We start from the raw sequence: 120,924 nt of genomic DNA on the forward strand, positions 1-120,924 counted from the left end.
CTCCTAAAGTATACATGGTTAAATGTCTCAACTCATTTGTAACAAGAATATATCCATCACTGAATCAGATGAAAGGTTATTTATAATGTTATTAATGTTGTATTGTCTCACCGAAAAAGGACGACACCATGTTTTGCATTCTGTATTCTGTGTTTTTTTTACTTCAGCTTTTTTGTTGCTTTGAAAAGAGTGTACATCATGCCTGTTTTCTGTCTTCATCAAGGTCACAGAATAAAAGAAGCTGCCTGGAGGCTCTTTGGATGAGAAAAAACATGAAGAGCACCTGATGAATGCTGAGAACAAGACTGGCATGTTTATTAGCTTATTAAATTGTGATGCTAAAAGCAGTGCATTGCTAATATAGGAAAAGTGGCTGCTCGCTGACTTTGATCTTTCCAATCACCGAGGTAACAGACAACACATTGTTATTTTGATTGAGAATATGCTCTCAGCTGACTTACCATCAAATGAAGGATACAAAAGTAAAAACAGCATGAATATACCTACAGCATGGTGGAGATAATTCAGCTGTTTCTATTATTATTATTATTTGTATTTTTATATCTTCTAACCTCAACAGAGCCAGAAAACAGAACACAAATATTGAGGCAAACTCCTTATTGTTTACCGTGTGCCTTCAACAGGCTCCCAGCGCTGCTGTTATCTTTTGGCAAAACACAGCATCCATTCATCATGACACAGAGAATTCATCAGTCGACATGACACTCTCCTTGTGCTTTTCACGAGAGATGATAGCTCTGCAAACACACACAATTTTCATTAAAGTTGGTTAGGGGTCACATTGACTGCTGTGGGAGGACAACACTGTGGTCAAATACAGTTGCATATTAATGTAAAGCATTGAAGAAATCACAACTGGTATTGACTTTGAAACTATGCAAAACACTCAAGTCTGTAATGAATAACATGATAATATAAAGAATGAATAGGGCTGCACAATAACTCAGCAAAATATTGTCTTATACAATATATGAAGGAAGGAGGAAAAATCAATAGGGTCTTCCATCTGACTATTTACAAGTGTTTTTTTTATTTATTTATTATTCTTTATAATATTTTATCCGTCGTCACAGCCTACTTGGCACAAATTTGACACAAAAAAACACCCAAATTAACCGAATTATTCATTCGCTAATTACACTGACCGTTGACAAGAAACGACAGGAGTGAAAACTGGATGCAAATGATGGCTGCTCTAATTAGATAATTGTATGCAAAATGAATCTAGCGCCCTGACTGATAGTTGATGTCCCATTCAACGCATGGTCCATTTCGGCTTGGTGCCCCGCAGAATGCCTGGCTAAAAATTAAACCACGTGTCAAGTTAGTTAAAGTGTTTTCTGCAGCTTTAATGTGTTAATTAGCCACTGGAGATCACGCACGGACCTTCTGCACATCTCCTCAAGCCAAAGTTGGAAAGTGGAAAGCAACAACTCTCCCTTGGTATGTGCACTTAGCCTGTAAAATGACTAGGGACACACCTCGACACATTAGGGACTAAATTAACATTTGAGCAAGGTTGGAAATTGGACAATTAATTTATCCTCTGCAGCAAAGTACTTTCTTCCAGGCGCCTTTCTTCACGGACAACTAATCCTCCCAGGTTGATTTGGGCACACCTAGTGACGTGGTACGGGCTGTGGGGCAGTATGGAAAACATGTAGGCGACAAATATAGACCAAAACAGTATGATATTGATCAAAAAAACAAAAACTGAGATGACTCTGCACAGCTTAATAGAGTTATTTTGTTACTTGCACCACAAGATGTGAGGTTTCGGGCAGTGTTGGCCCTTCATCAGACATGGCCCGAAACGTCACATCTTGTGGTGCAAGTAATAAAATAACTTTTGGGAGCTCAAGCTGTGCAGAGTCATCTCCATTTTTTTTTCGACTTTTGCACACTACTCAGGTTTGGATGTGCGCGTTGACCCGGCTCTTTATAAAAATACATTTATCAGACACACAGGCCAAAACTGTAAAACAGATTATATATCTCTTCTCTATTTTATTATTTTCTAACGAGATAACTGAAGCCTAATCGATCAAAAAAAAAACAAAACATGTTGATCCTCCATTGTGGGGGGTGCCGATGTATCAACACACATGATTTAATTAACGCTATATCATGTGTGTTGATCGGAATATCGGCATCCTCAATGGCGACATATTGGTTTTTTTGTCATCGATTTTACGCAACTTAATTGAGAACAATAATATGCCTTTACAATATTTAGCCTACATTAAAAAAGAAAAAATCAAATGCAGGCTAAATTTATGTCAAGGCCAAGGGCAACTTCATAGCATTTTACTTGTTTAAGCGTTTTCTTAATTTCTTCCTCAAGCAAAGCATTGTCTTGACTCGGTTCCCCAGACAATTACATAAGACTTTAACACTGGTACATCTGTTGCTTGAGGAGTGGGACATAATAACAACTCCTGCTGTGACACTAAAATAACTAAATCATAGTGTTCACTTTCAGCAAGAACAAGTGTGTGTCCGTGCAATTCTCCTTAATAGCCCTTGATTTGATACAAGGAAACAGTGTCTGTTCTGTGTGTGTGGTGATTTTGTTTTTTATTCCAGGAAAAGGGGTAGCAGCTGGCTTCCTGTCAAGAGCAAAACCATGGCAGATCAACAGCCAGGCTGAAGTGGGGTTAGCGCATAAAAGAACGCAGGTGAGACAGTGTTGTCAACGTGCTCAAAGTCACTAAAGAGGGGGAAACTTTAGGCTTTTTTTAAGAGGACAAGTAAATTATGGTGTTGCAGCGGAAGACTTCAACCCAGGATGTGCAATCACAGACGGCTGCTGATATGTTATTGGCTCTGAGGCACGCCTTCAGTGTCAATCCCTTTCTGTTGTCATCAATTAATGCTCTGGCTCAAGCACACGAGCCAAGCACTGCCAGATGGTAAACAATAGGCGTCCCCTCAGCCCTCGCAGACTCTAATATCAGCTCTCAGTAGGACAGTTTGAACAGAAAATGAATGGCAGGCTATGGCTTTGGACACCAAGACAAAATATAAATATAAAGCCATTGAAAAAATGCTTAGCTTGACAATGTCTGTTTCACAAAAAAGAAGTACATTTTAACTATAAACTATAAACTCTGCTAATGGTAGCAATAGGCTGTATATGTTTTACCTGGGAGCACAGAATCAGAATTGTATTTTTGCCATTATTAGCTTCGCGGCCCCTGTTCCAACTTGAAGATCTTGGCCAGGACAATCTTGATGAAAAGATTTTTAATCTCTATAGGTTCTTCTGCTTTAATACAGGCTAAATAGAATAAAATACAACTATTTTCTGCTAATGCCACTGACGCTTTGTACAGCTGATGATGCAGTTGTATGTCGGTGAAATGCACTTCCTCATGAAAACTTATTGTTATTTTAACCAGAAGGTTGTGAGAGAAGTGTGTTAAAATATATTCTTCAATATAAACTTTGGCACTTACAGGTACAGACTTATGGGTTGAAAAAGATAAATTTGTGAAGGAATCTCTTCTGGAGACTGGTGTGATGTGGAGGAAATTGACTGAGTGAGGTGGTTGACGGTCCTGTTGCTGGCTGCACTGGAGCAAAGGTGGAGGAAGGTTGTGTCCTGTAGCTGAAGGTATACACTGCATTCCAAATTATTATGCAAATTGTATTTCAGTGTCAAAAAAAGTGCTAAAAAATAAAAGTTTTTCAATGAAACTCATGGATGGTATTGTGTATCAGGGCTCTTTGAATCACTGACATCAATCTCAGACACCTGGGATGATTAGTTTTCAAGTGAGCCCAGCTAAGCGAAAAACTACTGAAAAAGGACGTTCCACATTATTAAGCAGATCATCATTTTCAAGCAATATGGTAAAGAAAAAGGATCTCTCTGCTGATGAAAAGCGTGAAATAGTTGAATGCCTTGGTCTAGGTATGAAAACCTTCGATATGTCACGAAAGATTAAGCGTAATCATCACACTGTTAAGAGATTTGTGGCTGATTCAGAGCACACACAGGTTTGTGCAGATAAAGGCACAATGAGGACGGTTTCTGCCGGACAAATGCATCAGATTAATAAAACAGCTGCTACAAAGCAGCAGACAGGTATTTGAAGATGCTGGTGCCTCTGGAGTCTCCCGAACATCAAGGTGTAGGACCCTCCAGAGGCTGCAGTTGTGCATAAACCTTCTATCTGGCCTCCCCTAAACTATTATTTGAAGGTACAAGAACAGAAACGGCTGCAGTGGCTCAGAAATACATGAAGACTCATTTTCAAACAGTCTTGTTCACTGATGAGGCCGTGTGACCCTGGATGGTCAGATGGATGGAGTAGTAAATGGTTGGTGAATGGCCCCAATGTCCCAACAAGGCTGTGACGTCAGTAAAGAGGGGGCGGAGTCATGTTTTGGGCCATAATCATGTGGAGAGAGCTGGTACTCTATGGTACAAAATGAAGAGCCGTGCTTTCCCGAACAAAATCCTCTTCATGCATGACAACGCACCACGTCATGCTGTAAAGAATATCTCTGCATCACTGGCTGCTATGGGCATAAAAGGATTGAAACTCATGATGTGGACTCCCTCCTCCCCTGACCTCAACCCTGTTGAGAACCTTTGGAGCCTCAACAAAAAAAACATCTATGAGGGTGGAAGGCAGTTTTCATCCAAACAGCAGCTCTTTGAGGCTATTCTGACATCCTGCAAAGAAATCCGAGCAGAAACTGTCCAAAAACTCACAAGTTTAATGGATTTTAGATTTTTTAAGCTGCTATCACAGAAATCTCCTATGCTAAAATATAACTTGACCTGTTAAGATTTTTTTGATTGAAATAGCTTCTGATTTCAGTAAATATGACCTCCTAATGCTACAAATTCAACAAATGACCATTTTCAGTTAATTACAAGCTTTAAAATGTATTGAAACCATGAGTTGCATAATAATTTGGCACAGTAGATTTTGAGGTTTTACTATATTTATTTTTGGAAAAAAAATAAAAAAAATGTTCAACCACATTTAAATGATCCTCTACCAGTTAAGGACTTGAAAATTATGCTGACTCTCATTTGAGTTGACAAATTAGAAAATCAGGGAAAAAATGCATAATAATTTGGAGCGCAATGTATATTTGACTTCGGCGAACCAGCTGCACCCTTCATTGATTTACTTGTTTTGATGGAAATTTCTTTCTTGCAGTGATGCTGAAGAAATAGACAGCCGAAGAGCACCCTCTCCATCTCCCGTACGACAGTAGCTATTTGTGGCCTTGCAGGCACGTTCACTCCTGACAGCTCAATAAATTGTACAAATGGATAACAAATGTTTTTGTTTGATGGCCTCACTTTGCCACCTGGAGCACTGTCAGAGAGGCATCCACAAGGATATAGGAACAAATGGCCATGAATCATCAAACTCAGAGATTCATTTAGACCAACATCACATCACCGCATCTTGAGATTCACTATTTATTTACACAGTTTTATTTTGTTGTTGTGGTAGATCAGTTTGAGGCTTATTAGTTCCACTGTTATGTTCTGTGTGTACTACAATAATAAGAAAGTGAATGAACAGTAAAAAAAAAACCCACAACAACAGATGATGAGTCACCTGTTTTAACTGTAGCGGTTAATAAGACAGAGCCGGTTCTGTGCTTCTGAACTGCAACATACAGCATTTCTCCATTTACACTAGAGAGTGTAAATTATTAGACAAAGAGCGGGCATTTCTCAGCGTGTCATGTGTCTATAGTTTTTTTAAATGTATATTGTACCTGTGCTTTAAGATGTTTAATAATAATGATTTGAAAATGCATTGAAGGAAAATATTTCAATGATAATTTTGTGTCTGAGCAAGGTACCTTTACACAACAGCAACATTGGCTTCAAATGGTAATATATGTAGCATTTATGTTCCAATCAGTTAACACACTGAGGCAGATGCTCTCACCCCTCAGAGGTACAGGCTGAATGGCGATATCGCCAGGCAACAGGCTGCAAATCATCAAACAGGCTGATAAAGCACTTTGTTTCATAACTAATTGGCAGCTAAGAGGTGTCTGCTGCTAATGAGCCCCATTGTCAATGTAATACATTTAAGACTAAGCACAAGAGTTGTGTACATATACTGCAAGTAGATTTGCATCACAGAGGTGGCTCTCAGACACGTTTTGTACTAGAACTGTGCAAGAGCTGAAACACTGCCCACCAGAATACTCAATAGGCCACTGTGTTATGTCATTGTAATCTCAACAGTTTAACAGAAGGTTAATAAGAAGGTTTTTCTTTTAATTAATTCTTTTAATTCAAGATTTAATTCAACATTGTAGATTCTGCCTGAAGGCATCCATTTATGAACAAACACATATGGAATTATGTTTTACTAAAACTAAAATCTTCAAAATAGCCGCTTTTTGGTTTGACTACTGTGCACACTTTTCCAGAAATATTTTAGTATTGGTATCAAACAAAATTTAACGGTACCCAGGTTTACAACATGCTTTAGTTTACACAGATTCTCAGAACCATGGATGTGGTGAGTGTGCAGGCTGAGCAGGTGGTGTATATGTGGGTGGTGTGGGTGCTTAATATTCATCTAGGCTTTCCACTTCAGACTGAGGAGCAGGACACTTGTCTTTTAGACTGGAAGCAAAGCAGAATATTACTGCAGATGCACATGCCAGTATAAAGTAAATTGTGAATTTATAAAAGTAAATTGCATTGAGATTTATAAGTGTTGCATTCTAGCCTACAAGATGTATATCTATTTAAAATAATAATAATAATAATCTCAATATTTTTATATTTCTTTATATTGTTTGATGATTTCTTCATAAACACATTTCTTCCAGCTCACGGTGTCAGCTAGTGTTGTAAGTGTTGCCAGGTGGTTTAGGAATCCAGCAGGCCATCCCTCTCCAGCTGGTCCATGAGTCTTCATGTCAGTTTCTATCATGCAATGAGCCAATGATTCAGCGGTGACTGCTCTCACGCTTGCAGCTTGCAGGTCAGCTGTGTTGTGCTCGAGGAGGCAATACTCTCAGGCACAGGCTGCTAGATCTTTTTTTTTTTTACACATGTTTTGCTTTTGTAACATTTGGGAAGAGCTCTTGATTCATGGAGCGTCCTGAATGTAGTTTCAGGGCAATTCGATGATTTTATGAATCACTCATGTCATAATGTGCCAGATAACTAAGAGCAGAAGTCTGATGCACTGCACTGGGCACAATGGCTACTCATTCTCAAATCATAATGAACATGGAGTTCCAGTTTTCAGGACACGGTGACTGTGATGTAAATAGTGCTGCAATCTCAAAGAACAAACCATTCAACAAAGTTTATTAGTCTGACATCTATTATTACTAAGGCACAATGAATAAGTGGTTTCTTGCTTGTTTCAACCTATAATAAGCTTTAAAGTATGTTTGCTACTGGAAACATCATTAAAAGCACACAAATAATTAAAATTCAGGGGGTTGTTTGGAATTGATGAGTGCCTTTCAAATTTAAGAAGAGGTTTTCAGTAACATGCCACACAAACCTAGCAATATTAATTGTAATACAATAAACACAATAAAAAGTAATCTAGACCAGTGGCTCTCAAACCTGTCACACCAAGCAGCAGCTCATAAAATGTTTGATCTTCCAAGTGCCATCAGGCCTAAATCAGGATCAAATCAGGACTAAACTAAACTGATCTAGAGTGCATTTGCATTAGGGAACTTGTCCACAAATAAGTAGTATTCTGGCAGTCTAAGAAAAATAATAGGAAGAAAAAAAAAATCTACTGTGAATACAATGATCAAATAGGACAATGGATTTCTGCTCATCTTGTGGGTTACATAAGAGCATAGAAGAGAGTAAAAGAACAACAGTAAAATGTTGAGACGAGGCAACAGACTAACCAAGAAAAACATCTCCATAGACGCCCACTCCATCCACTTTCTTGGCATTTTGGTCCACGAGCTCTGGGAAGTGCGCCCCCACACACACATTAACAGCCTCAGCCACATCTGCGGACACTGAACGCATCTTCTGCTGCTGCTCCTTGAGGGCTTCTTGATTGAGCTGTGGACAAAGGTCAAAGGTCCATCATAAGATATACTGTAGTGTGTTGAAACAGTCCCACTGAGGACTTATTGTACTATGACAATCTTTTCTGAATGACTTTATTATATAAGCAAAATGGGAAAGCAGAGAGAGCCGCCCTAGACCTTTTGTTTGGCCAATTTCTTTGGACTGGCACCGTGGGTTGTTGTAGTAGCATCTCCTCTGTTTTCTAGTTTCCTCAATTTCAAAGCTTTTCCTGTTATTTCCACCATCCATCTGGCATTCACACGTCAGTATTTCTACTATTTAACACCTCGTATTCTTCAAGTGCCAAAGTCATTGAAAGCGAGATATTCTTACAAAAACGTTCCTTTGACATTTTATTGCGGGAGCTGTGCCTTCTCAGTTCACTTATTCGGGCCTAGACTGTGTGTGGGTGTGTGTGTGCCACTGCAGGCAGCACTGTAGGGTGAACCCGCTGACAGATGGCCACAGTGACAAATAGGAAACATTCTGGCACAGTTTTGTCTTTTTGAAGATGATGTTGTCCACAATTTTACAGCGTCTGCATTTGGATGTTATTTTAAGTGCATATGACGGGCGTTCATGTTTTCTAATTATTACTCCCTTTGACGGGATGGCTGCGATAGTTATTACTCATAGTTTTACACCGGCATTTTATGATGAAAAAGGATGTGCGTACCTGATTTGTCAGAGCTTTAATCTCCTCCAGAGTAGCCTCTTGCTTCTTCATCAGTGCCTCTTGCTGGGGATTGATGTCTGGGACCTTTGACAGTGTTTTAGACACAACACAATCGATTAGCGGTTCAGGTTTAGGAACTTGGAGCATGTGCCAGGAGTATCAAGTGTGAGATAAAGGCTGTTTGCATGTCGATAAGTGGTTTACACGCTTATGTTTCTTCCCCCATGAGGAAATGTGCGCATATCTGGAGAGGAAAGCACCCAAGAGATGCAACTGAAGCAAGGCAATCGATGACAGTTAAGAGCCAACAGGTTGGGCTTGTCCAGTTCGGTTACACAGCCGTCAGTGCAGAGGACCATTCAATACTGCGGCTGTGCTGATTATGCAAGTGATTGTGTTATAAATACTGGCGAGAATTAGCGGGCTAGGGCTGATTAAGTGGATCAAAATGAGCTGCAATGTGACCCTAATGCGAGCGGGGAGTCAAAGTCGATGGCAGGGGCTTAGGGTGAAACGACTGGGTCTTTACCCCCGATGCAAGAGGCCTGAATGTTGATCAGCCTTTAGATCCATGAGTCATCCTCACATGGATCAGCCTGCACTCTGTAAACAGCCTCTGAGTAATGAGCAAACCCGGGCTATGGTCAGGGCCAGCCGCACTCCTGCTCACCGGGTAAAGGGTGTTTATGATGAAGGACTAGCGGTGTAAAGAGCAGTGTAGCCTGTATAAAAAGGCATGTACTGTTGCATGCCTCAGGTGCTTTTTTTTTCTCTGCGCTGTTTTGTCAGACTTAAAACTCTTTGTAACCATAGCTACAGAGAGCAATGGATGAGTGAGTGTCGGCTGTAACAACGAGTAAGCTGCATCTGTGTTCTGTCAAGTCAAAATATAAACTCACTTCAGGTGGACCGTTGTCATCCAGAGCGTCTGTGCTCATTGACCTTTTCAGCCTAAGAAATCATTTACATTTGTTAAACTTAATGGTTATGGATATCATTTTCAGGAAGAAAACACACACATCAAATCATTTTATCAGTTTGTTACTTACTTTGCTGATCCTTTGCCCAGCGCTTTCTTCTTCTCTTTGGCTTCACTGCAGAAGACAGATAAGGTTAGCTTAAGGTGTACTTAATTGTCGCCTTTAGATAAATTTGTCCAATGCATTTGACCTATCCTGAGAGTGAGTTAGTCTAATCCTTAGTATGTACTTTGTTAACGGTGCTGTTCACTGTGATTAAATAGTACATGCTATACTATTTAAACACAGATATATTCTTGTTTTAATTGTAACAATGATGATTGTGAGTGGACTTGACGGCTGCTCCTGCCCTTTCTCTTGCAGGCAGCTGCACAAACACCTGCGTGATAAAGCCTGTCCCGAGATAACCATCACCACGCTCAGACGTGGGGCTACACACAGTGGCCCTGGAGCCTGAGTCGACGCTTTCATCATCTGAGGTATTTCTCTGTCTTAAATGTCACCTCACACATCACACGTTCACCAACATTAGAGCGGAGATAGGCGCAGCTCATCGGGGATTGTTTGTACCCAGCGTGTCCCAGTGTGTTGCCGTGTGTGTCATGGGTGAGTTTGCACCTCTCCAGGGCCTTCAGTTCACTTGTGTGTTTTTCTGTTGCCATGTCCATCAGTTTGGCCAATCTCTGTCACAGTGAAAATAGAAAATACAAATTAGGATAAGCACTGAAGGTAAAGGCTAACATTAACGATTAGTTCAGTTGTTCTGTCATGAGTTATGTGAATTTAGATTATTTAGATTAAAAAACTGAATAGGAGGCACACGCTAAACATTGTCACATTTGCAAACGTCCTAGAACCAGTATTAAATGGTAAAAATCTAAGTGGCATTTGATAAATATTTTGAATATACTATACTATTTTTTTCCCTAGTTATCAATAGTTTTGTTGATTTCTGGAGATTGAAGAGTTTAGTGGTCCTAGGCTAGTGCTAGGCTAGTGCATGTCTATGGTAACTAGTTGCCAGCATTAAATACAGTCTGACCCAAGCACAGTGAACCTGAGGCAAATCACTTATAACACCAGACTACCAATATAAATGTCTGCGCTGACTGAATCATTTTTAGAATATAACCATTTTGCATTTGGTTGTAAGCTACGCAGCGGCGGAGTGATCTGCTACGTTACCGGATCTACAGTAGTTTGTTTACCTGCGGCCGGCATTACTACATGTGGAGCTTTCTACAAATCAGATATGGCAACTTTTAGAGGCCTACCCCATGATTTTTAAGAGGTTTTTAATGCAGGCTACTAGTTACCATGGACATGAATTAAGGACTACATGAATTAAAACATATATATATCTCCAGAAATCAACAACACTCTGGATAACTAGGAAATGAGGCCCCCTGTCAAAAATCATGAAACATCCCTTTAATATTGGATTCTAAATGATTGTATTAAGGCTGTCACAGAATGTTAGGTGCATCTTTAATGTGTCCTTGCTCCAAACCTCTGTCGCAAACTGCTCTTTCTTCTTTTTGATCTGTTCGTACTGACTGGTCCACAAACTCTGCAGATCACTGTTCATCTTCTCCTTCTGCTCCTGCACGCGCTCAGTCGCCCCACTGGAGTCTCCAGCTGCTCCTCCACTGAGATCAAAAACAAAACTTATGGTCAGCTGTTAGTGTTAAGATTGCAACATCAAGACCTTTGCTATTTTCATGAACAATATTCTGGACAAAGTTAACTCAGTTTGTATATATAAAGTTACAAGTTTTTTTGTGGTAAGGGAATTAAACCTGGGACTTAATTTGTGGACACATTATTTTGTAGAATTGGCTGGTTCTTCCTTATTCCATATTTCTTATAGCTAAATCTTTGTTTAGGTAGTGAAGCTAATAAGTAAACACTCACTCCTTTTTCTTGAGAGAAGCCTTTTTCTTGATGCCCTTGAAGGTGTCGGAGTATTTTTGAATCAGATCCTCTCCCTTTTTCTGAAACTTCTTCTCGGTTTCTTTCAGTTCTTTGTCCTGGCGCTTGACAACCTTCAGATAATTCTTGTGTTGTGTCAGTTCTTCGGTAGTCACAGTCACAACCTCTGCAGCAGCAAAACAAAAGAGAGCATGTCTTTGTTGTGGTTCACTTGGACAATATGTACAGACACAACAAAGAAAAATACTTGGTCAGTGTGAACAGTGCTTTACCTCCGGTGCTGGGGGCACTTTCTTTAGATGTACCATTAATTGCGACAGGAGCACTCACGACTTCCGCTGCAGGCTCTTGGGCCTCTTCAGCGGGTTTTGCTTCATCAGATTTATCTTCTGGGACCTCTTTTTTTGGTTCTTCTGGAGCCTCCTCTTTTTGCTCAGCCTCAGGTTTCTCCTCTGGTGCAGATTCAGGTTGCTCTACTGCCTCTGCTGCAGATGTTTCTACAACCTCCTCTGGTGCATGTTCTTCCTTTGCAGCATCAGTTGTTTCCTCTGTGGGAGGTTCAGGTTCTGGGGCAGGAGTCTCTTCCTTTGCAGGTTCTTCTGGAGTGGACTTCTCATCCTCTGGAAGAGGAGGATCTGTTTCGTCTTTCTTACCCTCTTCTGCAGTTGGTTCTGGAGCTGGTGGTGTCTCTTCTGTTTTTTCTAACGTAGAAACATAAAATCTGTTGTCAATATTTACCATGCAAATGTTATATTTCAAATCAAGCATCTGCAACTTTCAGAGCCACACGAGGCTCTTTTGCCCTGCTCTTGTATTGAGCAGGCAAGCAGTTGTACAAAGTCATGTACAATATACTATTCTTAAAAAATATATATATTTTAAAGTGCTATACAGCAGTAGTTAAATGCAAAAAATAAATTAACCAGTGCACATTAAGAGAAGATATGATGATGATGATGATGATGATGATGATGATGATGATGATGATGATGATGATGATGATGATGATGATGATGATAATTCTGGAAAGTGGAATCTTTCTTGTGTGTGGCATAATAACCACATTTAATTACAATGAATACTTGTGTTGGTGTTTCCAAGTCTTCAAACTCTACATGATAAATTTGAGTTTTTTCCTGTGCCTCTTTTAACTAAAACACCAATACTAATTTCTCGGTTGTAAGTACGATACCTAATAAAAATAGTTCTACCAAAGCTGCTACCTGCTGGAGGGGCCTCGATCGCCTTAGCACTGGAAGTGGGCACAGCGGCCGCGAGAGGCAGCTCATAAGGAGAGACGTAGTCAGCAGATGACTGTGATGACATAAAAAGGACAGTAACTTGTTAATGTTCCTGGAAGCTAAAGTGTGTCATTAAGGAAACAAATGATCATTTGAAAATACTTTTTTTTTTACCTCCTTTGGTGCCTTTGTAGTTTTCTCTGTGCCTTTTGTGGGGTTAAACAAGGCGTCTGTGAAGTCTAGGACAGGGCCAAAGAGATATTTGAATATTATACAAATAGCTGTGTGTAGCTAAATATACATGTCATGCTGTCTAAAGCAGAACTTGCTGGACCCATGTAGTGATTTATAAAATGATGGATTAATGATGAACCTGCGAAAGCAGCAGGGATGTAGTCCTTGACCTCAATGTACACAAAGAGAGCAGGCAGTGTGAGAGGCATGTTGCTTTCACTGCGCAGGCAGATGTGATGGAAGCCTGCAAGGGACAGAAGATTCAGAGATTAGAGACTCACCTGATGCTCGACAAGTCCACACATGTCCTGCAATGACTGTTTAAATTTGTAAATTGAATGTGCTTCAAGGCTATACTTACCTGTTGGGCTGGGACGATACACTTACGATTTGTATTGAGATACAGTAAATAATCAATAAGGAAATGCAACACTTAACCCAGAATGAACAGAAAAAGAAAGCAGAAGTTTCCTTAGAAATATATAAATTGTGCCATATTTGGCAGTCTAAGTGCACAGTTCTGCCCTCTCCTGTCTTTATTATTGACTGTAAAAGCAGTGTAGCTCTGCAGTCTCATGAAGATGTTTGATTGTTAAGAATATTGTGATATGGGGATTACTGCACGATACGTGTGTCACGGCAAACCGTATTGTGGTATAACGAGCCCTACTAACCTGATTGAATAGCATCAAGAGGAATTATTCTGTGTCCCAAGAATTTTCCATTCTCCTCATGAACCACAATTCTCAGAGACGCCAGTTCTGGGAGCAAGATCTGTTGAGAACAATAAGTAATCATGTTAGAGCTGCTGCCATTTTAATATTCATGTTTTTCCTGGACACACCTTTTCAAAAACAAAAGGCTCCTCATTCCACACGGGGTTTATGGCATTGGCTGTGGTGCACCATTTAGTGCGATATTTTTTCTTGGGGTCATTGGGTAGCCCGATGACCTCCACCTCAACTCCAGTTTTTACACTTTTGTCTGATAGAAACTGCCCAGAGTAGATCTATAGGGAAAACAGAAATTATGTTTACTGCATAGAAGATACTAATGTGGAATGGTCAACAAAGTGGGGCTGAACGATACTTGAAGGACAAAAATAGAACAGTTTTTCAATCATAGAGAAATACCAGGAAGCAAGTATTAGTCTCAGCAGGGGGCTTAAGCTGTTGTGGACAACCAAGAAGCACATACACACGCACACACAATACACTGGAGATTGAGTTTTTTCTTGTTAAATCAAAACCAAAAAGATATATATAATTTGGCATGATGTTATATTTGTAGAATCCCAAATGTTGAACATGCCTTGATTGTCAGTGTGCTGGCTATAACTGTGTCAATCCTGTCACAAAAAGGGTCAAACTTCTTGTCACTGCGCCTCATCACATCATGTTTAAGGAGGTATCCCGTCCTGCCATTGTACTCAAACAGAGCCATGTTGAGCTGCATGGGGAAATCTGAAAATAGACATGCCATTAAATATCCCTAGCATAACAGGCAGGGAGTATTTAGGATGTAAAGCACATCCCAGGCCTGCTGCTCCTAGTGATGATGCAACACTGCCCCACTGTGGCGACTAACAGCAACTCACCTTTGAATAAATAAAATGTATGAGAACACTTTCGGGACTGTTCTGTATTGTTTTAAGGCTAACATATTTGCTGTGCTATTTAGAAGCTTTTAGGTTCATTCTATTTTAAGCATATTTGATCTGCTTTCATAAGACTTAGTTTTCTCTACCCATTGTTTGGTAGTTGAGCGCCACCATCTGGCAGCCTACGGTCCAGAAAGGCTGAGGACTGTAATTAGATGAGTCCATTCGTGTTCCCTTGGGGTAGATTCGACTCATTTGTCTCTTGTTATATCTAGGCAACGCAGTTCAAGAAAATTCAGAGCCATTGTTGATGTTTTTCATCATGAACCAGCTGCTATATTTGGAAGCACATCTCAAAGGATACTCGACAAATTCAACTGCACTTTTGGAAATCATCGCCTCCCCTCTGGTCTCCACAAAAGATGAGATGGAGTAACTCTTATTTTTTCCTGTAAAGATAGAATGCGTTGAATAAATCAGAATCAATTTTTACAATTATATTATTACGCACAAACTGTAAACACACTTTTGGCTATTTCAAAGGAGATGAATTTGTTTGGCTGGATGTAATTGACTATTGAAGACATGGCTTCGTATGCTGTCACTTCCTGTCCAGCTGTGCCCTGCAGGAAAATGACAAGACAGCTCAGTTCTGCTCTCATGCTTTAAAACTATTATGTCAAATTGAACCTCATCCGATGTTTTCATTTTCTCCTCATCCTGCTCATCTGTCTCCTCCTGCTCCTCTGCGTCCTCCTCTAAATAAAAAACAGATCTGTCAGTCTGACTCTCTAGCAGAATGATTGTTGGCCGGGTGTCGTTGAGACCTGGGTTTTCCGGGGCTGGTCCAGGGTTTGCGGGGTTGGTAGGATCAGCGGGGTCGGCGGGGTTGGCAGGGTTGGCAGGGTCGGTGGGGTTGGCAGGGTTGGCAGGGTCCGGGGCAGTAGTGTTGGGGTCAGTGGCAGGTTTCTTGGCCGGTTGGTTGATGGGTTTAGCAACGTTGCCCTTTTTATTCTTGATCAAAATCTTGCCCTGGAGCTCAGATGGACTCGGGATCTGTTGGCCTGGCTTGAGCTGTAATACATACAGTAGAAGAGAATAATCTAGATTATTGTTGTTAAAACCAAAACAGTAGAATCTATTCTTAGTTTATCTCATACTATAATATTCTAATTTCTTCACTAAACATAGAACATGGTAAAACATGGTCTTGCATAAAACATTGCTGCTTAGGTGATCATTGAACTATTAAGTTGTATTAAAAACCCTGTACTGCCATTAGTAGTGCTATGACAATTTAAGCTCTCTCTCGGATGGCCTAATCCTGGCTGCTTCACGGATGTTGTTTGGGACAGAGACAGAGCGAGCAATCTTAGAAAAGCAAACATCCCATCTTCCCCTTGGACGCGAACACAGCTGTGAGAAGGTAAGGTGGACAGCCTGTTGATATAAATTATTTGGGTTGGCTTCAGAAGCCAAGGAGGGACATATCTTTCAGTGATATGACACACTACAAGCCTAGCATAGTCTGCATAGTTGTCTAATAATAATACTTGATATGATATAGTGCAGTGTTCAACAAAAGCCTGGTGTGAAAAAATCATCTCAGTCGACTACTGTGGCTACTATTGTGGGTTTTGCTGCAGTGCACCGACAGGGTATTTGTCCAGGGGCTCTGTTAGTAGGGCATCTCCAAATATGGTTTTGCAGTAGTTGGCCATTTTTTCTTGTTGTTTGACCCTGTAACAAAAGAGGCAACACATTTCTGAGTAAAGATAAACAACTCTCAATGACACTTAAATATATGTGCAAGGCCCTTTCATGAAGCATGACATTGTTGCTCAATATGTTTTAATATCCTCTTACGAGTCGACGTGGTTCTCAAATGAGAGAATGATGGGATACTGAGAAGTCTTGAAGGCACTTTCATTTATAGCTTCAATCACATCCTGGAAAACAACACAAGGACACATTACATTTTAATATGCATATATACATAATATACATCCCTACAACAGTTAGTTAGTTAATTAGTTAGTTAATTTATTTTCTTCGGTCATTATGAACATTTAAATCACATGTCACATGTTTTCCAAATATCTTAGACATTTTACAATAAGAAAACACATACATTAAGAATTTAATCTAAATGAAGACAACAAAGGCAAAATCTCAATTATATTTTGTGACATATAGAGACATGGTTTGAACAACAAAGCTGATTCCCGTATCTATCCTTTGTTGTCCTGCCAGTAAGTTTAGTGAGGTGGCTCTGGAGACTGCTCAGACCTTAAATGGAAGTACAATGTGAGAAGAAGATGAAGGAGGAGCGGTCTGCCTGCCTCTAGGTCTAGGCTTTGAGTCATTTTGTAGCTTTAAACCTTCCCTCTACAATATGAAACTCATTGATATTGTGGTAATACTAAGCTGTGCTTCGGTCAGTGTAAGTACACTGAGGTTTACAAGAAGCTGTCACTTTGACGCAGTGCACGGTTTAGTCATAGGAAATGTTGGTTCTACCAAAAACAAGTATTAACAGCATGAAATGGGGCTGCATGATTTCATACTGAAATATGAGCTGAACTAATATTAGAATCGCATGCATTTCAGGGTTCTCAAGTAACATAAAGACAGTATTTTGTTGCTCATTGCAATTTACGATTAATCTTGCAGCCCTAGCATGAACGCTTGTAATAAAATAACCTTGAAGAGGATCTCAGTGGTCATAGTGAAGCCATGGGTGATGATCGGCTCTTCATCTGGGGGCTTGCCTTTCCAACAGTCTAGCTCCAGACAGCGGCAGCCGGACAGAAGGCACTGTCGGTACATCTCAGGAGAGGATAGGCCTGAGAACTGACCCGCTGTGTGGAAGAAAAACCCCGTCAGAATACATTCAGAAAGCACTCAAAAATCCCCCCTCCCAAACCTGTCAGGTATGTGTTGTGGGAGGACTTGATGAAGTAGTGCGGCAAGGGCTGAGTCATGTCATGGGACTTGGCCAGTCTGTCCTGCACGACAACGGAGGTCTCGGGCCCCATCAGGTAAAACAAGAAACCCTCTGGAGAGATCAGGCCTTCAAAAAAAGACATAATGATGTTAGTGAGTGTTGCAGTTTGTCAAAATGCATAATGCTGTGCAGTATGGGACCTCTGTTTGCATTGCCGGAGACAGGTTCATATTTGTCAATCAAGGCTTTGATCTGATCCTGTCGTAATCGAGGAAACAGCTCCTCATTGAGTCGAGAGTCTCTTTGTTTCTCATTGAGGAACTTAGTGAAGTTCTCCTTGGTCATCGTGGGTTTGTTGGAGCTGTAAGACATATAGTGTGTAACAACAGTATTTGCCTTAATCACATTTTGGTTCCGATTGAAGGACTTACTAAGATGTAAAGATCTCTAAGATGTCAGGCCTCGGGCAAAGGTGAGTTAGAAATGTCTTGAAGGCCGTTTCAGTAAAGGCCTCAGGCTTTATGCTGTCGTACTGCAGCATATAAACAATGTCTTCAGAAAGCCTCAAGAATGAAATTTATGTAGTGTTCTACATATAGTCTCACTGTAGAGAGATAACTGTAATGTCTGACCTTTCCTTTTGGGAGGTGTGCAGCTGCCAAGGCACTATCCACCCTTTTCTTATCAGCTGGGAACATCTTGTAGATACTGTTACAAACAGAGAACCATATATGACAATCTTGCATTGTACAGTGGTTCATACTACCTTGATTTTGGCTCACTGTTTCACAGGGATCTTGCCATCCTTGTTGGTCTGAAGAGATAGACGTACGTATCTGAAATGGAAACAAATGTTACATTAAACATTAAAGTGCATTAAAAGTTAAGAATGCTTCAGAAAACTTGTCACTTACACTTTATCCAAGAAGACTTGTCGGCATGAGTTGTTCCTTGCAGCATTGTAGGCAATTGCAAGTATGTCATTTGCCCAGTTCTGGAAAAGCACAGTGATTTTCATCAGTCTAATAACATAATAAAAGAACTTCTGAGATGGACAGAATCACCACCAGAGGGCATTAATATTATATTTCTCCCTGTGAATTGAGGTTAATGGTTATTGGTTTTGAACAAAGCACAATTGGGTTTTCATGGGAGATTATTAAATCAGGATACTGCTGTCATCAAGTCTAATAGAGACTAAAAGGCGGACAGAAAGCGACTAATGACAGGAAGTGACATGAACCACTGTGTCAGAGGCATGAGTAATAGATTGGAGGCAGAGCAGGAAGAGTTAAAAAAAAAAACACCAAGGGGTTATTACCTGCACCACTTTCTCTTTGGAGGCAAAGAAGTTGTGATAAGTCAAATTGACAGTGTCCATCCCTGAGACTATGGTCAGAGTTTTGGTCAGATGATTGCTGTCCGGAAAATCCATGTTGAAGACATTGCGTACTTTGGGGTGCTGAGGGCACAGAAGTACATAGAAAATTCTTATCTAATTGATATTTCTTACTAATGCATGCTCTTAATAATTCCTTATGAATCAGGTCATTTTATACATATGTTTGAGGGCAATAGTTGCACATTTTGAAAAGATCACGGAAACACGTTTATGTTTACAATGTGTGGCATGTTATATAACACATAGCATGTTAACATTGTCACAATTTGTTTGTATATTTTCAGTCCTTGTGGACATAGAGCATCAGTAATTCCTCTGGGCTTTGAGAGGAACATGTGCTTTGTAAAGTACCCCATTGGGATCAAATGATGCAACAGTGGTCCCTCGCTGGAGACCACATATCAAGCAGAACAGCTCTTGACCAAGTAAAATGAAGTCACAAGAGCCCAGCTCAGAGGATGATGTAGGCTGTGTTCATTTGTTTGTCTGTGCAGTGTGTGCAGGGGGTGTACTTGGCATTTTTGCATTGCAAATATGCATTCTACCTGCAAATAAAGGAAAAGATTTTGCCTAAACAAAGATTTTTAAATCCTGTTCTAATTCTTACATATGATTTAATCCTACATACTATACCTTTGGAAGTTTGGCGTATTTTCCAACTCTGGTGTCTCTGATCGTTGCCACGTCTAGGAATGTTATCTCCTAGAAATAAAAAGTGTTGTTGATGTTAATGAATGTAGACTAGAAATATTGGAAGATCTCCTTTGTACATTATGCTACTTCCTTCATGATACTGGTAATTATTCAAATGGTTGCATTAAGAATCATATCCATTTGAACCCAGCCGTTTGTTCTCGCAAAATCACCTTGCTTTGGTTGGTCCAGTAGAGGTAAAAGCCTTTAGCATCCATCTTCATGGTGACCGGACCCGTCTTGGTGGAATCCTTTCACAAAATTTGAAAATTCAGTTACTACACTCCACTACATTACACAAAGTCCACGTATTGATATTAACATTATACAGAAAGCAATGGTATTTCACATTTATCTCTGGTACATTTAAGTGTAATGATTGTATAGTTGCTCTAGGTTATTAATCCTATACTCACCTCCGACCATTTGGTGAACCTGTCTCCTTTGACGAGGTAGTCTTTCACCTCCGGCGCATCCAAAAAATATCTTTTTTTATTCATTTTGCCAATCTCAGCAAAATGTCTCCTTGTTAAACGTTTTTCTTAGTCTTAGACCATGATTGTAACTACCACCTGAACTCTCTGAGTGCCTGCATTCAAAGACATCATCAAGCAAAGTTCTCAGGACGCACCCAGACAAATATGCCTTGCAAATGAATCTCTCCCAGTCACATGATCACAGGTAAATGCCGTCTGGAAACGCTTTGGTCAGTCAAAAATTATGTAAGTTAAGTGACATTTGATGTACTCTGATTTTACAACATCGTGCAATATAATCTCACACACTGTTCAAATAATTTTTTTGTGTTTGTTTTTGGATCAGTGTGTTTCGGACACCATCAACCACAGGCAGGATCACAAAGTACAATGGGCCCCTCCCATAACCATAAATACAGACATTAGTCCTAATTTGCTTAACCCCATGAGTATATTTGCCACTGGTATCTGTTCATGTTTGTGTTCTGATTTATCGGGGCACAGCACTGATTGCTGCAACAACATTTGGATATGATTTAAATATGGCTTCAGAACTGAGTACTGGTATTTCCATTAACCACAATCCAGACATCAGTTCATATGTTTACATAATCACCTTCTATGGTCTGTCATGGTTTTCTAGCCATTACTTACTAACCAATTAAGTATGTACTTTTCAGTGAGCTTCATTTTACCTGAACGCAGAAAAATGGAGACTTAGGCTTAGTTAAAAAATAAAACTAATGAGTGGACCTCTATTAGGACATTTTAATCCAAAGGTTGACAAACAACCTACATATTTCACTCTTAATGTTTATGTAGACTCGCCATCGTCCAAGAGTTTCTATCGTAACGCTCCCCAGAGGAAAATTTTGCAGCTCAGATGTGGCTATTTTTAAGCTCATGAGACAAAAATAAGAGTCTTAATGTAGTCTCATTGCAGTTTTATTTTTGCTTCAAGTATTTCTTATTTGTTTCTCCTACAATTCAATTGGAGAAATAGATGAGCTTAGAGGAGGAGACCTGTTTGAAGCACTAGGGAGAAACTGTTTATGTCTACCATGGAGACTAAAGCTAGTCCTAAACAAGCCATAATGGAGAAATTAAGATTCAATCTCACTTAATGTGTTGTATGCATTTCTTTAATATGCAAGACCACAAATATTTTTGGTTTATTTGGTCGGGACAGCGCATGTTTATGAACACACATGGGTCTCAAGCATGAACATGCCACGCTAGATTGTAGCCTTGGGCTAATTTCCATCTGTTGTCTCACACCCACAATCTCAAACACGCTTTCATTCACCCTGGCCTATTGTACATGTTTTTAGTGGTAGAGGAGCCCCGAGTATCCAGAGGAAACCTACACAGACACGGGGAGAACATGCACCGTACAGGTGGGAATCGAACCCAGGACCTTCTAGCTGTATGAAGCATGAGCACTAACCACTGTGCCACTGGGCCCTGTACAAATAAAAACACTTTCATTGAAGGCCACCTATAGTGAACAGAGGTGTGGGCTACAGACAGCTTAAAACTATGTATTTGTACATAGAAATCGACCTTTTCTGTATTTTACAGCAGTTTAACCAAAGACACCCTAAAAAAGACTTAAAACAGGTTTTGGTTTGAATTGTTGTATCATCCATTACAGACCACATGCCAATAATAAGTAAAATGGATTTCAACTGATCAGTACAAAGTGAGATCTCTTGCAAATCCACATTGGAATCTAACCTGAGCTTTTGCGCTGCCTGTTTCTCAAGAGACAAAAACAAGAAGCAGGAGCAACAAGCCATGAGCTCACTTTGGTCTTAAACATTACTCAGGATGGTCTAGGAGAAACAGCTAGACACTATAAAGATCTCATTTATTGATTTTCTTTCCTCTCCTCAACATACTAAAGCAACCCAGTCCTGTAGACGACTTTAAAAAGCCCTATTTCAGTTTAGCTATCCTATATTTCATAGGCTTATGGACTTGTCCCAGTTACATTACTTTAGTTCAAACAAACTTTATTGGATATGTAGACCTAATTTCCCAGTTGCACGCAGGCGCGTGTGCGCACTCTCTGCAGTGATTTGTGCTCTGGAGTTTGTTGTGGGTCCGCTACAGCTGCTGCTTCTTTAAGAGCCACCGCCCGCCCCCTCCAGTATTTTTAGCTGAGCCAGCCACTTCATTTAGTGGGTAAGACATACAGTTGTGGACCGTGTGATCTCACTGAATCTCTTTAATAAATGACATCAAATCGCAGATTGCGGATGCGCCTTGGGCCTACTCTGTCAACGGTTTGTCGGAAATGTCGCTCGGGATAGACATTTGTCCTGCCTCTGTCGGATGCTGAGGCTCTGTGGATGCTTGATGTCCATTATGAAACGCAGTGCTGCACTGGCTGCTGCTGAACGCAAGGCGCAGTGCACTGAGGAACACATGAATGACAGCAGAACGGTGTAGCTGCGAAACGGCGCTGCGCTGAGGACGCGTTCAAGGTGGTCCTGCTCCTCTGCCGTGGACCCCTGCTGCTTGTCTTCTCTTGGACTGTGGATAACAAGAAGCATTCAAGACGGAGGGGGTGGTGGAGCATCGAGGGAAAAACAGGGGCAATATGAGAGAGCGGGACTTCATGCCCAATATGGAGAGGGGCAAACCTGCCACTTACACGGGGGATAAAAAGGCTAAGATGGCAGCTAAGACGAACAAGAAGTGGGTGAGACTAGCCACTGTTTTTGCCTATGTACTGTCGGTGTCCTTAGCAGCCATCATTCTGGCCATTTACTACAGTTTAATTTGGAAACCGACCAGCGGGTCTTCAGGGGGTAAACCAGTGGCGCCGGACGAGGTCACCGCCAGCCCCAACATCACCACGAACCTGTCCACAAGCAGCAACATGTCCGAGTGGAACTCTACACAGCCGGGACTGTCCCTGAACGTCAGCAGACAGGACACAGTCACGCACAGCCACGCGTTTCTATGGGACGAAAGAACCGACAGAGCGGCGCAAACTGCGCGCCCGGAGCAGGAGGAGGAACTGCACCCGTCCTCTCAGGGTCACACGAGCGCGGAGAAAATACATCCGAGCAGCGCACATTCAGGAGTGAACAGTTACGCGGACACCCAGGGCACGTGGATACCGGGTGATGAAGAGGACAACACCGAGCAGACGAATACAGATGCGCCCCCAACATCAGCTACGAGAGGAGGCTGAGCAGGCCTCGTGGCCACACGTCCTCCCCACACAGGACATGGAGTGTTTTCGAGAGCGCCGCGGGTCGGATCACAGCTCTTCCTCTGGAGCTCCTTGTGGATGCTGGACTACACTTACTTTTACTGAGAATAGAGGAGGCCTCACTTCTTCAACTAACACTGTTCCCTGTCGACACTATGCGTTTTGTTCCATCTGTATGCCTTAAAATGTTGGCTTCACCTCGGACATCTGAGGCCACTGACCCATACCCTGCCTGTACACTAACAACATGTCAAGTTTTTGGGTTTGTTCCGTGCATCTGGCTTAGGCTAATCTAATATAGCATCATTGCATTTAACAGGCTTTGTTACCTTTTGGATCTGACCTGGATTCCCAGTAGAAGACCCCGCATTATAAGTTATGCTCAGGTATGTGCATATAACTATGTAAACATGTTCGTGTGTCGGATTATGTACAGGGCAGGTGTACAAATTTTGGCCTTGATGGACTTCTAGTGTAATTAGCAGATTTTTATTAATGTACATTAGGTACAGTATATGAAATGATACAAATAAACGACTTAGGAAATTAATCATTTTTTATGGGTTTGTAACACTTCTCTGTAGACCATGACCTACTGTTGACATTATTATGTAAGTTAACAATATTATATTTATTTAGCGCCAGAAAGGAGAATATATACATATATTCAAATAAATGGTAGGTTTTTACCTCACTCCTTACCTTGTTTCTAAAATCATCTTTGACCTTCTTTGGACTGGCTCTAGCCCACATTTATTGATTGTTTTAAAGAGGGACGTTTGGGACAGATTCTATCTAAAAGTGCAAAATGAGAAATCAATTATTAGCAGGTTTGGTTGAATTCTGTCCATAGAAAGAGAAGCATTCACCCTGGTGAGCCACTGCTCTCCCACAAAGCACTTCACACAGTCACATGTAGTGAACTCTGAAGTGAAAACAAGCCCAATCACTGTGCTCACTTTTCTCAGCAACAGAGCAGTGTGTGAGGGAGGCGTATTGATTTGAGAGCTCTGTTCTTGCACTGTACAAAACACAGAACATATTACACAATAGGGCCCGGCGCTATTTTGATCTCGCTCCCTCTTCTTAACACATGGTTTGGCTTTAAAGGTTGCTTTCTTCTGCCGCTCAGAAGCATCATTCAATGTGACACTGAAACGATAATGACTTGATTCTCTCTGTGATGCAAACCGTGCCGCTAGTCAATGGGTGACAGATTTTCAAAACCAATGTCAGGACATGTGTGCCTTATGGCTTGAACAGGAAGTCCTTTTCATCAGTGAAGACACTGTGACCATATGCGGCACAAGAGTGGAATACACATCTAGTCAAGGCGGTGCTGTCAATGATGGGTGACCTGTTTATGCTACATGGGCTGACAGATTTGCAGTTTCCAGTGGCTCTCGTGGATGCGTGTGATTTATGAAAGAACAATGGGCGACCTATTGACGAGAGAGATCAGTCAAGTGACAGTTACGGCTCGGAGTCAGGACGTGGCAGCTGACCTCATGGCTCCTTAAGCCAGCAACCAAGACGCTCTATTGCATTATCAATCATGGTGCACATAAAGGCGCACTAATAGCCTCTTCTAAAACAATGTAATTTCAGCAGCTGGGACTGTTATGACATAAGCACATTTCAATTTGCTTCCGCTGTTAGATTTTATGTGAGGGTTGACTGATGACAAGCAGAGGGCTTTTTGGCAACGAGATATAGCCAAGGTTCCAAACGCTTATGTGAGATTTACTCACATTTTATTAATCATGTATCCGATAATCTGCAGTTTTATGTGGGGCAACTAAAGGTCAAACATGTAACAGTACAAAAACGCACACAGTTATTGCACAAAATGGTGTTATTTATTTGTAGTTATCAAAACAACAACAAATAACAATAAGAAAAGGAAAAAGAATAATTCATATTCAATTATTGTATCAAAGTAAATTAAAACATCCAAAGAAAAGTAAAACACAATTTAAAAAAACAAAAAGAGCAATAGTTAGTGCAGCTACATAAACTTTTAAATAAATCTCAAAATGACAGCATTAATGCTACCTAATAATCATGTATACCATTTTATTTCATTACTATTTTATGGTAGATTTTTTTTTAACCTTCAACTACAGATGATTATTGTTATTATTTTAACCTATGTACCATTTTTACACAAGTTAAGAGCACAATGAACTCTGTAAGTATTTTTAACAATTAAGAAATTATAAACTTCGGAGCCAAACAAACAACTGCACTACATTGACATGATGCTGGAGCTGAGAGGGGGGTTATATCTGAGTCCGCAGCAGTGAACTGCCTGCAGGAGGTTGTGTCAAGGTTGCGGGGCCTGGCAAGACCTCACTTTTACTAAAATTTATCCATCAGCCATAATGAAACACCTCTCGAGTCACTGAGGGGGATTAAACCTTGGAAAATTACACAGGCGGGAGACTATCAGGGCTTGTGATCTTAACCGGAGGTGTCATTGTGTGGCTGTAAGAATATAATTATGAACAGTAGCCTAGAAGCGAAATAAAGCCACACTGCGTAGCATTTTACCAAAATAAAGGCAATCAAATACTAGTATTCTTTTTTAACAATACTTGTATTTATGGGTTGAAAAATAGCTTTTTAAAAACATGCACCTTTACTGTAAGTAGTGCTCGCCTTTCTCCACACCTGCCGTCTAACGTTCCCTGGAGCGGGACATCGACAGTTTCCATGGAGATGAGGCTACTTTGTGTACACTTCAGGTAGCAAAGCATTAGGGTTAACAATACAATAGGTCTTCTTCCAAAAGTTTTATTTTGATAACCCACTGCAAAATGAGTTGCCGTGCCTAGCTGATCGTTATAAGTATAGGCTATGTGTTATATCGCTGGCATCTCTGTTGTTTTTGAAAGCTACATATTGCTTGAGCATGTAAAATATTTTGTTGTTTTCGTTTTGCTACTACAGTGCATTGGATTTAGAAGTAAAACTGATATAACTCGTACATCATAGAATCAAAACAATACATGTACATCGGCCACGTGATGCAACAAAGCTGGGTACTCCAATTCTCTATAAATCCATACACTGCACCAATTCAGTGTATGGCCTAAACAATAGGGCAGCGTCATGATGGCTGACTAAAGCAGACATAATTAAAATGGCCTATGGGAGGTCCCACCTGTGCTGTAGTGGAGCAGTTTGCAGTGTAACAGGCCAGCAGGGAGTTCATGTGAAATTAATCAAATCGCACTCCAGCTCGGCCGGCCGAGATCAGGCCCAGTGGACCGCGGGCTGCTTTCATGCACTGTGGATACAAGCCTGTACTCAACATTTCTGTTACATCTGCGCTTTCCCTGTGGGGCTGTGACTTTAAAGAAGACACTCTATGCCATCAGAGAATTGATCTGAAAAAAAAAACAGAGCTGAAAATAAATATGGAGTGAATGAAGAGATAGGACCACGGCAAATACTGAAAACAACCTTTATTGTTGTTTTTATTCTACATTGTTCCACAAAAATTAGGCTTTTTTTTATTGCACAAACGAGTGAAGGCGCAAATCACACCTCTTACACAAGAGGGTGTAAAAAAAAAAAATTGACACTACAGCCACCTCTTCTTGCCATTAAAAGGATTTGAGTGCCTCCAGATAACACATTTCATCCATTCAAGTTCCAACAAAATATGGAATAAGGATCCTACTGAGAAACAGCAGACTAGACTGAACACTATTGCATGTGGTGTGAGCTCCTGATTATGTTTTAAAATAATCAAAAGCAGGGAAAGACTGAACACATCCACTGCTATTTACAGTTACATAACTGTTTACCAGACTAGACTAGTTGAAGACAAGAGCTTTTTAAAAGCTTCAGAGAGTTGAAAGGTAAAGGCTAAAACAACAAACAGTATTAGGACAATAAATTAAATGTAATTGCATTCATTAAACAGTTCATCCTTGATAAACAGTCACAAATACATAAATATCTCTGAACTACTAGGATTGTAAAATGTCACCTCAGCAAACTCCAAAAATCAAGGCACCGATATTGAATACTGATAAGTAAGCTTATTAAAATAGTCATCTCCTCAATTATGACAATAATTTCCATTAGTGCAATCGAATCCCAGTAGAAAACCACAGATTGGAGACTGGGTACTTTAGAGCGGCCTCAGAAGTGTGTTGATTGCCCTCAGTAATCATTAATGCAGTGAGACCGAGTGGTTTTGCAATAACGCTCGCGATTTACTGTAAGTGACGTACTTTCATATGATGAATGCAGCAGTAGGTGGCTTCAAATGAAAAAAGTTTCGAGAAGGACCAACATTACAATAAGCCTATAATAAAATACTTCTGTTCTTTTTTTTTTTTTACTATTCTTATAAGGCAGAACCAGGCATTAAATCAGTTGTGGCTGTTGATTAATCATAAGGCTACTTGAAGTAAGAATGATTTGTTTGCCAGCTGATTTGTACCCTCAAGTGTTCATAGCAACGTAAACATTTACTGTTATTGCACTCAAGCAGCATTCATGTGTACAACATATAACATAACTCACGTAACATCAGTGTAAAGTGCTTGGATGTCATGAATATTTAAACAGGAAGTGAAAGGACAATTGCTTTCTCACTGACAGGATATGCTTTATCAGCCAGTCCTTTACTTCATGTCCCTCCGCCAGTTTCAGATCGAGCAGCCTGCCAGATCCGGGTATACAGCCGCCGCGATCTGGTGACTGTATCCGTCCATGAAGTCTCTCTCAAACAATCTTCCCGTGCTCTCTTGCCTGCACAGAAAGAAAAGATATGACACTCTGATATTAGAGCAGCCGTTTATCAATTTGCCTGCTGTTGAACGGATGACGCTGTTAGCCAAGTGGACAAATCTTACTTAAAATACTGGGGTTTGATTTGGCATCATAAGTGCAATGTTGTGAATGGCTGAAATGACTGTCACCACATTTAAGTTAGGTCAAATTTCACAGTCACGTAGTTAAGCAATACAATATACTTAATATCTGAAACGAGTGGTGTGTAATCACAGAATTGCTACAAAGGTCCGTGTTGGGCAATATTAAGACTCCATTTTCTTTTATAAATGATGAAATGGGCTCTGGGTGTGGGGGATAGAGTGCAGAATTCATTGTTTAAAAAGCATTAATTCTGGCATCCAAAAGGTGGAATAATCAATAGCTTTTAAAGTGGTGGACATTTTGACACTTGAGCTTCCTTCTGTGATGCTTGCATGTTAGCCCACATTGGCCTCTCTCCTTGTCCTCATCATCCATTTGCACTTTGCTCCATCAGTGCATTCACACATGCATCGATTCGCGTATGTCCCCCGTCTCCCTCTGACCTTATCGCTGCTGCTGGTGGAGTGTGCTTGGTGTGCCTCTCCGGACTCCAGATTTAGGACAGACAAGCCAGAGTCAATCAGCTCCTCTGCAAAAACACCACACTTTGACGATATGGTTCAGAAAGCAATGTATCGAAACAGGTGTCAAAGTCAGTGTTTCCCAACCAAAGGTACGGGGACCCCTTGGGGTGTTTGAAAACAAGTCAGGGGGAAAGTGTACGTCATGGTCTTTGTAAATGGATACAAAGACCAAGAACTACAGTTAAGAAACCACTGATCTAAATTGTACCTGTGCTGTTCATGTTGCACTTTCCGACTTCTCCAGGCTGATTGGCTTTATCAGCGGTACTGAAGCGGAGTGTAGGAGAGCTCACGCTTTTTATTGTACAATCATTTTCTTTGTGCTCTGTAACGGGGGCCATTGGTAACTCTCCTCCCTCCTCTTGAGGAACACAACCGTCCACTATTGCATTGTGTCCCTGGGGTTTCTTTTTCTTCGGCGAGGAACCTTTCATTGACTGCGGACTCCTTGACTCAGAAAGGGCCGGCTCATGGGACACTCCGCTCTCCTGTACGAGTTCATCTGAAAAGCGCACTTTCTTTTCCAAACCCCGTGGGGCTGAGGAGTCCGCTTTCTCGTGTGTAACATTGTCTTCCATTACTTCCTGCGCAGGGCTAGGTGGATCTTTTGTTTTTGTGTCTTCTCCTTGTCTCGCCTGATCAGCCGGGGATGATTCTGTGAGGGCATCAAGTTCTTCCAAGAATTCTTCCAGTGCTGTTGACTCAGGGTCCTATAATCAGAGGAAGACGACAAATCTATTATTGTTATTACAAGGGTAGTCATATTAATACATATGTCCCATAAGCGTCTTTATTTATTGGTATTAATAAGTATAAAGTATTGGAAAACAACAATGCTGTGCCTTTGACCCATCTCCAGATCTTTGGCTAGGTTCATGGTCAAGAGCATCAAGCTAGAGAATTTGCCCATATTGTGCATGTTTTGAGTTTTGAGATGGAGGGGAAAGTGAAATACCCTCCCAGAAACCTCCAGGGTCACAGCATGCATGCATGATAGAATTAACCGAAAACATGACTTGATTTGATTCATTTTTTAAAGACAAAAACAGCGATTCATTGGACTCAAATGTTGCTTTTTATACCACAAAGCTTGGCTTACCTGTAAAGTTCCATCTGCGTTAGATTCCCATCTGAAAAACAGACAAAGCAAAAATGTAAAATTGCACATATTCATTAGAAGTGCCCTCGAATCCATGCATCAAACAGACTTAACAGGAAGTCTTTACAACTGACAAGACCATATTGAAGTGCCTCTTCTTCATCTTTGAAATTATGAGCAATGCTTGTGTAACACTACACTCTTGAGAGCCTCCTCATCTACCAACACTGTGGCCTGATTCACAACAGTGAAAAGCTTTTAAAGAAAAAAAAGGTACATGTTGTGAGATGTAATTGAGGCCTCCTTGGGTTATTTTGTCAGAAGCGACAACAACTTCCAAATCAAGTCTGCAGATTTCATTTTAACAAAGACATTACGTTTCTTATATGAGTGAATTTAATAGTGATACTTGGCATTTACCGACCTCCTAGCCCTGCCAGTCAGACGATCTTTCCCTTTTGCTTTGCTGCCCAGCGCTTGCACATTCTTGGATTCCTTCGTTTTGCCTCGCCTCACGTGACCTTATGCAGATATCAAGAGTTAGTCACAGTGAACATATGAATCCAACCAACTATTCTTGTGTGACCTAATACTTGGAAAAAAACAACATATTTTTAGACTCCACATGGGAATTACGTAAGATGTGCTTACAAACAAAGGATAGAATTAGGCCTGCGCGATTTGGGGAACATTTCTGCTTGACAAGGATTGAAATTGCGATTAAATTAGCAAGTGATGTTTTAAAATCAACCTTTATTTTGCGGTGCACATTTTAGATGTGTCCAGGAGCATTTGGGAAGAAATGCTAAACTAATGCAAGAATCGCATGTTTTTCAGGACATGTTTGGGGACGTCTAAGTTACTGAGTTAGCAGATCATGAGCATAAGGCCCGATGGAGACAAGATAGTGTGATGTGATTTTCTCATTTCAAACATTCAAACTGAGATTTAAGTTGGATTGCAGCAATCAAGCCAGTCCAGTTTACGGTATTTGGTGATATTTCAAAATCTCTACTACGTTGGAAATTTTCTAAGATAAGTCACAATATGTAAAAATACAATACAATAAAATACAATGATATTGAAAATACCTTGTGAATCTGAACTTGTCCTGTTTTGACTTCTTCTTGAATTTCGGCCACCTAAAACAATCGTAAATCATATTCAGTGATTTGAGGTGAAGTACTGATAGCTCTCGACGCTCTCTATGAACAACTCTCACCTCTGCTGGAAGGTATCCAGTCCCCAGATTTGCCTGGAAACCTTAACAGGAGGGGGAAAAAAAGTGAGATCAAAATCACACACCAATGACGATGCCTGTTCCTGAGAGCCGGCAGATGATGTTTTCGTCATGTTGTGAGTGCCATTATTCTGCCTTATTGTTCTGGTGACGTCATGCCCCAATAACACCAGCAGCAGGCTTCTCCAACATGCTTTGTGAATCACGCATCTACATTTTGCCTTCAGCTGAATTTATCTTGATTGTTGCATCAAATCTACATTTCCTATTTAGACCCATGGTGTTTTCCAAATAAGGAAAGGCATTCCATCCTGTATCCTTGGACAAAAATAGCTACTTCTTCCTTCTTTGTGTCGTATATGTTTCAGCCACGTGGTAGTTCACTTTGGTCCAAAACATGTACTTGCAATGATTGACTTCAGGTTAGAATACTGTCACAGAACATCTGGTACATTCTTCTTTTGCTGTTTGTCTTTACACGCTCAATGAATGAAATATTCACATTCTGATTTTCCACTTTACGCACTTGAGGCTTATCCAGAGCAGCTGACCACAACTGATTGTTTCAAAGATTGTGTGTCATTTTAAGACTAGAGATTCATTTTATTCTGCTCCTATGGGGAGGACTTGCTTATGCAGTTGTTACCCTAAAGTTTACACCCTGGTTTCACCGGCAAACCAGAAGAAATGTAGAACTGAAAATGTTTGGAAAGAGGGCAGCTGATACTGTATGTTTTGTTGCTCTAGTAATAAGTGTCTATTAGTAAAAGTAACAGGAACATATAGACAAAGAAAGAGTGTAAATGTGACAGTACGATGTGAGAATGGATCCTCACATGTTCTCAGACTTGTCCATGTCCCAGGCCCGTCTCCACTGGCCCTTGGCGTTCTTGTGTCGTGCGACTCGCTCTCTGTCAATCTGCTCACGCTCTTTCTTCCACCGCAGATATTCCCCCTGCTCTTCCTTCGATGTTGGAAAGTTGAGATCCGTGCTGCCCAACAGACTCTGTGAAAAGAAGCTTTGGAAGTTATTATATGAAATAACAAATGTCTTCAAACAGTAGTTAATAAAGGGCCTGTACCTGGTATTTGTTGTTTAAAAACAATGGCAGCGGAAGTGCAAACACACAGTATTGAAATGTGATCTCAACTGGTTCCTTACTTTCTTAATTAATGCATTTGTCTCACAACTTTCAGGGAGCAATACTGCCCCAATAATATAAATAACAACAACTAGCCAGAAGGATTTATAACTAGATGCAAAGCGGACAAAGGGACTAATCATTTCACTATGAGAAAAAAAAGGGCTTTAGCTAAAGTCATTCAATATATTGTCTGCATGTGTCTCCATCGTTCAAACACAGAACTGCTGGTGTTATGTTTTAGTGCAGGGGCTCTGCTTTCATAACAAGCCTGTGGTAAACATGGCAAACTGCCATATCAAAATAAATAATAAATCTGGAGCTTGACTGCAAACTAATCAATGCAATGGGTTTCCACAAGATTTTATAGGCAGGAACTGAGTGTTGTTTCTTTCCGGTCAGCTCCTAGTTGATGCAGAAAGGTTCATGTGAGCCCCTCGAGGCAACACAAATCACAGAGAGCCTGTTACAGGAAAAGTGTAATGTACAGTAAATTCAATTAAGTCCGAGCCTCCATTCCCCTCTTAACCTCTTTTATTGATTCCAGTGATGAGCACAGATAGAGCTGCTCGCTAATACTGAAAAGGAGATGTGGTGTGAGCTCTTTAGCACTTCAAAGACTATCGGCTCCTGTTACAAAACGTTTGAGCAAATCAGGACTACATACACATCTGTGCTCACAGAGAGATTGTGAAAGAGCAGATAGCACTCTGGAAGTGTTTGCCAGAGCTTGAATTTTATGCAAGTGACAGAACACTGCTATCAGACAGAACGACGGCTATCAGGCCTCACAGGCAGGAAAGGTGCCAGTGACAAACTGTAATGGGTGATTTTTCCTCTCAGGTGTAAACCAATCAGAGCTAAGTAAACATGTTTCCTTCCTGCCCGCTCTTCATGGTGAAGCATCTTTGCTCATCTCTCTGTTTTCCGTCTCCACTGTGATGCTCAGGTGGGGCCCCAAGGGCAATGAGGGTCACAAGAGAGTGTGGCTCCAGCATGTTCCTACAGGCCTTCTCCTGCTGCCTGCTAATTAGCACTATTCAATTTGTCACCTTTATGAAGCCTCACCTGGGAAATTGCAATACGCAATAAACTCAACAGGCTTACATAACGTGCGGTACAATTTATTACTTGTAAATATTTGTCAAGGAAACACTTATGATTTCTTTACATGCAAGAAAAGATTCAGCAAATTTTCTTCCCCAAACACAGATTCAGTCTTGCCTCCTAACATAAAAAAGTCTGTCATACCTCTTGAAATCAAATCATTCCTCCGTAAATGAAATTCTATGTCAGGCCCAACATTGACCGGAGGACATGAACAGCATCACTTGTCACATGTGACTTATTTGGCAGCCCTTTGAACCGTGCTGTCCCTGCCTCCCCAGTCAGTTTATGGCCGGCCTCATCTGTGCGACAGCTCTGAGCTAAAGCGACATCAGCAGCACACAAACCAAGGGGGAGGCAGATGGGCACAAGCACGAAACAGCCTCTGCAAAGCAGCGTGAAAGGTCTGTCCACATGCACTTAGAGGTTCTTTTAATGTAGAGCAGTAAATAAATTAAAGGTGTGATGATAACAAATTGTGTTGGGGAAAAATTTGCTCATTCAAGACCTACACAACACCCTAGTTTATTTATTTTTCATTGCCACTGCATGTGAAAAGCAGCAGAATTGAAATAAATTACATTATCTTATCTATACATTTATTTTTATGTGTTTTTATTGAACTAATAATGTTCAACAAAGAATATTCTGATCAAAACTCTTGATAGATGGATGCAGTTAGCTTGAATAGAGGTTATAGGGATTTACAGTGGGAACCAGATGTTTACATACACTATATAAAAAGGCATTATTCATAGAATTAACTTTCACTTTTATAGGTCAATTAGAATTTTCACAATTATTTCTATTTGCTTGTAACTTGGGTGAAACGTTTTGGATTTCCTTCCACAAGCTTCTCACAATAGTTGGCAGGAGTTCTGGTCGATTCCTCCAAACAGAACTGGTGTAACTGAGCCAAATTTGTAGGCCACCTTGCGTGCACATGCCTTACATCTGCCCATACATCGTCAACTGGATTGAGATCTGGACTGGCTGATGTTTTGAGATGTTGCTCCAATATTTCCACATAGTGTTCTTCCTTCATGATGTCATCTATTTTGTGAATTGCACCAGTCCCTCCACCAGCAAAACAACACCACAGCATGATGCTGCCACCCCCTTATTTCACAGTTGGGATGGTGTTCTCAGGCTTGCAAGATTCTCCCTTTTTCTTCCAAACGTGACAATGGTCATTATGGCCAAACGGGGCTTCTTCCCGGCAGTGTCCTCTCAGCCCATGTTGGTGCAGTACTTGTTTCACTGAATAATGATAAACTCTTACCAGTTTCAGCATATTCACCAGGTCTTTTTGCATTTGCTCTTGTGTTGATATTCACATTTCAGATACAGCACGTTCATCTCTGGGACACAGAACCTGCCTTCTTTCTGATCTGTATGATGACATCTTTTCTATACTTGAATATAATTGTTTGAACCAATGAACATGGCACCTTTAGGTGTCTAGAAATTGCACCCAAGGATGAACCAGACAAGGACATGACATCGTCAACTGGGCTTTCCCAAATTGTTTCAAGGAATAGTAATCTTAGTGTATGTAAAATTCTGACTTTGCAAAAACTAAAACTAAAATGTAAAATCAAAAATAATAATTCTGCCATTTTTTTAAAATTCTGATTGACCTAAAAAGTAAAGGTAATTCTGGTTTCATGTCAGACAGTGAGAAAAAAAATGCAAATGTGTCTTTTTATATAGTGCATGTAAACATCTGGTTCCCACTGTAGGTAAATGAGAGGTCCACTCAGACAGTATACTTTGAGTATTAACTGTATTTATCTTAAAGACTTTTTATAAATAATTCTGTTTTCCATGTTTACCTGAAGGTCCTCTGATAGCTGCTGATGCTCCTCATTTTGCTCTTTGTTTTGTTTGACCTCTTCCTGCTGTGAGAAGACAAAAATGGGGTGTTGGTGAACCATGAGACTGTATTATTTTAAAGGTGACAGACACAGCAGGCAACCCTCACAATAAACATGGCGGCTCTTTTTTTGTACAGTCATGTCTAAAGCATGTGAGAGACTAGTCAACACTGCCATCTCGTGGACTAATCTGCAACAGTATCAAGTACTTGATTTTGTTTATGTGTAATATTTAGATTCTTGTGCATGTTTATATCTTTCTATCCTTTATGTAGGCATTTTCTTTATCTTATATGTGTTATATATTTTTAAATTAATTCCAACATAAGGAATCATAATGGAATTGAACAACAATGTTGATGCAGTACAATTGGTACAGCAAAGTAATAGTACCATTGTCTTGTGATGTCACTTTATGTCGCCTACATAGAATTATTCATTAACCTTTATTTGTCCAACCAGTTCTTATCTAAAACTGAGGCCTGGCCAAGAGGCAGCACTATAAAGCAACATTTGAAACAAACTCTCAGATGGCAAACACATGCAGAACCATGCACTATGTTATAAACATCTTTTATGTACAATCTAAGCTGTGATGTAGCATGAAAAAGAAGCACTTAGTTGAAAATACAAAATGAATCATGGGTGTTAAAAGCAAGATATGGACCTTCAAACGCAGACAATGCAGACTGAATGCTGTGAGTGAGTGGTCTAGTGCTGCCCACGGACAATATTAATGACACCCACTCCTCTTCTACTGGCAGCCAAATGCAGTCTGGCACTTTCACAAACAAAAGAATGGCTGGCTACTTTTTTTTTTTTTTTTTAATTCTGTCGCTCTCTTCTTGTTCCTCCTCTCACTCCCTGACCCCTTATCCCAGCACGTCGCCAGGCCTCTCTTTTGGCAGCATAATGAGCCTTTTCAGAGTGAGAAAGCAGTCGAATGTTAATTAGATCAAATCAGACTCTTTCACGACGGTGGGAAGACTGGGGCAACCGGCAGAGGGGTGCAAGCCACATAATGGGCTGTAAATATGGAAGCTCCAGGCAGACTAAGATTTTGGACTGGCATAGTCACTTAATCTCTGACTGATACCCTTTCCCATTTTACTGGGATGGGTGTGTGTGAACTGACAGTTTGGTTATGAAGTGCTTCAGGGCATTGCATCTACTCGGGTCACAGCCAGAAGGCCACGCCCATCTCACGCAGTCATAATTTTAGCCTGACTCACATTATTAATAACATGTGCAAGAAGAATTGTGACAGATATGCCATGGGATATACAGTGCTGGCCCCCTCTTAAGGCTGCAACTAACGATTATTTTTCTATCGATTAATCTATCGATTATTTTTTCGATTAATCGATTAATCTATCGATTATTTTTTCGATTAATCTATCGATTATTTTTCATGTTACCAATTATTTTTTCATTTAAAATTAAGAAAAAAACATTGATGTGTCCAAATGGCATGGCTTTTATATATTTATTTACTACTAGTCTATTTTCCCCACTTTTTAAAATAGTAAATGGCAAATGGGCCCATTCTCTCACTTCTGGCCCTGACCCACAGTTTGGGAACCGCTGATTTAAAACTAACTGAAACCTGCACCTGACGGTTATTTCTGTCTGACCACTGAGAATTAGCCTGTGAGTCGCCCAACTTGTTTTAGACTGTGCACATTCAGAGAACCAGAGTTACTGTAAGTTACTGTGCTCGTGAGAACCATGTGGATTCAACTCCTCTTTGAGACAAAAAGGCCACGGACAGGGCTTTACTCTCGTCTGTCCATCAGACTACTGTCCTGATTCTCCGCTAGACACAACAACAAGAGAGTTTAAATGAGTGTGTGGCCGATGCCCCGAGTCCGCGCAGAGAAAACATGAGAACAGCGCCCGGGACACGGGGACGGGATGCAGCCGCGCATGAGGGCAGCATGAGGCGAAGCGAGAACCGGGAGACAGACGGCCGAGCGGGACACGAGCGGAGAAGTAGCCTACTCGCGTGTTGGGAGAGACGGGGAAGGCGGTCGGTCTCTCCTGCTCATTCACTTGCAGACTGCTCCGTTTTGGTTTTATATGTGGCAAAGTAGGCGGAGAGTGAGTGCGCGCTGTCAGAGCCTGTCCCCGTAACAACGCGTTGATTAATCAGTGAAACAACACCGTAGTTTGACTTAGATACGGGGCCCTTGCAGCCGCGGGTGTTTTCGTTTCACATGTTCGCTCATAGCCGTTGTGCTGTAGCCTGGCTAACGCCAGACTAAAATCACAAGTGATGCTGCAGTTGGAAATGATTGGAGCGCACACAGCAGTCTGGCGTTAGCCAGGTTAGTTGTGCTGCTGTGATATGACATTTCCGCTCGACACAGTGTGCAAACAACAACATTATTAGGCCGTTTCTTGAAATACTCCTACACTTTTGACGACTTTTGGTGTGCTTTTTCCCCCCTCGGTCGCAGCGTTTGCATTACGCGCAGCCACGCTGGAAGTGAAATGTAAACAAGCGACGCGTCGACGCACAAAAACGGCGTCGACGTATTTACGTAATCGACGACGTCGACGACGTCGACGCGTCGTTGCAGCCTTACCCCCTCTCCCTTAAAGTCAAGTAATTAAAGTACTTGAGCTTCATGTTTGTCTAAGCACAAGTAAGTTTGATTGGTCAATGCCAGTGGTAATGATTAAGCATAGTTTTATACTATTTAAGTGGACATTTATAAAGAGAAGGTTTTTTTATTGCAATGTTTATGTTCTAAATAAATGGTTCTGGATCCATAACATTAGTGACATCGGAAGAGGAAAAGATCTGACATGCTGATTGGCCCAGTAGTACAGTATATTATGTTAAAGAAATTCTACCACTTCCTGTGTCATAGTTTAAATCTTTTGCTAATATAATTGTGTAAACTCCTGGTGAAATAAAAACAACCCACAAAAAACACAATTGACCTTGATAAAAAAAAATGCAGAATTACAATGAAGTGAGCCCCAGACTGGTCCTGACCGGTTTGTTTACAGCACAGAGGATCAGCTGTTTGGGCGGTGCATGTACTGATTGTGCAGCACGCTTGTGTTTGTGTGTGTCTGTATGTGTGCGCCTCAGACTTCAGAGCAGCTGTTATTGAACTTCTATGCACTCGGGGCAGGCCTAAGCTCAGTGACAGAGTGGCATTTCACAGCTCAGCCGGCGGTGCTGCCTGAGTACATGTGTCTCTTCATATCTGAGTTATTAAGTGCCACAACTAGAATACTCAGTACAGATGAGTGTGATGTTCATTTTGTTACAGATGCTTCAGGAAGTATTCATACGACTCTAGTTATGTCTATGTTGTTACATCTGATAATCAGGTGGTTAAAAAAGTCTGTATTATGATTTAAAAAATATATATATATATATACATATGAGAGCAATGGGACTGAAACTGTTGTATAGGTTCTCAATCTCACTTTGACATTTTTTTTGTTTGATCTTTTTAAATTATAATTGTGTGGTAACCGAAAAGAAAAGTATCAGATTGTTACATTTTGTCCATAGAAATAGTTAGGCAAGGGTTTCTTCACTCACTGTACATTACGCAGGTCTGAATAGGCCTTTTGTTAACATGTGACCATATTTACAGTATTGAACACTGGAACATGGAATAGAGTTACAGCATCAGGCGTTACCAAGAATCAGTTCAGGGAAAAGAACTAATTATACTTTAGTCCTGACTCCTGTTCCCTTTGGCCCTATCTGCCAAGTATAATTTAACAACAAAAATGCAACAATTTAACAACAAAAATCTCCAAATCTTACAAGGCTATATGAGCAAAATCATAGCCACTAGTAATGACCCACTGAACATTTTTACCTCCAAACATTTCTCAGGATATGGTAATCTTGTGTGCATTCTATCTCTTCTCATCTCACATTTTCCATCCCGGACCTTCCTCCTGCCTTTGTGCCGCATGGGTGCAGGGCGTGTCTGATATCTATGTAAATAAAACCCGAGTGGTGCTGAGGGGTGCTAGTTAGAGCCTCACAGCTGCTCCAAAAGGGGGGAGAGAGTGTGTCCAGCGCTAACCTGAGCTGTTGTGTCTGTCTTGGTCACATGGGCTGGTTGTTTCACTCTTGCCGACTCCACAGGCCTTGGCTGTCCTTCATCTCTCTTGCTGTCCGCAGGGCCTGGACTCTTCTCACTCACCACCCTCTTACCCTGAAACGAAGAGGGTCAAAGGATTGGTAAGTGTGAAATATCAGATGAAAAACAAGCATGCTTTATTGCAAGTTCCAATCAAATAAAATACTTGATGATGACGATTCATGATTTAGGTGTAAGACTATAAAAAGAGTACCAGAAGCATACTGGGGTTCACTGCCAATACTTACATGGACTTGTATACACACATTGTTGCCATTTCAATTCATTCCTCTTCTATAAACATACATTTTTTGAAATAAGTATAATTTGATGATGAACTTCATAGGAAAAATATTGAGAAAGGCCTGTATTATCATTTTAGGGTATTACCACTTCATGATAATAATTTGCTGATCAATTTGAGAGACCCACTAATATTTTCAAAAGTCCTATAGCAGATGTATAGGTTTTCAAGGTTGTACATTCACTGACTGATCAGTGGAGAAGCATGTGTTGAAAATTCTCCCGTTTATGCACTATAACAATAGGATAATTCACTTATAATACAATCCTGGAAAATGATCCACCTTTTTCGCTGACATCGTAACCGTTAGCTGTGTCCTTTGCTCTCGACCTACACCTTGTGAAGGGCCTTCTCCTGCTTGGTCGGGCTCAATGTTGAGTGGCTTTGTTATCACCACACGGCTGTCCTATTCCAAAAAGGGGACAGGAACGTTTGTCAGCTAAATAGTCACTCGAGCACAATGTTTATTTCCTTACTCACACTGGTGGCCTTGCTGATGGTGATTGAGAGGTCATCAGCTTTGCCCTTGCGACACTGCAGAGCCATGCCATCTTCTTCGGCCTTTTTACGGTCTTCTTCCACTTCCTAAATTGAGCCATATCAAAACAATAATGTTGTGAGATGAACTGCCGCAGCCCAAACCAGGGGAGTAGTGAGATTTCTTCAGACAACCAATTGCTCTTACCTTGTACCTTTTCATCAGTGCTGCATTCTTTCTTCGAAGAGCTTCGATTTTTTTGTCCAGCTCCAAATCCTTGTCATGATCCCTTTTGGGAATCAAGTCACCGGAGGTCTAGGAAAAGACACAATGAAAAAGAGCCTCTGAGTAATAAAGTTCTATTTATATTTGCAGAAATAAATCCCTGTGCCCCCTGCATCTTGAGGCCACTGGTTGCAGCGCGGCACATGTACTCCATGAGGAGTATTTAACAGGGTTTCTGCAGGACAATAAAATGCATTAAGTCATTATACAGTCCCGATCAAAAGTTAAAGACCAGCTGAAAAATTGTTAAAAAAAATCCACATTTTGCTTAGTTGGCTCATATCCAAGCAGAACTTCAACATGCAACAAGAATCGGTGCAAGATCAGTGCAAAAATGTGTATTCAGTGCTATTTTCTGTCCATTACGTCCTGATGGCAAAGGCAAAAAAACCTTTTTGAACGGGGTCGGGTTGTTGAGCTGCATAAGCAGGGCCTCTCGCAGTGCTGCTTAGCTGTAAAACAGTTATGTTGAATTCCTTAGAAGATACTAAGGGTTATGGAACAAAAAAGTCAAGTGGAAGACTCAAGGCACTGAGCCGGAGGATCTGATTGGCTGTCCGTCAAGACACTGGAGGATCCTCAACTGAAATGTCACGAGAACCGAGTAATTTTTTAACGGGTCTTAAAACTATCGATCGATTTCGGCAGGCTTCAAATTTCTTTGAAAATAATGGCACATTTGCTACTCCACATTTGAACAAAAATCCAACAAATTTGATCCAAAACATGCTCCACTGCAGGTTTAGAGTTTTTACATACGTTTTCTTTCAGTTTTACTTACAGTTTTGCTCAAGACTTGCCTGCAGTGGGGAAATTTGGACATTTAATAGTATAGTTATTATATAACTTAAATATATGATAAATGCATAAATCTATGGTGCATTAATATCTGGGCACTGATATAGCATTAAAAAGCTATAGATTTGACTTGCTGCTACCTGTAGAGACCCTGTATGAAGTCACATAGTGTTGATATATTTTAGTGCAGTGATTCTAAAACTTTTCACACCCAGTAAATCCTGAAAAAAAAAAGTCTCTCTGCAACAGAGCGGAACTGAACTAGGACAAAATGAAGGCTGTGTCAGACTGTGGTAGAGCAAAGTCTTAACCATAACAAGAACATGGACAAACCCTAAAGAGGACAAAACTGTACACAGTTTGAGAAATAATAACATGATATGGCCGAATAAAAGATTACAAAACTAAAACTTAGAAGGTTGGCAGTTCAGTCACTGCTCTGTTGTTGTGTCCTTGGGCAAGGCTTTTTACAGCTTTGTATAAAAGGAGTCAGTAAGTGACTGATTGGCCAGAGAGGCCATTGGGGCAGTTTAGTACCATAGTTATGTGTAAGTCAGGCCCTCGGGAGGAAATGAACAATCCAATCATCTGAAGTGCATTTGCCTGTTCAAAAAGCAAAACATAACTGTTGTACATTATTATTAGTTGTAAATAGATGTCTAATAACACAGTCTGATCTGGAGCAGACGAAATAACCGGTGCTAAGGTTCACACAGGCTCACAGATGGGACAGTCATCTCAGGGCTCAGTTACACAGACGGCATTACTATGTGGTGCATCCTAAACATCTTGATGTAGTCAGCAAGAGCACGCCTCCTCACACAACAGCTTGAACTGGAACTTAGCATATGCTCTCTCAGAATGGATCTTACGTAATAACGACTGACCGTAGTTATATTTGTACCATTTCTGTTGAAGTAGAAGAGCAAATTGAGTACCAAAGTTTTTATAATTATTAATTACTTTTCCTTTAGTGCACATGACAGTCCTGGTTTAAGGACAGCTGCGATTATCTACTTTGTCATGGGATAAAGAATTTGTAACATTTCATTTTATATTCACATCGTGTATATTCAGTATACAAGAGAAAATACTGTGGATTACTATGTCAAGCCGAGTGCAGGTTTAGAAATTTCTGGGCTGTGGGTTTGTCATGAGAGAGCCAATCACATCTCGCCAGTGAGAAGCATTTGTAGTCATGTGCGCTGCTGGTTTACACGAGCTGTAAGCCTTGTCATTTGGCTCTCTGTGTGTGCGCATGTTTCTGCCACATACATCGTTTCATTGTTGCAACTAGTCAAACTATGTAACATTCCACCCTGTAATTAGATTAAAATGCGCGCATTAATTTCATTAGGCCCATTTCCAAATACCAGCAAATATTGATATAGGCCTATTTGGCAGTTGTTCCCGCTTGATGAAACATTTCCATTCATTGCCTGCCTCATTTGTTGTGAGAAGTTAAACCTTCTTGGACGAGCAGCAATGCCAAACTATGAGTCAGGCATCCTCCACTGTTGCCCCAGTGACGACAAGAGAAACGCTGTGTGCTGTATGTGATATCATAAGCACAAAATGAAGATGACTCACAACTGGAAAGTGTTCATGCCCATCACATCCAAACTGAGAAGAATGGTGCAGCTCATTATACTTGCAGACCACTGGTTGCAGGCGTCCCCAGTTAGTTGTAAGCTGTGACGCCTGTATTATCCAAATCAGTTCAAACCTAGTAAAAACACTTGAAAAGTTGGGTTACACTCATGCTGCAAGCTGGAAAGTGGTTACCGCATAGCTACTAGTTGTCAGGGTATCCAAACACAACAGACCATGAGGACATACCACTAAGAATAGGCGCAAGAGAGTAGACACACTGCTGCCCCTGAATTTTAGTACAAGCGCAGTTCTAGAGCAAGGATGTCTATGACTAGCCTCACTATATTGCGCAGAGTGAAGTTAAATTTCAACTGATAGAGGCACAGTCTTTTTGGTGTGCCAGCGGACAGCCACCATGCCCAGCAGCCCGTTAGTGGCAAGGAAGGGGAGGGCCTGCAGAGAGAGAGAGAGAGAGAGAGAGAGAGAGAGAGAGAGAGCTGCCAAGGCTTCCCTCATAGCCAGCCACATCAGAACTACAGCAGGGTAGAAATGGAGGCACGCCGCATGATACCAGGTTATAGCAGAGATGAGAGGAAACCTAATAACACAAAGAGGACGGAGGAGAAGGCTTGTACTTACGGAGTTGTCCATGTCAGCGGCAGAGGCTGGGCAGAGTCCAGGAGTGAGGCAGCCGAGCCGGTGGAGAGGGTAGCCTGCAGTCGCCGATCATGCCTTGATTACAATGAGCCAAGTTGGGCACGCAGCCAAGACGTCTAACCAATGCACAGAGCTCCCCTGTGAACAGATTTCACAGCAGCACCCACCCGCCTGTCCTCCCGTTCCCCTTCTCTCTCCTGTTCTCTCTCTCTGCCCAGCCCTCCCACCCTTCAGCACATATGCTCGCTCACTTTAGCTCTCCCTCTCTCAAGCACTTGCTCTTTCGCCTTCTTAGTTATCCTAAGCTCCGAGGCTGTATAGACCTCAACACTTGCACATGCAGTCATACATTCACACACACAACGCAGCAACATTCGAAGATCCAAAGAACAGTATTGCTCCGAACAACTTATGTGGTCTTGTTTACAACAACAAACATGACCTGACCATGAGACTATGTCTTGGTTGAGGGGAATAATCCTCATTTCATTCTAGCCTGAGAGACATATACTATGCAGCATGCAGGCAGTGAGGCCGACAAAATGCCACTAATGCCAGTCATGCCATTCATTCGAGCGTCACTGCTTTGCAATTTATAGTTCTATAGAAGCAAACACATCCCTGAAAGCTGCCAATTTGAGCAACAGCATTTCAAGCATACCCCAGTCTACATAGCACACATTCTGCAGAATTAATCTGCTTAGAAGAAACCTGGCTCTTGTGAATGAATGTAAAAACATAGGTTACTAGTCAGGATTTTGAATACATTATTTGTGTCTTTAAAGACCGAACTTTAAAGGCCCTGTACCTGATTTTCTTTTGTTTGCGAACAATGAACAAACATGTACATTTGAAAATATTAGTTGTGGTCCAAACCTTATTAACACATTAATAACAAATTGGTGACTAAATCAAAGTGCTTCAGTGCTGGGCAGGCATGGATGTGCCACATTTGCCTCATTAATTACCTGCTGTGGTCCTGCTGTGCTGTTTAAAATGTGTGGAGCACAGTAATTGAATTAATGACTTGCTGAATTGAAATATACACACACAATTTGATATACAATTTTAGGCATCTATGAGATAAACCACATTAAATAAAAAATCTTTCTTCTCAATTTCATTTGAGAGCCTGTAAGTGGCACATGAAATGCAAAGTGGTTTGCCCCAGGACTTGAGACGTGCAGTGATCTGTTCTCTTCACTAGATGTCACTATTTAACATGCTCACTGTTACTGTCGCTGCAATAATAAAAGCAAAACAAACCGAATATGCAAAATAGCTGTTTAATATGGGTCAATGAAATAAGTTGGTGGGTCAATTCAATTATATTAAGTGGACTGCAGAGCAATTTTGGGTCTCATTTACAATATTGAATCAGCAGAAATAGGGGAAGTCCTATTATAAACTATGTCAAGTTCAAACAGCATATTTAACTTTTGGGTTGAAATAGACTTAAAGAAGTTTATTTGGGTCATTCGACACTTGGGAAGGTGATGGGAACTGCTTTAATCAATATTACAACATACAATAATGCGCTAAATGAAGCATACGTTTGGTAAAATGACATAGGCCTACAACAAATAAAGGCAATGCTATCAATCTAAGGTTCATCTAAACTTCATCATCTGTGTCATCTTCAGGCACATGTTCGATACTGTTTTAAGGTGCGGTTTCCCTACGTGCGGAGTCCTGTAATTACACGGAGGTATTTACTTGTGTTATTGTTTGACTGGAGGATGACTGGATATAAGTTGTGAATGAATCCTTATGACGTTGATGACATTTTTTGGACACGCCACAATCCACAACCATTGTATTTTGTATGTCTCACAAATATCGAGACATTGACAACCAAAGTCTGTTTGTTTGTTTGTTTGTATACATTTGCTATATACATTGTTTCCCCCCAAATATATAGTGAACTTGAAACCTCTCTCCACGTCTGCAATTATAAACAGGAGTGACATTTCACTACTAAACATAAAAAATAAGCTCATCATAAGGCTATTTTTGCTGTGGTTTATTTCAAAATTTTAGTTGGTACTCAGGGTCATATGCAGTTTTAGAATTTATTCATTTTAATTATATATTTTTCCTCTTCTGCTTTCGTAATGTGTTTTTTTGGCTGAGACATGGTTTGCATCTATTTCAGTCATACTGTAATTTAGTCCAATTTAGCTTTATTTCAGACTAAGATCGTGATCCACACCTGGTGCTTCTTGGAAGGTAAAATATTTTAGGTACTTTGTGCGAAGAACCACTAGCCCTAATGTATTATACCTTATGTTTTGCAACCTGTTGTCATCTCCATGGAAACAAGGTGATGCTCTCAGCAAAGTTATGAATCAGGGCTGTGTAGAGGCGAGCCGGCTCACAGCAAATACATGTTTTTAAAAGATATTTTCCACCAATAAATCACCTATAATTAAATGAATGCTGGTATTTTATTGTTTATTGAAATGAAGCCTTTCCCACTATTATTTTAAACATGTGAGCAGTCTAATGCTGGATTTGAGCGTTGGCAAATTTTGAAACAATATAAGACGACAGACAAGGCATACTTGCAACACCTGTCATGCAACTATTAATTTGCCTGGAGCCTTCCTCTCGCTCGACTCTCCCTATAAATACGTACAAACCTTACATGCACCTGGGCACACATCTCGATCTGCAGCAGGTAAGACCTCCGCACCTTTCTACTTCAGATTAAAGCTTTTAGTTGCACCCACTTTTGTTTGAATGTTATTTTTCCAACAGATAATAATTGCCAGAGTAGTTTCCAACCAACTCCAAATACAACATGAGTGACGAACCGAAGAAAGAGGTAATGCTCCTCACGGTTTTTGATTTGATATTACATCGGTGTGTAATATGACAGATGTTTGGTAATAAGTTGTTTTTTTTCTTGCAGGAAGAGACAGCACAAGAAGAAGTGCAAAAAGAGGAGCAAGTAGAGCAAAAAGAGGAGCAAGAAGAGCAAAAAGAGGAGCAAGAAGAGCAAAAAGAGGAGCAAGAGGAGAAAAAGGAGGAGCAAGAACAGAAAAAAGAGGAGCAAGAACAGAAAAAAGAGGAGCAAGAAGAGCAAAAAGAGGAACAAGAAGAGGAAGAAGTGTCTGGATCTGAAGATTCCGTGTCTGGCTCAGGCGAGGTAAGGTGGACTGTCTCTTAAGTACAACTTCTTATTGCACTACTCTATTTTAAAGTATGTGAATATTTATTTTTAGGAAGGAGAAGGAGGAAATGGAAAAAAGAAGGGTCGGAAGTCGGGAAAGGTTTGTATCAATTAATAAAAATGTGCCTTTCTTTCACAATCTGAAGTAATGCATTGGTTGTGTGTGCAGAAAAAAGGACATGGTAAAGGAGGACGTGGCAAGGGAAAGCATAGGAAGGACGAATAAAGGAGTGCTCAACATTTGTATTTTACCTGTAGTAAATGCTCATGCTTTCATTAAATAATTTCTTCAAACATTATGATCTGTTCTTTATTATGAAAATGTGTGGCTTCGTTGATTTGATCTTCAGAAAGGAATGTGTCACATAAAGTGAGCTCTGCCACAACATACTTTGAATCCCTGTGAAGGGAGGGCATGAGAAGTCTGATGAAATGAGTGGCCAAGGCCTCATTGTTTTAGCTCTGTGATACAAAATGTCAAAATTAAAAAAAAGTCTCTATAATGTATGTTTTACAGTTTATTTAGAAAAGTGAGATTCACATTAAGCATACAGTAGTTATTGCATCACATTAACTTTGTCCATCCTGCTTGTTAGCTAAAAAAGAAAAAGGCAAAATTTCAGCTACAAATGTAGTAGTTTTAAGTACCGGTACATTATGAATCTGCTAGTCTGGTTTGACCATAGTGGAAATATACAATTACGTTAAACAGCATAGAGGAATTACAGTTTTAGGTTCACATTTTGAAAACTTTTCTCATGATAGCCCACACAAACCCACAGACTAACAGACAAATGAATGGTTGATGTGTTTAGTCAATTACCAAAACAATGTTTTAAAAAAGACCATTGATTTGTTCAGTGTCCGGGTTCAGGTCAATGTCATAGAAGCAAGGTCTCGTGGGAAGGCCAGGGATAGTGGGCATCTATAAGCATTAAATAAATGTTACTCCTCAAATCAAAAGCACAAATTAAGAATTTATTAATTATTATATCACATCTTAACAGTTAACAGATGCATTCAGTTCTGGAAATTATATTTATGGTTATATTCTGAAAATGTGTCACTGTGTGTAGGGTTTGCAGGAACATTGTGGTTAACTAATAGCAGTGAAATCATGATTTGCCAAAATCGTTTCTCAAAGACTTATCGATTTGTAATGTAAAACAACTCAAATGTAAGGTGCATGAAGTATCTGTTTCCAAGTGTTGACAGTAAAAACAAGGTCTCTTACCGTGCCAACCAGTGGGTAAAGAAAGCCAGCACCCACACTGGCTCGGATGTCCCTGATTGGCAGGATGAAGCCTGTGGGCACACCCTTTTTGTCTGCCTCATGAGAGAGGGACAGGTGGGTCTTTGCCATGCACATAGGAAGATTGCCAAAACCCTGCAGGGAACAGCACACTCATAAATAAATTATAAGTGAAATTATGTATTTATTTTCTCAAAGCCTTTAAAGTATCTTAAACATGATGATCTGTTTACAACGGAACATGTTTCAAATAATAGTGACGAACCTGTTTGGTGTAGAGCTCCACCTTGTGTTGAGCCTCAGGAAGAAGCTCAATGTCATCTGCACCATAAATCTTTTGGGCAATTGTCCGAATCTTGTCTGTAATCGATGACTATACACAAAACATTCTCCTTAGTATGCACCTCTATGTCTCTATAACAGCGAGACATGTTTGTTTTTTACCTCCAAGTTGTACAGGAACTTGAAGTCACTGGGAGACTCAGAGGCTCTCTGGACAGCTTTGCCCAGGGCCAGAGCTCCAGCGCCACCTTCAGCCCAGTGCTGGCAGCAAACGGCATCAAAGGCTCCAGCTAACTTGGCCATCTTGCAAACTAAATCTAATTCAGCGTCAGTATCCATCCTGCAGTTGGTAAGAGAACCATAGACAGTAGTGTTATTGATAGGATAAGTACATTACAATTGCTTTCTATCCTCTACTCAAATCCTTACTTAAATGCATTAACAGCCACGACTACAGGCACACCAAAGTGCATAGCATTTTCAATCTGCTTCTTCAGGTTACTGCAGCCATTCTCCAGCAGCCCCAAGTTCTAAATGCAAACAAACATATGCTTATTGTAGCGCTAATGTAAGGCTTGTTTAGCTCTTATCCAACGACCGGATACCTCTTCTACATATTCCTTGGGCAAAGGCATCCCAGCTGTCACCTGGGGAGAAAGAAAAAATGAGTAAGGGGAAGAAAATAAACACCACAATGTTCACAATGTTGTCATCCAGCCCAAAGTGCATTGTGATGATTTGTAAAACAATTAAACTCACTGTAGGCCCTCCTCCGTGCATCTTCAGTGCTCGGACAGTGGCTACAAGCACTACTACATGAGGCCTCAAACCAGAGTATCGGCACTTAATGTTAAAGAACTTCTCCATACCAATATCCGCACCAAAGCCAGCCTCCGTCACTGCATGAAGATGAGATGTAAGATCATTTTGTTTACCAACTGTAAAGAATATATAGCCACTTGCATAACACTTACCTACAAATCCTTCAGGTCCCACAAGCTTCAGGGCTATTTTGTCTGCCAGGATGGAGGAGTTGCCATGAGCTATGTTGGCGAAGGGGCCAGCATGAACAAACACCGGTGTACCCTGTAGTTTGCACAAATGTATGTTAAAGTCAACATAACCTAAAGTGACATAATGTGTAACTCCCACCTCTAGGGTCTGCATCAGGTTTGGCTTTATTGCATCTTTCATTAGGACTGTTAAAGCGCCACTCACTCCCTGTAGTTACAAAAGCAGAATGAGTTCATCAGTACAGTATTCTTTTTCATGTTTCCACATCAGCTCTTGTGAGTAAACTGTACCAGGTCCTCTGTTGTTATGGGGTCTCCATTTCGGCTGGTGGCTACAACCATTTTGGCCAGTCGCATGCGCATATCCTCTAAGCTGCTGGTCAAGGCAAGGACCGCCATAATTTCACTGGCCACTGTGATGTCAAACTGTGCCTAAAAAGGAGAACAAACATTTTTAACCTGTAGTGTCCCATCAGATTAAGATACGGCACTTCTATCAGGAAGACAAAAGATACCTCTCTTGTATATCCTTTTTCTGTGGGAGACTGTCCAATAGTGATCTTCCTCAAGAAGCGATCATTTGTATCAATCACTGTACACACAACAATTCAATTATAATGGTTGTCACGATGGCGGAGCAGTTAGTGCTTGTGAATTTTCAGCTAGAAGGTCCCAGGTTCAATCCCCGGCCAGACGTGGCCTTTCTGCATGGACTTTGAATGTTTGCATCTGCGTCGGTTTCCTACGGGGACTCTGGCTGCCCCTATCACTAAAAACATGTACAATGGGCCACAATGAAAGAGTGTGTTGCCTGTGAGTGAAAGGGGGGGCCTCGCTTCAGTCAGTCTACCCCGGGGCGGCTGTGGCTACAAGAGTAATAGCTTTGAGAAGCCAGGTAACACAGGCTTTTACAGCGCAATACAATTGAAATCCATTATTATTCATTATTATTATGATTATGATTATGATTATGATTATTATTATTAATGCTTGCAGCAGTAGTTCAAATTTAACAGGCAAAAAATTCCAGATATTGTACCTCTCTGCCAAGTGACACTGCCAGGGTCCATGTCCAAGCGTGCAAAACGAGTTATCTCCTCTTCAGTTAGAGTCGAGGGGTCGGTCTTTTTAATACCAAGTTTCTGATTTAGAAAAAAAAACTGTTACATGCAAGTAATTTCAGCAAAATTGTAAAAAAAAAAAAGTTATGCTTTGTAGAGACTAACCTCAAGTCTTTTGATCTGGATTTCTGAAAACAGCCTTTTTCCTCCACTGAGTGGAACTAGGCGATTGTAAAGAGCCTGATGCATAAAGATTCTGGTGAAACTAATGAACTTCTGACATTTCAAGTAGAAAACAGTGAATAAATACCCACTTTATCTGATTGTGTCGCTTCGTGAAACATGCGAGCATCAATGGCAGCAGCCACCAAGTTATTGGCGGCTGTGATGGCATGAATGTCTCCAGTGAGGTGGAGGTTGAACTAGAGAAAAAAGTGTTTTTAATAGATCATACTATCATTTATGTACATTTCTAACAAGCTGTTTTCCAGTACCTCCTCCATAGGAATTACTTGTGAATAACCACCACCTGCAGCACCACCTAGGGACAAAACAACAGAACAACAGTTCTTAAAGTAATTTGGTGGTTACATTTTTTCCAAGACTAACCTTTAATCCCAAAGGTAGGCCCTTGAGATGGTTGTCGAACACATGCAAATACATTGAGATTCATGTGAGCTCCCAGGGCCTGCACAAGGCCAATAGTGGTGGTGCTCTTTCCCTCTCCCAAAGGAGTGGGTGTGATGCTTCAGGAAGAATACAATGCCAAAATGTCAAGAAACAATGTTCAAGTACAAGTGTAAATATTAAGATAAACATCCATCCATCCAACTTAACAACACACTTCATTGAAGTATACTTAACATGCTTGATACTTTGTGAACTTAAGCCTGTACATGAAAGGAGCAGAGAACAACATACCCAGCGACAACAACATATTTGCCATCTGGCTGTGCCTGCAGTCGCTTCATGATGGATAGTTGAACTTTGGCTTTGGTCTTTCCATAGAGCTCCACCTCATCTGAAAGCAGACCCGCTTCCTTTGCTATTTGGTCGATGGGTTTTGGTATACAGGATCGAGAAATCACAATGTCACTGATGAAAAGAAGACACAGAATAACCAATTACGAATAATTGTAGTTAATGCTGTTTTGAAGTGAAAAAACACTTACCTCGGTACAGGTTTTTCAAGTTTCAATTCATTGTAAGTAATATTCCATTTTCCAGGACGATTGCACTCCACAAATCTTTTTGCACTTTGAACCGTGTTCTGAAGACAACAATAGATACCAATAAAATAGTTAAGAATTACCTGAAGCTATCTTAACAGTCTCACACATAATTGATATATTGTTAGTTGGTTGGATCGGGACTACTCTTACCGCCATCAGCATAGCTACAGTCATGGGCCCCACACCACCAGGCACTGGAGTGATGAAATCTGCCCGCTCCTTGGCTGAGACATAGTCCACATCACCCACGACACGCTTACCACTTGGCCTGGTTTCATCTGAGAAGCAACATAAAAACACTTAGGGTCGTTGGAACTCTTTAAAAATATTAATTGAATCTTTGTCACAAACCTGGGATGTAATTAATGCCACAGTCAATGACAACTGCTCCTTTTTTGATCCACTCTCCTTTAACCATCTCTGGTTTACCAATGCCTACAACCAGGATGTCAGCTTTTCCAACCTATGACAAAATGTGAGAAGTCGTCCATTTCAATACTTTGTAGAAAGTGCAGTATATTAGCTTTATGTCGAAACTCTTACCTCCAGGTCTAAGTCAACAGTCTTGGAGTGACAGGTAGTGACAGTTGCGTGACTCCAGAGCAGAAGGTCATGCATTGGTGCCCCCACAATTTTACTGCGTCCAAGCACCACAGCTTTCTTTCCCGCAACAGACACCCCTGTACAAAAAATATTCTTTACAATCTTTTATGATGATACACAATGTTTATGACATTATTACCAGTTTGTTTGATTAACTCCATGCAGCCATTTGGTGTGCAGGGAATAAAACAGTCACGTAGATCCCCACGTGCAAGTTTCCCAGCACTTATGCTTGTTAGTCTGTTTTTAATAAACAAGTACAAAGCTGTGAATATTACCGTGTAAAGTCTAGAAAAACTGAAATCATGTAGTGAAGTGGGCTCACCCATCTACATCCTTTTCTGGTGCCACAGCATTGGTGACTTTCTCTGTATCAACCTTGTGAACTGAGTCGAGTGGCAGCTGGACAATGAGTCCATGGACAGATGAATTTTCATTCACCTCGGTAATGGCATGTAGAATCTGTCAATGAACAGACTTGTTAGACTTAATCCAATATTTCATCATTTCAATACGAGCGATTGCGATGTCGTCACATCCGTTGGCCGTGGTAGGCATTTTACGTTTTCATATTTGATAAAAAATGTATTAAAATCCTATGATCTGCAAAAACAATGTCCATAAACAGGGCATTGCTTCTCTTGCGCTGTATCAGATCTATCCTTTTATAAAACCGAGTTAGAGGCCTGGATGCAGCAGCTGTTGCCAATCATTCATCAAAACATTCAGCAAAAATTGTGGAAGTAAACAATAACCGTGATCGCTCGTATGAATCACTTTAATTAACATTCACTATTATGTACATTACATTACCTCTTTTTCTGTCGCTGTTTTGGGGAGTTTCAAATGGGTTGCATTTATTCCAATCTATTAGAAAGGAGAGATTTTTCAAATTCTGCATACAGTTAGCAAATCTACAAACTGAGAAAGGCATTTACCTCCTTCGCTGCCTTCATTTTCATACTAATGTAGAGAGTGGAATCTTCTCTGTCACCAACCTGCAAAGAACCATTCACAATCAAAATAATTACAAGAACAAAGACGAATGACAGCTCTTTAGAGTTTTATCAAAAGAAGAAGTAGCAAAGGCCAGGCAAAGTATTTTTTACCTTCCAACTGACTCCACAAAAAGCCATAAAAAGGAGTGGCAAAATATGCCACCAAAATTCCAAAGTTTATAGCTTTCATTCAGTCAATTGTGATTATTTACCTGTAAAACTACAAGCCCAGGTGCAAAATTGGGGTCCCATTGCTTCATGATTTCGACCTCTTTCTTCAGGCGCTCTTTTACCAATCTAAACAGAAAACAAAAAAACAAAATGTGAAGTTTATTTATTCTGTATTATTTTCCACAACTGCCAGGTGTGTGTTTTTGATTGAATCATACTATGAGCAGTGTTATTTGTCCTCCTGTTACTCTTTGGCATTTCATTGATCAGAATATTGTGAAAGATTTAAAGGCTTTGAAGAGATAAGGTTTGAAGAAAGATTAAGTAGACTGGAGCCTAAAGAAATAAACACAGAAAGCCTTGGTTTTTTTTTTTAAGCTTGCCACCAATTACAAAACCTGGACTCAAAAGGACAATGGGAAACCTGGTATAAAATGCACACATTTGATAAACAAATAGCTGCAACAACTAGCCAACTAATCAAAAATAAACCTTCAATATAAACCTTAAGCAATAATTATCTGGAAAAACTCAGACTTTAACAGACTTCAGAAATGGCGCTTGACAAGTCTATAATTAAATAATGAGAACTGTGTGGGAATTAACAAAGTGCAGGATGTCTTGTCTTGTGACAGGCACATGCAACTTAATACGCTTTTTTTTTGGTTCGGAAAAAGTGTGCATCCAGTGTAAAAGAAAAAGGAATAGCCTAATATACCCTAACTGTAGATATTTGTCAATGAATGAATGCATTTTAGTAGTAGCCTAGTACAGGTCAGCGGACCAGGGGGCAAAGGTCAGTCAAAAAACAATGGGTTTATTACATAATGCTGGAATCATGTAGTTGGACAAACACTTTCAATTTCTCTCAATTGCATATCAAATCGTGAGCACAGTTTCAGTAATATGATCAAAAAAGACAGTTCATATACATCATTACTTTCTCTAACGCACTGAAGCGCAGCATGGTACCAACCCTACTGTAACATGTGGTGACAAAACAAATGATAAAACTACTCTTCCTCGTGCATTGCCTTTGAGTAAGTTTAATAAATGAATACTTACCCAGACACCTCCTTCCCGCTTATGATTTTGGCTGGCATCTTTCCTCTCTTGTCGTCTATGACTTTGGTCAGTGGCAATGTCTCGTGCACAGTTTGACCAGAACAGGAGTTGCAAAAATGATTGAGTTCAACGCACTGTGATTGCGTGTATGTACTTCGCAACTTGGCGGTTCACATCGGACTCCTACGCCTTTATTCGGTGTAAAAACTTTCACGAATGTCAGAGTGCGTAAGCAAGGGGGCGGTGCTAAAAGTTGATTGGCGCGTTGTTTAGCCAATCGTATATAGAGGTTGTAGCCCTTAGTAACCAATGAGTTTTAACCAGTGACTTGACGCAGTAGCGCAGTTTCGCCGGCAGAGGGCAGCACAGAAATGTGGGATTGTCACGTCAATGTTTTGCTGTGGTGGTCGTGTTAAGAGAAGAGTTGATGCCAGGACGGTGTTTGGGTCTCCCCGAGGGTATCTCCAGCCTAGAAAGAGCGAGAATACAACTTTTTTTCATCAAAGTAACCATGAAGCGAAGGAAGGCATGAAGAAACACACCGAGCTATGGGGGATAGTTTGTACGGTCTGAACGACAACGAGGAGCTCTTGTTTATTTCTAGTGATAACAGCTTACATTTTGAGAGGTACGTTTTTTCTCACCTCACTCATGCATATATTCCAGAACAATATCTCTCCTCTCATGATGCATTTTTGTAATTGAGATCATTGTTTGTTGTGGTTGGCTAATGCTAGCTTATTTCCCCCTCTGTGCGTCTTGGGTCTTTATTCCTTTGTGTATAGGTCCAAGACGCTGTTTGAAGAAATCCGTGCGTCTGTAAACAATAATGATGAAGAAGATCGCTGCTTCTGGAGGCCTGTTCTTCCATGGGGTGGTGTCTACACAATTAAGGCTGGGAGGAAGGCAATGTCCTGCATTCCTCTATATGTCCAGATAAGCCTTAAAAACACATGCACCATCGATGGGTTTCTTATGATTCTTTATGTTATTTTACGGGACAACCAAGGGTTTTCTCGAGAGCTCTCCGCCTTTCTTGGCAAACAGTTTGTTGACCACTTCCTCTACTTGATGGACTCCTGTGACTACACAACTGTTAAAATGCTGTGGATATGGGAGAGGATGTCCAAAAAGCAATATCGCTCAGAAATCCACAAAACAGCGTTGGAGATTGATCTTTTTGGCAATGAACATCAAAATTTCACAGAAAACCTGGACAATTTGATGTCCACCATGCAAGAAAGTCTGTGTGACAACTGGAATTGTCCAGTCCGCTTCCAGGAGATGATCAAAACAACCATCAACATTTGGTATGTTATCTCCACATAATAACATGCCATACCACAAAAACAAACACGCCTATTTACTTAAAATAATGTTATTTCACTTTCAGTCCACCCAATGAGCTGCCCCAAAGGGACCCAATTCAGTCTGCTGTGGATGAGTTTTTCTTCCCCAAATATCTCCTCTGCACAGAGCTTGGGTGAGATACTTTCACAAATGCAGTACATTGCTAGAATGAACTTTCTTATAATTGATCCTGTTGACAGATGTGGTGGTCTTAGAGAGTATTCTCAACGAGTGTTCTGCCATGGACCTCCAGCATTTGTCATTTTAAACATGCAGAAGTGGAGATCGGAAGACTTGTCACATGTTCCCTATAACCTTGATCTCTGTCAGCAAAGGTATACGTCATACTACTGTATGCTTACTTTATGTCTCCTAAGTTGCCACGTGGCAGTTTTACAAACATGTAACAAACTGGGTGTCTACCACTTCTGTTTTGTTGTTTTAGTTCTTTGACGTAAACAGTGCAAGCTTCAATACTTTAACATGTGTTCTATTCCTAAGGTATTTACTGGAGGGTGCCACACTCTTTAACAAAGATGAGCATCACTACTCAGCAGCATTTCAAATCGATGGCTACTGGTTGCACTATGATGGTTTGAGGAGTGACAATCTCATCCTGTTATACAAACCACCCGAGTTTCTACTGTTATCCTCTCTGGTTTACGTTCGCTCCAAATGAAGAGAAATTATACTGTATTGTTTCTTTTGGAGCAAGATTACCCATACAAAATTCTGTATGTTTACACAGAATCTGCGCATCAGCTTTAGAAGCGTCCTTGGAATCCAAGAGAATAATGGACTATAATAGTTCTTAGTTACAAGTGTATTTTTGAACAAATGTATGATTGACTTTGAGGCTTTGCATCTTCAACATATACATTCACACAATGCATAAGAGTCACCACAAAATAAATTATGCCATATATGCATCTTTACAAAATGTTTTTCTTTACTCCATTGTATAAGTTGGTGTGGAAATGGTTTTTAAACATCTCTGAATAATTGATGTGCTTGTGTCATTTGAAATGGCAGGTTATAATATGCTTTTATGTATGGGTTAAGCTAACCAAAACTCTTCAATTTCTTGAAACTCCATCACAGGCATTTGCCTGGCCTCAGTTTTTTGTACAACATTTAAAAATGATAAATGTACCTGCTGCTAATAATGCACAAACACAAACTGCTAACATTTGTAAGGCAGGCATTTATTTTGAACTGGGCACAACTACACCACACAGAATGACAGATGTAAAATGTCTTTAATCGAAACATGACAATGTAAAATGTCTTTAGTATCAGTCCACATTTTACAAAATGAGACGCACAATGAACACACAGAAAAAGCAGTGGTCATTTGGCTAACATTGACAAATAACGAGTGGTACTCTGTTAGTCATTCATCCATCTGCTTTGAACAAGCACTTTGGTGAGAGAGTAGTGGGTAAAAGTGGACATTGGCCAGGCCATGACAAGAACGCACATGTACTCCCTTTTGCAGGTTTACGTTTTCAGGTTATCAGCTCCTTTTAATCATAGTCTGTTAGTGGTAAATATATGGTTCAATAAAAAACAAGACTACAACACTTATGCCAGACGGGTCAAAGCAATGGCACATAATTACGCCTGCGTGATTAGCGCCATGTATACACACACATTACTGACAAAAAAACATCACAAACAAAAGATAAAAGACAGAAAAATCAAATCATAAATACAATATATTGGCATTGTTTTCCTTAAGTTAACCATTTGCAGTCTTGTTTCATTTTACACGCATTGATCCATTTACAGTATTAAGGAAAGGTGAGGAAAAAGTACTACATGGTCATGCAATCAACCTGTTAACATTTTTAAACACTGGCAACTAAATTGCAAGTTAATTCTATTCAGAGCTCTGGTTTAGCCATGTATTAGATTAGCAACTCAAATGGACATTTGTTATGAAGCAAACGCAGGTCTAATTTAGAACCCTTTCATACATCAGAAACCTACAACATGTAGATCAGAACACATGCTGACAATGAGACAACAATGAAACATTTGATTTGCACATGCCTTGGCTTTAGAGGGACAAAAACAAATAGGAAAATAAATCTTATTGCAATTATGCAAATGCCATGATCCAGCCATTAAAAGAAGTGTACAAATGACAACAGTTTGATTATGTGCAATGCTGAGCCTACGTAGAACTTGTATGCAAAGGTCATTGACCAAAACAGATTGTAGACACCAAAACAACTTGACACCCAATACCAAAATTCTGTTGCTCATTAATGTGCACTCCTGTCAATTTTGGTCTCATAACTAATTTAGGCAATCCAATACTGCAAGTCAAGTATTTCGCATCTTGTGTGATGGTTTTTGTTCAAAGAATGAGCAACAACAGTGCTTGTGTTGGTTATGCGCTACCTTTGGGACATCAATTACCATTAGACCATCCTGAAGACTTTTGCTTCTTACCAAATTCACATTCTCTGCGAGAATAAGAAAAAAATAAAATGAATCCATTTGGCACTTAACATATGAACCTCAACTTTGCCACAAAGTCAAGGTGTACAGGAGTCAAGTACAGACAAAATTGAAGACAATGCACTGCAGTTCCACATCGAAGAATGGCAGAAAGCAGCATATGCTTTAAGATGTGTCCACCTTTTACGAAAGAAAAATCTGAACTACACATGTATGGAATCAAAGAAGTTTCATTTATGGGTCACTAGGGACTTTGTTTTTACAAAATGTGTACGCATTTTAAATAATAAAAGAAAAAGCAATAACTCATCTTGAGACGTAGACTATAAGCTGAATCCTGATTCTGACAGTAGCACCATTTTAGACTTGAGCATACAAAGCCAATAGTGAATGGTAGCTGAAAGTGCTTGCACTTTAAATTAATAAGGAATTGTCATAGGTTCATGGAAGTGCCAGTGAATTTACTAATATTCAAATATTAGTAACACTTTTGGCCTTTTTATTAACAGCTAAATATTAGTAAAATGGCCAAAATTTTCAGACAAATCGAACATTTTTTTCCACTCATCTCGAGGTACACATTCACATTTTCACTTGTGACCCAGTGCAGAAACATTTACAGGCAATGCACTAGAGTATATTCAACTATATACTGTATTTCGACATTTCACAAGGAGAGAAAAGGCAGCCCTTTAAGAGGAAATATAAAGATTCTGGCTCCTCTCTTTTTGAGAAGCTCTGATTTTGATGCATAACTGAGTCGCTGAGTATCAGTCGAGCATCAGTTTTTAAAAACAGAGACCCAACAAAATTACACTGAACATGCTTAAAGTCTGAGCATGTGCTCATGCGTACGCTACATTGTTGAAGAGTCACAGACACATGTTATGGTTGCAGCAGGTGTGGAGGAAACGGCGATGACATGGAAAGAACATATTTGCACTAGACTTGAAAATCTTAAGATTCTACCAACAATCTTCTGGGAAAATGGCTCAGAGTCCCCCTGGTGGTCAGCAGAATACTGCTTACATCTTGTCAGTCAATCTTCTTTGCCAGAGAGACAGCCTTATATCCCTGTGTCCAGCACACTCCACTTTCTTCCTCAGGTATTCAGGTCTGAGCCCTGAAGATGAGTGTCGGAAGAAGGAGCAGTTAACAAAACAAAGTCTTTGCAGTCATGCTCAAGTCCTCTCTGACTGGGCCATAGGTCAAAGGGCTGTCAAACCAAAGTTACACCTGCAGTACATCATTCCACTTGAGTCCAACCAGCTGTCTGTTATAGGGTCATAACGTTGAACAGTGTTCAAGTAGGACGATCCAGAGTGTCCTCCCACCACATAGAGGTAGTTGTCCACAATGGCTGAGCCCACACCTACATAAGATTTAAAATGCACTAATAATACAAGACTAGCCAAAATAATACAGAACAAACCAAAATAATACCAAATATTGTCGAGACATGGTCTTTTACTTACCCGTTCGTGGTTCATTCATAGGTCTGCACGCTGTCCACTGGTTCTGATGGGGATCGTATCTCTCAATGCTAGAAAGGTGAGATACTCCATTGTGCCCACCAACAACAAATATAAACCCAAGCATAACCCCTACTCCGAAGTTGATCCTCTTATCTGCCATGGGGGCTACCATTTCCCAGGCCTCCTTACTAGGATCATAGCGCTCCACACTGTGCAAAGAAAACAATTAGTATCAGGTTAGTATTTCAACTGAATTGCCCAGTGACTATATAGTGATATTAAATCCAGAATAAACAAATACTCCACAACAAACTTAGTTGTTTTCAGAAAGCAATCATAAATAGGCTGTTAGGGAGAGAAAAACGTCCCAGAAGATTACCTGTCCAAACACATTCAACTCAGGGGTTTTGGGAGTCAAGGAAACAAACCACAGGGGCGCTGGTCTTTTGAGATTCACAGCAACAACACTACATTAGCAGCACTCGCAAAGGGACTCTCAGAAAAAACTTCAGTAACCACCTCTACAACTTAAATACTTTTAATAGGCATCTGATCTTTTTAACAGCAATACTTGACATCCATGCTGTTGCTGGTTCTACTCAATAACCAAGATGACTTCTTGCACATTTTTATCGATACAGGTTAAGATCTTAAGGAACTAGAAGATTTAACAGAAATGTCACAAAAATCTAGGATTTATATGCACAATGTCAGAGACTAACACTATATTAAAGCTGATCGAAGGTTTCTTGTCCAATGCAATGGGCCCATAAACTTTTGTTCATGACGGCAAAAAAAAAAAAAAAAAAAAAAAAAAGGTCATTACCTGTTCATATGTGCTGGGCCATATCCGCCAATGGCATAAACCATACCATCCAGGACTGCTGTGGCAAAACAGCTGCGTGACTTTGTCATGGGTGCTACAGGCTGCCACTCCTTTAGCTTGGGCACATATTTCTCCACAGACTGCAAGTAATACTGGCCATCATATCCTCCCAAAGCATACAGCTCTCCAGCCAGGACCACCACACCAAGAGTGCTGCGGCACTCAGCCATTCGCTCCACAGACGACCAGGTGTTGCTTTCAGGGTCCCAACTCTCCACAGTGCTTTCGTGTCTGCGATAGCTAATCCCTTGTCTCATATGTGTGGCAATGCCTCCCACCACGTATACTTTGTGGTCCAGCACGGCCACTCCAAACTCGTATCGAGGGACACTAAGCGGCGCCAGTCCAATCCATGAATCGGTCTGTGGGAAGTACATTTCCATACTGCAAAAAGGGTTTTAGCCAATTATTAAAAAGCAATAGACAACCACAGAAAAGCAGTATAATGCACAGCATTAACCACAAAATTACCTTTCCAGTGTGGCAAACAGTCCCGCCTTGCCTCCCACTGCAAGTAGCACCTTCGGAGCACACCTGGGTCGTGCCGACAATACAGTCTGATAAGAGAGCCGATGCTCAGGCATGAAATGATATTTAAGAGCCTCATTGAGCAGATGCTTGCAGGCATGGTCATCGCGTATGAGGTGGTTAGCTTCATAAAGGCGAGTGAGAAATTTGACACTCAGAAGTGGAAGGCGCACGCAGTGCAATAACTGAGCAAGATATTGCTGTCTTTCTGTTACGTCATATTTGATCCATGATTCCAATGCATAAAACACAGTCTCCTCTGTGACAACCTTTAGGCAGTCATTAGAGACAATTTCATCCAACTCAGCTCGTGTCAGTTCAAAAAACTCCTCTGTCTGACAGACTTCTTCAAAATTCTCACAGATAAATTTAGTTGCAGCCAGACACAGGTCATGACAACCATAAGTTTCTGCAAAACGGGAAATACCTATACAATTTCCAGCATCAAGCTGGCTCTCGAGGAAAGAACAGCACTCTTTGAGTACAAGTTTGACCTGAAGTAAGTTGGCCGCCGGTAAGAGAGATTCTACTGTCTCTTGAGAGATAAACACAGTCCCTGTGTAGGCATACTCCACAATGGCCTAAGTCAGAAAAGAAAAACATGTTACTACAGAAGAACATTTCTACTCTTACAATTAAAGGTTCCAAACATACCTTTAATGCAGTTTCATCTATGCACTGAAATTCTACTTCAGATGTCTCTTTTTCCGACAGATTACCAGTGAACATGGCCTTGAAGTAAGGACTGATGCTGGCCAATACAACTTTGTGAGCATGGATCTTGGCATCTCCCACACGGAGAACAATGTCACAAAGTTCATGGTCCTGCCGCAGAAGCTGGAGGCCTTGCAGCAACTGCTCTGAGTGAGGCCGTGTCAGACTGGCAAACATATAGGACTGGTCTTGTTGGTCCATCTACAAAGAGTGTTGTACAAATTAATGTCATCGTATTCACTTGACATTTTCAGACCACCACCCCACCATCTTATTCTGGTGGAATAAAATGTAAATTGACAATGCAGGATTACATACGTGTGCATGTTTGATCACAAATCAGTGAATTCAGTCTAGCAAGTAAAGCTAAGGCATGATCCCCAGTCTGTGCTAGCTAAGGCAAGCTGCGTGCTTTGCCAAAATCAACGAAATGTATTGTGACGCTGTGAACAAGTCAGATGGCAAACCTCTTTTAGAAGCGGTCACATCGTTTCTGACATGATCACTGTTTTGAGAGGACATAGATTACAAAGCACTAGCAGCCTAGCTTGGCAAAGCGAATAGCTAGGCATGAGCTAACTACTGTAAAACACATTAACAGCTTAATCATTAAACACGAGATCTACAGAGCGAGGTCTTTTCATTTTAGAGTAAGCATCGCAGCCAGTCTGCCGTCTTAAAAAGCACACGATTCACAAGGTTATTTTTCCTCGTTTATCGCTGCAGTCAACGCAGGTTAGCGGCTAAAAATAAACACGGTTACTGTGGCTAGCAGCATCATTGATTGATGTACAGTAACATGGCTGGCAGCTACAAACGTCACGTTATTGCCATCTGTTAAATAACAAACAAGTCACACACTCACAAGCATGTAAAATAGTGGATCTGACCTGTAACTGATCCGTCTGCCGTGCCGCTGTAATGTACAGTTTTGCAGCAGCAGCACCGAGAAGGAAAACAACCCACAGCCAACCACTCCGAGCAGAAAGCAGTCAAAGCTCCACTTATAAAGAGCCTGACAGACAAACAGCACTCCCACTTCCGCTTTGGACAAACTATACCTATACCATGACCTACACGCAATACTGGGAACGAGTCCGTGGATGCACAACAAGCTTTACAATCAAATTAAATTATGTATAATGTATGCCTAGTGTGATTTTAAGTCAAAGTGCCATATTAGGGCATGGAATATAAAATCATATCATTGTCTACGCTCTAAAACTATTATTATCATCTGTATAGAATAACATTGCAGTCGTAATTTGTCACATATGTGGATGTTTGTGAGTGCCGTGGTGGAGCAGGCGCGCTGGTGCTGCCGCCTGCAGGAGCCGGAGCTCGGAGCGGGCGTCACCATGGAAGCGCTCAGTTTGCGACATGTATTCGCCATTTTGCTGCTTCGGTGTGTGTGCGGGATACTATGCCCGTGAAGCCTTTAACATTTAACACTATCGACACCACTTAAAACAACCGAGGACATGCCTGCAACTGCACGGCTGTAGCTGCTCCGAAAAAACAGACATGGACGTTTGGTCGACGTAGCCCGCGATAGTCTCACCGAGCGTCAAAACGAGCGGAGCAGCAAAATGCGAGGTCTGTTTTTAGCTGTTTTACTAACTTTGCTAGCACAACCAATATACATTAAACCCCCCGTGGTTAAGACCAAATGGGGGGGTTAGCTTCAGTGTTGCTAAGAGCCTTTCGGTTATCTGCATGTAAGACTTTATGTTGTAAGTTAAGATTTGCTGTTAGAGTAATGCTTCTGCCGTAGATGTAACTGTACCCTGGCATTGTATCCCCAAAACGGATTGCGAATACAGTCAAGATCGATCATAGAGTAATAGTAACTAGTGACACCACATGAGCAGGGAATAATAGGTATTCGTGGGCGATTGAGCGTATCCCGTTACATCAGTTGCCTTGATGCCTCAAAGCCACAAGTGGTTGGACGACACAGTGCAGAAGAAAGATAGTGATCATCAGGGTTTCTTAATGGAAAGCTTATTTTACTGTTGTGTTTGTGTCACAGATTTACAACAGAAGAACTGCAATGTTGTATTAACCATTGATGCCTGTGATGTTTCTTAGGTTGAGACAATGTCCACAAAATCGACCATCACCCACTAGGATGAGAGCACCATGCGAAGAAGAGGGATATCTTTATCCTCCTCATTTGGTGGCATTTGCCCCCTTGCATTCTCAAATTTGACTGCATCGTCATCTTGCTCTTCTCAAGAATGATACCGGGATTAATTTCCCAAGACTTATACGATCAGCTCTTGGACTTTAGAAATTACCAGAATCGTACTAATGGCGTGGAAAAGCTTAAACAAATTATCACAGAAGTGGACATACAGTCTATCCCATCTGACAGTATTGAAGAATTCCTAAAGTTTCTGTCTCGCCTTCTGGATGATAGTAATTTTAAAGTGCTATATGGCACCCTACAAGTTTTAAATTTATTCATTCAGAGGCTTGATAATAGACTGGACAAATACTTTCAGCAAATTATTTGTGTGGCTCTCAAAGCTCTTGGGGACACCCGCACCATCACCAGGAATGAATATATGAATGTTTTTCGACAGTTAATGAAGGCAGTTGCGCCACAGCAAATATTGGATCTAGTCATAAGCAACTTGAAACAGAAAAACTCAAGGATTCGGGAAGATGTTCTTAACATTATCATTACTGCTTTGCTCACTCATCCAAGGAAGAATTTTAACATCCACAAGCTTTGTCATGAGGTAGCCCCATATCTCACAGACAGCAAGAGGAAAGTTCGACTGGCCGCGCTGGAGCTGTTTGCCGTTTTAGACCATTGCCTTGACACAGGGAAGAAACAGCCTTTAATCAAAGCTGTAGACATGGTTGAGCTCACTGAGGAAGCCGAGGGTCTCATGGAAGCTGTACAAGCAAGAAGGGCGAGACGTGTTCTTCCTAAACTTTCCCCAGAAGGCACTGTAGAGTATGCATTGATAGTGCCCAAACCGGGACTGCGGACCTCAGGACAGACAGGAGCTGATTTGGACTGGGTGATGAATGGTGGGCGGATCAGCAGCGCAAGGAGTACCAGGACTGAACCAGACTGTGACCGATTACATGGATACAGCAGCCTTGGCTCACTTACCGACGACGTTCCACTTCAAAGGAGGATTGTGAGTGCAGGTAAAGGAAAGAACAAACTACCCTGGGAGATGTTCAGCCTGTCATCCACCGAAAGTGACCAACAGTGCAATACGCCTGATGGAAAGTGCACTGAACAGGTGAGGCCTATAACTGGCATCTTTTAGCTCTTTGGTTAAATGGGTTAAGATTTCAGGGAGCTATTTGAGCAAGATTATGTTTAGATTATGTTGAGTTGAAATCTCAAAGGCTCAGATGTGTATTGAAAATGTAAAAATGGAGACTGGTTTGTTATGGTCATGTAAAATTAATAGAACATATCAAAGAAGAACATAATATCTTGAAAAAAGTGTGTGGACTATGTTAACTATGTAATGAAATTATCCAGATAAATATGCGTTCTTCAGGTGAAATGAGCATGTGCAACATCGGTCCTATTTCTGTAGTGTAAAGTGTATGGTACAGCAGTTGACTCATTTTCAGCGTCCCACACAAGGTTATTTTTCTCCCTTACTTATGCTTTCTACAGTTATATCAAAGAGTATTTCATTTATATTTTGTAACTATATAGAAACAAAAGAAGTTTTAATTTAATTGGGGATACTATCAACCTTTTCACAGTACTAGTTTGAAAATCTTTTGTTTACATCTGCAGCAGTATTTGTTTCCTGGCAACCCTAATAGCATAGCACACTTAGGTAGAGGGTGAAGAGAAATTGCTCAATTCCCAGTGATGTTGGTAAAGCAAAGTAAATGTATATAGCAGTAATTGCCATCACAATGAGTGCTTTCTACATTGTTTCACATCAGCACACTGAAATCATGTAGCTTTCTCAAAGAGAAGAAAATGACATTATGAGTCAATAAATTTCACGCCAGTTCTGCGCAGACTTAAAACCTGCATTCATCTTTTGTGTACTTTAAATACTATAATATCACGGGGCATGACGATCCGTGTACAGGCCAGTGCCTTTTGTTTGTGTCTGTCAAGTCGTCTACATCTCTTTGTTTAGGGTAGAGGATGGAATTTCACTGACTTATTTTGTTCACACATTCATGTACATTAGCTTAATATTATTGTTTTGCTTTTTTTTTACATTGTATAAGGTTACCAATGAAGATTTTCTCACAAGAAAACTAAGCCCAGAAACCTACATACCCAGTTTCAGTGAGTGCTTCTTCATTTTATGTATAACATGAGTATGATACTGCATCCAAAATACAATTTAAAGTTGTAATTACATTTTAATCCATTAATTTTTTTTAAAACAGTACTTGGCAGCGGCGTATTATTGTTTCCAATTGGGGCTAATTATGAACACTACTTGATGTAGGCTCTGCAGAACCTCCCAGGCTCCAGTCCTCCAGAGGGAATGAGTCTCCTGCACGCCTCAGAAGGAGTGGCAGTCTTAACCTTGACCAGGACATGTTCAAGACCACAAACCTCTCTGAAATGGATTCAAGTAAGATATTATTTAATCATCTCTTTTCTCACATTTAGTCGGTTAAAACATCCTTGAAGCTGTAAAATATTTCCTTACAGTGGCTGCAAAGAGGAGTATGCTTTCCAGAAACCCGAGTGTTGAGCGCACATTTTCCCTTCCAGCCAAGTCGTCCTCTACTGGCTCCTTTCTACTGCCCTCTTATCCTTTGGCATCACTTCCAGGCAGCGTCCCTACTCCGACTGCCTCCCGGCGACATGTAGACTCCGCACTCTCTATGTCTAACACTTGGCCAAATAAGCGAGACAACAGCGCTCACCAACAAGAAATCAGTCCCTGGAGAGATTTACCAAGCAGTACAAAAGGTATAGTACAATAATACAATGACTTATTACATGGACATGATCCTAATTACGTCTTTGTTCTTCCTGATTTATAGAAGATGTGTCCAGTCCGTGTTCTCCCAGGCCTCTGCCTTCACTTATGAGTTCTTCTTCAGCATCATCATTTCGCAGAGCCTTAAGTAGTACGAGAGCAAACGCTTCAGTGTCACCAGTTATTCCTCCAGAAGAACACGGTGAGCGATTAGAAATGAAAGACTTCAATATGGACCAAAATCTTGAAGACGAGGACCCCTTGGACATGCTGGAGGTCAGTAATGTCGTGTGTCTATACTGACCATTTAAAAGGCCTGTTTGTGTACTTTAATCAGATAGAGCGGTTTAATTACTATGTACTTGCAGATGCTGAATTCATTGCGCTCCTTGCGAAACAGTGCTGCCAAGAAAAGGGCCAAAGTAACTCTTAGTAACTCTGACCTGGATCCAGACAGCCCTGACTCAGCTGTGAGGTTAGACCTTGGTCTAGATTCACCAGCTCGCACTCCTCCAATTCTTACAAGCTCAACAAGTGAAAGTGGTCTTTCCAGCCTTGGCTCTGCTTTGAATTACAGCCTGAACGGAATTAAAACCAGGTAAATCACTGAAGTTAAATAAGACCAGAAATAGCTCATCTTAACCATATACTAAATCAGACTTTCATCAGTATGTCATGGCTATTTTTACATTTTTTCCCTACTTTATACTCCTGTATTAATGGATGGGCTGCTTTGATTGTTACGATGTGACATGAACTCAACTGATTGGCTATACTCTCTTATTACGACAGCCCGAGGAATTCTGCCTCTTTTGGCGTGAAACCCCGAGTTGGAAGAGTGCCTTCAGCGAAACTGAGGTCCTCCGTGTCTATGGATTTCAGCAGCCTTCAAGGTGTAGTACCTTTTTGGTTAGTGAGCTACAGTGGCTTATTTGTAGATTATTTACCAAATGATTCATTTTTCTTCAGGATCTCAAAAGTATGAGTGGTCAGCTGATGCTGGTGTAATCGGACACTCCCTGTCATACACAAATGGAACCGTTAAAATTGAGGAAGATAACAATAGCACGGAAGCTCCATTGGTCAAACACACTCCACGGGAATCCACCAGAGGACTGAAAGGTGCCAAAGGTACAGCAGTTCTAAACACTTGTGCCTATTTAGAGCGAGAACAATGACAAGTTTGTTCCTAAATTATTGAGTGTGATTCTCTTATTTCATTCCTAGGATCCCAGAGCCCGAGTAGCAAGAACTCATCAAGCACCGATGTGCTTGAAGGAGTCATTGGAAGAGGCTAGTTTTGTCACTTCAATTTCAGAAAATGTAGTTTTTGTAATCAATTTCCTGCAATAAATGACCTATGGCTTTAATTGTTCAGGGATGTTTGGCAGTGCGCAGTCTTCTGGTTGTCCAAGCGCTTCTTTGTCACTCGAGCAGGGAGACTTCGGAGCCAGGCCCCCCAATGATCCCTACTCAGCCACTTTCAGACATACAAACCCTCACACAGACAGTGATGACAGCCCACGCTCAGATGGGGCCAAGGTTAGTCTCACTTGAACTTTGAAACACAATCATCTTATAGGTCTTTTGTTTATTTTTTCAAATAAACTATCTGTTGTAGGAGAAGATAACAACTGTACGTTTAAGCAGGAATAAGGTACGGCAGCAGTGTACAAACCAATCTGATGATCGAGATCAGAGAGACCAGACACGAGAGAGGATACGCCATCGTGTCCAGCAGATGCTATCAGATTCACCCACAAGCGAAGATATGCCATTACTCATCAAAGGCAAGTCAAAGATCTTTGCATTATAATGACTACTACTACTACTATATAATAACATGTATAGGGGTGAACACCCCTATACATGTTATTATATAGTAGTAGAAAACTGCCTTTAATGCAGATTTACAGATACCCTCTTCTATCTTGACCATTCTGTACAGATCTGCATTTAAATGGCAGCACACTGAGCTCTACCAAACCAAATATTTCCTCAAATGAATCATACATCACCTCAAGAAGCCCTGTCTGCCTGCCAGGACACCAGAACTCTAAATGCCTCACTCCTCCCCATCAGCCTAGTCCTCCCACAGTGCCCCCAAATCCGAGGAACACACCTCGTTTGAGGCGGGCACCGAGCCTCGGCAGGACACGTCCTTCACAATCTCACGGCTCAGGTCAGTCAATTTCTTAAAAAAACACTTTTGTTAATATTGTATTGTATGCAATCGTTCTGTTATATCCTCTGCTTTACCACATTTTGTCTTGAAATAAGATTACAATTACTTTTCATGCTGCACACACAGTAAGAACATTAAATCAGAGTGTGGTTGTCCTAATGGCTTTTTAGATGAGCTGGCCCCTGGTTCTCTGAGCCACAAAAAGAATTTCTCTGAAGCTGCTGATCTGTGTCCATTTTCCAAGCCTGAGCTGGCGTTGACCCAGAGCTTCCACCTTCTGAGCTCCGATGACTGGTTAGAATTTACATCATATACGTAATTACATCTTGTACAATGCAAAACCCTGGCTAAAGAATGTCTCCTAATGTCTCCTAGGGAAAAGAAGATCGAAGGAATAACATTTCTGCGCAGTCTGGCAAACTACCACTCAGACACACTCCAAAGCAGACTTCATGATGTGTGCCTTTCACTCACTCAAGAGGTACTACATGTGCACAACAATTTCATAATAATTACTTTAACCTTACAATTTGCATTTAAACATATGTTTACATGTCTCAGGTGAAAAACCTACGGTCAGGTGTGTCCAGGGCTGCTGTGTGTACGCTGGGTGACCTTTTCAGTCACATGCAGAAAGCAATGGACCAGGAATTGGAGGGGACAGTTAAAGCCTTACTGCACAAAGCTGGCGAGACCAACGCCTTCATTCGACAGGATGTGGACACAGCATTAGACTGCATGGTCCAGCACTGCACTCCTACTCGAAGTATCAATGCTTTACTCACTGGAGGCCTTGGGTCAGTAATCATGTCTGGTGTTCTTCTTCTCTCACTTCACCGTGACCATAACATTGTATGTTTTTGCTGTTGGTAGACATCTCAATGCAGTTGTTAGAAAGTGCACGGCCCACCATCTGGCTAATCTGGTTGATAAGGTTGGTGCAGCCCGTCTCCTGTCTGGGGGTAAAGAACTTACAGACAGGATGGTGCCTGCGATTGCAAAGCTCTCACAAGACTCCTCACAAGAAGCCAGGTTTGATACTTTCTGTCAATAGTATTGTTTTTATGACAATTCAAATTCTAAGTCATTATAACAATGAACCTTTGCGTAAACAATACGCATACAATTCAAATCCAAGGGTATATTAGAGCAGAAACAAGCCTAGACCTCTTGCTGTCCTGCTTCCACAGTTCTGGTATGGTTTCAGCCAGCCGGTTTCTGCTCTAGTGCACCTGTTGGCCTGTTCCTTGTGAGATTTGACTAATTTTTTTCAACACTCAGCTAATTGTGGCACTCACCTCCAAGTATTTTCTACATTTTCAAATCCAAAGGTACTTCGGACGACGCATGCTGCTCTCTTTATCCTCCCATCCTGAATTTGATAAGATTCTTGAGAAATATGTTCCCACCAAAGAGCTACCAACTATTCGAGACACTGTTCTTACTCTAAAGACTAAGGTACAGTGTGGACTTTTTATCTTTATGTTATTTAATGTTTTGAGTCCGTCACCTCACTGTAATAATGTTTTCAGGGTCTTGGTGAAATGCCGTTGGACAGCCAGTCAGCCAGAGGCAGGCGCTCCATGCCCGGCAGTGGGACAGTCAGAGCATCATCCCTCACCAAAGAACCGCTCAATCAAACCACAAGGTGGATTGAAAGGGACCTTGTTAATCCTATGAAGACTGTTTACAATAGTAATAGACAATAGTAATAGTAATAGACTATTATGTGTGTACAATCTACAGGGACTCAAATCGCTACTACAGTGGCAGATCTCAGGCTCAGACCTTTGCTGATAAGACTGAATATGTGAAGCAAATTTCAAGTCTCCTGGGTTCAAAGGATTTCCGTGAAAGAATCAAGGGAATTGACCAACTCGTGGCAGACTGCCAGAACAATCCCAATCTGGTTATTAACAGTATATTTCCAGTACGTAAATAAGATTTACAGTATACAACACTAGCATTTGTGAATGTTGCATGACATTTTATTGTCCCTCTGTTTCAGGTCTTTGATGCCTTTAGGTCCCGTTTGCAGGAATCAAACAGTAAAGTCAACCTTTATGCTCTTGAGTCCCTGCAAAAAATAATCCATTCGTTGAAGGACAATTTATCTCAAGTGGTTAACATCCTTGTCCCAGCCATTGTAGACAATCATCTCAATTCTAAGAATAATGCTGTTTATTCTGCTGCTATTGGAGCCGTAAATGCACTAATATCAAATATTGGTATGTATTTAAATAAGATGAGTAGTAAATTAATTGTTGTATATGCTTTGCTTTAATATGACTTTTGTTTCTTTTCCAAAGATAATGTACTCCTGCTACAGCCTATTTGCACCAAGGCTCAGTTTTTAAATGGCAAAGCAAAAGTAGATCTTATTGAAAAGGTTGCAGGTATGATGCTTATTTATTATGTTATCTAGTTTGAGCCTATATTGTATGAAACATCATAAGATGGCCATTGCAGATAGTTATTTATTGTGTTGCTTTAACAGTGGTTTTGGATGTCTTACATTTCAGATCTTGTAACTGACCTTTACCCTCGCAAACCCAACATTGTGGAGCAGAAAGTACTGCCGTTACTGTGGCACCTGCTGAGCACATCGACTCACAGTGGCACAATTCACGGCCGAGGCGGCAGCGTGAGGGGTGCGACAGTCAACCTGTGCCAAGCTCTTTATGCTCTGATGGGACACAGCCTGACAGAGTGTGCTGCTTCACAACCTGCTAATATCCACAAAAATTTTAACGAGGTACTACGGACCATAACATAAATAAAAGGAAAAACGTACGTTTGAAGAACCATAATTACTTGAAGATTTTCTAGTGCCTGCTCTTTTATGACAATAAACATCCTTTAAAATTAGAAGCTTATTCTTATCGATGAGATTTCCTCTGGTTACAGCACCATGATCACATCAGGTTGTATGTAAAAACTGCTCTCTTTGCACTTTTAAATATGAACTGTAGAAAGATTTTGACATTGTGTTTTCATATTCTAATCATGTACTGTAAAAAAGATCAACACTATGACAGAATGTACCAATGAATGAAATGCACAAGTAACGGATAAAGACAGGGATGAGAGTTGTATATTTTTACTTTAAATGTATTGTGTATGTTTTAAAAAGAAATCCTATTGATGTTTTGTGAAATTACCACAAATTCTATAAATGATTGTGTACAGCTGTGTATTTGTACAGTATTAACGTCATATTTATATATGCCGCAAAAGAAACAGTATGAAATGTATTTTTTGTGTACAAAATTGGTACTGTCTGGCTTTTATGTGGACTTTACTTGGCAAAATCTATTTCCGTTCAAAGATGTACATTTATATATAGATAGTCCAGGTCTGACTGTCTCAGTGTGTAGTGCCAGTCAATTAAGTAGCCTTTCACTATTATTGTTCATTTCAACACTAAGCTTGTGATAATTTTGCATAAAAGACGGATATATGAATAAAGTGTTTTATTTCTGTAATTTTTCTTCTACATATCAATGGAAGGAAGAGATTTCACAGCCATTCTGCAAATTTTAATGTAAGGTACAATTATTCTCCGCTCACAAAGCCCATAAGCCCTTCGACGAACATATAAGCAGGAGTGTAAAACATGTCCAGTAAAGTTCATTTGCTGCCAAGGCTTTGGATTGTTTTCAACTTATGCTTTAAATGACAAAACCCCTTAAATGTATTGATAAAAAAAAAAACATTCATATAGCTATTTACACACTGAGTGGTACTTATATTGAGAAATGCACAGCATAATACATTTATTAAATGCATACATTTAAAAGCTTTTTTTTTTCTTTCCACAATTGTAGGCATAGCTAACAGTGAAACTCGTATTAACACAGTGAATTAGTAAACTAACTGTAGCGCAAAGGCTTAAACCAAGTAGTGCTCATTAACACCCATGCCTACTTGTCACATACTGAAGGTTAATTTCTTAGTGGGAGATTCTATGTATGTGAAAAAAATAGAAGCAACGCACACCAGAAGTACTCTCAGAGGTGCAGATGTTGAGGAAAATCTTCATAAATCAAAAAAACAGCATTGCACACTCAAGTCGCCGATGTCCAATTTTTAATCAGGATGATAATGTTTCGGCATGAGCCTTCATCAGATCATTCTTTTTTCATCTTAGAGCCACAGTGTGTGTGGAGTGGACCAGCCCAGGTGGCTATCTCCAAAGAGTGGGTGGCGCCCATCAATCAGGAAGCCAGATTCTATGTATGTAACAATGTGTTATTGACGAGTTGCCTTTTTTTTTTCTTACTTTTGAAGCACTGCATTTCCCTTACTATTTGTGCCATGTTTTGAGTATTCATTTTTGAGTATTTGAGTATCCCGTCTCCCATAGATCTTCCTCCAGTTGCTATGACAGTTCAATTCCATCATGAGCATAGCTGGTTGTGTGTTGTGACACGGCGAGTAGTCGCCATCCTCCTCACTCATCACGGAGCCGATGATTTGGGCAGGTCCTGGTTCTCAGCCAAGTTGAGCTTTTGTCTGAACAGCGACAAATCAGTCAAGGAATGAAACAAAATGTATACAATTTTGTGTCCACATTACACAAGGATTATGAGAGTTTTGAGTTGAGAGTTGAGAAAGGATACATCGAGGTGCTAAGTTCTTCCAGCTGCAACATAAAGAAGGTGACGGTATTACATTTTGGTCATTTGCATTAACTTAGTTCTCAGAGCAAGATCTGGATATGGATGACAAATCTCCTTACTGGGATCAATAAAGTACACCTTATAAACTCAACCTTAAAAGCAATTGTGAAATCCATTACTAGAATATCATCCTCTCAAAAAAATATTCCCATCATCTTCAACAAACTCACAGATTTAGTTCCCCCATTCTCTTGTAGATGGCCCTGCAATGTTCTACGTTGGGGAGGCAAGGGGCACCAGAAGAGGTTTCAAGGCACCATCTACCTCAATCAGTGATAATAATAGACACTCAATGTATATTCTTCGCCTTCATATTATACTGACATGTGCTTTGCTTTTTCAAAACTGAAAATTGATGTGTCAGATACTGTAAAAAACGTACACAAATAATACATTATAACATTTATTTTTTCAACTCAATAATTTTCATTGTCATTCATTTGTTGTGATTGCTCAATATATCCTGTCCATTGCACATTTTTACTTTTTGGGTTGTTTTATATCAAATGAACTGTACATCAGTAGTGACACTGCTGTGTGCACTCACGTTACTGAGCAGGTGTTCCAGGTTGTGGTCCGAGGCTCCTTTCCTCTGGTCCTCTGACAGCTCCTCCACGTGACTGTCCAGGCTGAAGTGCAATCTGGCCAGCTTCTCCTGCATCTCCCGCACGTGCTCCAGCTGCTCAAACGAACACACCTTTCCTAAGACACACCAGCAACACACAAAACAGATCACATCACAGCCTTCATTAGACCTTTACTGTTTGATTGTGTTCTTGTATATGGTGGTAAATAGCAATAATCTCAGGAAATACTTGGTGTCAGTGTAAAAAATAGCCTATGTGGGGTATTTAATATGACACTTTCCGTTAGCAAAGTCATTTAGGGGCCGATCCCCTGTGTTGGAAACAGAATATTCCCCTGGAGGCTCTGTCTTACCAAAGGCCTGCAGTTTGCCTGAGTGGAAGTCGTTGAGGAGGTTGAGTAGCCCTTGTTCCATTTCCCTCACATCAGACACATCGGTCAGAAAGGAGTGCTGTAGGGGGGACGACTGGACTACCTTGCTGGGTCCCGCCGGCTGGGGGGCTCTCGGCTTTTCTTTGTGTGGTCTGTCCAATGAAAAAAAAAAATTATAATATTTATTTTCTACATTTGAAACAAAAATGGCCATTCAGGAACTGACCTTGTTATTTTTGGAGGAGCAATGACAGCGGTGGGCATGTCTTTGAGTTGTCCAGGAGCTCCGATGGACCTCTTAAACTTGCCTCTGTTTTTGGGGGAGGGAGGCTGAGGCAGGCCAAGGGAGAAGGTGGCACTCTTGCTGGCAGGGAGAGCGGGGAGTTTGCGGGGGTTTATGGGAGGGGGAGGAGGCTGGGGTAGAGACACCTTTGGGCTGCGTTTTTTACGTTTGTCCTCCATTACTTTAGGTTATCCTCAGTGTGTGGGTCACTGGAGGGCTGCTGCTGCTGGAGGCCTCTGAGCAACACAAAGGTTGGAAGTTAAATAAAAACAGGTTACAATTTGACAGAGAGTTAAGTTGTTGGCCTGGTGCCAGTTTGGCAGCAGGTGATGTAGTAGCTGCACTTATTATATTGTTATAGCCTCATTGTAATGTTTTCTATTATAGAGCCAAACTAAATAATATGGGGAAAGCGTGATAGCGACGTGGGCTCCATACAAATACAAACTCACTGTGCCATGGAAATCAATATCTTTAGAGCTATCAAATGCACATCAGTCTCCATTGAAAAGTACAAATCAAAGATGGCCTACAGGCGCAAAAAAAACTTAAACAGCATCCATCAGCTTTGTGCATAACACGTTACTACCTCCCATTTCCCGGGACGCAAAAACGCAATTCTTACTGAGCTGCGGGCGACACTCGATGGAGAATAACAAAGCCGTGTAAACAGATTTACGGATGGCACCAGTGAGACTTACCGGATCAATTACGCACCAGACAACTCATCGAGTGACAGCATCGTGAGATCTCTCCATAAATTAGAACGAGGTCTTAAGAAGTATTTCATCGGCGCTGTTTATGAACAAAATCGTGGCACATTCTCGCCACTGCATCTATTTGAACTACGAACACAGCGCAGCACGAGCGGCACCGATGCGCGCTGTCGTCTTTATTCGTCTCTTAAAGGGCCAGTGCGCTTTTGTGAGACCAGTGTTCATTTTGACATATTTGATTTTAGTCTCAGTCTTTTGACTAAAATGTAATTTAATTTTAGTCAAGATTTAGTAAAAAAAAAAAAAAAAAATTCAATTTTAGTCTAGTCTTAGTCGACTATAATTGCAATGCAATTTAGTCGACTAAAATGAAGAGTAATTTAGTCGATTTATATTTATAATATTCATTATAATCATATTTAATCAAGGACCTCGTCTTCATGGAGCTGCTTCCACATGAATAAAGCTCAGACCTGTTCATTCGGCAGTGATTTTAAATGATATGAGGCTTTTTCAGACGGTCAGTAGAAGTTTGGATGATTTTATTCTCTCCCTTTCATTTTTATTTAGTCTTATTTTAGTCGTCAAAAATATCACTTTGACTAAAATTAAGACTAAATATTTTAGTCGACGAAATTAACAGTGTGTGAGAGGCAAACATTATTTTCGGATGAACATTAGCGTTGCCCACATTTGCCATACATCTGAAAGTTCTGTTGTGCGTATGAGCATTTTTACGAATAAGTTGCTTTGTGCATGATTAAAAAAAAGTAAAGACGCCTATGGAAAAAAAATCCCCACAAGAGGGCGCCAGAGACCCAACTGTTATGCTCAGTGGATGTGCACAATCAAATACACACTGACGGTCCTTTTATTTGCATAACCCATTCCTACATAGACAAACGACAAAACAAGATACAAGTTCACAATCCAAACAAATACAATCAGACTTTTTGTAATACAAAAATATCTCTTTATTATGGCAGATGAGAACAAAACCATGAAAGTTGTACAAAAAATATGCTCTTCTGCATGCTTGTTATGTTCCAAAGCAATTGTCGCAATAAGTTAATCTAACTGACTTTTTGGTCTGATGAACTGTTGGAATAAGAGTATGCCTTTCCCAGCACAATCCTGTCTCTTAAAAGCTTAAAGAAGGCATAATAGTTGCTGAAGAGGATCAAAGCTAGTGATATTGTTTGATGCCATTTTTCTGAACATATCAACGAATAGAGCTGGTAGAAAATCATGGCACCTTCCAATATAATGAGTATGTTCAGTATTCGTAAAGGCTTGTTGAAGAAGAACTGGAAGTTGGAACAAAAATAAGGAAAATGTTACATTTTAACCTATGTTAGCCCAAAAAAACAAATGACAATAAATACTCACGTAGAAACGATAATGGGACACATCTGATGGCACTGCAACATTATAATGGCCCATTGCTTTGTAGACATTCTTATTATGTTTTACCAGGACTCCTTGCGGCCACATGTATTCTTCTGTCCATCTGGGAAAACATAGATGTAAAAATAAGAGTCATTTTCTGTTCTGTATTTTAAGTCATGTTGTTAATAAGTCTGCAAGTCGTACATGTGTTGTAGGACGTTGGAGCAGAGGGATGGGTCCACCTTCTGCCAGCAGCCAAGGTGAGCTGCGGCTTTATGGAGCAGGTCACAATAACGTGGAGGCAACAAGTGTCTCATGAGGATGACTGAAGTACTGACTGACACCAGAATAAAAAGCTCACAGGACCAACGTTTGTCAACATATTGTGTACTCTAGAGACAAAAGAGCAAAGAGGATATTTAATAGAATTACAAACATGTCCATAACATGTAACGATGCAACAAGCTACTTACTTTGACGAACCAAACTGGCACAAAGGCAATATAGTAAGCACTGAGCATAGAGCTGACAAGAACTTCCTTCATCCTGTAATTGAAATCCATCTTAAGGTACTCCACTTCCTTGCGGATAAGGTCAGGGGACAAGCAGCAGGCGTGAGTGGGCATGGCCTGTGCAGCGTATAGCTGGCTGGTGTGCTGCTTCCAGGTCTCCTTCAGCACCGTGAAGTAGTCCTTACCGCGCCCCATGCCACCCACTTCTTTTGAACCAATACTGGTGATGGGAGAGAGTGGACCTACTCGTCGGAAGTCACAACTCAGCCGGAAGAAGGGTATATACATTCCAAAGCTGATTAAAATAAAAACAAAAGTATGTAGATCAATTGTCAAACATTATCATATAAATGCAGCATGAATCTATGTGTTCCATAATCAAAGCTAAAGGCAGTCAAACTACATTTTAGTGGCAGCTTTTGGAGCTTTTTGGGGGGAAATACAAACAACAGTGTTTAATTTTCTGTGTTTTGTTCTTTTGTTTTTTTGGTGATGGTGAAACAAGCCTAGAAGTTTTTGCATCATTGGCCATATCCTCAAGATGCCAGGAGTGTTTGGACAATACAATTAACTAATTACCCAATGAGGCTGAGGTCAGTATGTTTGGGCTGTAACAACTAATCACATTGAGATAAAAGTGATTACTGAATTTTCCTTCTGATTCTATTCAAACAAATATACTATTACAACAATTATAATCCAGGTATAACTTTCAAGGTTCATGAAGCTTAACAAGTACCTATACACAATGAATGTTACCAAGATTATAAATGCAGGGTTTCTACATGTGGCAGCAAGTCAAATGTAATGCTTTTAAATGCCATTTGAAGGCCTACAACTCTATATTCTTACTTTCACAAATGCAAAACATCTCGGCATATTTCATTCCGTGAGATTTGTAAACATTTTGATATTCAAAACCAAATAGGACACAATGGGCAACTTTTGAGCAAAAGACTGTGTAAAACTTCAGTCAGAACTGCAGCTTAATTTAGACCATGGTGGTTTGTATTTTTGTATGCAGTAAAAAGTTGAGCAATGTCATTGTTCAGTCTCAAAGAAAATGCCTTTTAATTACTTTAATAACTTTTGATGACCAGTTTGTACATTGAGTACTAGTCAATAAAAATATGACAAATCCTATTACAGCACCTTTTGCACAAAGAAAGATGGCAATGCAATGTATAGTCAAATCTTTAGTACTATATGATCTATGCAACATGAATAGAGTTGAATATAAGAAGACTTACGGGTAGCACAGGAAGAGCAGACTAAGCACTGAATAGGTCCTGAACAGATATATGAGAGATCGGCACAGGCTCCAGCCCGTCAGCGTGAGCACCACGAACCTTGCAGTCACTAAAAAAATAGAATGTGGAAAGGATAGTTTTCCACTTTGTGACGCCTGCAAAACAGACACACAAAAATAAGGGGCATGGGGTTAATTTCAATAATTTAATCCTATATTATGCAAAATAAAAAACAATATTCCCACCTCTTTAACTATTGCTGCGATCAGTCGTCGAGCTAGGATGATGACTATAAACACCAGCATGTTATAATCAATAAGGTGAAAGTTCTGTGAAAGATAAGATTATGTATGTTTACATGACTCAACACCTGTATTTGTCAGTTATCGGTGCCAAGCACTCACCAGCGACGTGTGTGAGGGAGGGTGTGATGGGGGGTACCACCACACTGTCTTGTAGATGTTAACATAGTGGACAAACAGAGCAATAAGGTGACAGAAGAAGAGGTGAAGCTCAAACAGAACATTACGGTCCACTGACAGCTCTGGGATTTTACAATGCTTCACAGGCACAACCGTCTGTGCTGCCAGAGGTGGGCTGGACATGCAGGTGCCAGAACTATTCCTATGCACGAAACAAGTGCTATTATTACGATCCACAACCCACAGTGTTTTATAATGCAGGGCTGTATGAGTGTATTAGACAGCTCGTATTACCTGGCACGGGATCGCACCCCGGTGACTGGGGAGCTGGTGGAGTGGTTTCCATTGGACATTGAGCCCGGTTCGTTGTTGAGTGGCGGAGGTCTGCAGTACGTGGTTCGGTTTGCACCTCTCCTTCCACCAGCCATTGCAGACACGCCCACGGTGCACTTCAGGTGCTAGTTTAGCTCTGCAGTTTATCACGGTGTCCTTGCAACTTTAAAGAACATAAGAAAGGTTCAGACGTGAAATGGTTCGTTCCCATTATACAAGATGAAAACATGTTGCTGCAATGTAACGCTACAGTTCCTTTAAGTTGTGCCAGTGCCAGTGCATGCACTACAAAATAATTGTTTTGATTATTTGACTTCACCCTGTCCTGAAACATCAACTTGCACGTTATAAAAACAAAGAACATTAACATATTAACTAGTCCAAAATGAATGCAACGCTTTCTGCCAGAGTTTTTAGAGAACAGGAGTGCTTGTATTTGCGACTAAACATCTGATCCTCACAGTGACAGTTTACGGAAGCTGACATTATAAGCTAGCAGTCTCGCTATATGATTGCAAACCAGATTATTTGCTTTACAGCCGATTGTTTTTTCACTCACTACATCATGAATGATACACACCATGAGGAAGGGACCCCAATGTGTCCGCCAGGACCATGCTTGATTTAGTACAAAAGATCGAGGCCTTTGCTAGCAGTGCAGTAGCAGCTACCGACCAACCAAACAGGAATGACAAGACCATTAAAGCTCACCCCGTCGCGGATTCAGTCTTCTTCTTCTGACACCTTTAAGGCATATACAGCAAACTAAATGTAAAAGTTTCTTAAAATATTGACAAGAGCTCTAACGTAGTTTTCGCTGTAGTCATCGCAGCCACTCATTGTTGATGTGAAACTAGCCACTACTGAGGTGCTGGAGCTGGACGGAGGCGCGGACGTTCACAAAGTGGGAGGAGCGCGAGCCCCTCCATACAGACCGCGCGCAAGCTCTGGCTGTACGGGCTGTACACACCATGGATCTATTATATTAAACACATATACACAATTCTGCAGACATCAAGGTAAAGCAAAACACGGTCTAAATTTAATGTCAATAAAAAAAACTGCACCTAATTCTTTACATCTTAACAGTGTGTAAGCCGTGTGTAATTTACCTGATGTACTGAATGCAAGAACAGCTTGACTACATTTAGATTAAGGTTGTTCTTACAGGATGGTTATCATCCCCCTTTCTCCTTTGAACAATGGACTGTAGAACTTTAATTTTCTTCACATTCGAATTCCATTCAAAGAATGATACAAAATGACAAATTAAAAAACTTTATTTTCTCAAATACAGAATATATATAATATATATAAAAACACTACACAGTAGTTGAAGAGTACTCAGACACAAGTCTGTTGTTTTCCACAAGTGATCCAGCACTCACGTTGCAACAGAGACTTCATGACTCCAGCATTTTACCAGACCTTTAATGGATATAGTAAGTCAATTTCATTATGTAATTGAAAAAGCAACTTCGGGGTTAAACAAACCTTTAAAATGCAGAAACTTGATGCTTCCATTCTCAACCATCCAATGATTTACAGATCCTAAATTGAGAAGACAAATGAGATCTTGGACACAAATATGATTAACAAAATCTCATGCACTTTAAATTTAAACAATTTAAGATTTTTAAGTAGTTTTTGAGGAATATGAATAGATACGTAGTAGAAATTGTTATGCACTTGAGTGTTAAACATTTAATGGGTTTTTGAATTTAGTTTTGTCTTCTTGGAAATGTTTTTCCCCGCCAAATTAAAGACTTTCGACTTTGTTTTCACAGAAAAATAAAATAAAAATCTAACAAGATGTTAGGGTAATTTTTTACCTTCTCGTGGCGATCTTTAGGCTTTTAGAATCCTCTCCTCTGCGATTTTTTTTCTTTTATAAAACCCACCAGCATGACTTTGCATCAAAGTCAAGCAAGATGCCTGTAAGCTTGATTTAAAATACTGTTGAGATTCAGTTATTTCACGTGGCCAGAGATAACGATGCTCTCGAGAGCTTAGAGATAAAGACTAGTTAATGACAAAAACAAGTTCAAGCACTATTTCATTCAAGATATATATTTTGCAGCGCCTCCATTTAAACTGAGTGTGACACTTTTGCTGTACATACTACAGGATAAAACAGGAAAAACACTGTTCACTTTTTATGTCTGTTTTTTAATTAAGTAGGTATACAAACAAGTAATTCACGTGAAAATATTGATGACAAGCCAAAGTTATACTTCTGGCGAAAAGGCAAATACCATGTTTAGATTGATTAGGAAAAAACTAAACTTTATTGAAACAACGCACTGCAGAAAAACATTTTGGGATGGAAGTAGTATTATAATTTGCTAAATGTACAGAAGCATAATGCATTTTGTGGATAGTATTTTGTGACGAAAAGCTTTTCTGTAGTTATGCACAATAGGAATGGCTGCCATTTTTCAGGAGCGTTGCTTGCCAATTCAAAATATTCAATCCATTTTTTTGGACATTACATACAAATTACCAACGTAACATTGAAGCGTTTTCACAAGTCAAATGAGTTTATTTAAATTGTGTTTACTAAAAAACAAATACTTTAGAACTGTTTTAGGTTACATTGGTACATGGTGTATTTTTGTCCAAAAAGGACTTTTTAAATGCAGCCTAGAGTTAAATTGCCACTGCGAGATTTTTTATAAATCGCATATGTATACAAAATCACTTCAATTCCACACTAATTTGTCTTTTTGGTCACAAGGACTTTAACTATAAACAATGTAAATAACGACATTAAACGGATATTGACAACTGATTTGCACCTAGAAATATAATACATTCAACCAAATATTCCTAAAAAAGTAACATAAAAGTACGTATAAAATGGGAAAATAAAGGTAATTACTTTAAAAAGGTAACTGCGCAACAAATCGAGAGAGCGGTTAGGCCAACTTTCTACCATTAGTCGCTCAGTATCTTCCATATGGGTGCTCTCTGTATGCCCCCTTTGACTGTCTGGAAGGCGGAGCTTTCCCTCCAGCCCCAGCAGAGGACCAGGAGCCTTCCCAGTCATCCTGAGCTGCAACACAGAAAAGAATGCCTTAAGTACCAGCCCCCTCAGTTCAAAATACATCAGGATAGTGTCCAGAGCCTTTCAAAAAGACACTACATACTGTAAGACTCGTATGGCGTGTCCTGGGTGTCACCGTGTCCATAATCGTAATATTCAGTGTCCCTAAATAAAAGATATGCATTTCATTCAGATTAGCAGAGGTCATGCACGGAAGAAAACGTAGCAAATACCAGTAAGCAAATGTTATACTCACGTTGGTGCTGCCTGTTGATTGTAATAATCATAACCTTCATAAGACCCTTCTGCGTAAGATTCATCATATCCACCCTGTGGTACAGTTACAATCATTAAAATTAATGTCCATCCTCAACATGCTTCCATCATTAGAAGAACAAAAGCATGAATGCTAGAACTTACATAGTCCTCATAACCCTCAGCTTTAGACTGTGCGGGGGGACCTTGGTGGGACAGTGCTGCAGGAGGAAGCATCCGAGGAGCTCCGGAAGATGGTCTGGAGCGGCCAGATGCACCACCTCTGTTGCCAGCAGCACCCCGACCTGATGCAGCACCTCGACCCGCTCCACCACCTCTGGAGGAACCCCCTCGCCCACCAGCCGCTCCCCTGGCACCACGCATACCTCCACGAGGGCCCCCACGTGGCATTCCTCGGCCTCTGCGTTAGATTAAATGACGTTAATGCAAATTGCAGATATGAGTCCAACGGGAATCAAAAATGAAAGTCAACACTGTCATTTACCTGGGTCCAGGTGGTCCACCTCTACCCCTGCCCATTCCTCGTCCTCTTCCTGAACCATCTTGGGATCCATTCAGATAGTGAGGGTCCATATACATCTCTTCCTCACCGGGTTCCTGAAGTTAAACACAAACCATATAATTCATATAAACAATTTTAATTCACGCAAGTAATCGTGCAGCTGCAACAAATGAAAAAGAACAGTGACATTTAAATATATGCTTAGACTCGGTTATGGTGCATACCGGGGTGAGAAACTTCTTGACCTCATCCATGGCGTGGGCCATGCGCAAGTAGGACTCCGGTATGGGGGCATGCACTTCAATAAATACATGGAGCTCCATACCAAGATGCACATACTTGGTTTCACCACTCTTCCTCAACTCTTCCTCCTGGAAAATAATGTTTTTTTGTTCAAGCATTTGAAAAAGGTATCGACAAATGGTTGTGCAATCATGAAATCCTAATTTTAGCTTTCAATGTGGCTGTTTTTTGTTTTGCAGAAGTGCATACCTTGCTCTTGTCCTTCATGGAACCTTTACCCAACACAGAAATTTTTGCACCAGTTTCCTCCTGGAGTCTTTTAATTGTACTTCCGCCGGGTCCCAAAAGTTTACCAACAAAGTTGATCTGTAGGAGGAAAACACACACACATTAAATCTGACGGTCATCAGACCACAACCACAGACAAGGGTACTTACTCTTGGAAACTGTTTAACAGGAATGAGAACCCGCTCTTTGAGTTTTTGATTTTTGGTAGCAAATAGGTCCAGATAAGTTTCCTTTTCTGTGTCCTTTTTAACATCGCCTTTCTCTATCCGCTCAATTTCTGTTGAAACAAAACATAGTAAAATTAAACATTGAATTACAGTGCAAGTCACAATGCACAATTTTTTTCCCAAGTAATGGAACAAAATTTGTCATATCCTTTAAAACATTGTTCAACCAAAAGTGAAAAACAACGTGCATCTATTTATAAAGCATTTGTTAACTCACAGGCCAGTTTTCTTGCATTTCTGTGAAAGTCACTAAAATGAGTTGAGAAATGTGCCTATAAACGTGTCCCTGTGAAGAAATGGGATGCTAGAAATGTGTTAGGAAAGTGAGGAATGAATGAGATTGGACCGCAACATACATTTTAAATTAGTGGCTTCGCATTTCATTATTTGTATTGAATATAGGTATAGGGCCTTTCGTCTCTATGAACTAAATGCAGATTTATGCTATGGAGGCCATTTGTATCGTTCCCAGACCACGGCAGGCAGTTTGCATCACCAACTGATTTACAAGAAATGCTCCTCTTAGTAAGTAATGTTTACGAAAACGCAAATAATACTCATAATTCATACATAGGCCTAAAGCTATATTTTTTCCAATCCAGTGCTCTATACTGTTGCAGTATTACGCGATTTGCACGTGCGTAGTGGAGGGCCATTGTTCAAGCCTCGATCGTTTAAGCGAGGAACCTACAACTCAGTACAAAATGTACGCTTCGAGTCTAAAATCAATCAAATTAGCAATGGCTGTACCTGCTGAAATTAATTTCATTGCGTGCGTGAAAGAAGAATCCAAGCTGTCCTTTTCGGCGAGGAGCTCTGGGAGATACTTGCTGTCTTCCATTTTGTTTTTTTTCTGTGGGCTGGCCAAGGAGTCGGTGGCAAATTCGGTCATGTTGATCTAAAACACTCGATTTGAGACGGAGCTCGTCCAAGTCGAACAGAAAAAAGCCTCGCTGGTGCGAAGATTTCCAAGAATACGGCAAAATGTTTGAGTTGTAAAACTACACCGGCAAAGACCGTGCCGTGTTGAAGCTGAATGAACAAAGAAGGATGGCGCAGCTGCAGATCAGGAAGAGGCAGGAAGAGGGGCGGGAGTAGGAGAGGCGGGCCCATAGAAATCATGTTATAGTATCGCGAGATCATGAATGTAGGCCACATACTTAATACACAATAACATTAAAAATATATATATGAATAAGGGGCACATTTCAGTCGAAAATATTCCCTTTAAAAAACAACAACAACAACTCAGTTTCAGGGCCTGATTGATTTCCAATAACCTCTGTCTCACAATAAAATGCTAGTTGTTGCGGTTAGAATTGTTTAAAATTACTAAACTTGAAATAAAACGGACCATCTCTGGTGATATGCCGATTCACCAAGAAGCAGAGCCACCAAAAATTGGTCTGAAGGCCGCAAATACCCCCGGACCGCATTTTGGGCACCCCTGACCTGAAGACATCTTGTAATTCAGAAAGAAAGGGAAAACTTTTACATTTCATCTCATGACAAAATCCCTGTAATATTCTCAGTAATGTGTGCTGTTAATATGAGATTACAATAAACTCATAGATCTAAACCAGACTTTCAATAATTCCCGTTATGTACCTCAAAATATAGACAGTTTTAAATAAAATGTGTTGTATATTTACATCGGAAAACATACAATATTAGAACACACGTTTCCATACATTTCTGTCGGATTTTCAAAGGGATATTTCTTTCTTTAATATACGTGAGAACATTTCTGTTATCAGATATTCTTATTGCCATTTTATTCCAGTCCATCAACTTTCCAATCCATTATTTATCATCACATATAAATATAATTTAAAATTATGAATTTCATATGTCCATTATAAAACATAGTACTGTACAAGCTTGGAAACAAAAAGAAAAGTTCTATGTCAACACATCAAATATCAACTATTACAAATATTTGTGTGTCATGAATCTGCATTGCAGAGTAGGTAATAGCTTTCACCTCTGTTCCCTGAAATGAATAAAAACTTAAATAAAATCAACAATATTTTCATTTCTTCACAGGTGAGATGCTTTATATGCCTTACCTGTGGATGTTTATCAATTGAAAACTCTTCACCCCACCTTGAAAATAAAAATGTATTTAAAAACACATAAAATTTACATTATTTCAAGGTTACACACCACCGTCAGTAGTGTATTAGTAGTGACTACAACTTCAATGTTGTTGAGACTTCTCAGCACTCACCCCATCGAACGGATTTTGAAGTTCACCGTGTCAATGTGCAGCACCTTGACTTCCTAAAAGACATGTCCAAGACCAACATTAAAAGATCACAATAAAGAACAACGTGTATATGTAATGTACGTTCTTACTAACCCTAGGGACGAAGAATTCATCTGCGCAGAACTTATACAACCAGTCATCCAAAAAGTGGAAAAGCAATGACTTCATGTCTTCACCTTGGACAGGGAGACAGTGTAGTTCATTTAAGTGTCATAAATGTATATGTTTATATTGCTAAGGTAGGTACCTTCTGACTCCACCTTTACAGTGTCAAGTGGTTCCACTGTCTCGATGTCTGTCATGTATCCGAACATGCCCATAGCACACTGTTCAAATGCTTCCTCCAGATTATCTCCCCAAGAATGTATCCTTAATGGAATAATATAGAAATAATGCACTGGTTAGAGATATCGTCATGAAATCTGAGACATAAATGTATGACCACACTTACTGTACATCTGCGGTATGATCCAGGTCTGAAATTATAAATTGGGATGTATTGAAGACATAAACTTATTGTTATCAAGACTGTGGAGAATTTTGTATAGGCTAAAATAATCTCAGCAATTTAGTGGGAGATGAACGCAAACAAAATACCTACAGACTTACACTCATATTTCTTGTTGATGGGTGGGTATTTTGATTTGACAGCTTTCTGTTCATCGGTGAGATCCAGCACACGGTCGTCCATTGTATTTTCAGTCCTCCAGGTTGTCGCAAACTCACAACATTAAAGTTAAACGTTGAAGTTGAAGCTCGAGCCTTCACTGCGCAGCGTGAAGAACCCGGAAGTGTGGCGTCTCGCGATGACAAAGCCCGGTGCGCTCTGCGGCCGCTGATTGGTCCGCTGTGTTCCATGGAGTTGGCGCCATTGCAACACTTCGCGCTGTTCTCGGAGCGCTCTCTATAAAATATACTTTTTCTGGCCACTCATCTCCCTGCTTTGGCACTATGGCAGACAAAGACGGTAGGGGTTGGCTATTTGATTATAGGTTGGTGCTGTGGGCGCTGTTGTATGTTTAGTTTTGGCATTTTACTGCAGATTGGTGCACGCGCGACAGCATCTCCTTTCATTGTTAACTCACCAGCAGCCGGCTAACAGCAAGCTAGCTGACTAGCTCAGACTTGATGTAAACGGGTTTTAACTGGTGGTGGGTTGCTGGTGAGTTTCTCGCGTTACACAGCGGTTATTTTATTAAGTGTTCCAGAATATATTGGTTTTAAAGTATTGACTCATTAATTAATGTATGGCTCACACCTGAAATTGTTTTCCTGTAAAGGTGTCAGATATTCTCAACACTGATCTCTGTTTTCTGCAGCTGCATTTGATGATGCCGTGGAGGAAAGAGTCATTAACGAGGAATATAAGATTTGGAAGAAAAACACCCCTTTTCTCTATGACTTGGTCATGACCCATGCCCTGGAGTGGCCCAGCCTCACAGCACAGTGGCTGCCAGATGTCACCAGGTAATGTACCTTTCCATCTGCCATAATGACAAATGTAGCTTAACTGATTAGGTAGTCATGTATGTCATTTTACAAACATTTCAGACCAGAGGGCAAAGATTACAGCGTCCACAGGCTTGTTCTGGGGACACACACCTCAGATGAGCAGAATCATCTCGTCATCGCAAGTGTTCAGCTCCCAAATGATGATGCCCAGTTTGATGCCTCTCACTATGACAGTGAGAAAGGAGGTAAAGGCCTCGTGAAACAAAACTTGTGTGCAAAAAAAAACAACAACTCAGAACTTCATTTGTTTTTGCAGAGTTCGGAGGCTTTGGGTCCGTCAGTGGCAAAATAGAAATCGAGATAAAGATAAATCACGAAGGGGAAGTGAACAGAGCTCGCTATATGCCTCAGAATCCATGCATCATTGCCACGAAGACTCCCACCAGCGACGTCCTTGTCTTTGATTACACAAAGCATCCGTCTAAGCCTGGTGGGGTTTGCGGACGTTTACATTTTATACATGTTTCCCATATACCATTTTTACCCAAGTTTCATAATGTTTAGACCCATCTGGAGAGTGCACCCCAGATTTGCGACTCAGAGGGCACCAAAAAGAAGGCTATGGTCTTTCCTGGAACCCCAACCTTAGTGGATGTCTACTCAGTGCTTCAGACGATCATGTAAACAATATGATATATCATTTACACATCCAAATATTGATTTGTCAGTCTTTGGATGAAATTAGAAATAACATGATTTCTGAATTACTTCACAGACTATCTGCCTTTGGGACATTAGCACTGTGCCTAAAGAGGGGAAGATTGTGGATGCCAAAACAATCTTCACAGGCCACACAGCTGTTGTAGAGGACGTGTCATGGCACCTTCTGCATGAGTCTCTCTTTGGCTCAGTAGCAGATGACCAGAAACTCATGATGTAAGCAAGTACAGTTTTGACTATCTGAAAGCCCAAGGAGAATTTTCTAAATATCAATGTTTTTGTGCAATTAGCTGGGATACGCGGTCGAACAACACTTCTAAGCCCAGCCATGCAGTTGATGCCCACACCGCTGAGGTCAACTGTTTGTCCTTCAACCCTTACAGCGAATTCATATTGGCCACAGGCTCGGCAGATAAGGTAAGAGAAGTTGAAATATTGTTTTAAAGGGTCACTGAATAATGTTTGTTTTGTCATTTAGACTGTGGCTCTTTGGGACCTGAGGAACCTTAAGCTGAAACTGCATTCCTTTGAGTCTCACAAAGACGAGATCTTCCAGGTAATTATCAAATCTACAGAATTTCTGTAGGGCATTGAATGAATTGTGCCAAAAAGCATTGAGGCCTTGAATAGTGTTAAAAAGCATAACATTTTATTGCATCAGCCATTGTATCTATATTTACTTTTTTACGTTTTCAATCTTGGGACTCGAATCATGGCCAGATTTACATATTTACTTTTTTCATCCCCATGTTTAATGTAAACTTAAACAAATCTTTGAAATGATAAATCCATAGCTTTGTTTCATCTGTGGCATTAACATTATTTTGTTAATGGGACAGAAATGCATTACATTTGCTGCCAGTTGCATAAACCTTGTTTATTTTGTTGTCCATTGTAATGTGTTTGTTGATTTCTTGACTCTTTGTTGTAAAACTGAATTCACTGTATTGCAGGTGCAATGGTCCCCCCATAATGAAACCATTCTGGCCTCCAGTGGCACAGACAGAAGGCTCAATGTGTGGGATCTCAGTAAAATTGGAGAGGAGCAGTCTCCAGAGGATGCAGAGGATGGGCCACCTGAGCTGCTGGTGAGTCTCATTAACATCAATTTAATATGAAATAATTTTGTTCTATTGTAATGTTTGGGGGATTTTGTTTTTATAGTTCATTCATGGTGGTCACACGGCAAAGATCTCAGACTTCTCTTGGAACCCCAACGAGCCCTGGGTCATCTGTTCAGTGTCTGAGGATAACATCATGCAAGTTTGGCAGATGGTAAGATTTGTGTATATATATATTTTAGCTTGGACTTCAGAAGCTCCCTAATTTTGCTAAATTTCCATTATCTCCCAAGGCTGAAAATATCTACAATGATGAAGACCCAGAGGGGGCTACAGACTCTGAGGTCCAGGCATAAATTTGGTCTTCACATCTAATCTGTGGAGATGCTTGTGCAAACCTGGGTCCATTTTTACTGAAGCTGTTGTCTTTTAAGGTCTGTGCAGCTGAGATTTTGTACAAATTGAAAGAATGAAAGCTGCTTCATCATCATGTTGTGAAGTATTTAAGGTCTACAGCAGTCTGACTTTTAGAGACATTAGGATCTCACACTCCCAGTTTTTGTACTGGAGATTACAAAAATATTGCGTTCTTTCACTTTCTTAGTTTTCTGGAACCTTTTTACTGAGTTATACCCCCTCCCATGATAGCACTATGGAATTGTAAATATTGTAGGTTTCATACTGGATCCCCTTCAGTCGAAAGACCGTATTTGTCTGTTTATGTCTTCATTGTTTCTGTGCTGCAACAACTGATTTTGTGTGTCTTATGCGTATTCAGAATAAAAATATTTACAATATTTATTTTCGCTTGTGTTTTATTACATTTAAAAGCAATGACCAAATGTGCCATTTTCTCACTCAGATACACAAACAAGTAACATTTAGTAACATTTTAAGACCTTGTATACTTGAGTAATGAGTTCAGCCTCAGGATTTGGAAAGCAATTGGTCTTCTATGCCCCCCTCCTCACTGCCTCTGTAAAATACACAAGATCAGATTTTACCTTCTACATAAGCTGTACGCAAGACGGCAAATTACCTGAGAAATGTAAGCTCTCTCATTAACCCATCCTTCAACTCTTGTAGATTGTTCTTGGAATTTCTTTGCACTTCAATCTCTAATTCAAGGTCATTTAAAAACCCCTTCAGTTCCTCCACATTCTCCTGAAAAAGACCCTTTCTTAAAGCTCATTGAACATTCTGTATTAGTCACCGTCAATGTACCTTGTGTTTATTTAAGTTATGTTCCCTGTCTTCCTCCATCAGTGTTATCCTCTGTTCCAGTGAAGTCCTCTGTGTCTCCAGCCTATGGACATTCTCCCTGAGGGGGCCAAGCTGTGCTCGCAGGTCTGTGGCTTGTTCTCTGCTCTTCTTCAAAGCTTCATCTCCCATTTGTTTCCTTCTCAGCAGAGCCATGAGGCGAGGCTCATACCAACTCTCCAGGGTCTTTAGACTCCCGCTGAGTCTGCGCTGCAGCCGCAGAGAGGCCTGGCGACAGAGGCTCACACTGTCACTCATGGTGCGCGACCTGGGCTTAGCCTGGCTCTTGAGGTGGCTCACACGCTCCCTTTGTGTTTTCTGAAGGTCAGACCTTTCCTTTGTTAAATTCTCAATAGTGGTTTTATGTTCTTCCTGTCAAGAGAAGCAACAGTAGCTCAATATAATAAGCACAATGTGGCTGCCATCATTAGTATATTAATTAATCATCAAATGATTTGTCACAGTATCCAGGGGAGTTAAGGGATCACACCATTAATTGTAGAGGGGATTGAAATTCCATACTTCTAGTTTTAAAGAGCTGACTACTACTTCTAGCTCCACCAGGTATACACAGCAAGACTTTGACACATTTTTGTCAGCGTATTCTGTAAAACAAAAAAGGATACCTGTGTCACACCAGACTGAGCCACTTCATACTGATGCTTTGCCAGTGTGACTTGGCTCTGGATGCATTCTCTTGCCGCGATGAACAATCGTCTCTTCACCTGCTGCACATCTTCATAGACCGAAACATAGTCCAGCTGAACCTGTGTGAGCAGCCTCTGTGCCTCCACCATCCTGTCTCTCAAGTGCCTCACCACCTCCATCATGGGCTCCTGCAGCTGGACATACTCCTCTATGAGCTTATCCCTGTGCGTCTCCAGACGGTGCACCTCTTCAATGCAGCACTCAAAAATCTGGCCCAGCGTATCCACGTCTGTACTGTCAGTTTGGATTGAGACGTGATGACTGTAAACTTCCTGAGGAACGCCTGTAATATCCACTGCAGATTGCTCATATGGATTGGAAGTATCCATATGAGCAATATGGATACGACAATTATTTCCATTTTGTAAATCATCCTCTTTCATATGTTCCATGATGAGACGCAAACTGTGAGAAGACCATTTTAAGTTAAAATTTTTCAATACACTAAAACACACAAATGACCGGCAAATGGCACAATCTAATAACAAGTAATAATGATAATTACATTGAATGCATTGTCAACAAAGTACAGTAATGATAAAACTTACTTTAGTCCTGAGATGACAGAGCCGTCCACTTTCTCTGACTGAAGACAAGTCGTCTGGAAGAAAACAGAGGCACACTTTGTTATTAATAACACTGGAAGCACCAGGGAAACACTATATCTGGATTTAGAAGACGACTTTTGATACCCCCCTCATGGGAGCATTAACTGTGTCAGCACAGAGCCCAGACTGGCCTACATGCCTGCAATACACCAGGGCTATATTTACTCTGGTTAGAAGCTGTTTACTGAAAAGCTTGTGGATATTGTGAAAACCTAGCCTATGCTTTCTATTCAAAAAAGTTGGCTACTACTTTTGTTGGCGACTAGTTTTGTTTGGCTGGGTTCATTAACCTAATGCCTCATTTAGATCTGTTGGTGGCATGTTTTGCATGGCTCCCAGAGGAACAGAATTTGCTTTGAGACTTTGCATGTTGCCTATACCTAAACTCAGAGTTTCTTTTTTACAACATTAGACATTGCACAATAAATATTAAGCATGAAACCAAATATTTTAGTATTTCCCCCAAACATTAAAAGCTGAGCATGAGCAAGAGGTATTGCAAAATCAAAATGTGCCACTTTTATTGCATATCTAAACTTAAAGAACATTAAGGTTGCCCTATAATACCATAGCACAATGGAGTTGCCTGTATCAGACGACCCAGGTGAGAAATGAAATATACACACATTTGATATTCCCCAAAATAAGCCTCATTATCAGTCCTTCCTTGGCTTTTAAAAGGGGGCTCTCAACATTAATCACATTTCTCATCTGGATCAGGCAACTCTATTGTGCTATGGCATTATAGGGCAAGCTTAGTGTTCTCTACGTTTAGATATGCAATAAAAGTGTTCAATTTTGATTTTGCAATACCTCTTGCTCATGCTCTGCTTATGATGTTCTATTAGTCATCTCTTTCATCCCAGTTTGTGAACATTACAGAGTTCAAAAACCTGATGACAAAAAAATACTCCCAAATTACCCGCAGTTACGTTGTCCCACCACTAGATGTCCCCACCGCCCCGTCCGCCCGCGCTCACCTGCGCGCAGCCGTCGTCCTCCAGGTGGGGGACCCGACCCGCGCCTCCACAGCAGCCGCAGCAGCAGCAGCCGAGCCACACGCGCTCATTCCTCTCTGTGATCCCTCCAACTGTCTCCGCACACGGCAGAGGAACACTTCACCCCCAGCCCGTGTCAAATCTCCACGCGGAAGCGGTGGCAGCAGATCTCGACCAGCCTGCGAGCCAGTCAAGTCCCGCCGCTTCCTATAAAAGTGCGCTTCACGGAAATGGTTCACCTGATGAAGTTTGGAGTGTAAATTAAAGGGAAAAGTTTGGGGTAGACGGTTGCGGGACAGCAAATTCAGATGGAAAGCCAGCCATTTGGACCAGGAATCTCTTCATAGGTAAGTTGATTAGTTTTTGACCATTGTTTCAAACATGGAAACAAACAAAAGTTTAAGGACATTTCAATGGATCAGGATTAAGCCAATTATGTCACTTCACATTACTTATTCAACCCCATTTTTTGTTTGAACAGTATACATATATAGGCTGTACAATACTGCCTTAAGGTATGTGATTATTATTGTCTGGTTCCAAAAAGTGGCAGCATCCGTGTCTTTTTTTTTTAAATGTAGCATGTCACATGAATTTGTAGACTTAAATAAATCCCTTCTCATACATTTCTGCTGTGTGTAAGCAAGCATGGAAAATTAGGTGTGGGAGATTTGCTTAGTATGGCCTTGAGGGATCCTAAGCAAAGGTAATTCAAGACCTAATAGTGCGTCTTTCAGCTTTATGACAATGAAGACTATTGTGCTTTGCTGCCACTGACCCATGAACATGATTCCTTGACAGCACATGCACTGACACTTGTTTTAATAACTACGTATTCACCTAAAATACGTGCTTGAGGGGGGCCCCCACTGTCCACCTCCCTGTCTGTTTTGCCTCTGGACTTTGCACTTGACTCTTATCAAAATGTTAAATGTTTGAAGTGTCAAAGTTTCCATGCGAGGTTTTTGATGCTGTTTACTGCAACTTTTCACCCCTTGTATCTTGTTAGGTGAGGCCATTTGTTTAGTAAGGGTGTGTCGCATACTGGTGCTCCTTCTCCTTTGCCAGTTCTTCCTTGCCAGGGCTTGTTACCCATGGAGATCACATGTGTTATGTAAGCAACTGTGCAGGCAGAGTTACCCACTGAGATCAGGATGCCAGCGGATGACACAAGAAGGCATCACTGTGCTTTGAAGTGGCAGGAAAGTTTTGTCAAATGTTCTGTGGGACAGGTAAGAAAGGATATTTTACAAGGAGAGACTGTGTTGCAAGGCGTGACATGTCGCAACTACCGCGCATGATTAAGTGTGAGAAAGTAGAGTGAGTGATGTTTTGGTGTCGCACAGGAAGACAGTGTGAGGAAACTCCTGTCTGTTGTGACAATCAATCAAAACAGATGAGATTATTCTGAAGACGTCACAAAACGAGGCTGATAGCTGAAGGGGTATGATCAAAGTGCAGTGTGTTTTGGAAACTTGTATCCCATCCAAATCTTTATGAGTTCACCCAGGGACTTGTCATAGACGGGGTTTTGGAGCATTCCCTACATTTGTTGTCAGTCGTGACGCAGTAGATATTTATGGTAGTCAACCATTTTATGTTAATTGAATCAAAAGTTGCTGCTAATCCAGGTACACTACTACAATGTTGTTCTCAAACCTTTCACACAAAGTACCACCTTCCAAGAACCATCAGGCCTAGAGGAAGATCAAATCAGGACTAAAGCTGATTTAGAATGTGCCACAAGACCTGACCTGACCCAGACCTGAATCTGATAAATTATGTCAAAAACTAACATACTAATACTAATGTATTAGTATATATATCTAAAGCATCAATGAAATCATCTCTAATTGAAGTGAATAAAGTCTAAAATTGCAGATGGCCCTGAGCATCACCTGAAGAAGCCCAAGAATCACCATTAGTACCATAGTTTGAGAACCACTGTACTTGATTTCAGCCATAGCACTACTCCATTTACTTTAAATAGTGTAAATGTCAGTTGTTGTTGAAGTATGAATGTACTTTCACTGACTTCCACTATTCTGCTCAAATACTGCAAGTGAGAGCTGAAAGATATATCGTTATTCTATTGATATCGAGAATTGAACATTTAAAATATATTAAAATCGAAACCGCAAGATATAAAACGATATAGATTTTCATCAATGAAACTGCACTCTTTTGTTATATCGTATCGATATCGAGATATCTGGCATGAATATCGAGAGATTAAATTTTGTCCATATCGTGCAGCCCTACTGCAAATGCAGTACGACTGCTACCATCATTTGGAGTATAATTAGTTACTTTTTTTTCAAAAAGAATTTTCTGTATATTAGGGTTGTGCAATCGTTCAAAACTGAATCAAAAAGCACCTGATGTGGAGTAAAATGGTGAAAAATAATTTTGCCTATATATTCGTGAAAGCTATTTTTATTTAGTTTTATTGTGGAAACAAATCTAATTAAATTGAAATTGAACTATATACATTTGTCTTGCTATTGCTGTTTTTTGGTCTTGACTTGAAGTTCTTAACTTTTTTCCATAAAAACATTATTTTTTCATAGCATAGTTTTTAACTTTTGTGTCCAGCTGTGTTTGTTCTCGCCATGAATGCGTTACAAAAACTTATTTGTGCTTCCTTTTTTTCCTGAGCTACTCCTTAAGTAAGGTGTGGGTGATTTCAGCTCCCTCAGTGCTGTGACGGTCCAGACAGGAGACCCTTGGTAACCTCTGTAGAGGCAAAGCAAACACCACACTGAGCAGAGATTTGCCTGTGTGTCTGCTGGCAGCCGCATGAGGATACTGCCAGGGAAATTACAGTTTGTTGTGCTATGGTTCATGGGTAGGAAATTGGAAGACGACAGACCTAACAGTTTGCTCGCAACGATCTCCGCTTGAAATCTCTGGTTCAAAGGGTACAACAGTTTTGCACAAATATGTATTTGCAAAGAACACTAACATGCAGACTCCTAAAGTAGCAAATTATTGATAAATCTCAAGATCAAGATGTTTTATTCGGTATGTAATAAGACTCCATGGAGATTTGATGTTGAAGACACCATATTAATAGCAACCTTTTCAAATTTTCTTTAGAAGGCAGCCAGAGATTAGATTTTTCAGCATTCTCACTAAATGGATTTCAGTGTGCAAATATGTACATTGCTCTCCAAACATTGTGTAACTTTAAACCTTGTGCTCTTTCCTCCAAGCGCAGTCACTTCTCTGAAATTCACAGTGAACAATACCTGCCTGTCAGCCATTGCACACAGCTCCATATTTGAGTCTTATCTCCAAATATCTCTCATGTGTTTGCCATTATTTGTGATCCCAGCCTGGGCCACTGTGCTCGGGGACGGTGTTGCGGATGGAGGTGGGCAGAGCGGAGAACGGGAGGAGGTTTCGCTCGGGGAAAAGGGGTGAAAGCAAATTTTGGAGAGAAGAGTTGTTCCTCGGTCGGTAATTATCAATCTCTCTGGAATGCAGTCGCCGACAAGCCGCTGCATGGCTACAGTGGCCCCACAAACACGCCAGCGTACATTAGCCAACGCATGGATCCCTACCAACACTCACATACTGCAGCGGGGTTTCTGCTGTTTCATGTTCGACTTCAGCCTGTCATTATTGTCTTATTGTAGTCAGGCCCTGTTTATTTATGTCGCTCCTACTGCCTACTTCGTATTTTTCAAAAAACTGCATCCACTTCGCAGCAAACAAAGGGACCACATAATGTCTGTACGGGATTGTCTTCCGCTGTTGTCATTGTCATGGATATGAGGCATAATGTTTCGACCACCTTTGGACTTAATTTGGTATTTTTCTGTTTCTTTTGTTCTCCTTTTGTCTCCCCTGCATACAATGTAAATGCAGGGGTAGTAAAATGTCTACTTTACTGACCTTAATACTAACAGCAACCAGCCCTTTATCATGATCTTTACAAATCATGATGTACAGGGCAGTTTTCCCACAACCTTTATAGTATACTAAAAGAAGACAAAACATACTTGATTCCATTTAATAGAAAGAATCATGTGCAGGGTCTTAAAAATCATCATTTAAATCATAATCGTATAGAAACTCTTTTACTAAATTCATAGTTGCACAGACTATATCATGTCATTTTCAACATGAGACGCTTCTCTGTGCGTGTAAAGACAGCAAAGGGATAACTACTCATGAGTATCTAGTTTAGCTACATTTAGCATTGATTAGTAGCCTGTAGTCTTTATTATTTTTAGTGTTTATTATTGGGTTTGCCGGCTAGACCTAATTGTAAAATAGGAGTCTGCTATAGGAAGTCAATTGTGTCGCAACCTTTTCACATCCTGGCTTTTTGCCATAGATTGAATCACCTCATAATTGTCTGGAGTGCTCGTATTCATTTGAGTATCTCCAAGTATAGCTTTTATGCCATACATGTACAGTACAGCAGTTTTGTGCAGAGTCTAGCCCAGACAAGGTTACTTTAGTCCATTCTTGACAGTGCCGCGGTCTCTTTTGTTTGAAGATGCCTAAATAAGGTGGCAACGCCCAGACTGATGCCTGCAGGTGCCATACACTAACAACAGTTTTCTCAGTGTGCTGAATAGTTGAATAGTAGTTGAATAGCATTTGAACTTTGAAACCGTTATTACCCAAACTATTATTATATAGTATTGCGGTAATTTTGGCGCTTTTGCTGGTAGGTACAGAGCTGACGGGTAAATGTCAATAACCTCTTGGTTAAAGTGAACCAGTCCTAATTCAAACAAAGGTGGCAGGCTGCATCAACACCGCTCCCTCTTGGCCTTGCCTCAGAGCAAGCGCTCCAACAGTGTGCGCCCTTCAGCCTCTAACTGTCACTCTTGCTGCAGATCACCGCTGCACCTGCAACATTGTGCCGACTAAATCATTGTTGCTTTTCATGGGTTTGAAGTGTCACTACTCCTCGGTTGTGTTGTAAAATGTAACAAGACTTGGCGTTCCTCATTTTCTCAACAGCTTGTCAGATAAAATACTGGCAAATTTGTAGGAAGAACAACATCTTATCCTGGATTTGAACCTTGGCTTACTGGTTACCTGTAATGCTCTGTGCTCCCGGCAAAACAGATGTCAGAGCTTTGCTTTAATTTTCACTCCACTCCGCATTTTACTGTCAGACTTCTTGCATTTAGTCGCCAATGATTGTCCATAGTTCACTCAATGTAAACTATGGTAACCCGCAGTTACATGCACACACATTACTGTCAATGTCTAATAATCATTTAGAGCTGCAGATATTGACATGGCGGTCAGGTTTGCTGCGCTCAGGCTTTTCTAAGGCCTGCCCAATGTGAGCGCTTGACGTCTTTTGTCAAGGATAAGTAAACAGCGTGTTGGAACACATGCCCCAATGATCTGTGCTGGGGAAACTACAGAAAGGTTAAAGTAAATAATGTTATAGTCCGTAAATCAGCTTAGGACTCCTTCAGTGTACGTGGAGCTCATGGGCGTACTTCTTTTGAGCGATGCAGACAGTTCTAATACTGCACAGCTTACTTTGTGCCACTTCTGTAACTTTGTTGTTTCCGCTGTACGTGTGATGGGAGGGGTGGTTAAGGGGATTAAGTAATTGCAGAGACAAATAAAAGTGCTCTGTAATCAAGATGTCAGCTCTCTAACTGGTTTATTTGAAGTCTAGCTGTGCACATATTCAGATGAGCAAAACATCTACTAGAAGGATGTTTTTGGCACACAAACACAAACTTGAACTAAAGCTCTTTCTGTTGTGTCACGAAGCCTTCAGCAAAAACCTCAATATCTTTGGATTATACTATTTAGTATTCCACATATAATATCCAGAAGGGCTGCACAATGTACTGTATCAGCAAATATACACAATATTCATATAAAAAAAAAGCAACTAGATGTCACAAAATCGCTGAGGTCTTCAATTGTTTGTTTCCGAATACAGCTATAGTAAAAAACAAAGTGAGATGCACCGTGTTGAAATGGTTTAGTGATATAATATGTCAAACAATATTGTTACTGCAAAATCCAAAACAGTTAGTTCGATTTTTCTCATGTTGTTCAGGACTAATATGCTGGAAGTTTGACCTAATTTGACAACTTATTTTAGAGATACATTAACTTAAGTTGGTAGTGCTAGAGCTTTTTGGAACATAACGGTTAGGAACAATATCCAAAATTGTTTTCTTTTTTGTTAAGTCACCTGTCTGCATCTTACGTGTTGATGGGTTTCATGACTTTTCCCTATAACGGACCATTTTGTGGACTTTGAACCTTTCAAAAGATATTCTTGTTTATTCCTATTTAAAGGTTTTACGTCACTTAAAACCCACAGAGATACTTGTGATGTGAGAAATTCCCCTGGCCTAACTTTTGTCTCCAAATAGACATATCTGGACTGGCCGGCTTGATGCGTCACATCCATTACTTTTGTTTGCCTTGGGTTCAAATTGAAGGTTGTACGTATCCATGGCGATGCTGTTATGAGTCGCCTCGGTGTGACTGTCGCAGTGTAGTGGGTGGTCTCCCTTACCGCTCTGTTGTCCCTAAATGTGAAGAATACTGCCTGCCCCCCTGCTCCGGAGAGGCGTCTGATTAGTGGTGAGTGCGGCCGGCGCACATGCATGGATCTTACTCATGTTGAAATGACTGTAATTTGGAGCAGGAGAAACAGCACTTAGTTCAGGGAGAGGCCAGTACTTCTCTGAGCAGAAGATGGATGCTCTTGACTTGTTTCCTTTCACTATGACCTACTCCCTATAAAAGACCCAACTTCATGTCAACATGTTCTGCATTAGGGCAGTCTCAAGTGCTTTACAACCTGCCTATATAAACTAACCAAGGCATTGTGTGGTACTTGATAAACTTGTCCAGAGCAGACCCACATAGTTTGGACGTGAGCTTAAAGGGAAACCTCCCTTTCTTGTAAAGCCAGAATCAAAATAAACTTGATTCATGGTCTAAGGTTGGACCTCTGCCTGATTTGGTGCTTAGCAAGTGGAGGGACATACTTTTTCCAAAGTATGTGCTTTTATTTAAATGTATAAGTATGTTTAAAGAAATATTTTGCATTGGGAAGATTGTGTCCTATAACCAGAACTACTACGTTACTTCCAAATATAGGAAATGGCTTAAGAACATTTACCTACATTGGAAAACAAACAAGGGGCAACTGCTAGAATCACACTCTGGCCGGTTCATGCTGTTGTTGTGTCCTTGGACAAGTCCACTCCATCCACCTTGTATGAAATGAGTGAGTGATCGGTGGGGGTCATAGAGGCCATTGGCATAGTCATCCTCAGGTCAACTGCGGCTTCTGGAGTTTAACATACAAAAAGAATTATAGAACCATTCACATTATATGTATTGTTATAGATTCAGTCTTTGCAAAGACTCTTGCAAAGTATCTTGTCTTATTTGTTAAAGTTGCTTAGTGCTGACCCTGTAGTTTAGACTTCCTCAAACAGACTTGGATATTTCCGTCTTTACAAAAATGTTAATGATCCTGGAATTTTTTTAAATGGGAAAGAAATATTGATCAGAAAAATGCCTATTAACTATAATAGCGGTAGAACACAGGGAATGGTCTGAAGGAGTTCTTGGAAATAGCTCCCATCTTTCATCCTTTTTCTTTCTGTTTACAAGCTGTGACTTCTATCATCTATGCGCTCCAATGATTCAAAGATCACAGTGTCTAATAAAGCCCCCAGCTGGAGGAAGCCAAAGATCCCCAGGAGCACGGCTGGGAAATCCTTCAACAAGGTGAACATATGCAGACGGGGCTAAATGAGCTCATTGCACACAGACAGGAAAGGTACTCCTTCGTCATGAGTTTAAGATGAATGGTTAGCAGCGCTGATGGAACGGGTTGTGCGTTTGTGTGCGCAAGTGTCTGTTCTTACTTTGCTGCGGAGGCCATGTGTGCGAGCGCATGAGCCTACGGGCGCGGCTTTGTGAGTTATGACTCCGTGTTGTGGAATGAAGGGAGCGGTGCCAGCGCTTTTCTTTGCAGGACAGAGAAGTGTAGCTTTGGAGACAGGAGGGGGGTCTGCAGCAGCGCCAGTGTTTTTGACCCGAAACTGAGGAGGCAGGCAGTGTATCAATACAACGCTGTTTGCGACTCCGGCTGCTTGTCCTATCATTACGGGCCACAACCAAACATTTCCACAACAGCAACAAACAAACGGCGGAATGGCTTGAAATCCTTAAAGACGAAGTTTGTTTTCAGTGCAAGAAGTTCACATGTGGAGGCCTGAAACCTGTTAGGCGGGAACAGTCCATGATTGTTCACACTGTGGTCCAGCACAAAATGAACTTATGACATGCAAACAAGAGCAGTAAAAGCATAATGGGTGAAATGTGTTCCTGGAAGGTAGATATAGTGTTGAAAGTTCAGCTCATGTCGTGTCATTTGGGTGTATGTTGGCCGGCGTTTTGTTTTGGTATCACAACTAATTATTACTTACCTGATTTATTGGGACAGAGTTACATGCACATAGTCAATATAATGTAGCGGGTTCAGAAACTCTTTTAATTGTATTTGACTCTGTTGAAGTTTGACAAATTCATATACATTTGTTTTGTATTGGTAAAAATGCAATGCTGATTACCTTACACTAGTACATTATAAATAAAAAGTATTGGAAGAGAAAACATCTCAGTGACATTATGTATTTAGATACAAACCCATACTGCTCTGTTTTGAGCTTTGATGATAGTTTAAGTCTGGTAACTTCCATTCATTGCACATACAGAATAAGAGTATAGCCTCTTTTGAACATATTCAGCATCAGACTTCATCATAACATGGTCGTAAATATTCAATTCATATTAGATTTGCAATTCTTGTGACTGAAATTACAATTTAAGTTTTATTACAATCTTATATTCATATCCACAGTTGATAGGGGTGTGACTATTTTCTGCACGTAGTGTTCTAACATGTTGATAGTTCTAATAATTCTGGTAAACTTACATTATTGTTCTCTTTAAAAGTCTCACTGATCGTCTTCCTTTTGTCTTCCTCCAGGGCATAACTCCAGCCTGGGTCATCATGTCCAACCGTGACTCTTTGGGATTCGGGGAGCTCCTTCCCCAGGATGTGGTGGATATCTTTGCTCAGGAGAAGCTCAGCAAAAAAGGCCGCAAACAGAGCAGTCGCTCCTTTGGCCGAGCGCTGGGCTGGCTCAAGGGTAGAAAGAATAAGAATGTGGGAGCTAAGGGACCAAATCCGGGACTCGGACCTGCGTTTGACATGGCAATGGACAGACGCCCTGCTACACCCAAGGGAGCACAGAAGTCGGGGAAGCAGGGGCATCAGCAAGGAAACAGTCACGGTAAGAGCCCACAACAGGTTTGGAAAGTTTAATAAAGCAATAGCGCTGCCGCTGAAGTATTTGTTTTAACATGGGGACTATATTCCCCCTTTAGAAAATACCGGGACCAATAATCACAGGGTTAGATACTGTACTTGGGGCTCTATAAAGACACGTTGATTGATGGAGTGATTGATTGATTGGTTGATAAAAAAGCCTTATTAACGCCTACGTAGTCTCAATAAAATCATGCCACGGTGTTTCAGCTCTAGGCGTTGATCAGGACAAACATGTCACAGTGCTTTTGGCTTGTTCATGAAACTGGTCCCTGCCCTTGAAGCAGTACTAAGTAACATGCCCCTAGAGGCCATATGCACCACTGCAGGTGTCGGAGTATGTTGGGTTCTTTTACTCGTGAATTGCCCGTGAGAGTGAATACTACGCTGACAGAAAAGACAAAGGGAGAGCAGGATATTGTACATCCAGTTACACAATGGAGATCATTTTTTTCACTCAAACTTGGCTGTAAATACTGTTTATGTGGCGCTTGCCCGCAGTTAGCTTTGCCCGTTAGCCTGTTACCTTCTTCTTCGTGATTCCATTAGAGTGTACTGGTGGATCCTACCCGGAGTCTGCGAAGTTGCAATTGTGGTTTTCTGGCCAGAGTCACCAGGGGGAGATGAAAGACCCTCCAATCATCCCATTAACACTTGTATAACCCCCATAGGGACTACGGAAAGGATTTATTAAGGTAAACAAGTTACTTACTACTGCTTTAAGGACATTGCTTTACACAATCCTTTGACATCCGAGTAGCACTCTAAATTATGCGAATAGATTCTGAAAGTGTGGACACATTTCTATTAACTCCTATCGAATACAGTTAATTTGAATCTGAAGCCATAAAGGGACATGAGGATCCTGCTCCTTGGCTCCGAGGCTCGTGTGAGGGATGTTTGAACCGCTTCCTAAATTCACCATGCTGTGTTTAATGTGAAAAAAATCTGAGTCCTCGATACCATCAATTCTCTTACCTGGTCCGGTCGGGTTACAGGAAGAAAAGGCTGCTCTGCACTTGGGGTGGGCATAGTGTAAGTTACAACCAGCAGTCCCACACTTAAGATGCTCACTCACCCAAGCTGTTGTCCATGCTAGTTCAGTGTTTCCTGTTTGGGCTTGCACTTAACGTACAGATGTATGTCATTCTGTTCCCTTTCACAGTTGAGTAACACTTACCTTTGCTGTAAGCTGTAGCCTTGAGGGATGCTGTCAAGAACATCACATCATTACAGTGTTTGGTTAAGGCTATGTTTTCTGTCTTTTTTAGAAACAGGGAAGGGTCTGCTTAATCCTTTTACCATATTGTTGCTCGCAGTGGGGAGAGTTGAGGGGGATTCCCACATTGACTCACTCACAGTCTAAATACAACACAGATAAACATCTTGGTTATGGTTACACAGATTTGTCGTCATTGTCGGGATATGTGGTCTGTGATGTATTCAATCCCTGCTTGTGCGTACACACCAGGATTCTTTGGGTCAGTGGTGCTCCAACTTTAAGCACAAAGTACGGTCTCGTAAAATGAGTTGACCTTTCAAATACCACCAGCTCCATTTTTCAAGATCAATATGGGACGAAAACAAAAAGGTTATTTAACATGAATAAAGATTGAAGAAGATGAAGCCACAGTCTGAGAACCACTGCTCTCAGATAAATGTGAGGGTAATTCAACGAAACCCAAAGAAGTGAAGTAACAGTTTTTGTGAAGTGGAGTTAAAGTAGCTCCACATTTAGTTGCATTTGTCTTGGATTGCTGAAACGGTCACATGGAGGTTTGCAATGTTATCTGTTCGTGTTTCCCCTCTGCTTTAGCTAATCTAGACCAGAGGCAACTGCAGATAGTACAACCTTGTTTGTAGTCTTGCATCAATATTAAGGGGAACTGGGAAGTTATGTGTAACTTGCATAATTTGATGTAATCAGTGGAATATAAATATATCACTAGTTGGGCTGAGTATTTCTCTTGTTCCCACTATTTCCTACACCACCACTACTACTCTGAAACTCACCTCTTATTAGGAAAAGGTCTTTTAACCGTCTGCCCCTCTGTAGGCAAAAAGCATGCCCTGCTGACAAACACAAACGCTCAACCATAGATTTCCTCTTATTATAGCCAATAAGCTTTATTACACTTCACTAACACATGCCTAATGGCTGTTAATGCTGCTGATGTGTTGATGGCTGAGCTGTCCACTACGCTGCTCTAAATGCTTGTGTTACCGGCACAGTGCCAATTCATTAAGACTTGTGCCAGAGCAGTTACCGGCGGGAACAATGGCCTCTTGTTTTCATTCTTCTTCCTCTGTTCTTCCTCATACTGAGTCACTGTGGTTATAAAGACAAAAGTCGCCTATTGGTGAGGAAATGTTACAGATGTCTACTGTACAATAGGAAACGCTCAATTATTACCCAATGGACATAAATCATTCCTCTTTCGTTTCCTGTTGTTGCATGTTGACATGAGTCCTCTCAAACCTGGGCTCTTATAGACAGATTAATGTGTCATTACAGTGTGATGCAACTAAAAGTGAGGTTGCGATGCTGTCTTTCGCACCACTGTGAATCTGTGCCTGCTGCTACTACGCCTAAAAATCTTAAAGTAGCCACACCTGCTAAAAACATGAAATACTGTTGCTATTACCGGTGCTGCCACTATAACTACTACTACTACTATTACAAAACCATCCCACCACTGCGACCTACCTGCTACTTCATACAAGCAAGGAATGAAAAATACTCCCCATTGTTGATAAATGATGATGATTGAAGGCTTTGCTGTGCAGAAGTGCACTGAGCATGAGGATGTCCACTCCTGTGGTACACTCAGAAGGTCACCTGTTTGCTCTAGCACTCCCTTTAAGATTCTTCACATTCCTCAGCTTTATAAAGATGGTTTGTTGAGGAGCTACGAATAGAAAGTTGTGTGCACTTTTGGCATCTGGCTCCAGCGATGATTTACTTAAACAAAGAATGAATGTACTGTTCATTTATTAATGATTGGATTCTTGTCATGTGGCGATGGTGCCGTATTACCTAAATTGTCTTCGATAATTGGAAATATGCCAGTGAGGTCAGTGCATGATCAACAGTGGATGGCACAGCGCTGCACGGCGTCCAGTTTTGTGCTGGCCTTGGTGTCATGAGTTCGAGTCCTTCCTCTAAGAATTCACCCTCTACTGCCCTGTTTAACAAAACGACAATCTTTAAAAAGCAAACAACAACAGTTCATGGCTTTTTTTTGTGACTTGTAGAACCTATCTCTTTGTAGAGGATGACAATGAAGGGCAGGCAAACTGGTTTTGAACAGAACCTGATAAAGTTTCATTTAATTTCACTCTTAGCTGCTTTTGTATTTTGTATAGTTACTGTTCATGCCTCTCTCTGTACTGTATGTTTCTATATGAGCTCAGTAAATTACTTTTCTTTTCTTTTTACTGGAAGTTGGTTTGATAGCAGCAGTTTTCAAAAGTTGTCAGCTGTGCCCAACTCATAAAACAAGTCGAGAGAAGCCTAGCCTAGGTGACAACTCTTGAAACTTTTTGTTACTGTGGAAAACACCTGGACAACTGACAGCTTACATACACAGACATTCTGAGTTTGAGTAATATCTGACCTAAAGGTTCAAGTCGCCCCGAACAACAAGTGAAAACAAGCCGACCCTCCCAAACGTGTACAGTACAGTGTGCGTGGGTAAGAATGAGCGCTGCTGACGCTGTGGGAAACGCTACTACAGAGAGACTTCACTACCTGTATATAGTAAACACTCGAGCAAATGCGCTTTCATAATCATAGGGCTTTTGCTGGGATCTTTATTTAATAGCGGAGGAGGCGCCGCCACACCCAAGTTGAAGGCACAGATCAGATTCAGGTCAGAGCGAATTGTAAAAAGAGGATTCCTATACGTGCCAGTTTGCCCCCTAGTCCCATCTGAATCATCCACTCCAGTTTCATTCATTGCAATGTTCTTCTCCCGCTTGTGTGGTGTTACTGTTACCAAGTGAGGAACCGCCAAAAGCAAAAGTTCACATACTCTCTTACATTGTTTCATTGCGGAGTCTGATAAGAATATATTTTGTCCCACAGCTCAGTATATTGTGAAAGCAACAGTTTGTGAAAATAAGACCTTTGTGTGCTGTGCGTCTATTTTGTACAGATGCTGTTGTTGCTGTTGTTGTTGCTGTTGTTGTTGTTGTTGTTGTTGCTGCTGTTGCTGTTGCTGTTGCTGTTGCATGCATGCAGAAACACAAACTTGTTCCTGTAAAGTTAGAAAAGAGCACCAATCACAACTAAATGTTTAAAATATAAATCATGTGCAGGGCCTTTACATGAGACCACTTTAATATACAGCGGACGCAGGAAAGATTTATACCACATTTTATTCCATTATTATGCTAAAGTCTGACACTGAAAATGTTCAAATTATTTTAAGATTTATTCATTTATTTGTTCAGTCTTAATACATCAAAACTCAGACTCGTATCAAGGCTGTACCTTTCTGTATTAAGGGCAAAGAATGGCATTTATCACTGACCAAGAGCAGTGGAAGGGTCTGAATACTTATGTTACTATGAATTTCTTCTCTTTTCCCAATTTTTACTGCTTCTCTGTAAACTTTAAATAATGAAAATAGGTCTGAAGACATTCTGTATCCACTGTAGTTTCGGGAAGTCATAGCTGAGCTGACGTTTTGGCAAGGAGCTGTGAGAAAGTAAACAGCAATGTTTTTGGACTGTACTTGCAAGTATTCAGTTTCTATTCATACGACAAAGGCTCACTGTTGTAGTTTCCCTTTTTAGAACTGGTTTGTAGGCAGTCGATGAAATAACGGATGCCTGCTTTAATGTATGCAATTTAAAGACAGCACCGGATGTGATCAATTATGCTTAAAAATGTATTCCGGTCAAGAAAGTTCATTTTGTTGCCGTTTTTTTGTTTGCAGTGTCAATACAGGAAGGAAGCCGTAACAGGGCTGTGCTTACAATAAACAGGCACTGGCAGGTCTGAATATTTCACATTGGTAATGGGATTTCATGTATTGCTTGCGGCTAGTTCCCCCGTCGGAGAGCGCCCTCACCAGCGCCGCGTTGGGCGTATATTATTGGCGTAACGCGATCCATACAGGTAAAGTTTGTGTGTGGCCATGGAAGTCACATGATGCAGGTGTATCCGTTACCTGGCCTTGTCACCCCGTACTTTTCCAGTCATGTTAATTTTTAATACATTTAAAGTGCAGAAAAGGTTCTCCCCTGTGTAAAAGTCGGGCACCGGGCCGTTATGGTTGTTATAACATGACTTTTAGCCCATTGTCACCACTCTTCCAGTCGGGTTGGTGCTGATTAGGGAGGCTTAAGCACCTGGCAGACCTGAGCTAAACGTCTGTGCATGGCTGTCTGCCTAGCACCGCAAAACAAGAGGCAGGAGGCAAGTCAGGGCAGGGACCGGAGCTGTGAGAGCCTTTCAATTCTCATGGACCCAAACCAGAGGGGAAGGTTTTCTGCAGCTCACAGTCCGCACTTACGCACATGCAAAGAGAGGCGGCAGCGGCGGCAATATTTGTCCTGATAAAGGAACATGATGCGGATGATGCCAGTGTTTCCAGTCAGTGCCCGCGCGTCAGGTCAGTTTTACTTTAAGGTTTTGGGAAGATTTGGTGGCGGCGGACGCATGACGGTGAATCAGAGCACAGTCACTGCTTGCCTCAACAGTTTTATTTTAGTTTTTTAGTGCTGAGCCGCTGTCAAGGGTGAAGAGAACGGAGACTCGGCATTGCACATATTTGTCTGTTTTTGGTCAAAGTGAATCAGATGTTAAGAGAAACAAACAAAAAGGGGTTTGGAGCACTTGACTCTTTTGGCTCTTTTGCTTGTGGATACATGTTCGCAGAGACAAGAGCATCCACTATCTGTGCCTTAGTGAATATTGTCATGTAAATACTGGATCACTGCGACATCAGATCTCTTCAAAATTGAGCCTTGTTTTATTGTATGTATTGTTTATTGGGATATTTATTGTTTATTAGCTGGTAAAAACACTGATTAATCCATTAACCTCTTACCACCCCACTTTAACCAAGCGTATTTTCTCCAGTTCAGCTTTATCCGAATTGAAAAGTTTACAGCCTATAGGCCAGTGTAATGCCTCATTTGAAAGCTAAGACCTACAAAATCTTTTCGCTAGCGTTGCTGCCATGTTGTCGTCACCTTTGACTTTTTTTCAGCGCTTTTTTGTTGCGTTGGTCACTTTATTGTTGCGCTTTTGTTTTAGTTTTCATCACATTTTTCATTTTTACCTCTTTTTCACCTTTTGTTTGTCACTTTTGTAGCTTTTTATTGTTGAGTTTTCATCACATTTTTTTCCCCTACAAGTTTTTGTTCCCTTTTTGTTGCGCTTTTATAGTTTTTCTGTCAATTTTTCATCACATTTTTCTCACTTTTGTGTCACTCTTTTGTTGCTTTTTTTGTCACTTTGTCGACGCTTTGACTTTTTTTTTTTCCGAGAAGCTTTTAGATTTGGGTAACGCCAAACTGGAGACAATGTGCCCGGTTAAGAGGGAACCATTGTGTTTGTCAGCTGAATTGAAAGATTACTGTAGCTATTTGAAATCAAGCACTTTATGAACATGTCGCATACATGTCGATGTCACAAATATATGTGCATTTGACTTTGGCCATTACTTTTGATCGGCTATTGTCACAATCATCAGGTTTTTCACAAATCCTCGATAAAAACACTTGACACATAATCCAGCGCTGACAGATGGTGTATTCAGGATGTCAGTGATTAATATGGATTTGAACTGTGATGTCAAAGAGCGCTAATAATACAAGCCTCCATCAGACACGCCCCAGAGTCAAGTCTGAACGAACATGGTAACAGGATAAGTGTTTTCCCAAACCAACTTGACCTGCTGTGTGCGGATCACGTTTCTGTGTATGTGTGGGATGAAACTTTACATTAGCTGTGTCTTCTAGAGATGGATTTCAAGTTTCTTAAAGCACATGTAATTAAAGTTTTATCTCTTGTGTGTGAGTCATACACCTTGATCACACAAGTACCAGGCTTTTTCCATTTTCTCAGACGCCATACATTCCATTTCGTGTTCGCTCCCGGCACCAGGATGAAGACTAAAGACTAAAGACTAGTTTAAGACGGTGTCATCTCTGAGACAAAGCAGTTTGGCTCATGATCGGCCTTTATCATAGTGTTTGATCATTGCCTTCATCAAAAAGCTCATCACTCAAGAGCAGCCCATGATTCAGTAGTTCTTTCCTCCTCTGTATTCGTAGTACTCAGTCACAATTCACAGTTGGTAACAATAGAGAACATTTTTTCACATGCGTGCCCATGTGCTGAGGAGGTCTCCTTTAAAACATGTTTTCAATTTTGTTTGAGAACTTCCCACTACAATTCACCTACTCCCCCTTGTGGCCAGAGCAAGATTCTCTTAGTAAAAGCAGTAAGAGGGGAAAAACAAATGTGATGTATTTTTGATTTGTGCGCTAATGCGGTTGTTTGGAAAACCTTCAATCTAATCTTTTTTGATAAGCAAGACCCCCACCCCCCAAATCCCTCCACATGGCTTTCTCCCCCTTTCTCGTGTTGACACAAATGATATTTGACCCCGCTCACCAATCAGAGGCGAGTGTGCCCCGCAGATGGGGGGCAACAGAGGGATGTCGGGCATCTGATTCTTCACTGACAGGACGAGCACATTGCCAGGGGAGGAGGCAGGAATTAGGCTGTGACAGGGATTACAGTCTGAGCTCTGATTGTCTATTGGCTCATGAGAAGCGCATGGACAAACAGCTCCATTACAAACAAGAGGCACTGGCATCATATCAGGAGGTTGCCTTCTTCAGCAGGCACACATCTCACTTTTTTATGACTAGTTTTTGAATATACTTTTTCATTGGGATGCTGTAACTTGACATTAGAGGAGATATGGTTCTCCTTGTGGCGAGTCCCCAATGTGACCACAGCGCAAAGACTATTTACTGCTTTCCAACAGTTTTCAAGAAAAGAGGTGAGTGACAGTAGTATTGCTTTTATTGGACTGTGTAACTTAATTGGCTTATGAGTCAGACTAATTGCTTCTGTGTTTTTTGTGTAGATTTTTAGTTACGATAGCGCAGGCTGGGGCACAACTCTCTGCAGGCAATAAAGTCATTAAAGTGTTGCCGTTCAGACTGTAAAAATGTGTCTCAGTTGGTGTTGTCTGCATCTACTGCGACTCTGTCATTTCTGATTTACAGTTCTTGGAAAGGTGTCATTTGTTTGACATATTCTATTTTGATGCACCAGGATACTGATAATGGCGTTAGAGAAGAGACAGTGGTTGGAATTAGCCGTGAGTGCCGTGCATGGGCAGGTCAAGGCTAATTCCAGCCTGTTCTTACTGACAGAGTGACAGAAGTAGGTTCAAGGTGGCTAAATGTGTCAGCATGTGTCAGCATTGCATAAAACTCTCTAAGCAGCTCTGCGTCCTGGAGGTGTAGGTGTATCAGGTCTGATCCTTGTTCTACTGACTGTCACTTTTGATCAATGATTTTCTTAAACACAAAATGTCCCTTTTAATTAAGTTTTAATGAATTGAAATGAACTGCGTCATTATGAACTGCGTCATTATGTATGTGCATGCCTGAAGTTGCAACATTTTGGATGACATGGATTTGATATTTGAAGTATAACTAACTTGTTTGAAATATAAGTTCTTCAAGTGTAATTCCCTTATTCCGTGGCCACTTATGTACCATCTAATCAGCCTTATGCAGTGACGGCCACCTTATTGCTCTTGTTGTGTCCATATGGTCACTCGTTGCTGTAACGCAGTTGATCCGGGCTGATCCCCCCTCTTTCTCTCTCTCTGATTCTAGCTGTCCCAAAGCGAGATGACAGCGATGACAAGACCCCCGCCCCCCTTGTGCTCCAGGAGAATGTGTTCATCGAGGTCAGCAGGCCCAAGTACCTGGAGGACCTCCACAGTGAGGCGCTGGAGGGACTCAAACTAATGCAACAAGAGGGTAATAAATAAACTAGCCAGTTTTGATAACTGCTGTAATTTCTCGTTAATTGTCATTGTATAAAATAGTAAATTTCTGCTCCTTTTCTAATTCAGAACGAATTATTGGGCCTGAGTATGGAGACAACGAAAGCACAATTGTAAGTAGAAATCATCCCGATTGAAACTAAGAGCTCAAATGAACTCTTACTGAATAGTGTTGTTGCTGTAGTCCTCAGTCTCAGTCAGAGCAGAAGTGGATGGAGGGGGCTTCACCACTGATAGCACCATCCCTGACACCTCCTCTACCGTCTCAATGCAGTCCTCCGTGTCCTCAAGATCCTCTCGCTCTGGACTCACGCGTCAAGGTAAGCCAGCTTTGCACAAGGGGGAAGTGCCCCCTCTTGTGGTAATGGGACGCAACAACATGAGTGGTTAAAGGGATGTTTCAGGATTTTTCACATAGGGCCTAATTTCCTAACTCAAAGGTAACTCAAAAGTAACTCCAAGTAGTGTAACTCAGCTACACTTTTGAAACAGTAATATGTAATACAAACCTATTACATTTTTAAAGCTGATATAAAATAAATTACAATTTTTCAGTAACTTGCCCAACACTACTAGCCTGCATTAAAAACCTCTTCAAAATCATGGGGTCGTCCTCCAAACGTTGCCATATCTGATTTGTAGAAAGCTCTTTTGTGAATTCCACATGTTGTAATGCCGGCTGCAGGTAAACAAACTGCTGTAGATCTGGTAACCGAGCAGATCACTCCGCTGCTGCGCAGCTTACAACCAGGAAGCTGATGCTACTCAAATATAAGTTATTTTAAATGCAGATTTGTTATATTTAAAAAATTATTCAACACAGACACAAGTGATTTGCCTCAGGTGCACTGTGCTTGGTTCAGACTGTTTTTAATGCAGGCTATAGTTACCATAGACATGCACTAGCCTAGCACTAGCCTAGCACCGAATATGAGGACTGCATGAATTAGAAAATATATATATATATCTCCAGAAATCAACAACACTCTGGATAACTAGAAAATTTGTCAAAAATCCTGAAAGATCCCTTAAATGTGTTAGATATGTTTCCTGTATTCTGTTTTTAACCGGTTACCTGCAGTCCCCCCTTATCAGGGCGCTGGGGTTAAGGTTAGGGTTAGGTAGCCCAAATCAGGGTCAAATTAAGTATCACACTGGTATATAGGCTGTAAGCTCTCCAGTCAATATGCTTTGAGACTTGGTATAAAAAATGGGGTAACAGGTTAATTAGAATAGCAACTATAAAACATTGGATGATTTACATTTATAACTTCATTGGCTATTATTCAAAAACCTCAACCACAAACAAACAAGTAAATTCTGTGATGACATTAAGCGTATGGATTTTTTTTGTCAACAAAATCAATAAAATTGATATCCAACAATTTTACCAGGATCAACCTTCAGACCATTGAACTCTGGGAAAAAGTCAGACAAGGGAAGGAGGAGAAGACACAGAAAGACAATTGGGGGCATCCCTCAACATCTTCAGAGAGAATTTGGTATGTATTTAGATATCGTAATTACAGCAACATTAACTTTCAAATATTATAGCAGTTATAGCCTAATAATAATGTCTCTCTGTCATTAGGATTAGATCGAATCGAGTGGGCAGTTAGGCCACAGTCGGAGGAGGAGTTTGTAAATGGAGACCGTGATGTACCACAGCTGGCTGTGCACTCACCTCCAGAGGCAAACAACTCAGAGGTCATCCATCCGCTGAGCAGTGTCAAAGAGGAGCATCTCTGTGCAGCTCAGACCGGCCATGTGGACGACATGGCCCTACTGCAGCGATTGGGCCCGGCTCAGTCTGGAGGTGACAGACCCTGGTCCCTGGCTGTCCCGGGGATGACTACTGCTGGCAGTGGTCATCCAGGACCCCCCAGCCCTGTGATGTCCATGTCACCGCAGGCTGCATATCTGTCCAAAATCATTCCTAACGCTGTGCTGCCACCCTCCATTGACGTTGTAGAAATAAGTCGTGGAAGCAGCCGCAACAGTGTCCGAACAGTCAGTAAAAGCAGTTTAGTGTTGTCCAGCCCAACATCCTCTCGCGCCTCATCCAGAGCATCCACAGCCCGCAGCACCTCGTCCAGATCCTCCACTATCACCTCTGCCTCCCGACAAAACCACTTCCACCTGTCAGACAGCTCATGTTGGAGTAACTCTGACTCCGACACTTTAGTGTCCGACTCCTCCACAATTTCAAGTAGCAGCACCCCACAACAGACCAATGGTCAGGACAAAGCAGTCTCTAAAAAACAAAACAAAATTGGTGATTCACCAAGATACCCATTCAATGGCAAAATAATTAAGGGAAATGAGTCAAAAAAAGATGGACAGTTTGCGCGCAGTCTCTCTGTCATGAAGTCTAAAAGAGCTCCTCCGCCACCAAGTCGCTCATATTCTCTGCACAATAAAATGAAAAGACGGTCTCGTGATCTGGCAGATGTTAAAATTATTCCAAGTGAGGAAAATATGAAACAAATAATTGACAGCCCTGGCTATAATGCTGACACCAGTTCACTCGATGAATATAGTGGCTCTAAAACACCAAGTCCCCTAAAATCCCTGCAGACTGTGGATTTCCAGAACAGTGCATCCACAGATGCTTCAAATGCAAAGAAAGAAGCAGTTCAGGTTAACAATCACTGTAAAGTAATCTCTCCATCCAGCGGTTACTCCAGTCAGGATGCCACATCACCTAAAAACCCGTCTCCAAAACACAAAAAGGGGCTCCTGGCTAAACTTCACAAGTTATTTCCTGCAACCACATCTGCAGATTTGTCCACAGGTGCCCAACCAGAGGCTAGTAAAACCAGCAATGCTCCTGTTAGAACAGTCAGTGACAAACCCTCAGTAAAGGCTTTAAGAGAACTCTTTACTATCCCGCCGCATCCAAGAGTACACGCCCCACCTCCTCCACCCCCAGAGGTATGGTCGCAAAGCCCACTCAGTATAGAGCTTTTACTGGGACCTCCTGCCCCTGGACACACCTATGCCACTGTTAAGAAGAACCCAAAAGACAAGAGACCATACAGACCGCCTGCTTCCACATCTGCAGAAGGCTCTGTGAGGGGCGAGGAGCAGAAACAGGCTAATAGCATCTCACTAGAGTCCAAGAAAGTTCATGTAAGTCAAGAAGGATTTTTGAATGTAGCAAACAGAACAAACGATTGTGAAAGACTGATACAGAAAAATGTAGATGTAAAAGAGCATGGAAAAGTACAAGTAAGTGAGTTATTGAGCAGCGTGTTAAAGAGCGCAGTAGACAGAGATACAGACAGACTCCCAGCCATAGCAGAAGAACATAAAACCAGTACACAAAATACCAAGAATCCCTCCATTTCATCAGTGCACATTTCTCCTCGGCTGCCTACCAAACGGGCTGCAGTCATTTCCCTACAACAAGTTATATCCCCTGAATCGTCCTGGCCCCCTCCACCTCCACCAGTGTCTCAAGCCAGCACGGGCAGTCCTGATGAGACCGACTTTCCTCTTCCACCTCCTCCCGTCTTTGCTGTGGCAGAAATAGCCATCCCGGTGCTAGTGCCACCGAACAAACCAGTTCCTAACGAATCAAATGTGTCCACTTCGTTACAGAGCAACAAAGCTCCACCTCTAAATATCCCTCCTCCGCCATCCTACACAGCCCCCCCTCCACCAATTAAGACAGAAAAAGTCAAACTCATTTATCCCCAGTCCAAAGATGCTTCTCCACCACCGTCTAAAATTTTACTGCCACCAAAAGAAGTAGTCGCTCCATTTAAGATGTCCAAACCATCACCTCCGGCCCCAAAGGAAAGTTCTCATGCAGCAATGGAAATCCTCCCTTCACCACCTGCCCAATCTACCAATGAATCTACACAGCCAGCTCTAAAACTTGTCGCCATTCCCCCACCACCGCAGGCCCCTCCTGCTCCACCACAAAAGCTGCAAGTGGATATCGTTTCAAAAATCATCCACGCACCGTCCACAAAACCCTCTTTATTGCCATCAAAATCAGAAGTTCCTCCTCCACCTGACCTAATCCCACCCACTCCTTCAAATGAGGTAGTTGTACCTTGCCTAGTGGCCGATATCCCGAATCTCTCACCATCTAAAGTTTGCACACTGCCACACAAAGAAGTTCCTCCAACTGCTGAGGAAATCACATCAGAACCAACAGAGGCTTCTTCATCACAATCAGTGACAAATCTAAATTGCCCTCCAGGATCAGAAATTATCACAGAAGTATTTATCCCAGCACCAAAAGACATTCCTCCACCCCCTCCTATTGTCTCCAAGCCACCATCTGAAGATGTATCTCGTCCAGACCCTTTGGAGGGTGTATCACCATCTAAGCTTTCTCCACCATCTGAAGCGGCTCAGTCACTAGCAGCAGAAGTACTAATAGAGGTGGACCCTGAAGTCTCCGACCCACCACCTGAAGCACTATCTACTCCACAAATAGAAGTCATTCAATCACCTGTAGAGATTCCCTCACCAGCTGAAGTGTCCATCCAACAAACAGTAGTCATTCAATCACCCGTAGAGATTCCCTCACCAGCTGAAGTGTCCATCCAACAAACAGAAGTCATTCAATCACCAGTAGAGATTCCCTCACCAGCTGAAGTGTCCATCCAACAAACAGAAGTCATTCAATCACCAGTAGAGATTCCCTCACCAGCTGAAGTGTCCATCCCACAAACAGAGGATGTATCTCAACCTTCAGTGGAAGAACTTTTAAGACCTCAAGAGATCAAGCCTATAGAAATGTCTGTCCAATCAATCAAAGACATGTCTCCCGAACCCCCAGTAGAAGTGCCGTCAGAGGCGCCACCATCACCGAAAGACATCTCTCCTCCAATCTGTGTACTTTCACCACCATTAGAGGTCGCTCCAACACCACCTGAGGAAATCTCTTCATCATCAAAAGAGGCCTCTTCACCTGAGATAGTGGTTGAAGAAGCTGCTGAACCTCAGGCGATTGAAGACTTGCCTACATCAGTTGTAGAGGAGAGATTCTTGCCAGTTGTTGTTGATGTGTCCTATCCAATGTTCTCTGAAGAAACCTCTATTGATGATGTGGAAGAAGTGCTTGAAGAGTCACAAAAAACCTCTTCTGCTGATGAGGTTCCTGCCCCGCAAGCAGAGATGAAACTTTCAGAGGAAGAAACACTTAACAAAAATGATTCTAATCTACCGCCATGGATGAGTATTCTTACTCCTCCACAGAGTATCCCGCCACCGCCTCCTGCTGAGCAACCCACACCTGACACTTTGCCGTCCCATGAACCATATAAACCTGAAGAAATCACCTCACAGCCTGAACCACATAAACCTGACATAGTTCTATCACAGCCTGAAGTTCCACCATTAACTAAATCTAGCTCTGCTCAAGAAGAAGCAGACACTATTTTAGTATCTTCACCAATTGAAGAGGCTCCGAAACTAGAACCTGCTTCAGATACTGCAGAACAGCAAAGTAAAGCCCATACCCCGATTTTGGAGGATGTGTCTCAAAATGTAAACTCCTTAAATGACCAGGCCCTGAATAGTTCCCCCAAGTCTCCAAAAACGGAAGAAGCAAAACCAAAGGATGAAGAGGAGACAACCACTCAGGCCCATGCTTCTGCCACAAATGAAGTTCCTCAGAAACCCATGAGAAGATCTCTCATCATAAGCTCTCCACTTTCTCCACCTGCAATAGTAACCCCTCCTGAAGGCCCATCCCCAAATACAGCAGTCCCTACCACCACCGTTACCAAGTCTCCCCCCGCGATGGCCCCCTCTATGAATCTTCAAGAAGCAATACGCTTGAGGACAGCGGCACGTTCCCATAATGGTCCATCGTCGCGGCTTAGCATCCACTCACCCCCGGGATTCGATGTGCGCAAGTCCCCCACAAGCACGGCCAGCTTTATCTTCTCCAAAAGCAGCAAGAAGGTGGTGATTGAGACCAGGTCGGAGGCCAAAGCAGAAAAGAAAACACAGGGGCCGGCAACAAAGGCGAGTGAAGAACAGACGACGAAGAAGGAATTCAAAGTGCCTCCACCTGTAGCAAGAAAGCCCAAACCAAAAACTGGTGACACGGAGCAGACTGCTGGACAGGACACGCATTCAGATACCATCAAAGGTGAGAATTTACTGAGCACTGATCTTGCAAATCAGTGCCGTCTTTATTTTTAACACTGTGGCTAATTTTTTTTTTTTTCATCATTACAGAAAACATACAGAAGCCAAATGGATCCGCAAGAACTGTTGAAGGAACATGAAATTAAGAAGCTGCACACGTGGGTCTACGCATGTTTGAGGAAGAATACAGTACAAACATAATGTCAGTTAAAGCATTTTATCAAATCAGCTCAGAATGTTGCTAATGGTGTAGGATACCTAATCTGCATGCAAGTGTATTGTCTTTAATTTGTAAAAGGAGATTGAGAGCTTTATCTAGGTAACAGATGGGTATGTATGGTCATCTAGTGTCAGACAATGATTGTACATTCTGTCCTGCTGAAATATGCTGTACACCTTTTGGTCCCTTTACTGTGGCTACATTATTCAGATGGGACTTTTGGTCATGCATGTGTAAATATGGCTTATTCAATTATGAGATGTCTTCCAAATAGTATATACTGTATTTGTTCTGAAAATACTAAGTTATTTGTCTAAAGTTTTCAAATCATTTAACTCTTAAAACTAAAATATAGCTCTGGATCATGAGTCTTTTAAAATCATGTTTTATCATTTTGTAAAATGAACTCTGGTTTCACTACATAATCGATGAGGACTTGCAGAGTCTTTCGAGGAGCTCTGATGTGCTGCACATGTCTTGCTGCTATCTGGAGGCTTTCCCCACTTGACTTGTACTGTGGGAGATTTCTGTTCTATTTGAAACTGAGTGTAAAGTCTATTAATCATTTATGTTAAATGTTTATGATCTCAAATAAATTCACTCTTTACATTGTGGCCATGAGTCAATTTAAAGCAGAGAAACATGTTTAGTTTAAAAAAACAACGCACAACTGCATTTTTCACTTTAATTGAACAAAACAATATTCACCCATAATCATTTTTGAAAAGAAACTATCGCCAGGCAAAACACCAAGTCTTTCCATCCAACTCATCACCACCGTTATCCTGCTCGAACACTTCTTTGATCTCTGCCTTCACATTTTCATCTGTAGGTTTACGACTCTCTGCATTTAATGTCGTTTCTGGCGTCAGTCTTTGATCCTCTCGCTGTTGGGTGGTATAATGCCCCTGCCTTAAATCTGAGACATTTTGACTTTTAACAACTTCACCTTTCTCATCGTCAACTGTTGACCACTTCAACTCCTCCTTCACCAAATTTAGATCGGTCTCTCCAAATGTCTCTTTGTGCATCACAATCTTTATTTCTCCTGGATGCACTTGTTCAGGATTGTTGGCTTTATCTGTTGCGTCATGAATCTTGCGCGCACCACTTGGATTTTCTGTGGAGTTGGAAGAGTCTGAGTGACTGGAAACCCACAAGGACCCACTGCTGGTAATGCCTGAAATAAAGCAGAGCTTAGATCATAGTGGAAGATTAAGCAGACTATGTCAATAGTCACTGACCGTCCATCATGGCTCTATGTCGTTTGGAGGTCACACATTGAGAGTCACAGCATTCACAGATGGCATCATCACCTGAGAGGGCCTCCCAACTAGAAAAACACATAAAATGCACAATACCACAGTATTTTGACATATAGCCGCCTCGGGGCTTACCTGTTGTCTGTGTACGTGCATGACTTATGTGCAGGGCTTGGACCAGCAGTTGTTACATAGAGCTGGCAATTCATACTGATCTGAAAATCAAAGCCAAAGCATTTATACCAAACAATGTCTACATTAACATAAGACTATTGCCTCACCTCAGCGTCAGGGTCAGTGATGAACTGGAAGGCCTTCATGGAAAATCTCACACTTTTGTCAGTTCGGGATATGAACTTTGATGCCCCTGGGAATGTCTTACTGTCCAGTAAACAGCTGTCCATGAAATAAACAAGACCAGTGTTGTGGTAGATCAATCAGTGAAACATCGCCGTACAATACTCACCCATAATTGTCAATTATGGTCAGTTTGATGTGTGATTTGGGTTGAGTAACTGGTGTTGCATAGCAGCTGTTGATGTAGAGATTTTGTCCTGGAGATAGGTGAGGTGCAGAAACCTGAACATTGACAATTTCCCCGAGCTGGAAAACCTGGGACTGGATGGGATTTGCCCATGTACCTAAGATGTTTTGAAAAGGTCCACATAAAAAAGCAAACTTTCTACTTTTGATATACCATTAAGGACTCACCATCCATCAGCTGTATGTGAAAGTTGCTCTGACTTGCCTTCAGCATTTTATGCACAATGAGAGTTTCCCAGGTGGGCTGTACAGCCAGTTGGTGCATGTGGTAGTTTCTGATGAAAGAGTTCTTAGTTGAGACACATCCCTATCCCCGATTTAACCTTTAAAACTTGTGCAGGCGTCATATTAATTTATGTAGGCCCGATAATAATGCATACCTGGGATAACGACATTCAATGTTGACAGTAACTGGATGAGCCTTACTTGGAAACCGCTCTGGAGAAGGGTCATAATGGAGAACAAACTTGTAGACTAGGTAACCGGGCAAAAGCTGTCGGGACAGGGCAGATTACGCTTTAATTTGAAGGTGTGGAGCAGGGCAACCTGACAAAATGCTGTTGACCTCAAGCTCACGGTCACACGCTGTGAGTGCGTATTTGAAGAGCAGGTCTCCGTTGAGTCCAAGGACACCATTGCTTTGGCACGTATTCCCCAGTCTCAGCTCACTGGCAGCAGCGCCCAGCCCGTAGAAAGCAGGTTTGACCCTCACCACAAAGTCAGACCTGCCACAGGCCAAAGAAACGTCCGAGAGAGCGGCTAAGTCGGATTGGAGGTGTGCTTCATCAGACTGAAAGTTATGGCGAACCAGAAGGTGCTGAAGTGGAGACGCGCTTGCTGCAGATCCAATATTTTCTGATGTTGGCGAGAGTTTTGCAACGCCAGTAAGTCTGAATACAGGTGATGGTTCAGAAATATTAGTTTCAGACAAGGCAACGTGAAACAATGCTACACTAAATACAAGATGAAACTTCCACTTTGTTTCTGCTTGCGGTTGCTTTCCCATCATTCCGCGCGTCAAAGCCAAATGCAAACACCTGGGAGTAATAAGTCACGTGTGATTAGCGGCATCACAAATTACAACATCACCATTTTAGTTACAAGTTTAAACCCAGCAAACTTTATTTACAAGTTAAGCACATTTTTTACATCTGAATTTCTT

At 41.0% G+C, this 120,924-nt stretch overlaps 15 protein-coding genes across 21 annotated transcripts; 6 read left to right on the top strand and 9 right to left on the bottom strand.

Moving 5' to 3' along the window:
- Window positions 1–7,900: 7,900 nt before the first annotated feature.
- On the bottom strand, window positions 7,901–20,282 carry plcb2 (phospholipase C, beta 2; the record flags this gene model as incomplete). The annotated part of the gene is made up of 31 exons (XM_079574268.1): window positions 7,901–8,068; window positions 8,754–8,837; window positions 9,653–9,704; window positions 9,803–9,847; window positions 10,352–10,416; window positions 11,244–11,382; window positions 11,648–11,831; window positions 11,938–12,366; window positions 12,889–12,979; window positions 13,081–13,145; window positions 13,280–13,384; window positions 13,815–13,914; window positions 13,985–14,149; window positions 14,452–14,603; window positions 14,887–15,011; window positions 15,105–15,189; window positions 15,267–15,363; window positions 15,431–15,814; window positions 16,396–16,480; window positions 16,607–16,689; window positions 17,444–17,601; window positions 17,667–17,813; window positions 17,888–18,048; window positions 18,119–18,219; window positions 18,320–18,395; window positions 18,470–18,523; window positions 18,602–18,681; window positions 19,009–19,149; window positions 19,723–19,791; window positions 19,956–20,033; window positions 20,199–20,282. The coding sequence occupies 31 exons, from the start codon at window positions 20,280–20,282 to the stop codon at window positions 7,901–7,903; spliced, it is 3,852 nt and encodes a 1,283-aa protein (XP_079430394.1).
- A 2,114-nt stretch (window positions 20,283–22,396) lies between these two features.
- On the top strand, window positions 22,397–24,146 carry LOC306975853 (uncharacterized protein). The gene has a single exon (XM_079573627.1). It carries the CDS (start codon window positions 22,864–22,866, stop codon window positions 23,461–23,463), a length of 600 nt encoding a protein of 199 aa, XP_079429753.1. The 5' UTR covers window positions 22,397–22,863; the 3' UTR covers window positions 23,464–24,146.
- A 2,318-nt stretch (window positions 24,147–26,464) lies between these two features.
- ccdc9b (coiled-coil domain containing 9B) lies at window positions 26,465–43,804 on the bottom strand. Of its 2 annotated transcripts, XM_079573979.1 has the most exons (14): window positions 43,588–43,804; window positions 40,480–40,587; window positions 40,275–40,379; window positions 40,078–40,200; window positions 39,434–39,565; window positions 35,328–35,390; window positions 32,080–32,249; window positions 31,226–31,266; window positions 31,095–31,145; window positions 30,428–30,524; window positions 30,004–30,034; window positions 29,113–29,614; window positions 28,824–28,909; window positions 26,465–28,254 (listed from the first exon to the last, which is right to left on the bottom strand). In XM_079573979.1, exons 1-14 carry the CDS (start codon window positions 43,597–43,599, stop codon window positions 28,228–28,230), a joined length of 1,548 nt encoding a protein of 515 aa, XP_079430105.1. In that variant the 5' UTR covers window positions 43,600–43,804; the 3' UTR covers window positions 26,465–28,227. The 2 variants fall into 2 exon arrangements, with proteins under 2 accessions (XP_079430105.1, XP_079430106.1); XM_079573980.1 differs by lacking the exon at window positions 26,465–28,254 and having other exon boundaries at window positions 28,883–29,005; window positions 29,068–29,614.
- A 2,460-nt stretch (window positions 43,805–46,264) lies between these two features.
- LOC306975909 (uncharacterized protein) lies at window positions 46,265–47,049 on the top strand. Of its 2 annotated transcripts, none has more exons than XM_079573710.1 (5): window positions 46,265–46,285; window positions 46,366–46,432; window positions 46,520–46,756; window positions 46,833–46,880; window positions 46,950–47,049. In XM_079573710.1, exons 2-5 carry the CDS (start codon window positions 46,409–46,411, stop codon window positions 47,004–47,006), a joined length of 366 nt encoding a protein of 121 aa, XP_079429836.1. In that variant the 5' UTR covers window positions 46,265–46,285; window positions 46,366–46,408; the 3' UTR covers window positions 47,007–47,049. The 2 variants fall into 2 exon arrangements, with proteins under 2 accessions (XP_079429836.1, XP_079429837.1); XM_079573711.1 differs by having other exon boundaries at window positions 46,833–46,884; window positions 46,957–47,019.
- A 386-nt stretch (window positions 47,050–47,435) lies between these two features.
- LOC306976428 (C-1-tetrahydrofolate synthase, cytoplasmic-like) lies at window positions 47,436–54,635 on the bottom strand. Its single transcript, XM_079574354.1, has 27 exons — window positions 54,458–54,635; window positions 53,434–53,518; window positions 53,162–53,221; window positions 53,037–53,090; window positions 52,549–52,685; window positions 52,363–52,463; window positions 52,164–52,300; window positions 51,972–52,083; window positions 51,771–51,898; window positions 51,561–51,658; window positions 51,310–51,483; window positions 50,998–51,134; window positions 50,883–50,929; window positions 50,703–50,810; window positions 50,554–50,628; window positions 50,367–50,469; window positions 49,843–49,919; window positions 49,619–49,759; window positions 49,467–49,535; window positions 49,289–49,400; window positions 49,074–49,213; window positions 48,920–48,961; window positions 48,744–48,844; window positions 48,477–48,654; window positions 48,298–48,405; window positions 48,015–48,167; window positions 47,436–47,705 (listed from the first exon to the last, which is right to left on the bottom strand). Exons 1-27 carry the CDS (start codon window positions 54,493–54,495, stop codon window positions 47,616–47,618), a joined length of 2,805 nt encoding a protein of 934 aa, XP_079430480.1. The 5' UTR covers window positions 54,496–54,635; the 3' UTR covers window positions 47,436–47,615.
- A 184-nt stretch (window positions 54,636–54,819) lies between these two features.
- Window positions 54,820–56,683, top strand: dorip1 (dopamine receptor interacting protein 1). The gene is made up of 5 exons (XM_079574356.1): window positions 54,820–55,085; window positions 55,243–55,767; window positions 55,851–55,940; window positions 56,008–56,142; window positions 56,309–56,683. Exons 1-5 carry the CDS (start codon window positions 55,006–55,008, stop codon window positions 56,484–56,486), a joined length of 1,008 nt encoding a protein of 335 aa, XP_079430482.1. The 5' UTR covers window positions 54,820–55,005; the 3' UTR covers window positions 56,487–56,683.
- Window positions 56,684–58,317: 1,634 nt separating this feature from the next.
- klhl28 (kelch like family member 28) lies at window positions 58,318–62,483 on the bottom strand. The gene is made up of 5 exons (XM_079574355.1): window positions 61,820–62,483; window positions 61,109–61,746; window positions 60,578–61,021; window positions 59,752–59,960; window positions 58,318–59,648 (listed from the first exon to the last, which is right to left on the bottom strand). The coding sequence occupies exons 1-5, from the start codon at window positions 62,078–62,080 to the stop codon at window positions 59,485–59,487; spliced, it is 1,716 nt and encodes a 571-aa protein (XP_079430481.1). The 5' UTR covers window positions 62,081–62,483; the 3' UTR covers window positions 58,318–59,484.
- A 1,519-nt stretch (window positions 62,484–64,002) lies between these two features.
- On the top strand, window positions 64,003–72,457 carry togaram1 (TOG array regulator of axonemal microtubules 1). Its single transcript, XM_079572998.1, has 22 exons — window positions 64,003–65,145; window positions 66,113–66,173; window positions 66,340–66,468; window positions 66,549–66,812; window positions 66,887–67,098; window positions 67,191–67,420; window positions 67,615–67,715; window positions 67,792–67,953; window positions 68,050–68,115; window positions 68,201–68,364; window positions 68,444–68,585; window positions 68,771–69,004; window positions 69,178–69,301; window positions 69,383–69,488; window positions 69,569–69,804; window positions 69,881–70,039; window positions 70,339–70,465; window positions 70,540–70,655; window positions 70,754–70,937; window positions 71,016–71,235; window positions 71,317–71,403; window positions 71,530–72,457. The coding sequence occupies exons 1-22, from the start codon at window positions 64,120–64,122 to the stop codon at window positions 71,781–71,783; spliced, it is 4,404 nt and encodes a 1,467-aa protein (XP_079429124.1). The 5' UTR covers window positions 64,003–64,119; the 3' UTR covers window positions 71,784–72,457.
- Window positions 72,458–73,276: 819 nt separating this feature from the next.
- On the bottom strand, window positions 73,277–75,824 carry ccdc28b (coiled-coil domain containing 28B). Its single transcript, XM_079574025.1, has 6 exons — window positions 75,618–75,824; window positions 74,873–75,149; window positions 74,629–74,798; window positions 74,237–74,391; window positions 73,630–73,652; window positions 73,277–73,522 (listed from the first exon to the last, which is right to left on the bottom strand). The coding sequence occupies exons 2-6, from the start codon at window positions 75,106–75,108 to the stop codon at window positions 73,468–73,470; spliced, it is 639 nt and encodes a 212-aa protein (XP_079430151.1). The 5' UTR covers window positions 75,109–75,149; window positions 75,618–75,824; the 3' UTR covers window positions 73,277–73,467.
- Window positions 75,825–76,627: 803 nt separating this feature from the next.
- tmem39b (transmembrane protein 39B) lies at window positions 76,628–80,421 on the bottom strand. The gene is made up of 9 exons (XM_079574082.1): window positions 80,263–80,421; window positions 79,513–79,714; window positions 79,201–79,420; window positions 79,042–79,125; window positions 78,797–78,951; window positions 77,508–77,841; window positions 77,239–77,426; window positions 77,035–77,155; window positions 76,628–76,952 (listed from the first exon to the last, which is right to left on the bottom strand). The coding sequence occupies exons 2-9, from the start codon at window positions 79,644–79,646 to the stop codon at window positions 76,719–76,721; spliced, it is 1,470 nt and encodes a 489-aa protein (XP_079430208.1). The 5' UTR covers window positions 79,647–79,714; window positions 80,263–80,421; the 3' UTR covers window positions 76,628–76,718.
- A 394-nt stretch (window positions 80,422–80,815) lies between these two features.
- LOC306976232 (KH domain-containing, RNA-binding, signal transduction-associated protein 2-like) lies at window positions 80,816–85,212 on the bottom strand. Of its 2 annotated transcripts, XR_013793757.1 has the most exons (11): window positions 84,884–85,212; window positions 84,056–84,183; window positions 83,868–83,984; window positions 83,600–83,746; window positions 83,358–83,470; window positions 83,018–83,273; window positions 82,854–82,927; window positions 82,701–82,762; window positions 82,433–82,606; window positions 81,046–81,102; window positions 80,816–80,979 (listed from the first exon to the last, which is right to left on the bottom strand). XR_013793757.1 is itself a non-coding variant. In XM_079574129.1 (9 exons), the coding sequence occupies exons 1-9, from the start codon at window positions 85,023–85,025 to the stop codon at window positions 82,497–82,499; spliced, it is 1,149 nt and encodes a 382-aa protein (XP_079430255.1). In that variant the 5' UTR covers window positions 85,026–85,212; the 3' UTR covers window positions 81,150–82,496. The 2 variants fall into 2 exon arrangements, 1 of the variants encoding a protein (XP_079430255.1); XM_079574129.1 differs by lacking the exons at window positions 80,816–80,979; window positions 81,046–81,102 and having other exon boundaries at window positions 81,150–82,606.
- Window positions 85,213–85,901: 689 nt separating this feature from the next.
- zbtb8os (zinc finger and BTB domain containing 8 opposite strand) lies at window positions 85,902–87,203 on the bottom strand. The gene is made up of 7 exons (XM_079573748.1): window positions 87,012–87,203; window positions 86,854–86,878; window positions 86,650–86,771; window positions 86,496–86,578; window positions 86,364–86,416; window positions 86,203–86,239; window positions 85,902–86,126 (listed from the first exon to the last, which is right to left on the bottom strand). The coding sequence occupies exons 1-7, from the start codon at window positions 87,091–87,093 to the stop codon at window positions 86,049–86,051; spliced, it is 480 nt and encodes a 159-aa protein (XP_079429874.1). The 5' UTR covers window positions 87,094–87,203; the 3' UTR covers window positions 85,902–86,048.
- An 11-nt stretch (window positions 87,204–87,214) lies between these two features.
- Window positions 87,215–90,432, top strand: LOC306975933 (histone-binding protein RBBP4). The gene is made up of 11 exons (XM_079573747.1): window positions 87,215–87,369; window positions 87,722–87,869; window positions 87,954–88,099; window positions 88,171–88,344; window positions 88,419–88,534; window positions 88,630–88,790; window positions 88,865–88,991; window positions 89,053–89,130; window positions 89,528–89,662; window positions 89,739–89,849; window positions 89,929–90,432. Exons 1-11 carry the CDS (start codon window positions 87,354–87,356, stop codon window positions 89,989–89,991), a joined length of 1,275 nt encoding a protein of 424 aa, XP_079429873.1. The 5' UTR covers window positions 87,215–87,353; the 3' UTR covers window positions 89,992–90,432.
- Window positions 90,433–90,488: 56 nt separating this feature from the next.
- Window positions 90,489–91,932, bottom strand: LOC306976349 (syncoilin-like; the record flags this gene model as incomplete). The annotated part of the gene is made up of 4 exons (XM_079574269.1): window positions 90,489–90,611; window positions 90,675–90,799; window positions 90,860–91,267; window positions 91,522–91,932. The coding sequence occupies 4 exons, from the start codon at window positions 91,930–91,932 to the stop codon at window positions 90,563–90,565; spliced, it is 993 nt and encodes a 330-aa protein (XP_079430395.1). The 3' UTR covers window positions 90,489–90,562.
- Window positions 91,933–93,246: 1,314 nt separating this feature from the next.
- On the top strand, window positions 93,247–118,564 carry LOC306975949 (uncharacterized protein). Of its 4 annotated transcripts, XM_079573772.1 has the most exons (8): window positions 93,247–93,556; window positions 102,229–102,535; window positions 111,448–111,594; window positions 111,690–111,733; window positions 111,805–111,940; window positions 113,015–113,122; window positions 113,212–117,738; window positions 117,828–118,564. In XM_079573772.1, the coding sequence occupies exons 2-8, from the start codon at window positions 102,253–102,255 to the stop codon at window positions 117,875–117,877; spliced, it is 5,295 nt and encodes a 1,764-aa protein (XP_079429898.1). In that variant the 5' UTR covers window positions 93,247–93,556; window positions 102,229–102,252; the 3' UTR covers window positions 117,878–118,564. The 4 variants fall into 4 exon arrangements, with proteins under 4 accessions (XP_079429898.1, XP_079429901.1, XP_079429900.1 ...); XM_079573775.1 differs by lacking the exons at window positions 93,247–93,556; window positions 102,229–102,535 and adding an exon at window positions 106,351–106,442; XM_079573774.1 differs by lacking the exons at window positions 93,247–93,556; window positions 102,229–102,535 and adding an exon at window positions 108,092–108,191.
- The last annotated feature ends 2,360 nt before the right edge of the window (window positions 118,565–120,924 follow it).

Source organism: Gobius niger (assembly GCF_951799975.1).
Source record: "Gobius niger genome assembly, chromosome: 16".
NCBI classification, from domain to species: domain Eukaryota; kingdom Metazoa; phylum Chordata; class Actinopteri; order Gobiiformes; family Gobiidae; genus Gobius; species Gobius niger.

Excerpts from the sequence above, each read along its gene's own strand:
- LOC306975853 (XM_079573627.1), top strand. The coding sequence starts at position 22,864 with ATGAGAGAGCGGGACTTCATGCCCAATATGGAGAGGGGCAAACCTGCC.
- ccdc9b (XM_079573979.1), bottom strand. Across the intron at positions 30,525-31,094 it reads GACAAGTTCAGATTCACAAG|GTCACGTGAGGCGAGGCAAA; the intron begins GTATTTTCAATA and ends TATCTGCATAAG. Across the intron at positions 30,035-30,427 it reads CTGACTGGCAGGGCTAGGAG|ATGGGAATCTAACGCAGATG; the intron begins GTCGGTAAATGC and ends TCTGTTTTTCAG.
- LOC306975909 (XM_079573710.1), top strand. The coding sequence starts at position 46,409 with ATGAGTGACGAACCGAAGAAAGAG. Across the intron at positions 46,433-46,519 it reads GTGACGAACCGAAGAAAGAG|GAAGAGACAGCACAAGAAGA; the intron begins GTAATGCTCCTC and ends TTTTTCTTGCAG. Across the intron at positions 46,881-46,949 it reads AGGGTCGGAAGTCGGGAAAG|AAAAAAGGACATGGTAAAGG; the intron begins GTTTGTATCAAT and ends TTGTGTGTGCAG.
- LOC306976428 (XM_079574354.1), bottom strand. The coding sequence starts at position 54,495 with ATGCCAGCCAAAATCATAAGCGGGAAGGAGGTGTCTGG. Across the intron at positions 53,519-54,457 it reads AGCGGGAAGGAGGTGTCTGG|ATTGGTAAAAGAGCGCCTGA; the intron begins GTAAGTATTCAT and ends TTTTCTGTTTAG. Across the intron at positions 52,686-53,036 it reads AAACAGCGACAGAAAAAGAG|ATTCTACATGCCATTACCGA; the intron begins GTAATGTAATGT and ends GTTCATTGACAG.
- dorip1 (XM_079574356.1), top strand. The coding sequence starts at position 55,006 with ATGGGGGATAGTTTGTACGGTCTGAACGACAACGAGGAGCTCTTGTTT. Across the intron at positions 55,768-55,850 it reads AAAACAACCATCAACATTTG|TCCACCCAATGAGCTGCCCC; the intron begins GTATGTTATCTC and ends TTTCACTTTCAG. Across the intron at positions 56,143-56,308 it reads CTTGATCTCTGTCAGCAAAG|GTATTTACTGGAGGGTGCCA; the intron begins GTATACGTCATA and ends TCTATTCCTAAG.
- klhl28 (XM_079574355.1), bottom strand. The coding sequence starts at position 62,080 with ATGGACCAACAAGACCAGTCCTATATGTTTGCCAGTCTGACACGGCCT. Across the intron at positions 59,961-60,577 it reads GGCCCAGCACATATGAACAG|TGTGGAGCGCTATGATCCTA; the intron begins GTAATGACCTTT and ends TTCTTTGCACAG. Across the intron at positions 59,649-59,751 it reads TATGAATGAACCACGAACGG|GTGTGGGCTCAGCCATTGTG; the intron begins GTAAGTAAAAGA and ends AATCTTATGTAG.
- togaram1 (XM_079572998.1), top strand. The coding sequence starts at position 64,120 with ATGATACCGGGATTAATTTCCCAAGACTTATACGATCAGCTCTTGGAC. Across the intron at positions 67,099-67,190 it reads ACCCCTTGGACATGCTGGAG|ATGCTGAATTCATTGCGCTC; the intron begins GTCAGTAATGTC and ends ATGTACTTGCAG. Across the intron at positions 70,656-70,753 it reads CCGCTCAATCAAACCACAAG|GGACTCAAATCGCTACTACA; the intron begins GTGGATTGAAAG and ends TACAATCTACAG.
- ccdc28b (XM_079574025.1), bottom strand. The coding sequence starts at position 75,108 with ATGGAGGACAAACGTAAAAAACGCAGCCCAAAGGTGTCTCTACCCCAG. Across the intron at positions 74,392-74,628 it reads AGGCAAACTGCAGGCCTTTG|GAAAGGTGTGTTCGTTTGAG; the intron begins GTAAGACAGAGC and ends GGTGTGTCTTAG. Across the intron at positions 73,523-73,629 it reads GAAGAACTTAGCACCTCGAT|ACAAAAGCTCAACTTGGCTG; the intron begins GTATCCTTTCTC and ends GTCGCTGTTCAG.
- tmem39b (XM_079574082.1), bottom strand. The coding sequence starts at position 79,646 with ATGGCTGGTGGAAGGAGAGGTGCAAACCGAACCACGTACTGCAGACCT. Across the intron at positions 79,126-79,200 it reads CTCCCTCACACACGTCGCTG|AACTTTCACCTTATTGATTA; the intron begins GTGAGTGCTTGG and ends TATCTTTCACAG. Across the intron at positions 77,427-77,507 it reads TGCCAGTTTGGTTCGTCAAA|AGTACACAATATGTTGACAA; the intron begins GTAAGTAGCTTG and ends TTTTGTCTCTAG.
- LOC306976232 (XM_079574129.1), bottom strand. The coding sequence starts at position 85,025 with ATGACCGAATTTGCCACCGACTCCTTGGCCAGCCCACAGAAAAAAAAC. Across the intron at positions 83,747-83,867 it reads CCATGAAGGACAAGAGCAAG|GAGGAAGAGTTGAGGAAGAG; the intron begins GTATGCACTTCT and ends ATTATTTTCCAG. Across the intron at positions 83,274-83,357 it reads GGTGGACCACCTGGACCCAG|AGGCCGAGGAATGCCACGTG; the intron begins GTAAATGACAGT and ends AATCTAACGCAG.
- zbtb8os (XM_079573748.1), bottom strand. The coding sequence starts at position 87,093 with ATGGACGACCGTGTGCTGGATCTCACCGATGAACAGAAAGCTGTCAAA. Across the intron at positions 86,417-86,495 it reads ATGAATTCTTCGTCCCTAGG|GAAGTCAAGGTGCTGCACAT; the intron begins GTTAGTAAGAAC and ends CATGTCTTTTAG. Across the intron at positions 86,127-86,202 it reads CAATTGATAAACATCCACAG|GGAACAGAGGTGAAAGCTAT; the intron begins GTAAGGCATATA and ends TATTCATTTCAG.
- LOC306975933 (XM_079573747.1), top strand. Across the intron at positions 88,100-88,170 it reads CTATGACAGTGAGAAAGGAG|AGTTCGGAGGCTTTGGGTCC; the intron begins GTAAAGGCCTCG and ends TTGTTTTTGCAG. Across the intron at positions 88,791-88,864 it reads GATGACCAGAAACTCATGAT|CTGGGATACGCGGTCGAACA; the intron begins GTAAGCAAGTAC and ends TTGTGCAATTAG.
- LOC306975949 (XM_079573772.1), top strand. The coding sequence starts at position 102,253 with ATGTCCAACCGTGACTCTTTGGGATTCGGGGAGCTCCTTCCCCAGGAT. Across the intron at positions 111,941-113,014 it reads CTCTGGACTCACGCGTCAAG|GATCAACCTTCAGACCATTG; the intron begins GTAAGCCAGCTT and ends CAATTTTACCAG. Across the intron at positions 117,739-117,827 it reads GCATTCAGATACCATCAAAG|AAAACATACAGAAGCCAAAT; the intron begins GTGAGAATTTAC and ends TCATCATTACAG.